The following is a 142,175-nucleotide window of genomic DNA, read 5'->3' on the forward strand; positions in this document are numbered from 1 at the left end:
AACCGTTAATGTTGAAAGGATCAAAACGCTGAGTCCCGAAAAGCTAGCCATGACTCAAGATGTTGATTCTTGAAATGGCAACATATATATCCAGCATTTGGTCTGCTGTTGAAGGTGATGAACCTTCTAAAATATTTGTTGGTGTAGTATATATCATCTGAATACATCCGGTAACATAGATAGTTTAATTATTGGTCATTCATAAATATTTCTTGGTTGCACAGCTCCGAGGAATCAGATGATGCATCAGTTTAGACTTAGACATCCACACTAGTACTCTTTTCAGGCTCTACTCGATATTCCTCAACATCCACAACTGGTAGTCTGTGCTGTTGCTGAGCGTTTGATGAGGAAGTAGTAACTGAGAATTCGAGCTTCCATTGCCGGTGAAGTCTTGCACTAGTGTCTTGAAGCTAGAGCAGTCAGTGATGTAGACTTTAGGCCTCAAGGGTCTAATCAAACTGTTAAACTCCTTTTTCTCTTTCTTAGATATTTTCACTATGCTTGGCTTACTTTCTTGAGTTCTTTCCCATAGCTTCTTACAATTCTAGTTGGCTATTTTAGCTGCCTGCCTAGCATTTACCTCCAGATATTATGATAAAGCGCTATCAATTTTAAGGCTAACAATGGAGATTGTTTTGAAGATGGTGGTAACAGAATAAGACACAAAAATTACAGATGCTGAAAATAATGTTGGTTTTGAAAAATTAGAAAAGAAAGCTTCATAACAGGAATAATCCATATTGACCAAACTGAAATCAGACTCTATTTCATTTTCAGAGAATGACCCATTAAACTTCAAAGAAAATGCTAGGGTTTGGATTTACATGGAAGCAGATGTAAACATTGGTCAATTGAAGAAGGTGGTTTTTGTGTATAAAAATAACTGTAGAATAATTATATGCCACATAGGGTAGAAAAGCATTCAGGGGATCAGGGCACGCCGCCAACTATTTAGAATCAATTATATAAGCTGCATAATTGTTTATTCTGCTTCAAGTAATCAGGAATAATATCTTCTCAAAAAAAAAAAGTAATCAGGAATAATACAAAAAAAGGAGGACATGCCCCAAATAATTACAAGGGAACTTGGTACTAATTTACTTGTTTTATGAGGCAGAAATTAGATTTAAGATGTGACATTAGAACAGTGATGCGTGAATGCACTTAGCTATCCTCAATGTCCACATCTCAGGTGTCACATAAGAAACCTGGAATTTTGGATACTATTCGCTAACTTCAAATAACACTGTGCCACATTGCAGTACTGAAGATAGATGCAGTGCTTAGCAAAGGAAGTAATTTTCTTAGGATCATTTGATAAAAAAAAATAATAATAATAAAAAAAAAAATAATAAGTCATTTTCTTAGGTTATTATAGAACTGGTTGGTTTCCCAGGAATACTGCAGCCTCATGATCCTGAATCCTGACTGCTTTTGGACTTCAGCAAGTTCTGTCTTGCTACTCCTATATTCGTGATCAATGTCTATGCAGGTCACCCTTGTGTTTGCTTAATTTGGAAAATTCGGAATAAGTGATTTCAAATCCATATAGTTGAGGATAATCTCCAACTTCTGTAGCAATCTCCATATGTTATGTATCTTACTTTTTAAGTTTTTAGTGAAAGTGTCACCCGATTCAGGACACTGCCATGCTGTTCGAAGTTCTTCTAGCAATGCACCTACAATTGTAAAACCTGTAACGGAAAGCTTGTATAGGAATATATGACATATATCTGACCTCAGTTCTTGTAGAACCTGTAATGAAAACATTAAAAAAAAAAAAAAAACTACTTTTTTAAGTTTTCATTCACGCAAGCTCCGGCCAATGATCCCAAAAGGTTATCTCATTAATGTTCACCTTCTTGCAAATTGGTTCTGCCCTCCATGTACATTTGATTTAGGATCCTAAATCGTCACACGATCATTATCTTTTAATGTGTGCGGAGATGTGGATAGTCTTGCAACAAAATTCACATAGGAATTTGAGAATAAATGAACCAGGTCAGCAGATCAGCAAAGTCCTTTTCACAATACTGATCAGTTTGAAACATGAGTTCCTATGCTTGACAAGAATCCTTTTAGGAGTCTAGCATTACTACGCTGAATCTTCAATTTCAATTTAACAATGTTTTAAAATACATGAGCTTTGTATCAAAAATATAAGGGCAATGCTACATATATCTTCCACATTTAGAGCAACTGAGGTGCATACAAACCAAAATTCTACAGCCTAGTCCAACTAAAACCAGGAACTGCTGTGTACATATCTTACCAGATCATTTGATCCATACGAACTACCTACAAAGGCATATGCTAAAAATAACAACCATTACAGGTCAGTTCATTTATTCTAAGTACCTGCGCTTGTGATACAAAGTACAACTATTATAGGATTATAACTTGAGCATCAGTCATTACTTCTTTCAGCCTTTCTCGGACAACTAAACTAGCTCTTTGTTTCCAACATAAATACTGTAAATTCACATCATGCCAATCCACACCATCCTCTTCGTGCTCATCAATGACCTCATTCTCGTTCCCCTCTACATAATAACAGCTGACTTTGGACCACATTCCACCACCATTATAATATTTTCCTAGTGGATCGATCACCAATAGCTCAAGCTTTGTCGCAATTCTTAGAATGCAAATCGCAAACTCTATCTCGATCCACTTACCCTGGAACCCTTGCATCTTAAATATTCTCAAATGATCATGTGAGAATTCAGGAAGATTCCTTGCGTCTCCTTGATAGTTTGATGGTTGTACCTACAGTATCAAAGAGTTGCGCACACAATTTGATTTAGTTTATAGACACAATTATTTGAGAGAAAATGGCGTTTGTCAGCAATGGCTGAAAAAATTGAAACACAAACCCCCACTTATTGAGACCCTTCAATATGTCAAATCATCAAATCATAATTAAAAAATAAAGTAGAACCTCACTACCACTTATTGGTCATTGTAACTCTCTATACTAATTTGGGAGAAGAGGGCTTGTCGGCCATCACTGAAATAAAAACTGACACAAGCAACCCTCATATACATTACAATACATTAGAAACCATTTTAACAGAAGTGGATCGACATAAATTTTCACAACCACCTAACCACAACATTCCCAGACCCAATAAAAATGGACAATTGAATTTTGGGGGAAAAAAATTACCAACCGTTACTATAAACTCTTCCAAAAGAGGTGCAGCCTTGAGAAAATTCAGAATACTCCAAAGGTCAAAGTTTGGCATAAAAAGATCCAAGTTCACTTGTTTCAGGTTTCTAAACGTTGAAACAGTTTGGGGAATAGCTTCCTGCACACAAGCATGGACTTTTAAAGGTTAGAGTTTCTGCAAAATAAACCTGCCATGCAATTGAAATAAAGCTTCACCCACCAGATTATTCCAGATCTGAAAATGAAGAGTCTCAAGCCCAGGACAAGAGGCGAGTAGGGTTAGCGCATAGGGTAATGCACCTTTAGATGATCCCGAAAAAAAATATCTGACTAACCGTGGTATTCTCATGCAAGAAATTTGCAAATGATTTCCAGAATATTCTAAAGAAGAAAGATTTACTGCATCAATCTCAATTCTTTCTAGATTGACACACAGAAGCACTTTCAGATCATTCAGACGAAGTGATGGACCAATAGTCAGATATGAGCCCAGTCTGCAATACCTCAAGGTCAAGCTTTCGAGCAGCAAACAAACAGAGAACAGATGTGCCAAAAAAACCGGATCGACAATAGCCTTATTTAGACAAAGAGTTGTTAGCTGAATAAATCTGTCGAAGTCAGGAGGAGGTTTTAGGACACATCTCTGCAGTGACAGATGCTTAAGAGTCGATGCCTTCAATTCTGAAAGTAACCAGTGAGGAAAAACATAAACATTCTCTGTATCCAAAGTGCCACCTCGGCGTAATAATTTAAGATTGAGTATTTCAGCTCCCTTTTTGATTGCGAAATGAACCCATTTATCAAGGACAGCTGTAGATTCTGCATCAAGAAAAAATGCCACTTTGAAAGAGTCTACCTCCTTACCCCGGTAGAGCAGCAAAAATTCATTCACCCATCTTACAAAGAATTCTCTCTCAAATTGATGAAAATAATACTCAAGCCTATTATTGTCTTCTTCAAGTTCTTCAATGTGTTGAGTACGTTTGCCTCCAAAAACATTTGGAATGTCAAATTCAAGATTAGTCCTTGTTAGTATGGGATGCTTCCAAAGGTGCCTCCACTGACGGGATATCATGCAAGTACCCACTGCATCTTTTATTGTTAAAAATGAAAGTATGTATGACAGAACAGAACATGGCAACTTTTCAATCCAATCCTTCCTCTCGCCTTCCACCTGAAAACATGGTTAAAAAAGCACAGTAACGTGTTACTCTTTATTTGGTTGAAGCAATAGTTTAGAGTAATAAGGGCACACTGGAGGATTTTATAGGCTAGATTGAAAAAACCAGTTATCTTGGTACAAATATGGAGAAAAATCTGAACAGAAGAGAGACTGAAAAGAGCAATCTGAAGATGACTGCAGTACATATCAGTCAGTCCCTGTTGTCACCAATTTACAATGAATGACAAAAAGTAAATGTAAATTTTTATCAACAAATTTATAAGAAAATAAAATTGTGGACAACTAAAATCTCCATAAGAGGGGTATGTGGAGAAAGTAAGCTAAAGATTAAGAAATACAGAACAAAGCGAGTGTACCTTAGCTATTATTCCACTACACTCCATATAAAAAGCTGAACAGCTATAAGAAAGTTGAATCTTGATAACCTTGCAATCAAACAGAATTATAATTATATTCAAGTCATCAGAAAAATTGTAACATGTGCCACAAGTGATTCAATTAAACAAAACACATATGAATTCTTGAAACATTTTTGGCCAGTTATAAGAAGTGCTGAAAAACATTCAATATATCAAATCTTATCTGGATGGAGACAAGTTCATGAAATGGTAAGCAAGCAATCAAATGATACACTTTTAAATATACCACTTATAAGTAGACTTTCACAAATAAATGACATGAAAAAGACAACAACGGTCTTTCCAAAAGAAATTGAACATTGGTTGCATTGGACAAGAGAAGGTATCCCAGTTATTTGAAAAGACAGGTGCCCATAAAAATTTACAGTCATAGCTCCCTGCTGAAACTTGGAAGAATAGAATCATAGATCAAAACATTATGTATAGATGGTATGAACTTTGGACATTGTTGACTAGGGTTATATGTAACAACTTTTGACGCAACTGCAGTACATATAACAAACTTGTACTAAATAAGGCTCAACACACCCACACACATTATTTGCAAAGACCTAGAAAAGGAGACTCATATATATCGCAGAGGCAAACTCGGGGAATATGATACAGAAAATCTTATAAGTAGATTCAAATTTCATCGCAATTGCAATGTGATCCAAAGTTGCAAATGAAATTCAAAAGGCAATGAAAATTAACTTCCCAAAACTAGGATATAGAAAAGACTTGGATTTTAGAACCGATGGTCCAATTTCCAGGAACAGATTCAGTAACCCAATATTTCTAAGAAACAAACTGAAAAGTAACAACTTTTCAAATCTGCAAACAACTCAACACTCAGCAGAGAAAGAGACAAGACTATAGCTTGGGGAACTTCGCCAATATCCAGAGAAGCAAACTTTCAAAAAAATAAATGATCACCCTTTGGCACCCAAGATTAAAGATTGTGCAGAATTTCATACAAAAAGAGAAAAACGAAAACTTTAAAATCCTATAATCCCCAAAACCACTATTAACAAACAGAAGCTGAGCAACCAACTGTTTCGATTGTTATGTCAATTGACTTTGATTCGTGGAAGCTAAGCTCCAATCTTTGATAACATTGTTGTTTCTTGGGTCAATTCATAGGGTGGCCTAAACTTGAGAAACTTTCTAATCACCCAAAACAGAATACAATGAAACCCATAACATATTAATACAAGAGATCAAAAAAGTTGCAACCTTTATACTCAGTAATCTCTGCTTGGCTTCCACAGCAGAGCTTGAAGTTTTCCAGAATGCCTTTGAAGCCCCTCAGATGCTTATATCAATGTATCCTGGGATTCCCTATGCAAAGGCCCATTCTGTTTGGGCCTCAAAATACAAAGGCCCGTATTTTTCTCCAAAATATAGCAGTCATTTTTAGTTTATTTTTTCTGACAAAGTAATAAAGATTTCATTTAATCTTAAAGTCAGAACGGCACATACAAATAATCTATGTCTTATTGTATCCTAAGTTCCTAACTCTGTGGTCAAGCAAGTGAGGGAGTACATGTACCAACCACTGCTCATTTATTTAATAGCCTACACAACTATGATAATTCATCCAACACAAAGAAAATTGTCATGAATCTCCCTTCATCGGATGCATTCAATGATGGTTCTATTAACTAAATGTAAAAATAATCCATAATTTGTAAGTTAAAGAACATAAGTAAAATTTAAAAACTGAAATTTAGACTTTCTCCTTACCTTTGGAATTAGGGCTAGGAGAAGCGGCCGGATAACTCAACCTTAACAGTTCCATAGCACCAACATAACCCCAATAGGCTTCTTATTATTTGATCGCATAAGTACCATTACACTTTTCCGAAGTTTCCTTTGCATAAATATATTGTATTTAGCATTCTCAAAAAAAAAATATAAAATGTATTGTATTTAGTTTTTCTTCATACCAACCGTACATGTATTATTTCAAGTATCGACGTCATAATGGTCCAAATATGTCACTTTTACACAAACATACATGTGTGTGTAGGTAAGAGATATGTCACATTGACATAAGAAACGAAATTATCAATAAAAATAAATAAATAAAGGGCGGTCAAAACCCTAGAAATCTAAATCTAAATCGCAGAGAGAAAAGGAGAGAGACCGTAATCTCCAATATTCCCAATCCAAGGTACAGTCGCAGCTCTCTCCATTCAAAAAGGTACCCAATCCAGATCTTCTTCTACTTGCAGATTTGTAACCCAATTCTTAATTTCAAATTTCCGAGCTTAGGGTTTTTGAACTGACTTTGTCGTTGATTGGGGGGAATCAGATAATCCATGGCGGGTCAGAGGAATAGTTACGGAAAGCGCTCCCATTCTCAGTCCGATTACTCCGACAACGGCGGCGGCGGCGGCAAGAGAAGAAACCCCGGCGAGGAGAGAGAGCAGTTCATCATCGACGCCGAGGACACTGTTTACCGGTACTTGTGCCCGGTGAAGAAAATCGGCAGCATAATCGGAAGAGGAGGAGAGATTGTGAAGCAACTTAGGGTCGACACCAAGTCCAAGATTCGAATCGGCGAAACGGTGCCCGGTGCCGAAGAGAGAGTCGTGACCATCTACAGCGCCAGCGACGAGACCAATGGGTTTGAGGACAGTGGGAATTTCGTTGCTCCGGCGCAGGATGCTCTGTTTCGGGTTCACGATAGGGTTATTGCTGAAGATACACACGCCGAGGAGGAGATGGATGCCACTCACCATGTTACCGCGAGGCTGCTGGTGCTGTCGGACCAGATTGGTTGCATAATTGGGAAAGGAGGCCAGATAGTTCAGACCATTCGCAGTGAAACTGGTGCGCAAATTCGGATACTCAAGGATGATCACTTGCCTGCTTGTGCATTGAACTCCGATGAGCTTGTACAGGTATATTAAGTATGAATTTGTGATTTTTTTTTAGCTCCAGAGACTAGAGAGTGCTGCTTTTATATGTTATATGTCGAGTTCATTGCTTGGGCTCCAAGGTTATGTAAATTTGCATATTGTGCTCTTAATGTATATTGTATAGTGTGATTCGGAAGACACAGCTCTTTGTTGTATGTAGTATAAGTTTGATCCTTGTTTGTTTTCCCTTTTGAAATACATGTGTGAATGATATATATGGCCGGAAGTTTTTCAATTGTGGACTTTTATCTGTAGAGTCATTTTGTATTGGTTGTTTGTTGGCTTTGGTACCTGGATACGCCTTTCCTTATGTAAGTGTCTGTATGTGTTTGTGAGCTTCAGGTATCTGGGGAAGCTCCACTTGTTAAGAAGGCACTTTTTCAAATTGCATCTCGCCTTCATGATAATCCATCACGGTCTCAGCATTTGCTTACGTCTTCAGTGCCTATGTATGCTTCTGGTGGTTCACTTATGGGCCCAACTGGTGGTGGGCCTATAGTTGGGCTAGCTCCGCTGATGGGTCCTTATGGAGGAGGCTATAAAGGTGATGTGGGAGACTGGTCACGCTCCTTGTACTCAGCTCCAAGAGATGAAGGTTCTTCAAAAGAATTTTCTCTTCGCATGATTTGTCCAACTGCAAATATTGGAGGTGTGATTGGGAAGGGTGGTGTCATCATTAATCAAATCAGACAGGAATCTGGGGCTGCTATAAAAGTCGATAGTTCACAATCTGAAGGAGATGATTGCTTAATAACTGTTACTGCAAAGGAGGTGAAATTCTAAGTCCCTCTGTTTTATGTTTCAAGCCGCATTAGTGGAGGAATATTGCACAATAGATGTGACTAATCTAACTGTTACTATTTCAGTTCTTCGAAGATCAATACTCGTCAGTTGTAGAAGCAGCAGTGCGTTTGCAACCAAGATGCAGTGAGAAAGTTGAAAGGGATTCAGGGATCCTCTCGTTCACAACCCGCGTACTTGTTCCAACCTCACGAATTGGCTGCCTTATTGGTAAAGGAGGAGCTATTGTAACTGAGATGAGGAGACTAACTAAAGCTAATATTCGCATACTTTCAAAAGAAAATCTTCCCAAAATTGCATCTGAAGATGATGAAATGGTGCAGGTAATGGCTTTCTCATGCTGCCCAGATTTTTCTGGTTGCCATATTTTGTTGTCCAAGTTTGTATTTCTTGATTAAGCTGATAAACTTCTTTAATTTCAGATTTCTGGAGACCTTGATATTGCCAAGGAAGCTCTTATACATGTTGTGACGCGATTGAGGGCAAACCTTTTCGACAGGGAAGGTGCAGTGTCTGCATTCCTTCCAACAGTTCTGCCTTATCTTCCTGTGGGAGGAGATGCGGCAGATGGTCCAAATTATGACAGTAGAGATGGTAAACGACATGGGCGTTATGGTGGTTATGGTGGCTCAAGTGATTTTGGAGCTAATGACAGTTATGGAAGTTATGGTGGTTCACAGGTATGTTTATTTTATTTTTAGATAACCTCTTATATATTATGGTGAATTGATACTTGCGTGAGGTTCCTTCTGTACTTAGATTCATCATTGTATATCATCTGTTTTTTTAATTGTAAACCATCTGTTTCTTAACTAATTTGATAGAAGATGTTTGTAAGATACACTTCTCTGCAACCACCAAGGTCTTCTGTTAAATCTCTTTTGTTTATATGATATGTAGGTTGGTGGTAGCGGCAGTCCCTATGGAGCTTATGGAGCTTATTCTTCTGGACGTACTGGTAGTTCTGGGTAAAACTCCAATGATTTCTCTATCTTCTTGGCTTGCCTTTTCTTAGTTTTGGCTTTGGTGCTCCCACATTAGTTCTTTCTTTTCTATAAATGTGTGTATACATAGTTTAGTCTTCAATATACATAGTTTAGTCTTCAATCTCTAGTTGAATATTCATATTACTGAAACCTTGTAATAACATTCCATGAATTCTTTTCACGGTTGTCTTCAATTGCATTGATCCTGATTTGAAGCTTATGATATCAGGTTATCTAGCCAGAACCCTGTTTCTCGGCGGAGAAACTATGGTTACTAGAATTGATGGTACCAGCAGGTAGACTATGGTCGTCTTTTAGATTTTCTTGTCTATTATTATAACTGGCAGCCCCCCTTGGCCAGTCATTTGATAACATAACCTATCCAATCTCCCTAATATAAAATTCTGATGCTCTTGTTTTACCTTTTTTGCCTTTCCCATCCAATCAAAACAGCTGAGTTCTATGAAGCCTGAAGCTAGCCTACTGCCTGCCTAAACCGGAAGATGAACCAGCATATGATATATTCATGGCCCACCTTGACGCTTCTACTTAAAAGGCCAAGAAACCAAATTTACCAAGCTTTACTATCTCTGTGTTCCCTAGAACCTAGTTAGCCAGCATGCCTATACGGCTGTTTTTCCCTGTACACTTCTACAATTATGAAGCCATGTTACTTCCGACTTGCCCTTGTGATACTGTTTATTCTTTTATGCTTTCCAGATATGTGGTTTATTACTATGGTTTTAATACCTATGTTGCTTATGGAAACTTAACCATTTCCTTTGTGATGTAGCAGATTATTGTATCTGATTGCAGCCATTTATGATTTTATTTTAGCAGATTGTGGGATCAACCTTAACAGTTTACATATCTCATTAGTGAAATACATCTGTATTGTTTTTTTTTAGGACTACCAGTTTGAAATTTCATTTAATTACGGTGAGAATTTGGTAAGACACACACGTGCACTTTTATGCATTTCTAAGAGTATTGATTTTGCTATCCCTTTTTCTGCTTTTTACCCTTTTTAAAAAAAAAAAAAGCATTATTTTGCTTATTACTTGTATTCCCGAATCTATTTTTCTGCATGCATTTTTTAAACTAATTATTAAATGAATTAAAGTTTAGATCTTTTGAAATATGAATCATTCAAAAGAATAATGGGTGCTAGTGTGCAAAAATCAATTCCGGTTATTCATCTTATTTCCAAAGACAGCTTTTCTAGAATGCATGTATTATGCTACTGGATAAAGCAGGTGTCTGTTTGAAGCTCAATTCACTGATTGTAAGATGTGGATTTCTATGCTGTCTTCATCTTTGAGCTTTAAATGGATACCTTTGCTTAACATACAATCCAAATATGCTTTAATCAATTTGTTGGTTTTACGCAATTTTTGGTTGATCTTGAGTTCTAAGTCCTTTAAAGGTTGGTGCGCCAGTTATGTTGATGTTCAGGTAAGTGTTGGGGTTGTCTTGAATGGATGCATGAAACTTTGGATCTGATTCCAGGAGATCTGTTTGGGAACTTGTGGTGTTTGTTGAAACAATGTGATCCCACTGGTAGGATGATTTATCTATTGGCAGGTTCTATGAAGTATGAACGTTGTTGGACGCTCAATTTGAAGCAAACATATCATCAGTTGGTAGAGTGCATTGCTTATGGTTTGTGGGTTGTATTCGTCGGGGTTCTAGGTCTGTCTACTTGTCGATTTGGAAGATGATACAGTTATCTTATTTTGCAGTTTTAATAAAGTTCAATAATTTGACATGTTTGTAGTATACATGTGTTCGTGCTTTTTCTCTTATTTGAGCTTAGCGCGGATGATTGGTTGAGTTGGATCTAGATTTCAAAAATTATTATGAACTGCCCCAATGGAAGTCATTGATTAACAATGAATCGCATTGTAAATCCTTTTGAACTGTTGGATCTTAGCCGCATCTCATTTGGAATCCATTATGGTTGATTAGAGGTTAACAAATTCGGTTTGAAGTGCCCATTAAGAACCTCTGGTAATAGCAGAGCAAGTATCATTAAGAACCAGCTCTCATTTCCCTATCTGATGATAGATGCCCTATTTATTGTCTGGTACGCACCGACCCACCTTTTTGGGGATATGTGAAGCCAAATCTAGTAAATTAACTCACCTAACTCTCACTGCTACCCAGTAGAACGGTACAGTAGGTTTCAGTGGAGCCATACCAGTGAAGCTAAGCAATCAAATCGAAAGTAATGCATCTGACTTATATGGCTGAAATGTGCTTACTCCTCTGAAAAAAGGCAGTCAGAAGGTGAACGTGATTGTGATGGATCGTTTGGCTTAGTTATATCTCTTGGTTGAAGCACCTATGCATAGTCACATCATCCACTCATCTATGAACCCTCTGATTTACTCGTTGTCTGGTCAGAGCCTAGTGGACAATGGGATTCAAATCGGACAATTCTAGAGCTGCTCTACTTGTACAGAGGTCTGAGATCATTGAATACTTACCACTGTTAAAGCAATTTTTAGTTTCTTTATAAGCAACTAGTCTCTTATCTATGGCTGCCTCAACCCTCATTCGTCCAATTCAAACACTGCCATTAGGGCTTTGCACCCAATCGGGTTTCTTCTTCTCTCCCTGTTCCAGTGCTTTGTTTTCTTGTTGAAATAGAGGGAGGAGTTTGTTTCCCTTTTTTTGCTAGAGAATGTTGTCTTTCTCCTTTAGGAAAAATGACCACTTTCTTGAGTTCTGGCAGTTTGGTTCTGTTTCATTGGTGGGTTTGTTGCCAACTACATATAACTAGGTCATCTAAAGTCTTGCATGTGGGAATGAGGTGTGTGGTGCAGCCAAGGATGACTTGCCGGCATGGTTCAGTTACTCATATATGCTAGAACATTTATAAGCTTATATATGCTAGAACATAGCATACTATGTTATGTACTTGGTTCATATGTGTATACGTGCCTCTGTGAGTTTCGATCGGCAAGTCGTCTCTGGCTACATTATTGCCTCCTTGTCTCATGCGAGGTTTATGATGATGATGGGCTCAGCTTCTACAACATGTTAACTAGTAAAGGGTTAGCTTAGCTTCTCTTGCCCTCAGAAAACTTGAAAAGCTTAGTACTCTATCTGTCTATATGTGATTTCATTATGTGAGTATCTGTTTTCCTTTCAATGTATGAGTTAAATTCAGATTCTTTGATCTGATCAGTTGCTAATTTTGCAGATGGAAACTCAAAGCATTCGACCAGCTTGTCGGATCGATATCCCTTGAGAAGTGCAATTTCATTTGTGGGTATTTCTTTCATTTCTGTATATGTGGAAATCATGTCTTATATGTAAACTTTAGAGATGGAAACCAGTTGATTGCAATTTTCATTTTATGTTCGTTTTGTAAACATCGATCGTTTCACTTGGCATTTGGTTCAATTTCACTTGGATTTTCAGTTTACTCAATCGCAGCAGCCCAAAATGTTCAGCAAATTAGGAAAAATTGACGTGCATATATCGTCACAAAGTTGTTAAATGTGTTTCATCAGTGCAGCAACTGGAGTCTGACTGACAAGGATGTTTGGTTGCTTTTGGTAATTCATTTGATAATTGTCATAACACCACCTACAAAAAGCTCAAAAGGTGGCTCTGTTAGTTCGTTTGATAATAGTCATAAGGGTCTTTTACTTTAATAGTGTCTGAACTCTTTGATGACTTTTGAAATAATACCTAAACTTTCAAAATTATCAATGTGATACCTGGACTCATTTTTTCGTATCAACGTCGTACATGCGGTTAATTTCCGTCACAGAACAGTTAACTATGATCACGTGCCCAGCAGGCATGTGAGGCACTTAATGAGGTTAAAAGATTCATTTACCCTCAAAAGTATATATGTCAATAGTGTCTGAATTCTTCGAGGACTTTTGAAATGATACATGAACTTTTGAAGTTATCAATGTGATACCTGAACTCATTTTTTCGTATCAACATCGTACCTGCGGTCGATTTTCGTCACAAAACCGTTAACTATCCACGTGCCCAGCACGTGAGGCACAAAATAAGGGTAAAAATGACCTTTCCCACTTCCTTTAGTTCTTCACGTGTCCCGTCGTACCTTCAGTTCTTCACGTGTCCTGCCATACCTTCAGTTCTTCTTCTCCATTTCTATTTCCTTTTTCATCTGCAAAATGCAATCAGATGGGATGATGACATTTCCTAGCAAAATGCAAAACCCAAAGCAAAACTTGAATCCAATTCTCTGATGGACGGATACCGTCGGGGACTCCATCTCGTTGGAGTTGTCCAAGCACAACTTGCTCGACTGCTTTGCTTCTCTGAATTTATTGCAGGCCGGAGCGGTGAAAACGGTTTCACGACTCTTGACCTCCAGATCTGTGACTTAGAATTTAACTGAGATTTTAGACAGAGGGATCAGAGAGAGAGAATATGGCAGGCGGCAATCCAGACCTTTTTGTGCAGCTTGCAGGAGATATGACGAAGGCGGGCCACGCTGTCGTGGCACTCGGCTTCCTCACCGCAACTAACATCACCACATAAGTTCATGAATTTCAAAAATAGTTCGTGTCTTTGTAATTGAATCAAAATCTGCAAAAGTGAAAGAGATTGAGATTCTCTCTCTTTCTCTCTCTCAACAGCGGCGAAAAGGCAAAAGGATGGTGATGATGGGAGAAAACCCAAAACTGATTTTTCTGCGACTGCGTGTCTGTGTATAACTATATCTATCTGTATATGATTTATCGAACAATGGGGCAATGATCATTTCACTGATTCTAGCTTCTAATCAATTTGTCCAAAAAAGAACCAGCCTTTGGTTATTTGCGGCTGTAATATCAGTACTTAGTGGGAGCATTGGACGAGGTACTCCGGTGAGGCAATCGGCGACAGTCGGGGCGGGTGAGGAACAATCTGAGGGTTTTACAACTGAGGAGGTGGATGACGGGGATAGCAGATGGGCTGCACGTGGGGCTTCAGGCGACGACGGGGCATTGAGTGGCGAGGAGCTTGAATTTTTGCAAGGTAGCCATATCGATCTAGCTGAGTTCAATGTGGTTGTAGTCAGGTAGTGCTTGGAAATGGTTGGGTGGTTAAGAGAGAAGGTGAGATCTAATTTGCGGCAATGGCTTCCAATCGGAGGGGACAAATCAGAGGGAAGAATACGTCGAAAAAGAAAACAAGAAAGAAAGAAAGCAAAAGAAATTAAAAAAAAACAATACTTTTGAGGGTAAATTAGTCTTTTAACCTCATTAAGTGCCTCACGTGCTGGGCACGTGATCATAGTTAACGGTTCTGTGACGGAAATCGACCGCAGGTACGACGTTGATACGAAAAAATGAGTCTAGGTATTACATTGATAACTTTGAAAGTTCATGTATCATTTCAAAAGTCCTCGAAGAGTTCAGACACTGTTGAAGTAAAAAAGCCCATGAAGAACTTTAGGAAGTGGGAAAGGTCATTTTTACCCTTATTTTGTGCCTCACGTGCTAGGTATGTGGTCATAGTTAACGGTTCTGTGACAGAAATCGACCGCAGGTACCACGTTGATACGAGAAAATGAGTTCAGGTATCACATTGATAACTTTGAAAGTTCAGGTATCATTTCAAAAGTCCTCGAAGAGTTCAGACACTGTTGAAGTAAAAAACCCTAGTCATAATACCATATACAAAAAGCTCAAAGAATACTGTAGTGTGGTGATTAGATAATTGAGGAATGTATGAGCAGCTTACAAAGATAAAGACAATATTAACTGTTGGGATGAATATAATGAATCCCGGAAACAAGATATTATCGAGATCGATTTCAGCTAGCAGCACAATTGTTAGGTTCAGTATTGCGGTGGTTGTCCTTGGATTAATGAGTGCTAAGCATTACCATATGGTTTGCTAGCCTATTGTTGCATTGTTGAGCGGGCTGATGCACTTGATTTGGTAAGCAATGACCCTCTACTTTTGTAGCTCCTAAATTTTAGATTTAGATTTCTAGGGTTTTGACCGCCCTTTATTTAATTATATTTATTGATAATTTCGTTTTCTTACGTCCTCACTAGATATATAAAAACAAAAAGTGACATATTTTGACCATTATGACGCCAACACGTGAACTTGTGCATGTACAGTTGGCATGAAGAAAAACTAAAAGCGATGCAGTTTCTGTAAAATCTTTTGGTTTGGTGGAAACTTCGGAAGGTAAATGTGTAATGATACCTATACCTGGGGTGGAGGATGAAAACGAGGGGATTAAGAAGAAAAGAGGAAGATCTCTGTGATTAAAGAACAAGAATCTTCTAAAGAATAGAAAATCTATTGCTGCTATAGAACTGTTAAGGTTGACTTATCCCACCGCTTCTCCTAGCCCTAATTCCAAGGGTAAGGCGAAAGTTTAAATTTCAGTTTTTACTTTTGTTGTTTAACTTAAAAACTATGTGTTCTTTTTATACTTATCTCGAACCATCTAGTAGCTGGTTCCCTCTGAGGTTTCCCTCAGGATAGCTGGAGTCTGTGAATGAGTTCTATCGGGTAAAGCCAATGATTATAGGCATCGAGGTCACAACGAGTGTATTGTATTTGGATTTCTGTATACTTTTTTAAATGATAGACTGTTCAAAAAGTACACAAACTCCTTGAAAACTTATAGCTAGACTGCTATTTATTTCTAAAACCATTGATTTTAGCAATAGACTTTTTATTGATTTATAAAAATCGATACGCTTTATTATGAATGACTTCTATAGATATCCTACCACGTGCAAAAAACAAAAAATAAAACCAATGCAGCTTAAACACAAAACAAGATAATAACTTGTTGCATTTTCAATGGTCAAGTATCTTCTAATAGAAATTGACTTAATGAAATAATTATTACTCTGTGTAGCTAGTTTGTTCTCATTCCTAATCTCTCCAATCAACTTAAAGATGCAATATAAATCACTTGATGTTTATTGTTAATAGATTTCTAATAATAGGACCTACTCATTCAATCACAAGGTGGCATGTCATTGAAGATGAGCCTACCAAGTCCATGTAAACTCCTATACTAGATATGCCACCTTATCGTCATCTCATAAAATATGGGCTCCACATGAGTCACGTCCGCAAGTTAACAGGCTCACTTAATGGAAGACTAACGGATTAGACCTATTAAATCAAAATTGAGAAAGTACTTGGGTGTTTTTGATGAAATTAGAAGTCTATGGACGAAATTAATTTTGGAGCCAAACCATAAGATAGTAATTAGTATGTAGCCATTTAGATAAAGAAAAAAGTCAAAAAATCATTAACCAAGAGTGGGTATTCTTCTTAAATTGAAATATGAATGAGAGAATGAGAAAACTCAAAGTTATCAAGCTATACCTCGATCAAATTTATCATTGTAATTCTATAAGATCTGCACATCAATGATTTTTCAAAGATTTTTTCTTAAACTATAGACGAGTTTTCATAGAAGCACAAAGAAATAGTAAATGCAGCAGTGAATCAATGACACAGGAGAAAGATGAAGTCTTTTTTTTTTGGAGTTAACAGCAAGTTAACATTGTTTAGACTAAAATCCCAAAAAAATTATGGTAGAGTGATGTGTCACCTGCTAGAACCTTTAGATTATATGGAGCATCTAGCTTTTAGAGGAGTCGGATCCACAAAAGTGTCATTTATAACCAGGCTACGAATAACTAAACAACAGAGCCAGAGAGAGACACGGGGACTAACTAGAGCACCCAGGGACTGGCACTAACTAGGTTGTGGGGGGGGGGGGGGGGGGTTGGTTGTACTTTGGAATCTTGAGCATTCTGAGCTTGTACAACAAGAAAAAAAAAACATTACATTACATAATCAGAGAAGCATTCTCATAAAGATGTGAGAGAAGTTTGTTTTTTAGGGCTAGTTTGGGATTGCTGTGACTTTAGGAAGAAAAAAAAATTAATGCTGCTGTGTTGTGAGAATAATCAGCTGTAAATTAAAAGCGTTTCATGTTTGGTAAATAATAGTATTAAAAGTGATGTTAGTACTTAAAACAACCTCAGAGCGTGTTTTATTCGAAAACAGTGTTGCTTCTAAAATTTGCTGGCCTATAATGATCAATTAAAGCTACTTTTTATTTATTTACCAAATACAATATAACATAAAATTTTAGACAAAAATTAAGCTTTTTTAAAAGCGAAGCAATCCAAACACGAACTTCTTCAACTTCCTTTACGAGTAGTGTGAAAAGTTAGAAGCTCAAGGAGAGAGAAGAACGGAGTTGTTTCTAAAAGAGACACTCGGACAAGAGTTTTCAGACCCAAAAAAAAAGAAGCAAAGTAAACAAATAGGGAAAGTGGAAGAAAGCATTCTATGGTCAACATGATTTTGAATAGTCGACACCACTTTTGATTTTGATTAGGAGGCAGAAGATGAACCTACCAATCAAGTTTGATCCACATAGAAAAATTGGGAGAAGAAAACATTTCGGAATCGTATCACCATTAATCATCTTGAAGACTGCCCAAGGGTTAGAGAAGCAAAATACTTGCTAAATAACTGTTTTTCTTGCCATTGCTGGAGCGTTCTCTGTCCAGATAGATATATATATATATATATATTTTTTTTTTTTTTTCTTTCCCTGCTTAGCACTTATATGCTTTAAGTTTGTTTGATTGAATCATGTGTGACACATGTTACAGGTTTGCTGATGACTTTGATTTTATGTTTGATTGCAAGGTAGACAGAATTCAACTTTCTTATTGCTGTTCAGCTATGGACAGCTGTGGAATAATAGCTAAGGTAAAATCTAGCTGAACATATATCTTCAACTTTGTAGTCGTTTCTCTTGTGAAGTTTTTACCTCTAATAAAATTCAGTTTCTGTCTCAAAAAAAAAAAATGAACATACATTTGCCTTACTTTTAGTTACTCGATGTAAATTGGCAACTATAAGGACTGACCTATATTTGCAACATGTACCATGACTACCGTAGCAGTCTTCCAATTGCTCTTATTACTCTATACTGTTTCTATATGAATGAAGAGTAATTCCCTACCGTATTTTTCTTTTCTTCTATGTTTTCAGGTTGAGGGCGAGAATAAGGCTTCAATTGATAAGTTACCGTCTTGTATTTTGTCACACATACTTTCATTTTTACCAATAAAAGATGCTGTGGATACTTTGCATGTTATCCCAGCAGTGGAGACACCTTTGGAAGCATCCAATACTGACAACGCCCAATCTTGATTCTTGAGTTTGACATTCTAAACATTTTTGGATACAATTATGCTCAGCTCGTTAAAGAATGTGGAGCATACAAATTTAATATGCGTCAACTCGAGAGACAAAGCTCTGTGTTTGTGAGACGTGTGAATGAAATATTGCTGCTCTACAATCGTAAGAAGGTCTACTAGTGGCTTACTCTTTCGATGCAGACTCTACGGTTATCCTTGATGAATGGGTTCGTTTTGCTATTACAAAGGGAGCTGAAGTACTCGATGTTCAGTTATCAAGCCGCATTGGCGTTTTTGATACAGAAAATGTTTATGTTTTTCCCCACTGGGTCCTTTCAGAATTGAATGCATCAACTCTAAGGCATTTGTCGTTGCAGAGATGCATTTTAAAACCTCCTACTGATTTTGACAGATTCATTCAGCTAACAACTCTCTGTCTAAATAAGGTTATTGTCGATCCAGTTTTCTTGGCACATCTGTTCTCTGTTTGTTCGCTCCTCAAAAGCTTGACCTTGAGCTATTGCAGAGGGGGCTCATATCTGATTGTTGGTACATCATTTCGTCTGAATGATCTTAAAGTTCTCAGCTGTTTTGGTTTTAAAAAAGTACGTACGTAGAGATAGATGCAGTAAACCTTTCTTCTTTAGAATATCGTGGATTACATTCGGTAATTTCTTGCATGAGTACTCCACAGCTAGTGAGATGTTATTTTGAGGGATATTCTGAAGGAGCAATGTCTTATGCTCTCACCCAACTTGCCTTGTGTCCTGGGCTTGAGACTCTTCATCTGCAGAGATATCATAATGTGGGTGAAGCTTTATTTCTATTGGAAGCCGGTTTTATTTTGCATTAATTTTAACCCTTTGGAAATCAATGTTTGCATGCAGGAAGATATACCTCAAACTGTTTTGACATTGAGAAACCTGAAACAAGTGAACTTGGATCTCTTCATGGGAAACTTTAACCTTGGGAGTGTTCTGAATATTCTCAAGGCTGCACCTCTTTTGGAAGAGTTTATAATAACGGTTAGACGGTTAGTAATACCGTTCCTTGAAATATTGATTAATTGTTCTTTTTGATGTGGTGAGAGGTTTGCTGCTTTTGTGATCTGACTTTATTGCTTTTGTTGATTAATGTATGAGGACTACTTATTTCAGTTTTCTTAAGGCCTCTTTTCTGGACTTATTTTTAATAACTGAAAATTAGTTGTGAGGTTTAACTTTAAACTTTTGACAACGCTTAGGTTCGCTCCCTTGGTGAATGAGCAGGTGTAGACATCCCCAGGATTAACATATTTTCGGTTTGCACTCTGCAAAAAAAAAAAAAAAAAAAAATCAATCTAATTGGCCACCCGAATTGAAGGGTTAAACAATCTCCTATTTGATAGATTTTCTGGAAAGATGATCTAGTTATTTTAACATTAACAACCGGTGTAATCACAATGGTGAGTGAATATGCTCATCTAGGGGGGTGAACCTAAGAATTTGTTAAGCAAAAACAAGACTTATTTGTTAAACATATTGTTGCTATAGAAATATGTTAACGAAGATACGGGCTGGTATTGGGACCTAATATAACCATGACCCTCTGCACCAATATAACTATACTAGAACTCTTTTATATTGTAGGTACGAGCAACAAGCTATCAAGGAGATGTAAGGAATCTTTCTGGATTTTCACATGACCATTTGAGAAGATTTAAGATGCAAGGGTTCCAGGGTAAGTGGATCGAGATAGAGTTGGCAATTTGCATTCTTAAAATTGCAACAAACCTCGAGGTTGATGAGTGCCAACCATTACCTTGCTTGATTTGTTGAGCGGTTTGCTATCAGTGTCTGTGGTACAGCTAGCAATATGAGCTGATGTTTCAGTGTGGGAAGTTGGATTTGAAGCCATGGAAGTCTTGTCAAGGAAACTTACAAGTGTGGTTGCTTACTATCAGGATCTCCCTATGCCTGTCCGAGTCGGGTTGCTTATGGAAAGTCAAGGAATTTCCCTCTTCTTGATCAATTGGTTGGAAGGAGAATGTCTGAGGCTGTCATTGCACTTACGTGCGAAAGATTCAGTCATGCCTCGATAGCAACTTAAAAAAAAAAAAAAAAAAAATTGCCTATCCGAAATGGATAGTTCTAGTTGAACCTCCAAATTTGCTATTTGGACTTTCTATACTTAGTACACCTCTAATTTTCTTTTTAGAAAAATAGACATCTTTATTTTTATCAAAACACCCTTGAGCATGACATACAATAATCTGTTACTCTACTTTTTATTTCTATCTTCAACTGCGAGAAGAAGAATGAATCAAAATCACATAATATTACTCTCTTATGAGTAGCTACGTAGGTCTCTCTCATCTATCAAAATTAATTAAAGGGTTGGTTTTCAATCTTGATATATTTGTTAAAAGAAGAATTTCATAGATTTTAGATTGGAAGATCGAATAATAAAAGATGAGTCAATCAAAATCTGAGGTCATAATTAAGGGCGAGGATTATTATTAATAGAGTTGTTGTTTTTTACTTTACAAAAAAAAAAAAAAAAAAAAAAGAAGCCCATTTACATCATCACCCCACAATGTGCCCTATCCAATCGAGCTAAAAAGCCCCGGAACCCAAATTTTGACGCAAAAATTATCCACAACCAGACAATCTCTCTGTCTCTCTCTCTTTCACCCAAACCCTAACCCCAATCCACCAATCTCAATCTCAGGCCACCGCCCAATCTTCTATGTCGACCTCGGGGACACCGCAGTTCAGGTACACGCAGACGCCGTCGAAGGTGCTCCACCTCCGCAATCTCCCCTGGGAGTGCGCCGAGGAGGAGCTCATCGAGCTCTGCAAGCATTTTGGGAAGATCGTCAATACCAAGTGCAACGTCGGCGCCAATCGCAACCAGGCCTTCGTCGAATTCGTATGTCCCTCTTTACTTTTTGCCATCCAATTGAATTTGCGCTCAATTTATTAGGCCTATTCTGCATTGGTGAAATTGAAGCATGTATGTGAAAGACATTATTCAGCTGAAAGGGTTAGGTGTTGAATTGCAACAATTAGGTCCGAGTTTGTATTTGTGGTTATCTGGTATGCCTTGTTTGAATTCTAGTGCTTCTGCACAGCAGACTCTAATGCCGTGTTTGAATTCTATTTTGATTGGTATATGTTATCTTGCCTGATCTCTATGGCTCTCGATTTTTCGGAGTTCATGTAATGCAGGGTAAGCTTGTTATAGGACATTTTATGCTGTCATGGGGAAGTTCAATATGAATTATTGGGCCATTTGTCTCTGTATAGTCGTTTCAGTTGTTTTGTAGTTTATATTCTATGGCAGCTACTTGTGTTATTTTATAGATATGCATATTTTCTTTTAAGCTTTGTTATGGCTATATGTTCCTGAAGGCGATAATTACTTTTTCAGGCAGACCTAAACCAGGCCATAAACATGGTTTCATATTATGCTTCATCGTCAGAGCCTGCTCAGGTCCGGGGTAAAACAGTTTACATCCAGTATTCAAATAGACACGAAATTGTGAACAACAAAAGCCCTGGAGATGTTCCTGGGAATGTGTTGCTGGTAACCATCGAGGGTGTTGAAGCTGGTGATGTGAGCATTGATGTCATTCACTTGGTAAGTGCTTTTTGGTTCTGTGTTATCATGTTTTGGGTCTGTCTTGTAAGATATTGCAAATCTTGTATCAACCTAGTGTAGAGAAGCACAAGATGCTGAATCTAAATCATGGGTATTCTGGATAATCTGTCAAGTTATAATTGTTCTTCTTATGTCTTTTTTATTGAATTGGTTGAATCACTTGTGGTGATGTCTCTTATTTAAATTCTTTTCTTGGAGGCAGTTTGGAATTATTATCTTGTACGTCATTCTCCTTTCTATGGTCACGCATATATGCACAGGTGTCATTCTGCACTTATAACTCATATGTTTGAAATTTTTTGTTGTCCCATGGTATTTTCATCAGGGGTTTTTATGATCTTGTGTTATTTCACTTTAGTGTCCATATGATGTGTTCGTGATGAACTATGACTTCCTTTGTTTTCAGGTGTTTTCTGCTTTTGGGTTTGTGCACAAGATTGCTACTTTCGAAAAGGCTGCAGGCTTCCAGGTCTGCACAAGAACTTTCTTAGTACTGCAAATATCTTGGACTCTTGGTCTGTCATTCTTATCCCTTTGTAATGATTATGCAGGCATTGATTCAGTTCAGTGATGCTGACACTGCATCTGCGGCTAGGAATGCCTTGGATGGAAGAAGTATACCCAGGTATGCACTCTCGATTTCTTCATCCTCTCGTCATATTTACCCTTATTGATTTCCATATCTTTGGAATAGCTTGCAGAGTTGTTAACTTTGTGATGTTATCATTTACCTATAGGTACTTGCTTCCTGAGCATGTCGGTTCATGCCACTTGCGTATCTCGTATTCTGCACACACTGATCTGAACATCAAGTTCCAGTCACACAGAAGCAGGTAATAGAAGAGCAAAGACATTTATAACCTGTTTTGGTATCGCTTTCTGTCTTGGTGTTTCCTTTTTTGGTTGTGGTTATATCTCGACTCTTTTGCTACTGTTATTGCATGTTATATGAACTGCTAATTGGTGTGTGTGTTTTTTGTCATCTAGGGGTTAGTGCGCCTGGTAACCAGAACACAGATGTCTTGTCATGGACATTTAGTAATTCCTTGATCTTATGCAGTCGTTTAATGCGTTTGTTATTTTATTGTAGAGTTGCTTATTTGTTATTGTTGTGCTGATTGTAACAATTGCTTTTGCTATCATTTTGTTATGTCAATTAGATACTTTAGATTTTCTTCCCATACATGTTTTTGACATGTCTTTTCCGTGTTCTCGTCAGCATATGGACATTTTTCATATTACCGTTGGCAAAATATGCTTCTAGGTATCAGCTGGAACATATTGTAAATGCCTAATGGAATTGTCATCGTCTTCTTCTGGGGATAAAAAAGACAAAAATAAAACCTCTTTGCTTTACTTATGTGTGTCAGTCTGCATTGGATGTTTGTTTCTTACTTGCTTTAAGAGGCTGTAAACTTTAACATGTCATCTTTTATGTAAGCTGGATGATATGTTGTTTGATGTCATCTCTGCTGTCAGTCTGCTCAGTGAAAGTTGACAAGAATATTTGTCATGTGTACGTTCTAAATCATACTGGATTGAGTTTTCAGACTCGATTGGTGAAATAGTTGTTGCCTATAAAATTCTTTTCTTTTTAAAGGATATAATATATTTGAAAACAATCAAAACATGTTGTCTTTTGTCTCTGTGTGTTAACTAAATCATCATAAGAGAGTTTCCTTGTGGAATTATCCAATTGTATTGCTTTTGTAATTAAATTCATAGGATTTTTTCTTTTCCTTTTGCAATTCAAATTTAAGCCCCCCTTTTTCCCTCAATATTATCTTATGATGTGTTTCTACTCTATGAGGCAGTTTGATTGTATAACTTGGCATAATTTGTGTGAGTTTTGTTTGTGGTTGATACTGCAGGGATTATACAAATCCATACCTTCCTGTAAATCCTACTGCAATAGAGGGAGTTGTGCAGGTATATTATTGTTTAAAGAATATTTACTGTAATTTCTGGTATTGGGCACTAGCACCTAAGCCGAAACGTTCTCTAATTAGCTGTTATCTCCAGCCTGCAGTAGGTCCTGATGGAAAGAAGAAAGAGATGGAGAGTAATGTGCTTCTGGCTTCCATTGAAAATATGCAGTATGCTGTCACTGTGGATGTTCTTCACACGGTTAGGGCTTATTCCTTTTGTGTATTTCAAGCGCTGAATGTACTAAGATGATGTTAGAGATATGACATTGTTGCTTTACATGTTATAGGTATTTTCAGCGTTTGGCACAGTACAAAAAATTGCTATATTCGAGAAGAATGGTCAAACACAGGCATTAGTTCAATACCCTGGTATTTCCCTTTGACATGTGACCTAACAGAATGCACTTTTCATCTGTCATTTATATGAGAGATTCAATTGTCTATTTGTCATTTAAGCGTGAGTCCTTATTTGCAGATATTGCTACCGCAGCTGTTGCCAGAGAAGCTCTAGAGGGGCACTGCATATATGATGGTGGCTATTGTAAGCTTCATCTATCATACTCTCGTCATACTGATCTCAATGTAAAGGTATAAAATATATGCTTTAGAGTAAAATGTTCATGAGAATAAAAATGAGAGGAAAATTGTAAAGACATCCTGTGGATCTGTTGGTCGAAAAACGATTTGGTCCTTAAATGTATGCTCCTTGACACTTAATTTTCCATCTGATTATATGAACATGTTTAAGAGATCTTGCATAAGATTTTGATTGGTTTTGTTTTATACTTATTTGCAGGCTTACAGTGACAAAAGTAGAGATTATACAATCCCAGATGCTAGTTTGCTTGCGGTGCAATCTGGGTACCCTGCAGCTCCTGCAGCCTGGCAGAATGCGCAGGCTGCTCCAGTGTACCATGGAAATGAATACAGTGCTGCAGCAGCTGGACCGGGTCAAGGTCCTCCTGGACAAGTGCCATCATGGGATCCAAACATGCAAGCAGGCCGATCATCCTTTGTTTCGGTTCCTAGCACCTTTCCTGGTCAGACATTTCCTACATCATCAGGTGGTCCGGTATATTCCTCTGCACCAATGCCTGCGGGTTCATCACCTCCAATTACTTCAGGTGTGGATCCAAGGGGAATGCATCAGCCAGGTGCTCCACCGCATGTGCGACCAGGTGGTGCTTCACCCCCAGGCGTTCGACCTCCTGGTGCTTCACCTTCTTATTACGGCCAATCCTAAATAATAGGATGTATTTTTCTCTTCCTTTTAAACCTATGCTGGTTATTGCCGGCCCTATCTTTTGAGTTTTTGGTTGGAGTTTGTCGGGAATTGGAAAGAATCTGACTCCAAATTCAATTTGCAGTGCCCTGCTTTGACTAGAAGCTCTTGTGATTTAAGTCGTGATTATGACATTTATTTTTATCAATACTTTACAAAGATAACCCAGTTTCTGTTGGAAGCTTCTCACACCTCACCCTATTGCCATTATATAACCGGTTCTCTTGTTTATATCTTACAAAATGTTCCATACCATACTAAATTTCTTATTGTGATGGGCACGCTCTTTTCAAATTTTTGGTACGAAGCTTTATTTTCTCCGTATATCCAGAACTACAGCAATGAATGACGCAAGTGAAGGACCCAAATGATGACCGTTCTAGCCTTCTAGGGAGCGTCTGTAACTGCAAAAGCCTGAGATGTTGTGTCGTCGCAGGGTTCAACATTTAACTTCCTAGAGTGGGCATGTGCTACCATGTGAGACAGTGATTGTGGGGACTCAAATGTAGTGCCATATGTAATGTGCATAGCCAAAGCTGACCAACTCCGTCGGTTAGCTGTGCGATTTCGACATGCCAATGTTAACCCCCCTCATGCTAGCAACTAGATTGGTTGAAATTCTAGTTCTGCACCATGCAGTTGTCATCCTCGAGGGCTTATTGCAAGTTTGCAACCATGCATCCAAGCCTTCGGAGCATGCTTGGTTTGACTTTATCACCTGATAATGAAGAGACTAAGATCATGTCACTTTCACCCACTCGGTTTGAATTTCATCACGCAACCAATCACTTCAATGTCTGGCTTAATTCAACCCTTAACCCGGCTTAAACCCTGATAGTATTATTTGATTCTTACAATGATTTTAATATAGGAGAGACTTGAATTCAGCAAGCTAGCTAGCAGCATTCCCATACGTGTTGATCTTCATGTGAGGGTTTACACCTCGAGATATGCCAACATTAATCAAAACCCAAGTAGCATTAATTGGGGTCTGATATTAGCATTATAGTAATATGCCTCATTGAATCTGTTTTCTGCAAACCTCAGTGAGAAATGTCATTAAATTAAAAAAAATGGGATCCCACTGATCCTTCGGTTTCATACATTACAGTTTGCTTAATCTGTTTGATATTGTTGTTTTCTCATTGAATCTCTTATGTGCCAGTAAATTAAGAAGAAAGGGATCTCACTGATCTTTCGGTTCATTCATTACAGTTTGCTTAATCTGTCTAATATTGTTGTTTTCTCTTTATAATTTGCTTAATAGATCTTCTGTCAGTCTTTGCCATATATTGAAGCTTCTGTGTTTATCACCTTCGTACATCACGAGTGGTACCAATCATAAAGAGTTGTACAAGTGTTGATCGACTGCTTCTAATCAATATCTGTCCGTGAACGTCATTTTCTTTTATTGCATACTTGAGGATAAGTGGGAAGATCAAAAACGTGTTTTTATTTTGTGTCGGTAGTAGATTTTTGTTCCTGAATTAATATGGCAGATTTTCTACTAATATTGTATGGTTGAAAACCCATTAATTTTACAAATATATGAACCTAGCTAGCTAGTTTAATTACTGAACAGCAATAGTACCAATTGACACATATTGTTCATGCAATAAGTAACAATACTTTGCATAGTTTTTTCTGTGTTCATGAAAACGAAAGAGAGAGAGAGATAGTTTTTTCTGTGTTCATGAAAACGAAAGAGAGAGAGAGAGAGAGAGAGAGTGAGAGAGAGAGAGAGAGAGAGAGAGAGTGAGAGAGAGCACTGTAATAAACTGTATAACATTTATCACTCGATCAATCAGTTCTAATTTGGAAAGAATTTAGTTGGCGAGAGCTAACATTTTTCTACATGCACATATCTAAAACGGCGGACAATACTAATTGCCGAAAGGAATTTCAAAGATACATTCAGCTGTTTTAGGCTTTTAGCTGCAGTGAATAGAATCATTTTCATTATCCATGCCAGGATCCTAAATTTTATGCCAAAACTTGCATAGTCTAGAAATGCATGTGTTCTTGATGGAGCTAGAAGTGTGTAATCTTAGCAATAATACAGCAACCAATTGCATGTGTTTTAGTTAATTAGTTACAAGTAGCTCTTTGTTTACGACATTTTCTGGGCAACACACAGTCACAGTCTGCAGACACATGGGATATGAATTAGGCTTTACATCACATTCGAAAGGAGCAGACGTTTAATGGCTATCACATTCACTTGCCCCTCTCAAAAACGCAGATGCATGTGGAGTGTGCACAGCAAATTAAGTATGCTACGGAGTTCGGAGTACGGACACATATATATGCACTATCTGCATCAAGTTATTACGCATTTGATTCATCACGCTTAGTTCTAATTATGCGCGGTTAGTCAGGTCATTGTCAGTTAGGCTCACAATTAGTTGCTTAAATTGCCAAGATGCTTAGCAAGGGCTGAAAAACCAAGTGTCTACTTACCAGAAACTCAGAAAGAGAATACTCCTAGTGCGAAAACATGCAAAAAGCTAGTAAGAACAAGTCTAACCGGGAAAAGAACCGAGATTACTTTTCGATCTAGTTGTTTCAAATGGCAGTTGATCATGTTTCAGCCGAAATGCTTTGTCCAAAATGTGAATAAAACAACCTAACTCTGGCCTCTTTCTTTGAGATCTAGCAATGTCAATTGTTTTTTCAACAGTACTTTCGGTTAATGAGAGAATATCCCACATCTTCCCTGGCTGAGTGGCTGATTTGGTTTTTGACACCACGGCCCTTTGCTCTTTCTTTTTGTAATAGAGATAGTTTGAGTCTAATTTTTTGTGTTCTCATAGATATGGTAATGATTTACTTTGCAGGATTTTTAGAACCTCGACTTTTTATCTAAACTTTGCTCTTTGCTTTCAAAATTCTTCTTTTACATTGTTCATATTCAAGTGCCTTTTTGAAAATACTACTTTAGATTGCAGGGAGAGATTCCAAGTTCCATAGCTCTTAATTACCTAAATGTCTGCTAGCTTTTGCAAGAATCCATATCATATCTGATTCTAATAAACTCAGGGGTCAGATAAAGGCTGGTGAAGACTGAATCACATTTTAGACCCACCAGATTTCGTTCAAAGATACGCTGTTTTCACCTCTCTGGCTAACTACTGGACAAGGATCGGAGCTAGCTTTCCATTATTTATGAACTTGGAGTCTCAAATCTAAGCAGAGATGCAGACTAAAGTTCTGGTGACATAAAGGTAGAAGAGTAGAAGACAACCACATGACCACTTAGCAAAATGGTTGTCCGGTTGTCCCCATTATCATGCATTGGACAAGGCTAACGTTACCCTATAACGGAAACAGACAACGCTATAGCCCCAATATTTTTACATTTTTCAAAAAGCATAATTGGGGATTGGTAAAGTCCAAACAAACGAGTAATGAAAACTTATACACGAGACGACATCTATTAATTGATGTAAAATTACTTGACACACAGTTAACTTTTATGTCTTAATTTATTTAAAATGATTTATCGAACATCTTATCTTCATCAATACTTTCCTCGATCATTCCCATGTACTCGTTTATAAAGCTGGCAACACTGGAGTTAATGATCAGCAACATGAAATGTAGATTTAAAGGCACCCACTCTCTGTCTCTGAGTTTGGCATGTAATAAATGAGAGTGTATCTTTCTCCAAGCCAGAGATTATAATACCGGTGGAACCTTATGCATGTGCTACTATCCCATCAATGTTTGGCCATGAATGACATTTATTAAAAATCTTGTTATGTAGATACTAGATACTAAATAGATGAAAACTTTGATGCCATACTTTGCAGGCAGTACAAATTGAAGATTGGAGTTGCATGATTTACAACTACAAGAACTGCTTTCCATTAATTAAGAGAAAATCCCAACAGGGAATAAACAATAAAGTCTAGTATTTTCTAAAATTTACCATTATCATTGGTGTTAGCTTAATATGACTTGTCCGTGGATTCCCTCACAATTGAAATCTTTTTAACACAGTTATTGTCCAACTTGGGAGCAAAACGTTTTTTGCAAGAGGTTTTGAGTTCGAACCCTTCGTCTCCATGATATTTAGTTGAGAGTGTTAACTTGATATACATTGTTTCTTAATCTAAGTATTATATATTTCCTCTCAATTGAGAGGTTGATATCTTCTAGTTAGTTGAGCTGGTTGAGCCAAATTTACTCTGCCATTTTCATAGACACTTTGGGGTTCATGGAAATTGCTAGATGGAAACTTGAAAATTAACCACGCGGTTTGAACCATGAAAACCGCTCAGTCCCAAAACTAAAACTATGCATGCATTGATTCCTATTTCTACAGAGAAATGAGAGTCCCAAAACCACTTAGCAGAGAGTTGCTTGGTCCCAACAGCTCAAGCTTTGTCAGGTTGTCAATTCAGGGGTGATGTTGACTGACCTCTATTTATTCTTCTTCAAAAAATGATAAAACCCCCTCCCCCCTCTCCAGTTCTTCACTACTGCTTAGTTCATATCTCCTGTAAATAGTTCTATCTCTCCCCTTTTTATCTTGTAGCAGAAGAATAAATTAGATTATTTAGTACTACTTTGTACTAGCTATAATAGTGATGCTAAAAGAGTTCACAAATCTTACAATGCAGGAAAAAATGGCTTCTTTGGGGATTCTTCTAATTGGGTTTGTGTCTGTGCTCTCTTCTGTTAATGGCTATTATTATGCTGGTTGGTCCAATGCTCATGCAACCTTCTATGGAGGTGGTGATGCTTCTGGGACTATGGGTATGTCTTCCACAAAATGATTATAATCGAACTTTTACTTTGGTTTTGTGAGCTTAATCTACATTGTTCTCTCATTTTCCGACTATTTTCCATAGTTGTCTAACATGGTATATCCGAAACTTGTTAGCTTGAGCTTGGTTTTAAGGTTAAAATGGTTTATTTTGTGTAAAGGATTGAACTTTGGTTCTATTACTGTACTCATTAGTATTTTTGGGCTTGATTTTTACAGGTGGGGCTTGTGGCTATGGAAATCTATATAGCCAAGGCTATGGGACTAACACAGCAGCTCTAAGCACTGCTTTGTTCAACAATGGCTTGACTTGTGGAGCATGTTATGAGCTCAGGTGTGTAAATGACCCACAGTGGTGCCTCCCTGGCACCATTGTGGTCACTGCCACAAACTTCTGCCCGCCGGGGGGTTGGTGCGACCCTCCGCAGCAACATTTTGATCTATCTCAGCCTGTCTTCCTAAAGATTGCTCAGTACAGGGCCGGAGTTGTCCCTGTATCATACAGAAGGTAAAGAGATAGATCTAATGGATCAATCCTCTGTCACACAGCTCAGTAGTAATAAGATGCTAGCTAGCTAGCTGCAATAGTCACCAGATTTGGCTTACTGGTCCGTTTGGCACTGCTTCTAGAAGTGCCAAAAGTGCTTTTGGTAGCGATTGACAGAAATCGCTAAAAATCTGTAAAGATACTTCTACCTTGGTGCTTCTTGAGGCAGTGCTTCCAAGTCCATTTCTAGGAAGCACTTGTGACAGAAGCACTCGCAAAGCATAACATCTCACTTGATATAAATAGCTTGCTTGGATTTGCTTAAACTAAATATTGTCACGTCATTTGGTAAATAAATTTAATGAACGTAACACATTTTTTAAGGCTTATTGTTTATGTGCATATTTTGCAGGGTGAGATGCAGGAGAGCAGGAGGAATAAGGTTCACAGTGAATGGACACTCATACTTCAACCTAGTGCTGGTGACCAACGTCGGTGGTGCTGGAGATGTCCAATCTGTGGCCATTAAAGGCTCGAGAACCCGGTGGCAATTGATGTCAAGAAACTGGGGCCAAAACTGGCAGAGCAATTCTTACCTCAATGGACAAAGCCTCTCTTTTCTTGTCACAACCAGCGATGGCCGCAAATTGGTTTCTTACAATGTTGCTCCTCCCAATTGGTCATTTGGTCAGACATACACAGGAAGACAGTACCGCTATTAAGTACTTGATGAAAATCTCTAGCTAGCTATGTGCTTAGTATTGAAGCTACTTTTCCACTTTGTTAAGTTTTATGGAGTAAGTTTGCTGAAGCTAAAGCTATAAGGTTAAAACGAGAAGGGCTTGTTTTGAAGTAAGTGGCCCTTTTCCAGTTGAATTCTGGTTTTTGCAGTTCAAGGCTGTTGAAGACAGAAATAGAGAGAGAGATTGTGTTCGTGCTTTAATTTAGGGCAGTTTGGTATTGGAATTTCACTACCTGCTGCTAATTCATGAAGTCATCACTATATTTAGAAGAGTTGTTTAGTGTTCAGTAATGCTATAGCAAAAGCCATAATTAGGCATATTTGATAATTGCTTTGTGTAATGCTACTGTAATTAATAAACTTGGGCTGCTTATATATAATGCATGCACCTTTTTCATTGAGAAATTAAAAGGTGGAGCCTTTCCACCAATCTCGTCTTGGTTTGGGAAAGCTAAAGCTTTCAATGAAGATGGTAATAGATGGATAACTAGTTATATATGAATGCTTATGATTGATCTACTTTTCCAGACCCACCACTGCAAATTGAAGAACCAATGGAGATGGTGAAATCTTAGGGTACTGTTCAGCTTTGCACTTGTAGTTATCAGAGTGATGTAGCCCTACATTCAAATAGTAGCAAACAACAAAGTACTAATCGGACACAACGTGGTGTCTCCTCCATATTGAAAATTCAACAAGGTAAAAGCAGATAGATTTGCTAGAAATCAGAAACGTAAAACTTGGTTTATACTTGATAGCAAATGTAGGAAAGCAGAGACACCGACACTAAAATCATTGATGGAGTGAGCGCTATGAACTAGAGATAAAGCTCATGTAGAGAATGATAATAGGCGACTTTCCTACTCGAGGTCATGAAAGAGTGTCACATCCTACATGTTCGTCAAACAAAGTTACGAAGAAAATCGTTCGTCAAACAAAGTTACGACTTCGGAGTCAGAGAAAGTGAGCTGTGATTATGCGAGAATGCGCCTAATGTGTCACTTAAGAAACTTTCTGAATCCGCCATTACATCTAGTTTAGGTCATTCAGTCGAATGATATATTGGTAGGGGTCCTCTAGGACTTAATGGTGTGTGAGAGTTAAAAGGGTACCTAATATTACAGCCAGAGCTGTGAGCCAGCTGGGTGTGCTGTTGAGTGCCAGCAAAATGCAACTTCTTATATGGCCCTTGTTTTAATGAAGTCACCACTAATAAGTCGCTTTACTTTGATTCTTGACGGTACCTAAGATCTCTTGTTAGAGCATATGAAACAATGGGATGGTGGTGGGGAAGTTCTCATAAAGTTTTGTCCCGTAATACTTACTAAAACCATGACACAATGTTGACATGATTTGACGAATCGATGACATTTTTTCACGATTGAATAATCATGTTAAGTACTCGAATCAGACTCTTTCTACCATGTCGAACCACATTCTTTGTTGAATAATTGCATTTGTGCTGCCGATTTAACTCGTGGTTTGATTTTAATTTTTTTTTAACTGTTAATCTAACGACACTCATTGTATTCAGCATGTTTAACAACGTAATAAAATTTTGTGTCAAGTTGTAATTTTTTCTAACATCAAACAAGTTGTAGTTAAATGACTCATCATATATTTAGTTTTCAAACAGATATATAAACTTCAATTATCCGTCAAATGGCGGTCCATTGAAGAAAGTGAGAAAGTGAGAAGGTCGTCATGTTAGACCTTGATTTTGGGCTCAAATGCAGAGCCTATTGCGATGTTTGTTTTTCAAAAAACCCACAAAATCTATGGCCTAAACCCTAAAAAACTTCATAGCCAAGGTCCCACATTACACCGAAACGAACAAAAGCAACCAAATTGGAGGCAAACCGTTATAGGGTTCTGGCCATGTCCAAGCCGAAACTCTCACCTCCAAAGCAAATACCCGCCTCTTTTGAAGACCCATTAAGCTCTTGAAAAACGCGGCTGATACTAACAGCTGCAGAATTCATGTCCATCTCTTCATTTCCAACCAAACCCTCTGAAATCCTTTGACATATTATTCCACACAAACTCTCTCATCAATTTGGTACTCAAAATATGATCAAATTCCGAGTGCCCACCACCTGTTCGATTTTATGCCCAACAGAAAAGTGGTTTCTCGGAGTGCCATAATGGCGGTGCATTTGCATAGACAATTGGCTTGCCCTGTTCAAGACTAGGGTTTCGTGGACAATTTGTGCCCCGATGAGTATATTGTGCAAACTGCTCCTTTCTTGCTTGTTCTGACCGTGGGAAAGTTGAAGGGGAAAAGCAGTGTCATGGCTTTGTGTTTATAATGCAGTTGTTAACATGCATTCCTGTTATTCACAAATCGTAGGGGCTATGATGGTTCTGATAATTTTCCAGGTTTTGATATTTTTTTTTGTATTATAAATGCCTGAATGGGATGTTACTCCGTAGATTTTACTATTTTAGGTTCCATGGCAGAAGAGGATATGCTTTTGTGCAGATTACATCTGGGGATGATGGTGGTGGTGGTGGAAGCTATAAATATTTGAATTACCAGAGAAGGACTTGCGTCTTATGGGTCATAAAGGTCGCTCCATGTAATGATCTATGCAGCCTAAGCCTACTGATCTACTATTCAGAGGTTCATGCTATGCAAGTGATATGCTTGACATAAGTTTTGTTGGTGTGCCTGATGTTGAAGACCAGTTCTCCAAACCATTTCAAGTTATTGAATCAGAATAATCTTATTGAAAGTCTCAAACTCAGAAGTCTTTTGAGCCCATACATAGGGTTCAAAGCTAGTTTTCCATCCCAATCAAATGTAAACTCTCTCTTGGAGATGCGAATATTTTACATGTACAACACACAAAAGAAGAATCGGGCAGGTGCCTCTGGAACTAAAGCATTTCCAAACTGGTCCCTGCAGCTATATATCATGGAACCCCTCACACCTCTCAGTCTCTTACCTCAATCCCAACTCATGTAGCAGGGACGAATAGTATCTAGTGCAAGTTGGTCCTCCCACTCTAACCCAACCCACCACTTCTGCTCTCCTCTTAGGTTAAAATTGCATCCGTCTCCTTGAGCAGTGCTAGAGTTGAGTGGCAGTTTCTTCAGTGCTGCTTTAGACATGGTAAGGGCAAGGCAGTCTTGTATACGCTCTCCAACGCTGGTAGAAATGCCAAATCAAGACGCTTCAGTTTCGCAAACAGGTTAAATTCTTTTGCCACATTTGCATCTCCACCCAGTTTACTCAAATTGATTATTGTCTCCATTCTAGAGCATCTTAACACTAAAACAAATTGGAGATTTGGAACAAAACAGAGCTGTGACAAGTCCTTGAGATCTGCACATGCGTTTACCATTATGTATTGAAGGCCAAAGAAGCAGCTCTGGATTCTCATCATTGAGTTCCGAGGATTGTTACATGCTCGTCCTCCTGCCCAATCAATGTCCACTATTATATCTTCCATATTAGGATAGCCGCTAATCTCAAGCTGCTCAAGATGTTTTGTCTCCGCAGATGATATATCAAGAGAGCTCGAATGATTGTCACAAGTCATAACCCATGAGGTGTAGAGCTCGAGTGCAGCACTTCACTAATTTGTTGCTGACGAAGTTTTGGAAACAAGAGGTACTTCTAATGTCCAGAGTCAAGTAGTCCAGGTGTTTCAAACCATGCAATTCCTCTACCATCGCTTTTTCATCATCAAAATGATTTCGATCATCAGAAGTACCAGAATTTACCATTCTCAGAACTTTTTGCATCGAAAAACTTGATAGTATGGTTGGTGGAAGAGAATCAAGTTTCATTGTATACTCAAAATTCAAATATGTCAGCCTCTTTAAGCACTTTAACTCAATCGGCAACTCTCTTATACCAGTGTGTGACAAATTGAGATGTTGTAGTGAAACCCAGCTTGAAACTCCTACTGGCAGTTGGGTTAGATCCATATTGCGAGACAGATCTAAAACCAGCACATTAGACATAGAGTCAAAGAAGCCTGTAATAATCATTTTCAGATGATTACTCCTGAGAAACAAAGTCAACAGATATGGAGAGTTTGGTTTTTCAACCAATTCTTTGATGTGGTTAGCCATCAATGATACCCTTTTCGAGTTCTTCCATTTTTCGGCAATTGGTGCTTCAATCAAATCAGCGCCTGCACGCACAAGAAAACTCTCTTCTGCTTTCTTAGGATCACAAGCCAACCACAATGCCATGTCACGAACAACATCATGCATTTTTGCACAACCTTCTTTACTGTCTTCTAGCATACATGCATTGAGAAGAGTACCTATGATATGGTAGCTCTCATCTCGTGCTTCTTCTAGATCAGTATGTTCATCTAACATATTTTCACACATCCAAAAGCATGCTAAATCATCTTTAGGTATGGGATAGTCTTCAGGAAATAAAGCACAGTACAAGAAGCATGGTCTGACTTTCTCACTAGGTAAATTATCGTAACTGAATTTCAAGAGAGGGAACACCAGGTCTCCCATACCTGAACACTCGAAGCTAAATTTCTTCAATACTTTGATCGCATGATTCTATTCTTGGGGTGTCTTCTTGCAAGACATCATCCGACCAACTGTAATTAGTGCAAGCGGCAAACCACCACACTCTTTTGCGACAGATTCAGCAAGTTTAGGAATATCTGCATGAATAAGAAGTGCGTCTTTGCCAACCTTCTCCTGAAACAAGTTCCACGCTTTGTCCCATGGCAAACACTCCACATAAATCTTCTGTTGAGCATCCATAATACCGCACACATCCTCAGAACGAGTTGTGAAGACTAGCTTGGACTTATTGTGTCGATCAGGAAATGGAACTCCGATTTTGGTTATATCAACCCGCTCCCATAGATCATCCAACAATAACACAAACTTTTTTTTTGCTCAAGAAGCGTGAAATTGATTCGAATTTTGCATCTGGATCTTTAAGCTTCCATGTGTCTTTTGGAAAACCAATCTTTTCTCCAATTCTATCTTGAATTGCTCCGAGTCTGAGGTCCTTGGAGACTACTATCCAGATTGCAAGATCGAAATCAGTATGTTGGAATTTGTTATGGATTTGGGTGAGGAGGTTCGTCTTGCCGACCCCTCCCATCCCGTATAAAAATAACGAAAACAAACAAACAACAATCCCCAAGACTAGGGCTGCCACTTGGTTTGATAATTACCAAACTGACCGAATACCAACCGATATTTGATTTAGTAAACCGATTTTTTGGTAACCGAGATCGATAAAATCGAAATCGAAAATTACCGAAAAAAGTTTGTTTGATTTTGGTAAATATTGAATTTACCGATTATCTAAATATTAAATTTATATACTACAGTTTTCAATATATATACATGTATATTAAGAAATAAACATAAAAACTTTTATAATGGTATGAACATTACTACATATACTACATTAATAGTACATGTATTTTAAGTAACCTAGTCAAAGATGGTTAAATAACCTAGTTTTATTGCAAATTGCTAAAACTTGATGTCATATATACAAAAAAAAGCTATAATTAGTAGATGAATACAAAGTTTATGACTATAAAATTCAAATGTTCATTCTAATTTATATTATAAAGAATTAGTTGTTCTAAAGTTGGTAATACCGAAAATCAAAATACCGAATTTGGTAGATATAATTAAAAACCGAAAATTTGGGTTGGAAATTGGTAGCTCAGTTTTGAAACCGAAAGCTTTGGTTTTCAAGTTTATAATACCTATAACCGATTCGAACCGACCGAGTGACAGCCCTATCCAAGACAATAGCACTCCCACTCTCCCAGATCCAAAATCCACGATGCATGGCACAAGTACAGAAACAATCCATAAAAAGTAAAAACAAGCAACCAAAATACATCATAGAGACCTAAAACCTTGAGACATCAAGAATTTAAGGGCACGTTTACTTATTTGGAATAGAAATGAATGATTATGGGGTAAAAATATTCATACGTTTACTAACACATCAAGAAATCAAAATGATTCTGGATAAAAGTATTTCTGCGTTTACTAACACATGAATGAATCGGAATGAGTGTAAGTCCCACCTCCTTATAAGGAATCGATTCCTGAATACTCAGGAATTTGATTACGAAGGGGGGAGAGATGGGTTTAGGAATCAACTCCTCCGGAATCAATACCGATTCCTTTCTTCTCTCATTCCAATTGTCTCAAATTCATGATTATTTTCCATTCCAAGTAAGTAAACGTGGCATAACACTATTAGTTTAGTATCGTAACTTTTATTTTTTGTAATACATTTTCCTATTTTGGTACTAGAGTATCTCCACATGCATTTATCTGAGGTTTTGGACAAAATTGAGGGGGAAATAAAAAAAGCCACTGGGAGTGGAATTAAACTAAGTATGTAATAAAATTTACAATTTTATTTATTTTATGATTTTTTTTACTAATAAATTTGCCTAAATGCGTGACAATGCTTAACGTGTGTGACAAAATACCTCGAACCTCTTAAAGAAACACTTGTAGCCTCCCCCACGAGGAGGTTAAGCAAGACAATGCCCACCGTAAAGCTCTTTCGAAACTCTCACCTGCCCTTTCTTTTCAAACCAAAGCAAACACCCGCCACTTTTGAAGACCCAATTAAGCTCCTGAAAAAGTCAGCTGATACAAAGAACTTAAGACTTGGCAAAGCAATTCATGCCCATCTCATCATTTCCAACCAAACCCCTGAATCCCTTGACATATTCCACACCAACTCTCTCATCAACTTGTACTCAAAATGTGATCAAATCTCAAGTGCCCACCACCTGTTTGATTCTATGCCCCACAGAAATGTGGTTTCTTGGAGTACCTTAATGGCTGGGTATCTGCATAAAGGGTGTGCCTTTGAAGTTCTTGGCTTGTTCAAGACTATGGTTTCGGTGGAAAATCTGTCCCCGAATGAGTATGTTTTCGCAACTGTTGTTTCTTCTTGTTCGGACAGTGGGAGAGTTGAGGAGGGAAAGCAGTGTCATGGGTATGTGTTGAAGGCTGGATTGCAATGTCATCAGTATGTTAAGAATGCACTCGTGCAGATGTATTCGAGTTGTTCAGAGATGGAAGGGGCTATGAGGGTTTTGAACACTGTGCCGGGTTATGATATTTTTTCGTGTAATTCGGTTTTAAATGGGCTATTGGAACATGGGCATGTAGGGGAAGCAATGGAGATTTTGGGTATGATGGTAGGTGAGTGCATGTCTTGGGATAGTGTTACATATGTCACCATTTTTGGCCTTTGTGCTCAGCTTAAGGACTTGAGACTGGGTCTGCAAGTGCACAGCAGAATGATGAAGACTGATATAGAGTGTGATGTGTTTCTTAGTAGTGCAATCATTGATATGTATGGGAAATGTGGCAAGGTTTGGAATGCAGTGAAAATTTTTGATGGCTTGCAAACGCGGAACATAGTCTCATGGACTGCAGTCACGGCCGCTTATTTCCAAAATGGGTACTTTGAGGAAGCATTAGGTGTATTGTCAAAAATGGAACTTGAAGATGTTCGTCCAAATGAATATAGTTTTGCGGTCTTGCTTAACTCATGTGCAGGGTTGTCTGCTCTAAGACATGGAGATCTATTACATGCTAGAGTTGAGAAGTCAGGTTTCAAATACCATGTCATTGTTGGGAATGCTTTGATCAACATGTATTCCAAGTGTGGAAACATTCAAGCAGCAAATGAAGTGTTCATGGATATGACTCATCGAGATTCTGTGACCTGGAATGCAATGATATCTGGGTTTTCCCATCATGGGCTCGGTAAGGAAGCACTAGACGTGTTTCATGATATGTTGGCAGCAGGAGCGTGTCCTAACCACATTACCTTCGTTGGTGTTCTCTTGGCTTGTGCTCATATGGGCTTGGTGCAGGAAGGGTTCTACTATTTGAACCAGCTAATGAAACAGTTTGGCATTGAACCTGAAGTGGAGCACCATACCTGTGTTGTGGGGCTCCTTAGCAGATCTGGACAACTAGATGAAGCTGAGAGATATATGAGGACTACTGCAGTCAAGTGGGACATTGTTGCCTGGAGAACCTTGCTCAATGCTTGTCATGTACATAGAAGTTACGGCTTAGGTAAGCGAGTAGCAGAGGTTCTTCTCCAAATGGATCCTAATGATATGGGAACATATATACTATTGTCAAATATGTATGCCAAGGCCAGGAGGTGGGATGGAGTTGTGAATATCCGGAAATTGACAAGGGATAGAAACATCAAGAAAGAGCCTGGAGTGAGCTGGATAGAGATAAGAAATACGACCCATATCTTTTCTTCTGATGATAACACACACCCAGAGTCTAGTCAGATACATGAAAAGGTTAGGGAATTGTTGATCAAGATTAAACCATTGGGATATGTGCCAGACATTGCTGCGGTGCTACATGATGTGGAGGATGAGCAGAAAGAAGATTACCTTAGTTATCACAGCGAGAAGCTAGCAATAGCATATGGACTCATGAAAACACCTTCAGAAGCGCACATTCGTGTCATTAAGAACCTCAGGATATGTGATGATTGCCATGTTGCTGTGAAACTTATTTCAAAGGTCACAAACAGGGTGATAATTGTTAGAGATACCAACAGATTCCATCAATTTCAAGACGGGAGGTGCTCTTGTGCAGATTATTGGTGACAATACAATGATGAGACCTATAAACATGTGAATTACCGGAGAAGGAACTTGCATCTTACGGGTCATAGAGGTTACTCCATATAAGCTTCTATGAGTGTGGGGGGTGTGGCTGCTCCTAGCCTACTGAACTTGGAGACTTGCCATGCAGAAGTTCACGACATGTAAGTTAAGTGGTTTCTAGAGTAATGACTTGTAAGCTCATACTCCTACAATTAAAAGATTTTGATTGTTTCTACCTTCCAGGTTACGACTTTTGGCAGGGTTAGTCACCTGACGAATCCAAGGCAAAGTGAAGGAAGTTTCAGATTATAGAGTGAGGCTCAAGTTATTTCACTATACCAACTACCCGTCATTATCGGAGGTTACTACTCTGCCTAAGCTGGTTCCAAACTTCTACAGAATATATGATTTCTGTTTCAGACTCTAGTCTGGTCCTATCAAGAATACATCGACGAAAGATCCTGTAAAAATTCTTTACGAATTCATATAGATAGCTCTCTGTTTTATTCGTATATATTGAAAAGTGATGAATAGGGCATATTCTTTTGCTCAACCAAAATAACTACAATGATAATGTTTAGTACAATTAATTCTTTAATTATGACATATTAAGACGAGTTAGAAGACAGGAGCAAAGCCGTCTCAAAAGTTTTGGAGGCTATAGAAAATATGGCCCTCTTTACGAGACTATACATGAATATATCATTGAAAATTTTTGTAATATACAAACAAATATAAATACATAACTAATTACTTTAGTTTTTTTTTTTTTGCCCTCTTATCTTATTTTATTATTCCACTTGTTTAAAAACAAAAAAATTTAGAGAGAAAGAGTACTAAAGCTTGTTAACAAAAATCCATTACAAATAAAGTTATAGTTGAATTATGAATTATGAACGAAGATAAATACAATACTATCCAAAACACATAAATAAATGAAACAAGGATCAAGGATAGATGTAATATCTATCAGAACAAGAAAATGGAGGAAGAAAAAGGGCCAAAAAAAATAAAATAAATAAAAAGCAAATCAACTGCAATGAGGAAAAGGGGCCCAAAAAAGAAATAAAAATCAAATCAGCTGTGATGAGAATCAAACTTGTACTATTAAGTTGGAAAGATAGCTAATTGCCGACTAAACGTCTGAACTACAAAACTTTCAAGTAGTGAGGACACTTTTATAAATAATATAGATGTACAAAGAAGTACAAATACCCTAAATTTGAGGGTCCTGTTCCATCGCACACTTTGCACAACCTCTGAGTCGGCTCTAAATAGGAGTATGCGGGAATGATAATTGTTCCTTTAAATTTTAAAAGAAGAAAAAAAAATAGTTTAGCAAAAGCTAGCCTCCATAAATTTTACAAATTCAAAGAACTCTATCCTTCCATCTCTGTTTTCATCAAATGTCTCGATCATTTTCTGGCAGTCTTCTAGCTTTGAACCTTCCTTCAAGCCCAATATACAGAGAACTCTCTGCAACTCTCTTGCATCGATAAACCCATCCTTGTTCTCATCAAACACATCAAAAGCTTGTTTGACTTCCTCCAAGCTCGGCTCGTTCTCATCAAACAGCCCTGAAAGCTCAGCAGAACAGAATGATTCAGGTAGCCCTTCTGAACTGAAAAAAATTCCCAAGTTTCCCATCACCATGTTCACATCTTCTCTGCTCAAGCTACCATCATCCTTCTTTTTACATACCTTTGGCAGCTGGCTCGACTCCGAATCCAAGTTCTTCTCATCCCGAACCTTTGAGTTATCACAGGTATACTGGGATAGGAGAAAAGACTGAAATCTAAAAAAGAGCTCCTGAATTCTACCTAACCAGTTAGCAATAGATTGTAACAAGATTGTACCAATCAAAACAAGAAATGGTGAAGAGGATGTTGATGATGTCTTCTCCATTGAAATAGATGCTGGTCGTCGATATTAATGCTAGTCGAAAAACAAGTTCAGATTCTCAAGTCTATGCAAAGCACAAAAGCAGGAAATGATGAGAGAAGGATTTAAGTTTACATCAACGATTTGAGTTATGAATAGATAAGGTGCATGGTGTCTTATATAGACCAAGATTTGAGTCTTGCATTTGAAGACACCATTTTGGTCAAGCCCCAAAATATGGGGGGAAGATGCTGTGTGCCATCGCGGGTCTTTGGTGGAAAAGTATATGAAGAACCGGTCACCTAATAAGCACTTGTGTTATACATTTTGGAATGTTGACAGGAAGTTCCAGTGTTAAGAATTTGTGAGAGATTTGAGGTGGTGGGTCATGCAGGCCTAGCCTGCTTGGTTTGGCTTGGCTCTGCCTCTTTGTCTTATGTGGGATGGTCCTAGGAATACTCAGGCCGATTGACTAAGTTAATGGAATGGAAAATAGTGAAAGTTTCTGGGAAGTTAGATTTGATTTTCAGGGCGGCTGTTCCTTTTCTATTGCTTGTGCTGGCATTGTTTATTATGGTGTGCGCATTTTCCTACTTATTTTATGGTTTTTACGTTTGGGTTAACTGTCTTTGTCTGTGACAAGTTAGCAAAGCACCATATGGACGTTAACAAAGTCAATTATAGACGCCTGCTAAGGAAATTGTCATCGAGTCTCCTGGAATCTGAAGTGTGTAGCCTTTCCACACAAGTCATTGATTCAGACGTGCGAGAAGGGAAGCCATGGTCTGGGGTCTTGAGCGGTCCTCTGCGTGTAATTGGTGGCAAGCCTACCCTAACCGCACTTTCTTTTTTTTGAGCGGCCTAACCGCACTTTTAGAGCACGTTCACTAATTTTAGTCTAAATTTTTAATTTTATTGAACTTATGTTAAAATGAGCCGGTGTGCAAATTATGACTTATAGTAATAATTTCAAGAAGTGAAGTTCACATTTTTTATTTTACAATCTACACTATGTTTTTATTTTTAGTAACTTTAAATCTATTTATTTTTTATTTTTATAAGAATTCTAACTAAAATAATGAAAGAAATAGAATAGATTGTAGATTATGAAGTGTGAATTTCATTCTCCATAACTAATAACTTTAGGATCAATTTCCACCATTAACGGTACAATACAGTATTTTCATACGTTAGCCATTCCCATGGTCAGAAGATGGTTGCCAATGTTACTCATGTAATCCTAAAATTCTTCTAAAAGCACACCATTACCATTCTTAATCGAAATTCTAATTTCATTGAACTTCTGTTAAAATCATGACTTCGAAGCTTAGAAACTTGCTATGAGTCAATTTCTCTCGTTTTGGGCCGTTGACTGTAAAACAAAATTTACATAAGCAAGCTTTTGGACAAAATTAAAGATGTGGACTGAAATTGACACTTTCGAATTGAGATGCTTTATGGCTTTTCAGCCTAGATGATATGGGCTATTGGGCTGTGTACAAAAAATGGACCATTAACTAAATTGTCTAATCTGGACACAAACTGGGCTTCAGCTTGACACTGATACCATTCATATTAAGAAGATTATTGTCCAAGAAACTTCATGAGTGAACCAAATCCTGAATGGATGTCTTTAGTATTGCTCAGATGTTAGACATTTTCTTGGAGAAATCATCTCCACAAGCTTACCGGATATGAACAACTATGAGCACCCAATGCTTTAGTAATGTCGAATCCAACCAGTTAATGAATTAAATTGGGCTCGCTCGCAATCACTTTTCGAAATTACAGTCGGAGAACCATGACAGGATCATTACAACATGACCTGCCCTAATGCCAGTGCAAAAGGGGCATGATCGCGGAACCTCAGACAGTATCTACTGTGCAGGCTGCAGCTAGCATAAACTACAATGTGAAGATCCAAGTGAGCTACTAAGTGAAATATATAATAATTGTAGATAAGCCATTGCACGTCTGCACTTGGCTTGTGGGCTATGGCATTGTCTCCTTTTCTTTTTTTGTTTTTCACTCCTAATTCTTCCATGCATTCACTACTGGGTTGAATTCTGGGATCACACCTCAAAGTAAAGTCAAATGGTACCTCATGGGATAGAGTCAAATATTTTTATATTGGCCATCACTATCACACAGTCACACTTAACATTCAATTCCTTCTCATTGTTATCGGATTAGATTAGTGTCAAATCTAATCCAAAGCCAATAGATTGCATAGCTGTCATCGAAAAAAACAAAAAAAAGATTGCATAGTTGATATAATCAAGCCTTCTGTAATTTCTGAAATAGCAGTGTCATAATCACACATCCAATAAAAAGAACATTGAAAATAAACATTCAGCGCTGAACAAAGCTAAACATATTAAAGTTGACAGATTGGGAACTATGAATTGAACTAAGATGTTATAATAATCATGAACTACACTGCAAACAAAAATACATTCATGGTGATCATCACATGAGTTTATTTCTAGCAACAAATTGTTGATAATGATGATCTTAGTTGGGCTGAGGAGGAGGGGTGAAGAGGTTCCCTGTTCTTGGGTTCACATTTGGCTCTGGATCTGGATAGTCCATCACTTCATACAGCTTCCTTACACTTGGATCAATTTCCTGGTAAACAAGCACAAAATTGTTCATTTGCCCAAAACACCAAACTAAATACCAAAAGAAAAAGAAAAATATAGGGAACAAGATAATCAAACCTCTGTTTGGAATGAAGAGTCCTCATGCTGATCACCTCTCTCAATCAAGTTTCTCCCAAATCCTAAACAAAATGTTACGCCACCAATCAAAATTGGTCCTTTGAACTGGAAAAACATGAAACTGGTGCAATAACTGGTAAGTGTTGGTAATACCTTGAGAGAAAAAGAGAGCCAGAAAGCATGAAACTGTGAGAACTCTGAGAAACCAAGGCCGACCCATCATTTCTGGCACTGTTCTGAGAAATGGGTAGCTCTCAGAATTGTGAAAATCTTCTGGGTTTTGATGGAATTCGTGAACTGAGAGAGGTAGAGAGAAAAAGTTCTCGACTTTCGAACTAACCGCCTTAAAGTTTTCAGATCTGACAAAGACTCCAAGAGGCTCTCAAGTACACAAAAAATGTAACAGAATCCTGCTGTAAAGAGATAAAAGTGTCAAGATGTTTGATTTTTTCAAGGATTCTATTTGTACTCAACCTGTCTTTCCACTACAGAGTACAGATCAATTATAGGGTTTCAGCTTTCAGAGAAATAATAGAAGAAAGATGAGATTATATAAGGAATAGAAATAGGGTAACGCCTAATTTCGATGATTGTGATAAGAGAGTATTTAATATCCCCCATCTGCTACCTATATTTCTAAATGGGAAAATGATCATTTACCTAATTTTAGGCTAAAAATTGCCCACTTGCTCCACCAACTGTTTTTTAACCCCATTTACCCAAAACACTCTAAGGGATTATTTCCCATTTACCCAATTAATTCTTTTTCCTTTTTTTTTGAGACTTTTTTGCCCTCTCCTTCTTTCTCACTTAGAGAGAGAAGTCATCATCCACCTTGATGTGCTCCGGTGACAAGTGGCCGGCGCGGTCTCCGGCGACCGGCGACCGGACTCTGGCAAACGGTGACCGGGTTCCGGCGACCGGTGACCGGAATCCGGCTATTATTGCCCCCCAGTAATCATATTACTGCCCCCCAGTAATCATATTACTGCCCCCCAGTAATTATATTATTGCCTCCCAAAAATCATATTATTGCCGTCCAGTGAATTGTATGAACTCCAAAAACCAAAATGAATACACTACAGGAACAATTGATCAATTTGTAATCATATTACTGCCCTCCAGTAATCATATTACTGCCTCCCAATACAAAGTCCAATGTCTCTACTGCCTCCCAATAGACCACAAAAAATGCACATTTTTGTAGGATTCACAGATAATTTGACTTTAATACACAGAAAACAACATGTAACTTATCAAAACACCACACTATAGTGATCCCTGTCCCCCGTATCAAAGTCTACTGGGGGCCAATAATGTGTCTACTGCCCCCCAGTAGACCATCAAAATTAAAAAAAAAAAAAAAAAAATTCTCGACGTCCTACCCACCAGATCGTCCTTCGTCTCCGCCAGCCCATAAGTAACTGCAGCACCGCCTCCCCTTCACCGGAGTCATCTGCAGCACCGATCCCAACCGCCTGCATTCCGGCTTCCGATCCAGCCTCCTCACCGGAGCCTCCCAGACTTTGATCTAGCTTTTAAGACCTTGGCGCTGACGTGGCGGGCGAGGTCGCGGATCTTGGAGGGTGAAGGTGAATCGGAGGATGGAGATGGTGAATCGGAATCTGGCTGGGGAGAACGAGTTGGTGAAGAGGAAGAAGCAGTGAGTTGGAGTAGGAGGAAGGCGAGGAAGAAGAAGCGGAGGTCGCAGACTCAGAGATCGCCGACGACAGTGGCCGGTGGGTCCGATTCGAATTCCGACGAGGGCTTTCCAGAAGCAAGGGGAGGAGAGAGGTTGATGGGAGTCGAGAGAGAGAGAGAGAGTATGAGGGCAATATTGTCCATAGATTCTAGATTGGGTAAATTGGGTTAAATAACTCTTGGTGGAGTAAGTGGGCAATTTTTTATCTAAAATTGGGTAAGTGGTCACGGCCCCTTTCTAAATTTTGTCTCTCAAAATTTTTTTTTCTTCTAAATATAGGGAAAATAACATTAAAATATAATAATATAGGCAATGCATGGTTACTCATTTTGATGCAAGCTAATGCCAGATGGATGAAGATCGATAACGGCACTAGTTAACTCGGAGCCTCGAAGGTGTGCTAAAAAAAAAGTTATTAACTTTAAAGCTCGAAAATTTCATATTATTATGCTCCGAAATATTAAGTTTCATAACCGAAAATTTAACAAAAAACTTCACCTAGCAGTTAGCACTACTAGTTCTCGGTAAAGTTGATATCAATGAGGCAGGAGGAAACAATAGCAATCAATAAGTTCCTAGCAACCTGGAAAATATTTTGGGATTACTACTACCACAATCTTTTTTAAGTCCAAATAAACCCGTCATTTTCATGATAGGTATTATCTCAAATCAATAGACTAATTAAACTTTGGTGAATCCCAGACACCTGAGAGTTGACTTCTTTTTTTCATGGAAGTTGACTTCATTTTTTTGTCATTGTTAATTTGATGTCGGTGGGGGAAACATCGCAATCAAGTTAGATGACATAAAATTAGTACCTAATTAGTGAAGTAGAAAGTGATTTTTGGATTCTTGACAATAATGACACTCTCCACCCTAGCCCATCTCTGATATCAGTGTGATTTGAATCTGTGACCTCTACATTGTTAGTTAAGCTAGCTAACCAACAGGTCACGGCTCACCAATAAATAAAACAGAAAGTGATAGTAGACTATCTAGCAACTAATCAATAATTTTAAAGAGAATAAAAATCACTAATTGCACTTATATGTAGTGACTGCATGTGGATTACGATCATAAATCTCTTCCAGTTCGTGCACGCACGTTCGATTAAGTAATCCCCCAAGTACCTTAATGTTCTTTGCTTTTCTTTTTGTTTAAACAAGCTTTTACCATGGATTGTATAATCCTAATGCTAATCAAACTCTGTGCACATAGTAAACAAGGCTTCACGATTGGCTTTTCCCATTAATGACCCAGCTTTGTGTTTCTTGCTTTTCAGGCAAAGTGAAGCTTCCCATTTCGATCCCCCCATGAATCTGCTTCATGCTATTTGTTTATTCCTGGTTCATTAGCCTTGTTTTATTCATTTTCATTTTTATAATGCATATGATCGATGCACCTGACGCTCATTTAGTGAAGAACTGATTAGGAAAATGCAGAATGAAACCCTTTATTTTCTACCTCATCATAGTTGAGCTAAATGGGTGGCCATGGCCTGGTACTTATAAACTAGAATTTTTCTTTCAGTACCATATAAAATATAAAGCTGTCTGTTAGTTCATAGTTCATACTACTAATCAATATTTCTCTGGTTTACTAATTGATAGAAGGACATACAATATTCAAGGGAGGAGGGGACAAGCAAATTAAGAGGTAGAAGTCCTTTTGAATCAATTAACAGTAATTAGTTAAGGATTAACTTACTGTTTACACCTTAATGACTTGGAAAGAACCAGGCACGATGAGTTGACTTTGCAATTCCCAATCCCAATGGTTTGTAGCTCTAATCTGTAAACAAAACAATGTATTATAATTATAATGTGAAAGTGTGCCAAACCAGAAACTGGTTTACTAATTATTATATATATAGAGAGCCTTTCAGGTCTCCTGCTTAACTAGTAGTTGCTTTAATTATCTTAAGAACCAGGAAAGATGGAATCCTAATAGCTAGAAGCTTCTTTAACATTTGGCTAACCCATTTTAGACAAACATGAGTAAAGGTAAGAGGAAGATCAAGTCGTTACTAGTATTACTCTCACACACAGGAGAATCCATTTGTACCAAAACAAGATAGGGCTATATATCCTCTAAAATTTTTAAGAGAAATGAACTTGAATTTGTATCAAACTAACATTCGATAAATTTAGCTGTGATGTTTAATTGATATCAGAAAATTATACTAGCCACTAGAAGGAAGTGGCTATTATCAACTCTTCATATATGATGAATTTTGACCCCATAACAATAACTCACTCTTCATAATTTGAAATATCATTTTATGAACTCCTTACAAACTGTTGTTAACGTATAGATTTTTACCTTTTATTTTCCGTTTTCACATTGAGAATAAATAGATAGTTTATTTTTAATATTAGTACATTAATAAATAGAGTCTTAGTAACAACTTAAAAGAAATTAGAGCTTTAGTGAGACATTAATAGCTAAGATGATGTCATGTAACATGAAGCATTAATACATCAAGCTCATTAATATAAAAGTGTGCCTTTTTTATTTTATTTTTTATGAGTTTTGTCGACTACTTGTTCACAATGAACAAGTACATATCTTTTTATTTTCTTGTTAAATTTTACCTATATATAAGTCATTCATCCAAATGATATTGTCTATATATACACACATACACACACACAAACTTTTAGGGCTCATTCAGTTGAGGATCATGTGCTGATGTACGCCTAGACTTAATCCACCTTAACCTAGAACCGGCTCTGCTTACCATGCCATTAGATTAAGAAACAAAGAACATTGAAGGAGAACCACATTCATTGGGTACTTTGAATCAAAATCATGCAATTCAGATATATAGCTAGGTAGATAACTGTTGAGAGGCCAGAATTTAACAATGCATGTCTTCAATGAACTCCACCTCTTTATGTAGATTATAATAATTATATTGCCTTAAATTGACCCTCAACTTCAACCTAGAAAATCTTTATACAATCAATAGACAACAACCTTGTAAAATGACAATGAAAATTCGAAAGGGAGAGGAAGCAAAATGGTTCAACAGCACCACATGCAATCGGGTCCCCAAGCCAAAACCATCCCAAGCCATCCAAGCATTTGTGGTCAACCTTTCACCAAAATAACCAAAAAGTATCCTACACTTTTATGTCTCTTTCATTCTTGGCCTAAAACCTCTTTACTCTTTACAGTCACATACGTGTTAGTTTGATTTCGACAATTATATAAACGTCAATATGGTTTGCAGGTTATTCATGAACTCAGTTTTCCTTTCCCAGCATGCATAAGTTGTGGTATGTAGAATAAAAAAAGTGCAACTTTCTTTTGCATTTGAAAAGATCTTCTCTTTTTATCCAAAAAAAAAGAAAAAGAGATCTTCTTTTGAGCTGGGTGCATGCTTCAATCTTCTAAGAGAGAAAGCAAATAGTAAATGGAAAAAAAGGGGAAGGATGAAAGGGGAAAGGGGAAAGGGGAAAGGGGAAAGGGGAAACTTTAAGATCGACTTTCCAGCTTTTAGTGCTCTGGTTTTGGTTTGAATTTCCGTCTAATGGAGAAAGGGAACATGTACTTTCCCTGGTCTCGATTCAATTCATAGCCATCTGATTTGGTGTCCCTCCAGTCTTTTTCAACCTCTAAATTTTAGCCAACAACTGGATCCATCCCCAGCAGCCTCTTTCTCTTTCACACTCAAGTGGATATACGTAAATCTATAAAAGCTTTTAGTTTTCCTTTCAATTGTATTCAAGCCGAGATAAATGCCGTACCAGACTCTGCCGAACTCATTGAAAGATTCTGAAAAATTCCACCATTATGCTACCAAATAGTGGATTTAGCTCTAACTAGAAACATAAATAAACAGGAAGTCTCATTTAAAATCCCCAAATTATTTAAGTACATTTGGGATTTTGCTACACAAACCCGATCTGTTCTAGTTCTAGTTCTCACTATTACTTTTACAGGTAAATATATGTACACCAACTCAGCAATCCATCTAACTGAAAACAAATTGCAAATGTTCATTATAGCACTCAGAGGGAAAAATAAGTGGCTATTTCAGCTAAAGTAAGATGGCTCACAGCTCCAAGACACAAGGCTGGGGAATCCTCCTACCCTCTCCCACCATTGACAGCTTCGGCATTTGGATGGGTTTCCCACGTGTAGAGAGGTGGTGTCATTTTGTGAGGAGCAGTTGAACATCGCTGAATTGTCTGCGCCACTTGAAACAAAGACAACTGCTAATCTTGAGCTCCTAAATCCTAAACTTACCATATTCATGAGCTCTCTTGGAACTTGAGTGACCTAGATAATGCAGCTGGATTGGCTTGTAAGACCGGAGAGGCTTCTGCTATGTGATTCTTTTCATCACCCTTCGACCGGAAGGCCTTAAAGAGTCCCCCACTGCTAATCGAATCAGCTTTATCGTTCTTAATCCCCAATGTTGCCCATATAGAGCTTCTTGCTGCTTCTCCTGGGTCATCAATCCTCAATGTTTTCGGAATCCAAAGGCATCTCTCGGCCTTCTTTTCTTTTGTTGTCTCCTCTTCCTCAGAGCTGGTTTGTTTCAGAGGGTTCTCATCCCTTGAATGTTTCCCCAAAGTCGGAGAGTTAGAACCAGAACTTGGAGCAGTTTGGTTTGGAGATGATGGCTGAGGAAGCCAAGGCATGTTCCAAGTGCCTTGTACAGCACAACCCCAATAAGCGGCTGCAGGGTAAAAGGGCATAGGATACCCTGGAGGGCAGAAAGCAGGTGGACTTACTGGAGAGCTCCATTGAGCAGGGTTCCACGGGTAAGGCCAAGGAGCACCAGGAAAGCATGGTATTTGAGGCGGGAAGCCAGGATAATTCTGCATAACTTGCTCTTGTGGCCCCGGTTTGGATGTCTCGTCCTTTGAATTTGAATCTGTGACCGTAGACCTATTCGAATGATCATCTCCATTTACTCCGCCCCCATAAGAAGCTGGAACAACTAATCCTTCTGATTTGTGAAATCCATTGGGAGTACGGTTCTGTAAGTTCTTATCAGCAAGCTGAAGAACAGAGGTCATTGACTCGCAAAGGGGCGTGTCTGAGCAAAATGTCAGGACAGTGCCATTAGATTGTACTGAAGGATGGTGAACATCAGGTCGAGTATTCGGGTGAGCTTCAGAGACAGTTATGTGGCGATACTGAGAAGGGGTATTCTTATTCTTACGACGACCAGCACCCACTGGCACATTTCTCATAGTCCCACCAGCTGTCCAATATCTCTGGCAGTTTTTGCAGAAGTGCCTGGGTTGGTTGACATTGTAGTTGTTGTAGTAACAGAACTTGGTGTCCATGCTATTACAGCGGGGGCATGGAATAATTTTGTCTGGCTTCTTCAGGGTCTTTTCTTGTGAATTACTTGTCTCGCTCTGTTCTTCTTCGGCCTTCAAAGTTTTGAGTGCAGCAGTCTCCTTGTCAACGGGTGCTTTAGGACTTTCACCTATTCTTGATGCTGCGTCTGGATTCATCAACTCTTTAGAAGATAAAGGTAGGACTTCATCTCCCTCTTTATTCTGAATTGCTTTTTCTCCCAATGTGTCCTGATGAGAAATTCAATCGACCAATGAGTTTCAAATTATTGTTCCTAAAGTATAAACTTCCCACAATTCCATTCACCCTTTCTTATCATTAAAACACAAACAAATAGTCTGAAACTAAACTGAATGATCCACTAGACTCTAGGTTTCATAGCTATGTTAAATCCAACTCTCCATTTTGAACTTTTTGCCTTCGTTCCAAACCATATTCAGTCAATTTTGAGATAAGGAGTCAAGGACATATTTAGGAAAGAGTTGATATTCCTAGTTCTACCGACACTAATCAATAATGTGAAGTAACCGAAACCAATATCTTGTAAACCACTCATGTTAAGAACTACACACTTTTAGCTATGACCTCAGGATGAGTGGAAAGAAATAGCACAAAAGAATACAGTGAAACCCAGGGAGGACTCAACAAGTAAACATCGTAGCAATCTGTGTAGCCAGTTCAAGAATTTGAAGCCACTATGCAGAAACAGACAGTGAAATAGCACTCGAAATTCATCATCATCATCATCCAAGTTTTCAGAGAATGCAGGGCTAAATCTAGAGATAACTAACACAAGTCAAAGATCAGTCCAAAAGTACAAAGGTAACAGGGTAGGATTAGAAAACTGATAAACTTGTTGGAATAGCCAACATAACCCAACCCGAAGCTATCAAAACCCGAAAGGAAATCCACTCATAAAAGCTCAACTAACTTTCCTGGGAATGAAATAGCAAATTTTTCAAACGAACTACAAAAGCTGCTTGCTTGAAAGTTGAATCATCAGTAGCAAAGCAAAGAAAAACAGAAAGAAACAAATTTGGTTGAATCATCTTAACCCATCAAGATAAACCCCTGAAATTTTCCTCACAAGCAATAAAAAAATCAATACCTAATACAAAACTTGGATTCTCAAAAGAACAAGAACCCGTATTAAACACCCAAATCAAATCCTCCAAAAACACATCCAAAGATGCAATCTTTATAAACAAAAAACCACCCAGAGCTGAAATCAATCCCACAAAATCAATCAAAACCCAGAAACCAAGCCCAACCCCCATTTCAATAGCTCTTTCCCGGAAAACAAAAGTCCGGCTACCCAAAAAGCTCATACCTTATTGACCTCTTTCTCTTCTTCACCGTCTTTATTATCATTGACTTCTCCTCCTCCTCCTCCAGGCGAGGACGAGTTGGACGAAGACGAAACACGGTCAGCATCCGAACCCGGATCCGGAGCCGCGACGACTTCCTCTGCCGCCGGGACGGTGGATTCACTCAGCAACGGCGGGACCTCCGTCAGCGGAATCGTCTTCCCGAAAAGCTTGATCGCCGGGTCCCTCCCCTCCGACATTTTCGGTGCTACTAAAAAACTCCTCTCTCCCTTTTTTTCCTCCTCCTCCTCCTTTTTATTCTTTTTGACAACAAAAATCAAAATTCTCAGAGAGAGAAAAAGAGATCTGACACGTTGCTTTTCTGCCTCTTTGATTGAAAACTGTGTTTTTTTTTTTTTTGTTGGAAAGAGGAGGTGGTGGTGTGACACGTCATCCGGGGAGGGAGATTGTGAGCCACAAGTTGTGCTTGTGGCCTCGGAAAGATTTTTGATTCTGTTTTTCTGTGCTTCCCTTTTGCCTCCCCCGGTCGGGGCATTTTAGACTTTTAGTCACGTCAAGGATTTTGGGACCCTTTTTCCACATTATAAGTCGTCGATAATCCTAGTCAGCGTCTTTACCCTTTTACGTTCAGGATAGCCCGAAGATAGCGCCAGTTCCTCGGCTGCTACATCACAGCTCGCGTCACTCGATCTATGGAAAAATTGATTACCGACGAGTTAGAGTAATTTGGTTTCGTATAAATCTGAAAATGTAAAGGCGAATTATGAAAAATGATATTTATGAATTAGATAATATATTGGTTGTTTCGGTTATTCTCATATCGAGTCATGATAGTTTTTGTAGTTTATATGTATAAAGCGCTTGAATTTTTATTGTGTACTATGCACATGTTGTACAAAAACACATATAAAACAATGGACGTGAAGATGTTATTAGGTGAATATTCATAGTCAAATTATTTAACTTACGTGTCGAAATTGAATTCGTAATAGAATGCAGTACAAATCTACCTATCTAAGCAATGCTTTATAGGTACACGTAGGCCAAGTTGTTATAGAGAAAATAAATTGTGCAATGTGTAAGGAATCATCTGACATTGAGTCACCACCAAGAAAAAATCAACAGTGAACAAGTAATACAATAGTGAAATCAGTCGTTTCGTATTGATAAGTCGTACACTTTAGTGATTCTATAAGTTTTTAGCTTTAGGTTAAAATATATACTCATCTACATATAAATTTATATTTGTTGTATATTTGTTCGGAGGATAACCTATGAATCTATGATAATAAAATGTTTAGTGTTAAATTTTAAGTTTTAACAAACAAAAAAACTAATATAAAAACATTAGCGTGGAAAAACAGGTTACATAGGTATATTAGAAAATAAGATAAAGTAATCAGACGAGGAAAAAGTAGATGAAAAAGCGCCACGTCAAACGTAGAGCGCCCCACCTAGAAAGTAGTAAAATGTTCGATTACATAGGGTCGCTAATAAAGAATTAGCATAAAAACAGTACCCTGATTTTTTATTTATTTTTTTGGATCGGAAAGTACCCTGATTTTATTTGATAAAATAGTTTTATATACAAAAGCCCAAAACACCAGAGAAGCCCATAATAGTATATTAAACTCATGAAGCCCAATTAATGGATCACATATTGGGGTTCCATCCATGAGATATAAATTAGCCAGAATAAAATAGCCCATTTATACATAATGAATAGTGATTTAATAGTACAGAGTACAGACTACAGACAGTAGTTGGAGTCGGAGGCTCTCCTAGGGTTCTCTCCTCTCTGGTCACTCTGGAGAAGAGATTGAGTTGGAATTAACAAATTATGACCTATCGGCTTGCTTAGTGAGTATAAAAGAAGGAAAACTTTATGATTCATGAGCTTCTTGGCTTATACCAACACAATCGTAACATCTTCTTGGCTAAATTCGATGTGTATTTTTATCGTTGTTATGGATCATTTGTGTTCTCCAGATAGTTAAGTGCTATTGTGCCAGAATTTATGGTCAAATTTCATGTTATTATATTTAAACTTTAGATGAAACTATAGATTGAATATGCAGTGCTTTTAGTTTTATTTCACAACCGCACTTATTTTTAAAATACGACAAACACTACTTTTTTTTAGAAACACAACATTTCCATACCAAATCCGAAATTCGTATCTATACAGTCATCATGTTCACGCTAGCACTTTCACTTGTTTCCTAACGCATCATCTATCGTTATGCACCATTACGTTTGACTTGATTGGTGCCATGACTTGAGCACTAGAGAAAATTTTTAAGGCCAACACGGCTCGTCAATTGATTTGGTTGAAAAATATGGCAATGACTTGCATTGTGGTTCATGAAAACCTCAGATATTCTTTGGGCATTTCTATTTCACCACATATAAGAGATTGCCTAACGCGTAAAATGCTATAATGTCAAAATTCCGCATGAATTGTTTGCTTGTTTGGCATGATAATTTCCGTAGAAATAAGGCACCACCAAGTAGCTAGGTCTTCTTGAGTAGACAATTAAATCACTATCTTAATTGTTTGATCAAATTGACCAAACCCCACTAAATGGGTTAATTTTTTCTATTTCATATTACGTAAGCATCTAAAAATACATGACCAGAGACTTTTATTTATTAAATTATTAGTGGAACAGAAATTAATTTGTTCATGTATAAATGGAATAAAAGCAACGTGATCTCACGGTTTATGAGGATGTATCAAATTTGTACATTATAAACTCACAGGACTTTTATTTCTTATTAGAGCAACATAATTTGTGGTATTCATTTGTAGTTCACATATGTCAAGCATGCGTCTTACAAATATAGGTTATGTGGTCAAATATCAACCACTTTATTCAAGTGCAGATGGTGACAATATTTTAAATGCGCATATAAGCATATTCACGAGTTATATATTTATCGTATCAACTTATATCTAATCTGACTAATAATAGAATTACATGAGTTGATGACAATTATTAATGAGTTATGTTTTCTATATATATGAGTTATATATTGATTGTATCCACTTTTTTTTTCCTTCTTCTTTTCATCTAATGCCATAACATTCTGATATGATGATAAAACGAGTTATCAATAACGAAATTCACATTATTCGATGAATTATAAAAATGTCAGAACTTACAGTAAAAATTTATCTCACACACATATTATATTCTACATACTATAGTACAATCAAATAGAATTAACCAAAAGTTGTATAACTCAACAAGTTGACTCACCTAACTTGTTTGTTCAATTTAACTATCTTCTAGACTTTTTTCACCATCATATGTTTCATAAAAGATGAAATCTCAAACGACTTTTTTTTCCGCCATAATGGAAAGTTTTCCGCCATGTCATGCTTGTGTCACAATTTGACCAAAGTAGTAACCAAGAGGTAAGAGTTTCCATTTTACATATTTTTTTAAAAGAGTCAATTTTTCCAATTGAAGAAAGTGGGCGAAGCCCATAAAAATACCCCACAAAATCAAGAAACACATCATGAAGCCCATCATGGAAAAAGAGCCCACGCAATCCCGACTCTAACGTGTCGCTTGGAGTTCCCATAGCGTGTGTAAACAAACCGACGAAGGCTCTATCATCTCATCATCATCATCATATAGAGAAAGCAGTGTTGTTTAGTTCATGGACAAAATGAAGTGGTGATGACTCCTTCCTTGTCTTCTCCTCTTCTTCTTCTTCTTCTTCCTCTGCTTTTCTCCCAAGCCGGCCTCGCCTTCTTCCCACCCATTCCATCTTAATCCAATTCGTTTCTCTGCCCCGATTGATCGATCAAGTCTCTCAATTTGATTCGTCTGTTTGAACTTTTGGTATTGATTTCGATTTGTTTCCGCACCGACGGAGGTCCGATCCTCAGTTGCGATTGGAATTTCTTGTCCTTTTGAGTTTTGGGTCGATCTGATTTCGGGGTCTGATCTGAATTTTGCTGATTGGATTCGGTTGAACCAAAAAAAAAAACCTTTCTGGGTTTCAATCTGAAATGGTATATTTCCATAGCTCAATCTCGGTCTGCAACTCCGTTGACCAGAGCGCTCCCATGTCTGATTCGATGAGCTTGATCGACCCGGGTGTTAAATCTAAACAGACCAATCATGTACAGAGGAGCAGAAGGATGCCCAATTCTGCCAATTGCTCCAAAACCCAGGCCTGCGATCGATCTCGATCGGCTGTGATTGATGTAGTCTTGTTCATTGCTGTGATCGGCGCCTGTGGGTTTTTGATGTTTCCGTATGCGAAAATCATCTCCGTCAAGACGATCGAAATCGCTGGGATTGTTATGTATGTGATGAGGGAGGAGGTTTCTCATGCTCCCTTGGTGTATGGGTCAATGGGGCTCAGCATTTTGTGTGCCGCATTGGCTGCTTGGGCTCTGTTGGCCTGCACCAGTAGGAAATGTGGGAATCCCGATTGCAAAGGCCTGCGAAAAGCAGCCGAGTTTGACATTCAGCTGGAGACAGAGGAGTGTGTGAAGAATTCGGCTGCGTTAGGTAAGGATGGAGTCAAGAAGGGGCTGTTTGAATTGCCGAGGGATCACCACCGGGAGCTGGAGGCTGAGCTTAAGAAGATGGCACCGCCGAATGGGCGAGCAGTGCTCGTGTTTCGAGCAAGGTGTGGGTGTTCTGTTGGGAGATTGGAAGTTCCGGGGCCTCGGAGGATCAAAAAGATCAAGAAGTAGGAATAAATGGTTGATACGAAACCATAGGGAGCTAAGTTATGAACACAGGAGTAGCCATATTTGCAGACAAGAGTTGTCCTGCTGTTGACACTCTTTCTGCGCAATGTTGTCTTTAAATAAGCTAGCTCATGGAATAAGTTTTAAGGATTATATACCCTTGGTTTATAGTGGGGAATATATGACAATCCCTTATTTGATTTCCTTTTCCTTTTATGATTATATAAGTTTTTCTTTTGTTGATTATGGATTGTTCATTTGGTTCCCCACTGCTGCTGTTATTCGCTTCCTTTTCTATTTTATAGGTTATGATTCTTCTCTGAGGTGAGTATAGCTTCAATCATTTCTCCATATCCTGTGCACAGAAAGCTACTTGTTCTGTCCTGACCTTGACAGAGAAAGATGGATACTTGAATATCTGTTTCTTTGATTAGAGCATTTCTTTTAGTGGTTCAGTTATAGAGTTAGTGATCTGGGATGGTGATTAACATCCCAATGATTCCCTATATCTGTTATTGTTGAAGCTTACATCTTGCTTGGCTTTGTAAACTTATAAAAGCAGGAAACTTTTTCATTCTTGCTGATGACAGTAATCTGGGCACCTGGCTTTTACATAAAGAAGCTTTCCCAGTTTGATAAGTGGGAACTGATGAGGCAAACTCAAATTTGATTCCAAAAGGAACAAACATGGGATCGGACTGGTATGATATGCTTTGTCTACTCATATTTGCACCACACTGCATTGTTTTACTTATCTTGCTTGATCCAAGTAATTTAATTTGGTTCAGATTAGCTAATTGATATGATATGATAATACAAATTTCCTAGGTTACACCGGAAGGTGCTAATGCTCAAATGTTTCGAATAAGATTGACTTTATATAAAGCAACCAATCTTATAGTTAAGCTAGTATTATGTATAGAAGTATTATGTATAGAATAATGAACTCAACTTACTAACTAAATGGCAAGTTTAGGAATTTAGTGAGCGTTTCCCATGTAGTTTTATCCAGATCCCAAGGCAGAGTTTTAGATGGTGCTATGAAGAGTGTTAACGTCTCCAAGTAATGACACCAAGTTTCTGTTCTTAATTTCCTGGCAGTCATTAGATGCATACTAGAATTCCAGTGATCGACATTGTGACCCTATTCTGAGCTTTTCGCTTGAATACATTTCTATGATTTATTATGCTAGTAATAGGGGACTGGATTCTCTATCATCTCCCTGGTTTTCAAAAGCAAGATTGAGCCTTTTCATTTTCTACTCTTGCGATTATTCATCTCCTTGTAGTGATAAGGAGTTTCATCTTTGAAAACCCTCCCATGCAATCGTTTGGTTATCACATTTCAGACGAAGATTTTCTTGTTCCTCTTCTGGTTCACTTCACCTGCACATATGGTTGGGTGGTTTGATGTGTTTATGGAGGTAAAAATTCATTAGTCCAAAAGTATGTGTTCAAATGATTACATATTTAGAATGTAGAGGTTAACAATAGCTTCTCTGGATTCTAGATGTACTTGTTCTACCTAAAAAATCTTACGGTTCAGAAATCAGAACACTCGTAGGTAGAGTACTCTTGAACCTTGCTTTCTGTTAAGGCTGCCTTTTTATATGTTGACGCATCTCCCTTTAATCTTGAATTAACTTATGGATGGCATGGTTGGTAGGAATAGAATAAGCCCTTTTAGAGCCTCTGTGCTGCTTACAAGCTGAGATCTGGCATTGGTATGGTTAGTATGATACATCTTTGGGGACTTAGATTTGCTGATTGTATTTTGTGTTACTCGTGGCCCTTTATTTAGAGGATGGTTCATGTTGACGTGGGGAACTATCCATTCTTTGATCGATTGGGATGTTAGTTGTAGTGTACAACACATCTGGAATTGATCGAATCAGTGAAGGTCCGGCCATCTTCTTTAGTTTCTGCTTCACTTTCTTTTCTCCAAAGAGAAAAAGGATGATGAAAATGTTTCCAAGTCCCAATCATTCAGTTTAGATTCATGTTGGCCGGAAATTGCAATAAGAATCTCACTTTCCACGAGCAAAATATTGCAAGTACATGAATGTTTTATAATTTTCATTTAGTATGATGGGGTCAAAGCTTAATAGGAACAAAAGAGAAGCAAGCATGGATGACCGTGATCCAAGAAATGGGCCACATGGCAATAACATCATTAGGAAAAAGTTTTAAATAGGGTCACAAAAGAAGAGAAGTCTCTAAAATAATTTGGAGCTGAATTCAACGAATCACGAATTTGTGACTTCTCCACTCAAATTTTAATAAGAGACGATTAAAGAGTCGGCAATCGCCAAATTTTAATGAGTTTGGTTATTGCCTTTGAATTAAAGAAATGGTGGCATGTTTGTTGTCAAGCTTAAATGGTCACAAAAGAAGAAAAGTCTTTAAAATAATTTGGAGTTGAATTCAACGAATCACGAATTTGTGATTTCCCGACTCAAATTTTAATAAGAGACGATTAAAGAGTTGGCAATCGCCAAATTTTAATGAGTTTGGTTATTGCCTTCGAATTAAAGAAATGGTGGCATGTTTGTTGTCAAGCTTAAATGCTTCAAGAAATTTGAAAGCTAATGTTTTATTCCAATCAAAATCTACAATAACTATTGCTTTTATGTTTGATTAAGATTGGCATTAGCGTACGTATCTCCCTAGCTTAGATAAATTAATTTTATTTTTGCCTTAAAAATTTTCTTGAAAGATACTAGTGTATTTATTGTTGTGAAACGAAGAAAAATTCTTCTATGCATCAAAGTGAACTAGCAAATCCAACTGATCTCAACCGTTGATATTTATAGATAGTTCTTCTTAATAAAAAAAATGTACTTAATGTAATCCACCAATCTTATTGGTACAATTACATCTCAGTACACTGAATACTCTGATTCATTGTATGATTTTAGGTGAGTCTCATAGTCCTTGTTCTTTTGGTCAAAACACTTTGGTTCCGTTTGGATCTACCTAATACTAAATAAGTAAATATATTGCCAAAATTAGTAGGTACCGCCACCTGTCACCTGTCTGATTAGCCTGCGCAGATATTTCAGAAACTACCACCTCCTAAACAGAAATTTGAAGTGACCCACCACCCACATCGGCTTCTTCTCCGGCGGAAATCCCAATGCTGATTCTCACCGATAACCCAACAGCCTCTTCCAACCCCACACTTCCCTTTACACCATGACCATGATTCCCCCTCCACTCTCAGCCATCTCACGACGTCGTTTCAACTCATCCTCGTAAACTCCCAAAACCAGACACAGACACAAGACCAAGGTACCATCTTTTCTCAGCCCCACTGTTTGATCCCACAACCATGGAGGCTCCTCTGTTAAGGTACCAAAGCTTAGCGTTGGACCAGATTCAATGTAGCATTAGCTTCCCTTGTCATTCTCAGATTCTAAGTTTTCCAAGCAGAGATCTTTGTTTTCTGGCTACTGTTTTTCCCTTAATAGCCCAAAATGGAGGAACCCATTTTCCCAAATTAGGTGTTGTTCATATGTGGAGCAACAGCTGAAGCCCCGGCCCAGGCCCATACCCGCCAAAACTGAGGTTAAGGAGGAACCAAAGGTCGCACCTTTGGAACCAGAAGAGGCCCAGATTGCAGTACCCAGTTCTGGGATTTGTAGTCAGATTAAGAAGTTGGTTTGTATAAGAGGTATAGGGAAGCACTTGAAATGTTTGAGTTTTTGGAATCTAGAGGTGGGTATGAAGTGGGTAGTAGTACTTATGATGCTTTAGTGAGTGCTTGTATTAGCTTGAAATCAATTGGAGGAGTGAAGAGGGTGTTAGGTTATATGATTGGTAATGGGTTTGAGTTGGATCAGTCTATGAGGACCAGGGTTTTGCTTATGCACGTGAAATGTGGGATGATGATTGATACACGCCACCTGTTTGAGGAAATGCCTGAGAGAAATTTGGTTTAGTGGAACACGATCATTGGGGGTCTTGTGGATTGTGGAGAGTTCATGGAGGCGTTTGGGTTGTTTTTGGATATGTGGGAGGAGTTTTCTGATTAGGAGTCGAGGATATTTGCCACAATCTTCGGCTGGGTTGGGACTCATTTTTGCAGGGAGACAGTTTCATTCGTGTTGTGTGAAGATGCTCACTGTCTTGTGAGTGGATTGATATATATAGCCAGTGTGGGAGCATTGAAGATGCTCACTGTGTTTTTGATGAGATGTCGACGAAGACAATTGTAGGATGGAATACGATCATAGTGGGTTATGCACTTCATGGTTACAGCGAGGAGGCTTTGAGTATGTACTATGATATGTGTGATTCTGGTGTGCCGATGGACCATTTTACTTTTTCCATGACCATAAGAACCTGTGCAAGGTTGGCTTCGTTAGAACATGCGAAGCAAGCTCATGCAGGTCTATTTCATTATAGTTTTGGGTTAGACATAGTGGCAAACACATCGCTGGTGGAATTCTATAGCAAATGGGAAGGATAGAAGATGCTCGTCATGTTTTTGATCAGATGCCTAACAACATCATATCTTGGAATGCCTTGATTGTTGGATATGGTAACCGTGGTTGGGGTGATGAGGCTGTTGAGATGTTTGAGAAGATGCTTCAGGCAGGAATGATACCCAACCATGTTACATTTCTTGTTGTCTTTGTCTGCTTGCCGTTGTTCAGGTTTATCAGAACGTGGATGGGAGATTTTTGAATCAATGAGCAGGGACTACAAGATTAAGCCCTCAGCTATGCATTATGCTTGTATGATTGAATTGCTAGGACAAGATGAAGAAGTGAGATCTATATATTCACAAATATAATGCAGAAGATGAAAAATGAAGAATTGGATTAAATGACACTTAATCAATGATGATTCTCTAAATACTGAAATCTTTCCTATAAGTCTATAACTAAATGGAGTAACAAAGAACTTGATTAAATAATAAGCAACCACAGAGAGCAGACATAATGAGTGGTGAAAACAGATGGTGTCAAATGTCAAAATGTATCATGCAATCTGATATCCTGACTCATCGCAGCATATTCTGGAAAGGCACCTTTTCCAGAAAATATCAAGCCAATGTTACTGAACAGACAAATAAAGCATATAGATATAACTTTAGTTTACTTGATCTTAGATAATCTGAGTTCAACAAATAAATGAAGACTGTTGTTAACTGACACTCAAGTTTAGGATGCTTTGTCTCTCATAGGTTCCACCAAAATAAGAGTAATGCCAGTCTATCACAGACAATTGTATGAAGAACCTAATATTGCATAAACTGAAGACTTCTAATTACTTTAAACCAAAAGTAGCAGGAATAACCTTTTGCATCTTTCCCCTTCTTTTTCTTCTTGGCAGCCTCGCCCGAAGATCCAACACGACGATATCACATACTTGCAGGAATTTGTCCAAGTACAGCACCATCAAAACTGAAAGTGGCTATTTCCTGCACAATAAGTAGAGGTCAAAATCAGATAAATAGTTCAGCATAGATAGGAAAGTCACACCGGGAGGTTGAGAATATTTTACCTCAGGCTTTGGACAGTAATCTTTACTCCTATTCAAGGTTGTAGGAAAGTCAAGAGTGTATCCACCTTCCTGAAATGCAAAGTAAGAGAACATGATGTAAATGTTAAGAAAAGGAGACATCATATCAATTGAGTATTCCCAAAATAGCAAGCTTAGTACTCTCAAGCGAGAGCCCAAAACAGCACTCCTACTCAAAGTTGAATTTGCATAGATGCTAGGTAGCATATAACAAAAAAAAATCCCAACATACCAGATTGCATAAAAAAATATGATATGACTCTTACCATGTTAAAAATAAATGACAATCATTTATAGACAAAAGGAAAATTTCTGGAAGTCTTACTTTAATTTTCCATTGTAATTTCTACAGGGCTGGGTCAGTTGGAGTGAAAGAAAGGCTTAAAAAAGATAGTGCTGATGAAGTTTTTACTGAGAGCAAACTGCAACTTAAGGATGTCAAGGGTCTTCTAGTATGATGCTGACATCTATACTGCCTACTTAAAGTTAAAATTTTCTCCAGGGTCTTATGGAAGTTCTGGATCTTATAATTAGTTTATATATAACAGTTTCATTTCTTCATGGTTCTGAGTTGTTTGACCAATCTTTTCTATTTCCATGTTACATGGCAGGCTGGCATACCTGAACCTGCATTGGGATTTAACTGTTTCGCAAGCAATACTGGTTCTTTGGTTCTTAAATTTTGGGGGTAATAACTTTTTTAGTCAGCCTAATCCCTTAATTTTCATAACTGATAACAGAATCAAAAGCTTTGAGTTAAAACTAATTAAAATGAACATAAACCTTAATTTTCACCAGTACAAAAGCGAAACTTAAAACTAACATGAACCAAATATTACAGATTGCCACAAATTGAATTTCAATAGTAGGTGCAGTCTTTCCAATGGAACAACAACATTTCTTGCCCTGCTGCAGCCAGGCAATAACGAATATTTTAATGCCTAGAGCGTAAAGAAGATAAGTAATTCAAGAACTTCACTAATCTAACAACCATTTCAAGAATCTCTAATGTAAATAGCATAAACAAATTGCATGTATATAAAGTCTTTTGTTCACAATTTTCAAGTACAAAAGGTGGAATCAAGTCTATCTCATAATTCGATATCTCTCCTCATTAATTTATAATTTTAAATAACAGAGATGTGACTTTCATGTCAAAACTGGAAATATTGGTTACTGCTTATCTGCTGCCATGGATGCATATGTGCATTCTGCCACAAAGTAAAGTCCAAGAAATGCTTAAATTTTTAGAATCCTGCACACTTTTCTAATTATATTTTCACATAATAAAAACTTTTATTGCTGCAGACATGAAAACTTAGGAACTGTAAACAGACCAAAAATTAAAGGCTTTCCTTTCGCAAAGCAAACAATATGATACAATTATTCATAAGTAGATTGTTGGATGCAGAGTACAACCCAGCATGCAGAACCAAATATAGTGACTTGGTGCGAAAACAGAGAAAATAAGTTCATCAGTGCCCTAATCCTTACTCCAAGGACAAAAATTCATTTCAATCACCTAAAATCCAAACTAGTTTCGAAATCAAACACATAATACACTCAAACCAAAAAGTAAAGCTATCAAAAACCAACCTTGACACTGTCATATCTAGCAAGGTGATCCTCCCTCCCTAAACCCTAAACTCTGCGGAGGAAAGAAGTAGACCTGCGCTTTCTACTTCTCTCTACCTCTCTCACCAACGCTATTTATGTGAGGCAAAGAAAGAAAGCCATAGAAAGTCTTTGGTTTTGTTTGCTTGGGATGCATTGTGGATTTTTGACATTACAGATTAACACTAGAAAGAATGAAAGAAAGAAAATAATGAGTGGATCACTGCTCATATTTAGTACTTGCAGTCAGTGAAATTAATCTGTTGCTCGAAACAATCACCTGCAAACGCACATAATTTCACATATTAATATGGCTGACATTATGAACAACATATCAATGAGAACATGAACAAATTTTCCCGAGATCCTCACAAACAACATTTACTACATCCATATCTATAGCTTATAGAAACTGAACCTGCTGATCACATTTTCCGAGAAAATGATTACTAAAAAAGCAGAAGAGCAAACTACGCCATCAAAACATTGGGACAATCACAATTTCAAATCAGAAAGAGACGAAATTCTAAGACAACAAACATATATCAATTTGCTGGTTAAAAAGTTAAAAAAAGTACAATGACATAGGGAAAAAAAAAACTGACTGAAAATGAGAAAACAAACAAACCAAAACGAAGCACAGGAGCTGTCTCAATAACCTCTTATCTTAAATTGGATTGGGTTTTTATACATTTGTTATGACATGAGAGACTGCTTTGGGTTAATGTAGATAATAGAAACAGTTTTATCAACTCAATATGGATATCAAAGCTTGGAATTTAAAGAATTACATATATATGCATTTACATGTTAGATTCTACTATAGAGCCTTCAATTCCAGAACAACCAACAATCTAAGAGATTCTAATAACTGCCCCATTGATACAACAACAGTTAAATTGAGAAGTAATGGATTATCAGATTTCTAACCTTTCACCATTTCGTACAAAAACTAAATCCATATTGCAACAAAGGTAAAAGAAGATGTATATTAGTCATGTGTGAAAAGATTAAAAAAAAAAGAAGTAAATGAACGAACTTAATGTTAGAAAAAAATTTCTGATACCGACATTAATTGTTTATTATTTTGTTACAGGATTTTTACTCATTAGTTAAGAATTTTAAAGGGTCTTTGGAAGCTAAATATACCCAATAAGTCAATAACACAGAGATGTAGAAGGTAAATAAGAATCTAACATAGCTGACTGAAAATAAGAAACTGAGATACATAAAAACTCAAAACAAAGCAACAGCAGCAAAAAACAGAAGCCTTTTTCTTTTTAAGAGAAGATCTAAAAAGCCAAAGAAAACAACAATGAAATTCACAACATATTTATTCAGACTCAAAGGGTGAAATGGTATTATTTTTCCTGAGGTATATTTTTGAAAGCATCTTTAAGCTTAGGAACTTGCTGACATTTGAACAAAGCAACAACAGCGAAAATCATATCATTCTCCAAGCAATGAGTCAGCATAAAAAGCTCGAAGTTCTTAAAAATGAGATGGTCAGGTAATTGCCTAAAAAGTAGCCTATCAAATATCTAGGTTTCTATACATACTATGGAATTGCCTGCATTCTTTTGCCGTTTATTGTTAGTTGAATTCATATTTTGAACTCTGATTCTCTTGATCTTTCATTATATTTACAATGACTGAACTATTGTTAGAGATAAGCAGTAACTCTTAAGATCTGTAGTGTTGAATCCTCCCTTCTCATTTATAAAAGATGGACAGCCAGATCAAACAGAAGAAGAAAAAAAAATAGAAATAGTTCGTATATATGTACCATGTTTATATTCTTCTATTGGTATAAAAGAAAGTAAATTAGAATTTTGGAAACCATTAATTTTAATATTTTCAATTGAGCATAAGAAGATTTTAGCCTGCATTAAAAAAAGAGAAGAAAATCTCTCTGAACTTTGTAGTATAGACTGGCATCCCCCCCCGTGACATGTGGGAAAAACCATTTCGTACTTAACCGGCCACTACAATAATCGTAGCCAAGCCAAACAATTAAGGCATAAATCAACCCGGCAGTAACGTGGGGCTTAAAAACTAGTTTCTGATCTAAAGATGAGCTCTAGAGGCTGCAATTTAATTTGATTGGTTTATTCATTACAGTATTTTTTGGAAAACCCAACACGCCACGCACCATGTTTGTGGAAATGTTTTTTCCTTATCTCATCAGGTGTGGCAAGTTAAAAGTGGATAGTAAAATTTATTTTCTTCTTGTGACCGGGTTATTGGGAAGAGAGAAACTCGCCGGAGGACAAAAAGGAAGAAGTGAGACGAAGTATTAAAATTTTATCTAATTCAACAATTATCATTATAATCTTATTTTATTAAACTCATCTATTGTCAAAAATGCAATATGGGAAGAATCGACAAGTTTGAGAAACAATATAGATCAATGAGGTTGAAGTACATTCTTCTCTTTCCCTCAAAATTGAAACGTGGAGAAGTTGATTAAAAACCTAGGTTGACATATACAATTACAGTAACGGAATATAGCTAGATACCGAAAGAAGAGTAATTACAAAACTGCATTTGTTAACTTGCTAAACTATACAAAGCCCCTTGACAACTATACAATTTAAAGTAGTTCTGTTTCTCTCTTTCTTCCTCGAGTCTTATAAGCATCTTAAAGACCTGCATTGCCAAACCGGTATCACAAGGAGCGCGGGAGCTCACAAAAGAATTCACAAAATTCATATTCATTGTAAACTTCTGCAATGTCTCAATGCTGCTGCTGTTAGAATCTGCTGGCTTCAAACACACATTTATAAGCTTGAGAAAGGTTTGCAATGTCAAAAGACTGTCAGAGCCAGCCATGTGACTCGTCCCGGCTGCCCGAGCAACCCCAAGCGTCTCTGCCACCTTCTCCAAACCCCCATAAATTCCAGAACAGAACCTCGTGATCATGTGTTTCATGTCAAACACGCTAGGCCCAAAGTAGTTCTTCACATTTCTCATGAATCCATGCATGTTGTCTGGCAACTTTTGCCCACTGAGAATCTTGGTGAAGAAGCCAAAATCATAAGAACTCTGGAAACCCACCCATGTCAAATGTACCTCTGAACTGTTTCCTACCAGGCCAGAGCCCCGACACAACTCTGCGAACTTAGAGGAAGGAATACCATCCTTCTTGTTTCTCTGGAAATCGGTCCCATGAGTCTTGAGCAACTCAATTGAGACCTTGTTTTGATTATCACTTTCGATATCAAAGTCACTGAAATTGAACTCCCATACGTAGAAGTTTCCGAATCTGTCCGAGAGAGTCAAACCCAATTGGATTATGTTGGTGGCGTTCACATTGTTCTTCATCATCTCATAATTGTACTGGGGCTCTCGGAGACGGCCTTTGTCGGATTCAGAAAGTTGACCGGGGAATTCGGTGTCTATAGAAGCAAGAAAGCAGCGGTCATGCGTATGGGGCTCACCGGGCCAAAAGAGTAAGTTCCGGATTTTCTTAAACTCAGACTCCAAATTCTTGTGCCAAACCCGATTGATTATTCCAGGGACTGGAAGAATAATAGGGTGGGGATTGGGCACCAGATGGTTCTGCATAGGATATAAGCAGTCCGAAGCGGCGATTGGCTGAAGCAGGTAAGGATAATGATGATAAATCGGCGGATATGGTATACCTACAGTAGCTGCTTGCATCATATTGGTAGTCGCTACAACTTGACGGAGAATAATGAATCGGAGTAGTTATGCTTCGCAGAGGCCCAGGGATTATGGTTATATAGAAATAAAGAGGAAAAACTCCCTAATCCTCATGCAATGGGGAAAGCACGGGTCAATATTCTTCCCCAAGGGGCGTAGGAAACCAAAGCGTGAAACGGTGAAAGTAAATTAAAAGAGGAATAAGGGAAGTGTTATATGGTCTTTACCCAAAAGAAAAAGGAAAGGGACTATAATAGAAAATTTTGATTCGTGTAATATAATTTTTTTTTCTGAGAAGATGATTCGTGTAAAATTTCAGTGCGGGGGGCGAAGATTGGACAGGGGGGTTTGGGTTGGGTTGGACGATTTGGAGGAGAGAGAACGGTGCTTTTCTGGGTTTCTATTTTTGGAAGTTTTCAAAAATGTAAATAATGAATTTCTCAAAACAGAAATTCCTATTTATAGAATTTCCAAAAATAGCAGAAAATTTCATTGACCATAACTTTCTCATACGAACTCCGATTTATGCGTGTCGCATGTCCACGAACTCGTATCGACGCGCACTACGAATAAAAAGTCAACCTTTTGAACCCTCTAAAATAAAACGTTTTGAGTAATTATTCGTCCAAAATATTTTTGCTCCGCCATCGGCCCATGAAATTGTACTAATGAACACTTTATCAATTCCAGGAATTTCTAAGAAATTAATAACAATTTTCCCGGGTATTACATGGCCGTGGCCGTGCTTTCGTTTTAAGGACCACTGCAATGATGTCTCCATCCCCAGTGTCGAGCTTGGGTTTGGGATTGTTTCATGCTCCTGAGTATCTGATTGGAATCAGCTCTTTGGCCGTAGTAGTGGCGACGACGGCTGGATGGATGGCGGTGGTTGGCTGTAGCATTCTGCCAGTTCTATGGAACCCTAACTTCTTTGGGCTGTGTTGGAATAGGGTGGGCTTGGTTGCTTCGGCCCACCTGAAAATTAGTGTTTCACTTTCTATTTTATTTTTGGTCATTATTTCTCTTTTTTATAAAGGGAAAATGACTAGTGATTACTAAATTTGTCTTGGTCGCAAACACTAGTGCTCGGTTGAAACATTATTTAAATTGCTTTTGAGCATCTAGTTTTTGTTAGAATAATAGTTCGGGAACTTCCTAAAGGGTGGATGTACCCTGGATTTATGGAGTTCTATTTTCTTAGAATAGGATCTTTGTATGTTCTAAAGGATGACTCTTTTTGTCGTCATTGGGGTGTGTCGTTTGATACTGCTTGTTGATTATAAAATCGGGTTGACCTATTTTAATTAAAAAGAAGAAAAAAATTTGTCCTTATGAGCATGATTTGAAATTTTATAGATGTAGTAGCAATATGATCATTCATAAAAGACTTTTATGTAATTAGCTTTTTTTTTTCTTTTAGATTTTCTGTTATGAGTTTTCTCTATGCAATCAACATGATTGAACAATGAAAAACCCCTAAACCTATAATCTTTCCCACCTAAAATTAAATAGTTATTGTGCTCATCAAAACAAAACAAGAATAATGAAATAATTGCATTGGGATTGCAATGCTGAATTACAAACGGTTGTTACATGGGATAATATATAGCCCAGCAAAGATCAACCAATTTATCCGCCTCAGTTGTATCGCAGCAAACATGGTGTTGTACTTGGCGCCTTCTCTGCCACTGAGCTGAGATAGGTGGCCACATAGCACGTCAACGATCGTGTTAGTTGCCGCGAACTCCTCGCGGTACCAATCTATTATTGCATCCTTCGTCACCACGTCTAGCACCACTGTCATAGCACCTACATCGACATCATTGCGGGTCCTATCACTGGAGGACTGGCTCCATTAGCCAGAGGCAACACAGTTGGCCCAACCGTCATCGCAATGTACAGTTAGCTCAAAACTCTTTTTTCTTTCCGAATCAACAAACTTCAGTTTCTAAGCCACTGCGCATGGTTGAAAACAAAAGTCATGATGTTAGTCATTCCAAATAAAAGATGTCTTATGTGCAACTTGAGTTATCCTAACTGCCAAAAACTCTTTGGTATCCTCCAATATCTCAGGTTCACATGTGATTAGAAATCCAATTCTAAATTCTCAATTTACGATACTTCCTTTATGTCTCAAATCAAATCTATCCAGATAACCTAGCTAGAATACAAGGTTGTATCTTAGGTAATAGGTACCATAGGCACACAATTGGGATGAGAAGGGTCATTTTATTTGCATCTAAGTTTTCGAAGAGACTTCTATGGACCAAGGTCCACCTGCACCAAGCCGTAATTCCGCGCTTGACAGACACGCGTGGTGAGTTGACCGCGGCTGGTTATGCAGAAATTTGGATGGGTACAGTACTACACTTGAGATACACATGGGAGGCACGTGATAGCAATACAACCCTAGAGCCTATCTCAGATCGATCGATCCCTCTCTCTCTCTCTCTCATCGTTCTCCTTGTCTCTCCACCCCCGAATCAGAGGAGGTGATTGAGGTTGCGAGTTCCGGCAGCGATCGGAGGCACCAGATCGATATCCTTCTCCTTCTCATGGTCATCTCGCTCATCGTTGTCCTTGTCCCCCCAATTTGATTCACGTCCCCGATTCAGAAATTAGAAGGTGTTGATACATTGGGGTTTCGAATAAGTCATTTGATTGGCGGCGGCGTCGTATTGGGTTTGGGTAAGCTGCTTTACTTTACTCTCTCAATTACTAGGTGTTCATATATTGGGGTTTCCATTTAGTTCTGTGATTCATCAAGCAGGATAGGTTTTTGTAATTGCTGAATAGGTTTTGTGGTTCATCAATGATTTTTGATTCATCAACCAGAATAGATGAGCTTGAGCTGTGGTTTTGTAAATGCTGACTGGGTTTTGTGATTCTCTCTGAAACCCCCGTCTTCTTCAGGATCGGATTTTGATCCTGAAGTTCTCGGGATTTGACTCTGGATTGCTTGTTCAATTTGTTGCTCTATTTGTTTGTTTGGTGCGAAAATGTGAGATATTTACTGCTATCCACTGCCAAGGTTACTGGCTTTGTGGAAACAATTGTAGGTGTGAAATTTTCACTTGCCAAATTCCTCAGGAACTAAGTGGAATGTTGAATTCAGTTTACTATGATGGAATTTGATCTACTTTACGTGGCCGAGGGTCATGATGTGGTGCATGTTAGGTATTTGTGAAATGTTTAGGGTTAGGAAAAATTGAGACTTTTGTGTTTTGGGGTTTTATTTTGGTCAGGGTCTGTAAAGTCAACCTTTTTTTACCGTACTCTTGCAAGCACTGAGATATAAAACACCAGTGGCGTTTCCCAGTCAAATTATGTGTGATATGTCAGAAAGGCGGCCTGGGTTTGTTTGGGACCTATCTATCTATCAAGTTTTTAATTTCAGAGGAAGTAGGAAAAGAATGGGGCAAAGCAACCACTAAACCACTGCATCTTTTCTTATAAATTTGAGAATACTTATAGGGGTTACATGGATGCATTGCGGTCCTGTTACCTCACAATGGAAACTGCTTTTGTCTTGCATGAAGGGTGAGAGTTAACCCCACTCTTTTCTTTTGAGTGTCATACCTACTACAGTGCAAAATGCCTTTATTCTAATGATTCATCCATAAAGAGACGATAATTCCTGAGGTTTTTCTATTTACTGCCTTTTGAACAGCTCTGAGCCTCTGATTTTTATGGAATGTATGATGTAATGGATTGCCGTATGATGGAACTGCAGAACTTTGTTCATCGAATGTGCCCATTTTCTCTTTCAAGATGTTGGTTGAGTTTGTTATTAAATGATAACAGTAATTGGGGTTACAAATATTGTCATGAAAATATTTGTAAGGTTGTGTTGACTGTTGAAGATGACTGGTAGGTAAAGCATTCATGAGATTGCTTGTTTTTATGCTGCCTCACAAGTATACATTCCTTTTTCTAGTTCTTCATTCCATGAGGGTTGTCTTCAATTTATACTATTTTGTTTAATCAGACACAAACAATCTTGAAGTTTCTGAAATTTTAAATGTAAAAGAGCCAGATGTTTTACCTTTGAAGTGGATTTGCAGGAGTTGTGAAAGCTTGTATGTACCTGCGTATAGCTTCTGGTCTTCTAGTACCAGAAGCCAAGCTGTTTCTGCATTCGGAGGATTTGCTTTATGTGGATAAAGCCAAACCCCATGATCGCAGGACGATGTGTGACTCACCGATTGTGCAAACTAAGTTGAGCAAGTAAGGCTGCATTCTTGTTCTTTGTAGGTACTCTTTCTTGTTTTAGTTATATATGCAGGGGATCTCTGAGCTTTTCCTTTTTAATGATTTCTTCTTTGTTCTTTGGTTGCATTTTGCTTAAGTGATTCTCTCTATAAATATTCTCATTCTAGCATCTCATATAATTTTATGGATACCTATTCTATATGTTCTAATCTTTTTAGTCTATTTTTCTTGAGACATTTTCATTGACATTTATACTTTAAAAATTACATTGTTAATTTTATTTTATTTTACTGTAGATAGTCATTTGCAGGTTAAAGATTTAACTGAGCAGTTTCCAGCCGCTACACCCCTTGCTTTGGCACTGAAACAGTTCTTGGCAGATTGTAGTCTGGATCAGTCTTATTCTGGTGGCTTGAGTTCCTACTGTTTGGTGAGTAATGCTGGAACACCTCTCGTCGGGCTTAATGTAATTAAATTATATGAATGCTTAGTTTTTAAATTTAACCATTTTTCAGTAGGGACAAAAATGGTGTCAAAGGTGATATAGATTTTTAAACATTGACTGAACATTATGCCTGATCAAAGTATACTTTTCTTCCTTCCAAAATATATGTGTGTGTGTGTGTGTGTGTGTGTGTGTGTGTGTGTGTGTGTGTGTCCACATTATGCTTTAATACTTATTCTTTTGCTGGTCAGTAGTGGACTTGATATATCAACTCATACAATTAGATATGTAGTGTTGCCACAAAAAGGTATCAAAGAATTGAGGGTTTATCTCAGATTTTAGATACCGTGATGCTTCATCAATCACCAATTGTTGACATTTGCAAGCCAGTCTATTAACAACTTTTGTAGTTGCAAAGAGGGAAATGATACTGCAGCTTGATTTCTATTTTAGTCTCTTGTATTGCTTTACAATTGTGACTGAGGATAGGTTCGCAAAGTTCTGTCCATCTTGAGTAGATTTCAAAGACCAGGAACAAAGGGAACTAAGATTGCTGAAATTCCATTCTTTATGGAACTGATACCCTGTTTGACTTGGCTGTAAATATTATATCACGAGTTTGGGCCACAACCTAAGCATTGTCTTTTTGATACGTACTTATTCAGTTGGGGATAGGGCATATTCTAGTTGGAAAGGATGTTTAAGTTCACATATTCTAGTTGAAAAGCAAATGTAATTGGTAGCTGAAAAAATAAAAACGAAGTTGTGGAGCCAAGTGCTGTGTGTGAATTGGAGAGTTTTTCTTTGGTTTAGAAAGTTGAAGATAAATTAAAACCAGCCCTTGGCTATGCATGAAGTGTCACTTGATTCCCTACTCATTTTTAGGAAGCATGAACGTGTTATATTTTCTGGAGCAATTTAAGTAAGTTGGAGCCTACAGTAATAATGGCTCTACTAACCTGTTGTTCTCTCTTAGTGGAGCATTGTATGATATAGTTGCATTTGAAAGTGTTGCTTATTCTTTTAGTCAAACTTTGATATTATATTCAGACATATTTTCTGGTAAGAAAAATGCAAAAATTGAACAGGTACTCTATGTTTCTTTAACTTGCTGTTTCACTCTTATTGTAGGTACCACTAATTGTGCGTTTTCCCCAGCATGAGTGTCTTCTTGACCGACCTATCAACCAAGTAATTTCATTTGCCACGTTATACATTTGTCTTGTTAGTATGCATGGTTTCTGTTGGATGACAATAAATCATACTAGCATTTATTATCTTCTCTTTCGTAGACATAGTAGTATATTTTTGTACATTTATAGTTTTTCCATGGATCATAATACGATTGTATACTAGCATTTATTATCTTCTCTTTCGTAGACATAGTAGGATATTTTGTACATTTATAGTTTTTCCATGGATCATAATACGATTGACTGTGGTTTCTGACTCTGTTTTTGTTGTAAAGGGTGTGAAGCTATGTGTTAAAACATGTATTTAACTAAAGAAACAAGAATATGTATTGCATATTTAAAACCTTAATTAAAAATTAGAGAGAATGGAATTTATATCCGTGGTGTCAGCCAATTTCTCTCTGCTGCATATTTTAACTTGTTTCCCGTCTTGCATTGGCCCATGGGCTTTGCTGCCATGGCATAACTGTAGTTGCCTAGGTGAATGCTTGTTTGATTCAATAGTGGGGATTTTTTTCACTAAACAAAATGGATATTTCAGAACTTTACGCTGTTTTGAACCAGCTTTTGCCACACCAATGTAAGTAAATAGACCAAAATATAGAAATCCACAATTCTTGTAGTGGTAGAGTTTTGATGGGCTGTAGACACCGGGACCAGACTGCTTTTATGGACCCTATCCACCCAAAAGAAATTTCCATGCTCTTGCGAAGCACTGAGTAAAGATTCCAGATATTTTGTGCAATGCTGGAAAGTTCCATGTCCTGATAATTTTTCTCCTGTCTTGTTCTGGTGAATTTCATGTGGCTGGGTTTCGTTTGAAGTTCCATTTCAACTTCAGTACTTTCTGTCCTTTTCTGTTCCACATTTGTGCCAATGATTATTACTAGATTTCTTTTGCTTAACCACTATACTAATGATCTTGCAGGAGTTTGGAGACCTTCTGATGAATTTTCTTTATTTTTTTGGGTAAGCCAATTGTTGATAACGATTTCTTCTGGTTTATTAATTTATTTATTTATTTTTCTATCATTCATAGTGCTTCTTCGATTTAGCTTTACACTGATGATAAGCCTACTTTGTTTTTTATAATACAGGCATTAAATGGCTATTGTTTAACATTTGATCTTTTTCTTCCCTAGGAATGTTTTTGATCCTCGGCAAATGCGTATTTCCGTACAGGGAAGTGGCGTTCATATAAAGAGGGAAAGAGGTTGCAGGTAATGATGGCTTCCTTTGCTTTCTTATCTGTGCATGACATATGGATTTCTTGACTTCCACTACTTATATCTTGTTCGTTTACTCCATGTAGCATCGACCCCACACATTGATGATCCTCTTTTTTCAACTAATAATGTGGGACGCAATTGCTTTTGGATACATCAATGTATCAAGGTAAACTGTGTTATTTTTTTGGTTGGGTTATCATGATATTTGCTGATCAATTCCGGATTAGTTTGTGCGAAAACATGATGTGTGTTTGAGGGAGAACTGCTTAAACAAACAATTGCAGTTGTCTGTAGTCATTACTGATGAATCAGTATATTTACGAGTCCACATGTTGAACTAGGTATCATATATTGAATGTTATCAAATAATGTGAGGATTCTGGAGGATTTTGGCTACTGTTTGCACATGCAAGTGCTAAAAATTTTATTAGTAGGGCTGTAACTTAATATCATCTTTCTGGGTACCGTCCCTAATTGGGTGATTTGTTCCCCGACTCTTTTGAAGATGGGTGCAGTGTGTGCAACAAGGAGGTATATTTTCCTTTGACTCGGTTTCAAGGATGGGGAGGAATACCCTGTCTGGAGACTGGCCCAATTCTTCACATATATGTACATGTATATTTTTATTTTATTTTTTATTATTATATAAAAATTACTAAATACTAATGAAACCCAAGTCTAACAGTTTAATTAGCTGCCTTTTCTTTTCTCTGTGTCGGTATTTTGATTATCAGATTTATAGAATGAGGGGCGTACACACACACACACGACTTCTCACTTAAAGACTATCATTGGCTGATGTAGGCATTTTCAGAAGCTTATCCTATTTTGGAGAATGAGCTTGCTTCTATTTGACTGATTTCTTAAGAAGGAAATTTATTTGGGCTGTTAAGAGTTCATAGATGCATTAATTGCTGGTGCTTGAGTGTAGTTGCCCTCATTCTCCCTTATTTGTCGAGTGACATTATAACTTCTCTTGTTGCAAATGTAGGTTTTTCACCACTGGGCTTCCTAGTGATGTTGTTGTTGAAGTTGGAGAAATGTCTTTCCATCTTCATAATGTAAGTTCTGTTCCTTTCATGTTTACATTTACATCATTTTGACAGGTATATTTTTGTCACTTGTAGTTACTGGTTATACAGATTGGAATAACTTTTCAACTTCAAACACAGTTAACTAAGAAAATGATCTCTAATTTTATATACACAATGTTATAATGGTAGTTAAAATTTTATTTGGTTGCCAAGTTCACACATTAATTGTCTTCGATGCAGTTTCTTTTGCTCTCAAGAAGTCGAGTCATGGAAAGTTGATTTCAGAAGCATCTGAAGATGGAGATGAAGCATGCAAAATAAACCTCCCTCATATTCCTGGTGAGCTAAAACTTTCGAACTGGTAGCCAAGTTCTGCTATGGGGTGAAACTTGAACCGACTGCTTCAAATGTTGTATGCCTGCGATGTGCTGCTGAGCACCTTGAAAGGACTGAAGAGTGTGGGAGGTAATTTGTCCTTGTCTTCAGAGGAGAGTTGTCTGCCCATCGCTAGCATCATTTTCGCATTAGTTATATCCAGGTACAATAGTCCTCTCTGTTGTTATTCTTTTTAGCAAGTTCAATGTGTATTATGTGGGTCTTGCAGAAACTACCTACGAGTAAGCAGTGAAGTTGTACTTTAATGATGATGAATACTCATACATACAAGTGAATAAAGTTTGTTGCCTATCAGTTTCTGTGTTATTGGAAAGAAATAGAGGTAACTATAGAGATTAGGCTCATTTCTGGCAATGATTCGATTAAGCTTCTGAACTTGTTCGAATATTATGATTCTTGAAGAGAAAAGAATAGGGTTGTTCCACATTCTAAAGATGGGGAACTGAGCTTATTAATAATTTTAGAGAAACCATAAAAAATAAATAAATAAAATAAAATAAAATGAAAAATTTCATTTAGAGTTTGCTATAGGATGCTTCAGATCTAGAGTGGGCATAACAGGTTTTCGGAAGTGATCTTATGGAAACTTGAAATTATATTTTCACAGACAAGTTTTTCATTATTGCTGGGTAGAATATTCTCTGGTTTATGTCAATTGATAGGTGGACAGGGTATTAAAACCGTTCCTCGATTTAAAATGCAAGCTTAACCAATTAGTTCATTAACTCGAGAGGAAAAATTATGTAATTCCATGAAGTGAAGGAACTCAATTGTCTCGAGAGTGACAATTGGCTATAATGCATTAATTCAATGGTAATTTCTGAGAGACCATTTCTATTCTAGGAATTAAAATCCCAAAATTGCAGCCTTTTGTCTTGACTGATAATGAATGCATTGAACCAAAAATGTGAATATTTGTATGTGTGATTTAGTAATATGCTAATACTCCTTTCAATTCCTCCGGATCCTCTTCCTTCTTGTCATTTTATTATTTGATGTTAGTATCTGTATACATATGCAGGCTTGAAGAGGACTGAGCTCTGTGCAGTTGGAACCAAAATCGATGATACCGGCTCTGTTGGCATCAAATATGGTCTCAATTATTGTTATTTTCGAGTTCTAGGTATTTAGTATGCTACTAGCTTATGATGTTCGAGCACTAGCTTTTTGTTGATAGTTTGTTACTTTTCTTGCTGTTACTAATGTTCTTGTCTTTGACATGTCTAGCTGCCATATATATATTTTTTTTTTAATCGGAATCTTGCTGCCATGTTGAATGGAAATTTTTTGGAGATGTCAGAAATTCCGGAGTTTTAATTTTTGGTGGTTACTGACGATGGCTTGCTGGATACATCTTAGTAAGGGAGCCAAAGGGCAGGTGCATGGGACATGTTCCTGTTTAATTGTTGTTCAAGACCACCTTGATTACAAGCTAAATCCTAGTATGTCCATATATAGAATTTCTTAATCTTGTTGTCAATCTATTCCTTATATGGAAATAGAAATTGTCTGAGAGTTCCTTGGAGAAATCAAGTTTAAATTACTTTCATTGTATAGAACTAGTGTATAAATTACTTTCTGAATATAGATTATGCATAAATTCTACCTAATAGTTTGACCATTGTTGAACTTGCACACATGCAGATAATCTGTAATGCATTTGGTGGTAAAAAAACTTCAATTTTAGTACATGTTACAGATAAAAATTGTCTAAAGATGAAATTGGCTGTTTTCATTATTTTGCTTATTCCAACTTCTAGAAAGTTAGTGCAAGTACTTGACATATCCAAACTAGAGCGTCTATATATGCTGAATATATGATAAACGGGACTAGGCTTCAATCACAACTTGATGCTCAATTCAAACACCCTGACCTGTTTAACATTGTCATCAAATTTCTTGGAAAACTACCACCTTTCATTTCTACTCCAATAGAGCTGTACGTTTGGTCACCAAGCCATCTCTTTACAACGTGTTTCAACATCTAAATTCCTGCAATGCTAAAATCAAGAACAAAAAATGGCTTTTAATGCCAGTCTACTAGATTGGAAGAATGTGTGTGGATGAGTTTGGAATTAGGTATTGGAGAAACAGATTGGTATTTCAGAAGGTTGCGTTTGAAACTTCAATGTTGGGAGTTTCGTCTTATTATAAATTGTTAAATGAAGCGTTCATTGGTCATTAATATGTTTTTTAAGTTCAAGTTGATGACATTGACCTAAGTAATAAGATGTTTTTATTGTATTGTGTGGAATATTGCAATGCAATGGCCAAATAAAGTCCGTGAATGCTAATAAATACAATTTTATAAATTCAGAAACTGCTGAACATGTCATTTTAATTTCTGGATAGTGATCGCAACTTCCATTTCAGACACCTAATATTTCCAAGAGACTAGTTTTCAAATTCGGAAACTACCAAACAGGTCATTATAGATTCTGAATCGTGATTGCAACTTCCATTTCAATATCATTAGTTGACTTTTTTATCGTCTACATTCTAGTTTCGATAACATACCACATTGGAGGCTACAACTCTAAGTACAAATATAAAATGAAGACAAGTTATTTCAAATTCAAATTCAGCACCTGAGATGATTTCTGCCATAGGTTTAGGAGACAATGTCCGCATATTGTGACATTATATCCAGAAGAATGGGAAAAAACCTAAAGTCAAAGAGCAATGTTGTTTGTGTTCCTCCTAACATGGTTTAAACTAGTGTTCTTTGAGCCGAGCTTAGCGTGGGCAGGACATGTATCAAGAAATAACCATAATGCAATGCCTACTCATCCGGTGAAACATAACATAAACTAAATTGGGAAGCATTCACTACACCAAAAGTGGTCTTCTACAGCCCACCATGTACGTTGTAAAAGCCTATTTAAGGCGCACAAAAACACACTGTAAAAGCTCGCGCCGTAAAAGACTGTGGTCTTTTACGGCATGCAAAAATGCATCATAAAAGAACAATTAACACACCATAAAAATAGTTCCACAAATTTCATTTAGGTCATTTACAGCTCACATTGCACGCCATAAAATACCTCCTACTAAAGGAGTACACATCATGCCGTAAAAGAGTGGCTAAACTCTTAGTTAAGGCACACACTGCATGCCGTAAATGTAGTCTGTTCAAACAAAAAAAAAAAACTTTTTGCTCAAATGTCATACTCATATTACCCTCATTATAATTAATTTCATTTACGAAGTAACAATTGGAAATGTATTAGTAGAACTCATTACATCAATCAATTAAACCCATATCCCTAAACTCTAAACATATTTGAAAATACGTAACTACAACAGAGGAATTTAAGCTAGTTCAGCGTTAGAATATGTCTGCTTTTGGTTTCCTAGCTTTCAATATGCTTCTGTTTCAATTACCAAGTCCTTTCCTTCTCTCTGAGCTTTTCATTCTCGTCACTCAACTTATAGCTAGCATTGAGCTTTCATCTAACCTGTCAATTAGAAACAAGCAGCTTCTATCAACATACTTTTAAATCAACACTCCAATCACATATACAAAGTTTGAAACTAGATAAACAAAATTCCATGTCCAACTAGCAACTGAATACTAAGAAGCCAAAACATTAATAAAAAAAGCAAACTACATACCTATCAATGATATACTCTACGAGCTCATCCAAGATAAAGTCCTCAACATTCATATCGACCAAATTACCACATCTATTAGAGGACACAAAAAAACATGTTCTCGTATCAAGAAAAATGTGGCCTCTTTTTCCTCAAAGGACACAAAAAATTGTGTCCTAGAACTGAAAAAAAGGTAGTCATCTTTCCTCTACAATGACACACAAACCGTGTCCTTAAAAGTTGAAATCAAGAAAAAGATAATCAGATCTTAAGCCAAAAGAAACCAAGAAAAAGATAATCAGATCTTAAGCCTCATATTTGAAGCAACAAATTGAAGTAGATTATCAAAATTAAAAGATCTTTGATATTACCTTCCTTCTATGTCTTAGAAATTTCTCCAGCAGAAAGTGTGCTTCCTAGTCCAGCGGATCATTCCCAGGTCAAACATAAGCATCTTTGATAGGCAAATAGCTATTCACCAGTGTCTTAATCTCATACTTATGTACATATATATATATATGTGTGTGTGTGTGTGTGTGTGTGTGTGGTTCAGTCCCAATCAATTCGTAAAACGCTATAAAAAGTTTGAAACACTAATAAGTTTGCAACTAAGTTAAGTTCACATAAAAGTTGACATAAAACTATCATTGAAGATATACCTCTTAGATAATTATATTCATTAACAGATAAACAAGAGATTAAAATGACAGAACAAAGTGTACCAAAAGCCAAGTGTATTTTTTTACCTAATTCTGGATTGTTAAATTTTTTTTTTCCTGTAACAAGACAAAACCACATATTAAAAATCAAGCTGGCACTACAGCGAAAGCTGAAACCTAAACTTGCCACTTTAGGCAATGCCTATGTAATCACATACTCTACTCCTTAGGCCTTCTCAAATTATAAACAATTCATCTTCTTCACTCAACTAAATATCAATAACAAAATTTAAATTCACAAAAATTTGCACTATCAAACCTGTATAGCTAGCTAGAGCATCCATGTCAGCTCGGATTGCACTTCAGCCATTTTCATGACCATATTCCTCTGCCTCTTTCTACTATTTGTGGCATCAAATATTCCTACCTATAGTTAAATTAGGTTCTTAGCAAGAAAATATTAGTCAGATACCAACAATGATCAAAATGACTTGGAAAAGTACTTACCTGGTCACCTTCCTGCATCCAAGAAACCATGTCATCAAATGCTAAGGCCGCTACCTATGTACAAAGAAGAAGGTTAATATTGTGTCAAACATTATTTTCAAATTTTTATTGACTAATATTATATTCACTTAAGAAACAACCACTCCTGATTTTTGATTTCATAAGATCTAAAATAAAAACAGCATCATAGTTATCACTGTGGGATCTTTCTTAAATGAGAATTTCTAAAATACTGAAGGGACTTTTGCTTAGGTTGAATAAATGTTCAATTTAATTTGAGTACTACTTTGGTGCAGATGTTGCCTGAAATAAATGACCTGATTTCAGCTCATCCCATAGTATGCCAATCTTTCACAACGTTCATTCCCTATTGAAAAATAAAACCCAACAATAAATCAGTATACACCTCACATCTGATTTATATTCACTAATTCTATTCTAGAATTGAAACAACACCTAAGATAAAAGGTCAGGCTTTCTAGGTTCCTGTGACTTTTCTATTAGCTGGTTTTCCTTTGTAATCCACTATCCCATCTTTGGTGTATACATCATGGACAATTAGAGAACCAGCTCAAAGTTTCAAGGAGCTAAACAGAGCAAAAGAATAGAGAGAGATGAGAACCTATAACTTTGCTAAATCTGCTGCTACCCATAGTGCTAGGCTTCTGAGTCTGAAGAATCAAAATCATTCCCACCTTCTATGTTTTTGTTGTCCTCCTCCTCATCTTCTTCTTCACTGTCAATGTACAAACTGCGATCCGACACCAAGTGCTTCATCTCTTTATTCAAATCTTCCTTGCAAATGCTTGCCCTCCTGCAAAACACACCCACGAATCAATCACAGCTTTCTTCAAATTATAGGGTCAATTCTTCAAAACAAAGTTAGGCTTATAACACGTTGCTTTGTTTGACAGAACCCCAAAATTTTACCAAAAACAGAAAAACTATTCAAATCAACAGAAGTCTAGATAGAAATAACACTTACCGAAGGTGGTGTGAGCCTCCGACAAATCTATTCCTGCATTAGAAGAAGAAAAATTCTCAGAAAGAACATCCAGTAAAAAAATAAAAAAAATAAAAAAAATAAAAAAATTAAACAATCCAGAATTAGGTAAAAAAATCCACCCACCTAATAACCTTTCTCTCCCTGTCCAATGTCTCTGTCTCTTGTTGTAGCTGCTTCCTTTTCCCTTTGATCATTTTCTGTGTGTTTTCTTTAGGCCAATATGTAAGTTTCTATTCATGCAGCAAATTACAACCTGCAAATAAATGCGCACACAGTAACCAAGTGCATCAAAAGCCAAACTCCTGCAGCCCAAACAAGATTCCAAACACGCAATTTACCACTAGAATCTGATTAGAAGGACACAATACTAAACAGAGATTCAATATCAAAAGTAAAAGCTCAAGTAATTCCATCACCCACTGTAAATATACAACTAAATTGCAGGCAAAACCAAACCTAAAATTAGTCAGAAATCAAACACTAGACAAATGAATATTAGAAAATTACCTTTTCAGAGTAGCAAGAATAAGATGACAAAGTGGTGTTTGGGTATATGGTTATAGATAAGGGTTTATGGTGACAGAAAGGGAAGTGAGAGAATGGGATGGAAGGCGAAGAGGAAGACAGAAGACCGTGGTGAAGGTGGAGGAATGAATCGGGAGCTGACCTGGCCACCGACGATAGCGATAGAGGGAAGCGAGTCAGCTTCGCCGTGGTCACCGAGAGCTGTGCAAGCTCTTTGGATTTTACTGACCAGCGAGATCAGGTTCTCCATACCCAAGACTCAGCAGTGGCGAAGGAAGCTACGGCGAGGTGGGAGTCAAGTCGAGTGAAATCCGATACCCCCAATTTGGTATGTAGATGAGGAAGAGATGACAGAGAAATTTACCCACTGCAATTGCCGGAGGATAGGCTTTTGCTTCTATAGCAACTGGTGTTTTTGGCCATGTGGGTAAGGATGAAGAGGGAAATTTCGCTAGAGAGGCGGCGAGCTGCGAGTGTTCGGCGTCTGAAAGAAGAGAGAGGTTTTGTTTTTAATGTTTCCTTTCCAAAAAGATAAAAAAATGGTGGGAAGTTTGAGTTTTGGCAAAAAAAATTGAGCGGGCAACACAATTTGAGGTGTTAATAGCTCCACGCCATTTACGGCGCGCAACTAATGCACGTAGTAATACCTCAATCTCATTTACGACACATAATAAAAGAATGCCGTAAATAACTCTACATAATACTACATTTACAGCATGCTATCAATGCAAGCCGTAAATAACTCAAGACAATATCTCATTTACGGCGCACTTTTAATGCACGCCGTAAATACCTCTATGTAATACTACATTTACGGCATGTGTATGAGTCGAGGGGGATTTCGTAGCATGAGGATAAAGTGTGTCTCGCCTCTGGTATGTGATTGAGAAATGAAAGGATGAATTAGATGTGAAGTGGTGAGGTTTCCAAACAGAGATTGTTTGCAATTGGGATGGCGTTTAGGTCAGGAAGAAGAACAGTACAAGACATAAACAAAGTCAAAATTGGAAAAAAAAAATAAAAATAAAGCCGGTCTAAGTCTTTCTATCCCAAAAGTTTTGGCGGAAAAATTGAAATATCCCCAAAATTTAATTTAAAATTCTGCCGCTCTAAAGTCCAAAATTTTAGATTTCTCATTGAAGTAAAAAAAAAAAAAAAACTTTAATTAACCTAACCCCAAATTACAAAAGGCAAGAATGTCAAAGGATTATGGATTTGAGACACCGACCATTAGATGTAAGGAGTACATTGTTTTAGGTTTTAGGTTCAAAAATTCAGCCAATTCTGTCATAGTTTTGACGTCAATTCACTCGACCAATCGATTAAAGCTTGATAACTCTATTTTTTTGCACTACAAGCTTCAAAGGGAAGGCAAAGTCGGATCGTACACTTGAGAAACCGATCTTAAGATGTGACAAGTACATTATTTTAGGATTCGGGTTCAGAATTCAGAAAATCTGTCATCGTTATGATATTGATCGACTCGGTCAAACGATTAAGGCTTAATAACACAATTTTTGTTCACTACAAGCTTCAAAGGGCAAGGGTGTCATCGGAGCTTACACTTGAGAAATATTCCATTAGATGTGTCAAGTACATTATTTTAGGCTCTAGGTCCAAAATTCAGAGAAATCTGTCATCGTTATGATTTGGATCGGGTCGATCAGAGGATTAAGACTTAATAACCCTATTTTTGTTCACTACAACCTTCCAAGGGCAAGGTCGTCATGCGATCGTACACTTGAGAATCATTCCGTCAGATGTGCCAAGTACATTATTTTAGGATTCAAATCCAAAATTTAGAAAAATCGGTCATCGATAAGATGTCGATCGGCTCGATCAAACGACTAAAGCTTAATAACCCTCTTTTTTCTCTATACAACCTTCCAAGAGCAAGGCTGTCATCAGATCGTACACTTGAGAATCCTTCCGTCATATATGGCAAGTAGATTATTTTAAGATTCGAGTCCGAAATTGGAAAAAAATTTGTCATCATTCGGATGTCGATGGGCTAGGTTAAATGACTAGGGATTAATAACCCAATTTTTTCCCTATCCAACCTTCAATGGGCAAGGTCATCATCGGATCATCCATTTGAGAATCCTTCCGTCTGATATCCCAAATACAATATTTTAGAATTCCAGTCCAAAAGTCGGTGAAATCCATCATAGATAAGATGTCGATCTGCTAGGTCCAACGACTGATATTTAATAACCTATTTTTTATCTATAGAACCTTCAAAGGGCAAGTTCGTCACCAGATTGTCCACTTGAGAATCCTTCCATCAGATGTCCCAAGTACAATATTTTAGGATTCTAGTACAAAATTCGGCCAAATCCGTCATCGATAGTTGGTCCATCGGTTAGGTCAAACGACTAGGGCTTAATAACCCTCTTTTTTCTCTATACAACCATCCAAGGGAAATTTCGTCACCAGAACGTCAACTTTAGAATATTTATGTCATATGTCCCAAGTACAATATTCTAGGATTCCAGTAAAAAATTCGGCAAAATACATCATCGATAGTTGGTCCATTGGCTAAGTCAAACGACCAAGGCTTAATAACCCCAAATTTTTCTACACAACATTTCAAGGGCAAGGTCGTAACTGGATCGTCCAATTGAGAATCCTTTCATCTGATGTCCCAAGTACAATATTTTAGGCTTCAGGTTAAAATTTTAGAAAAATCCATCATCGATAGGATGTCGATGGGCTAGGTCAGATGACTATGGCTTAATAACCCAAGTTTTTCCCTATACAACCTTCAAAGGACAAGGTCGTCATCGGATCGTCCTCTTTAGAATCGTTCCGTCAGATGTCCCAAGTACAATATTTTAGGATTCCTCTCCAAAATTCGGCAAAATCCATCATCAATAGGATGTCGATCGGCTAGGTCAAACGACTAAGACTTAATAACCCTATTTTTTATCTACACAACCTTCAAAAGGCAAGGTCATCACCGGATTGTCCACTTGAGAATCCTTCCGTCAGAGGTCCCAAGTACAATATTTTAGGATTGAGAAAAATTCAGGTACCGTCCCTAAACTATGCTGCCAAGGCCAATTTGATACCCAAAATCTCAAAAGTATCAATATGATACCCAAAGACCTATATTGGCATCAACGTGATACTTCCGTAAAAAAAATCCAACGGCTCCGTCTGTTTGCTGACGTGGCAAGCACATGAGCAAAAAAAAAAGGGCAAAATGGACATTTTACCCTTTTTTTTTATTCATTTTTTTTCTTTTAATTTCTTTTTCTTCTTTTGCTTCTTCAACCTGACTCTTCCACCTCCTCTCTCTCCTCTCCTTCTACACCACCCAAACCATCACTAACCCTGTCAATATCCTCTCCGATTCGGCTCCGCCATCGTCCGCAAGCTCCAGTCGGTTTCACCAACCTCGTCCTCCGCACCCACACCGGATCGTCCACTTAAGAATCCATCTGTCAGATGTCCCAAGTACAATATTTTAGGTCTTGAGTCAAAAATTTAGAAAAATTCGTCATCGATATCATGTCGATCGAGTCGTTCAAACTATTAGGGCTTAATAACCCAATTATTTCCCTATACAACCTTTCAAAAGCAAGGATTTGATCGGATCATGAACTTGAGAATCCTTCCGTCAGATGTCCCAAGTACAATATTTTAGGCTTTGAGCCAAAAATTCGGATAAATACGTCATCAATAGGATGTCGATCGAGTCGGTCAAATGACTAGGGCTTAATAACCCAATTATCTCCCTATACAACCATCCAAGGGTAAGGTCGTCATCGGATCGTCCACTTAAGAATCCTTCTGTCAAATGTCCCAAGTACAATATTTTAGGCTTTAAGTAAAAAATTTAGAAAAATTCGTCATCGATAGGATGTCGATCGAGTCGGTCAAAAGACTAGGGCTTAATAACCCAATTATTTCCCTATACAACCTTCCAAGGGTAAGGTCGTTATCGGATCGTCCACTTAAGAATCCTTCTGTCAGATGTTCCAAGTACAATATTTTAGGCTTTGAGTCAAAAATTTAGAAAAATTCGTCATCGATATCATGTCGATCGAGTCGTTCAAACTACTAGGGCTTAATAACCCAATTATTTCCCTATACAACCTTTCAAAAGCAAGGATTTGATCGGATCATGAACTTGAGAATCCTTCCGTCAGCCGTCCCAAGTATAATATTTTAGGATTCCAGTCAAAAATTCAGATAAATCCGTCATCAGAAGGATTTCGATCGGCTGGGTCAAACGACTAGGGTTTAATAACCCTATTTTTTCCCTATACAACCTTCCAAAGGCAAGGATATGATCGGATCGTGCACTTGAGAATCCTTCCGTCAGACATCCCAAGTAAAATATTTTACGATTCCATTCAAAAATTCGGCAAAATCCGTCATCGATAGGATGTCCTTCGGCTGGGTCAAACGACTAGGGGCCAATAACCCTATTTTTCCCTTATAAAACCTTCCAAGGGCAAGGATTTGATCAGATCGTGCAATTGAGAATCCTTCCGCCAGACGTCCCAAGTACAATATTTGAGGATCGCAGTCAAAAATTCGGTAAAATCCGTCATCGGTTGGATGTCGATCGGTTGGGTCAAACGATTAGGGGTTAATAACCCTATTTTTTCCCTACAAAACCTTCCTAGGGCAAGGATTTGATCAGATCGTGCACTTGAGAATCCTTCCGTCAGACATCCCAAGTACAATATTTGAGGATCGCAGTAAAAAATTCGGTAAAATCCGTCATTGGTAGGATGTCGATCGGCTGGGTCAAACGATCAGGGGTTAATAACCCTATTTTCTGCCTACACAACCTTCCAAGGGCAAGGAGTGGATCGGATGGTGCACTTGAGAATCCTTCCATCAGATGTTCAAAGTACTATATTTTAGGATCGCAGTCAAAAATTCGGTAAAATCCGTGATTGTTTGGATGTCGATCGGCTGGGTCAAACGATTAAGGGTTAATAACCCTATTTTCTGCCTACACAGCCTTCCAAGGGCAAGGAGTGGATCGGATGGTGTACTTGAGAATCCTTCCGTCAGATGTTCCAAGTACAATATTCTAGGATTGCAGTCAAAAATTCGGAAAAATCCGTGATCGTTTGGATGTCGATCGGCTGGGTCAAACGATTAGGGGTTAATAACCCTATTTTTGCCTACACAGTCTTCCAAGGGGAAGGAGTGGATCGGATCGTGCACTTGAGAATCCTTCCGTCAGATGTTCCAAGTACAATATTTTAGGACCGTAGTTAAAAATTTGGAAAAATCTGTCATGGGTAGGATGTCGAACGGCTAGGTCAAACGATTAGGGTTTAATAACCCTATTTTCTGCCTACACAGCCTTCCAAGGGCAAGGAGTGGATCATATCGTGCACTTGAGAATCCTTCAGTCAGATGTTCCAAGTACAATATTTTAGGATTGCAGTCATAAATTCGGTAAAATCCGTCATCGTTTGTATGTCGATCGGCTGGGTCAAACGATTAGGGGTTAATAACCCTATTTTTTGCCTACACAACCTTACAAGGGCAAGGAGTGGATCGGATCGTGCACATGAGAATCCTTCCGTTAGATGTTCCAAGTGCTATATTTTAGGGTCGCAGTCAAAAATTCGGAAAAATCTTTCATAGTTTGGATGTCGATCGGCTGGGTCAAACGATTAGGGGTTAATAACCCTATTTTTTGCCTACACAGCTTTGCTACGGCAAGGAGTCGATCGGATCGTGCACTTGAGAATCCTTCCGTCAGATGTTCCAAGTACAATATTTTAGGGTCGCAGTTAAAAATTCGGAAAAATCCGTCATCTTCTGGATGTCGATCGGGTGGGTCAAACGATTAGGGGTTAATAACCCTATTTTTTGCCTACACAGCCTTCCAAGGGCAAGAAGTGGATCGGACCGTGCACTTGAGAATCCTTCCGTCAGATGTTCCAAATACAATATTTTAGGATCGCAGTTAAAAATTTGGAAAAATCCGTCATCGTTTGGATGTCAAACGGATGGGTAAAACGATTAGGGGTTAATAACCCTATTTTCTGCCTACACAACTTTCCAAGGGCAAGGAGTGGATCGGATCGTGCACTTGAGAATCCTTCCGTCAGATGTTCCAAGTACAAAATTTTAGGATTGTAGTAAAAAATTTGGTAAAATCCGTCATCGTTTGGATGTCGATCGGCTGGGTCAAACGATTAGGGGTTAATAACCCTATTTTTTGCCTACACAGCCTTCCAAGGGCAAGGAGTGGATCGGATCGTGCACTTCAGAATCCTTGCGTCAGATGTTCCAAGTGCAATATTTTACGATCGCAGTTAAAAATTCGGTAAAATACGTCATTGGTAGGATGTCGATCGGTTGGGTCAAACGATTAGAGGTTAATAACCCTATTTTTTGTCTACACATCCTTCCTAGAGCAAGGAGTGGATCGGATCGTACATTTCAGAATCCTTCCGTCAGATGTTCCAAGTGCAATATTTTAGGATCGCAGTAAAAAGTTCAGTAAAATCTTTCATAGTTTGGATGTCGATCGGATGTGTCAAACGGTTAGGGGTTAATAACCCTATTTTTTGCCTACACTGTCTTCCAAGGGGAAGGAGTGGATCGGATCGTGCACTTGAGAATCCCTCCGTCAGATGTTCCAAGTACAATATTTTAGGATCGTGGTTAAAAATTTGGAAAAATCTGTCATCGTTTGGATGTCGATCGCCTGGGTCAAACGATTAGGGTTAATAACCCTATTTTTTGCCTACACAGCCTTCCAGGGGCAAGGAGTGGATCGGATTGTGCACTTGAGAATCCTTCCGTCAGAAGTTTCAAGTACAGTATTTTAGGATTGCAGTCAAAAATTCGGTAAAATCCGTCATCGTTTGTATGTCGATCGGCTGGGTCAAACGATTAGGGGTTAATAACCCTATTTTTGGCCTACACAGCCTTCCAGGGCCAAGGAGTGGATCGGATCGTGCACTTGAGAATCCTTCCGGCAGATGTTTCAAGTACAATATTTTAGGATTGCAGTCAAAAATTCGGTAAAATCCGTCATCGTTTGTATGTCGATCGGCTGGGTCAAACGATTAGGGGTTAATAACCCTATTTTTTGCCTACACAGCTTTGCTAGGGCAAGGAGTGGATCGGATCGTTCACTTGAGAATCCTTCCATCAGATGTTCCAAGTGCAATATTTTAGGGTTGCAGTCAAAAATTCGGTAAAATCCTTCATCGTTTGGATGTCGATCGGCTGGGTCAAACGATTAGGGGTTAATAATCCTATTTTTTACCTACACAACCTTCCAAGGGCAAGGAGTGGATCGGATCGTGGACATGAGAATCATTCCGTCAGATGTTTCAAGTACAATATTTTAGGATCGCAGTTATAAATTCGGAAAAATATGTCATCGTTTGGATGTCGATCGGCTGGGTCAAACGATTAGGGGTTAATAACCCTATTTTTTGCCTACACAGCCTTCCTAGGGCAAGGAGTGGATCGGATCGTGCACTTCAGAATCCTTCCGTCAGATGTTCCAAGTGCAATATTTTTGGATCGCAGTAAAAAATTCGGTAAAATCTTTCATAGTTTGGATGTCGATCGGGTGTGTCAAACGGTTAGGGGTTAATAACCCTATTTTTTGCCTACACAGTCTTCCAAGGGGAAGGAGTGGATCGGATCGTGCACTTGAGAATCCTTCCGTCAAATGTTCCAAGTACAATATTTTAGGATCGTAGTTAAAAATTTGGAAAAATCTGTCATCGTTTGGATGTCGATCTCCTGGGTCAAACGATTAGGGTTAATAACCCTATTTTTTCCCTACACAGCCTTCCAGGGGCAAGGAGTGGATCGGATCGTGCACTTGAGAATCCTTCCGTCAGAAGTTTCAAGTACAGTATTTTAGGATTGTAGTCAAAAATTCGGTAAAATCCGTCATCGTTTGTATGTCGATCGGCTGGGTCAAACGATTAGGGGTTAATAACCCTATTTTTGCCTACATAACCTTCCAAGGGCAAGGAGTGGATCGGATCGTGCACATGAGAATCCTTCCGTCAGATGTTCCAAGTGCTATATTTTAGGTTCGCAGTCAAAAATTCGGAATATCTTTCATAGTTTGGATGTCGATCGGCGGGGTCAAACGATTAGGGGTTAATAACCCTATTTTTTGCCTACACAGCTTTGCTAGGGCAAGGAGTGGATCGGATAGTGCACTTGAGAATCCTTCCGTCAGATGTTCCAAGTGCAATATTTTAGGATTGCAGTCAAAAATTCGGTAAAATCCTTCATCGTTTGGATGTCGATCGGCTGGGTCAAACGATTAGGGGTTAATAACCCTATTTTTTACCTACACAACCTTCCAAGGGCAAGGAGTGGATCGGATCGTGGACATGAGAATCCTTCCGTCAGATGTTTCAAGTACAATATTTTAGGATCGCAGTTATAAATTCGGAAAAATATGTCATCGTTTGGATGTCGATCGGCTGGGTCAAACGATTAGGGGTTAATAACCCTATTTTTTGCCTACACAGCCTTCCAGGGGCAAGGAGTGGATCGGATCGTGCACTTGAGAATCCTTCCGGCAGATGTTTCAAGTACAATATTTTAGGATTGCAGTCAAAAATTCGGTAAAATCCGTCATCGTTTGTATGTCGATCGGCTGGGTCAAACGATTAGGGGTTAATAACCCTATTTTTTGCCTACACAACCTTCCAAGGGCAAGGAGTGGATCGGATCGTGCACATGAGAATCCTTCCGTCAGATGTTTCAAGTACAATATTTTAGGATCGCAGTTAAAAATTCCGAAAAATCCGTCATCGTTTGGATGTCGATCGGCTGGGTCAAACGATTAGGGGTTAATAACCCTATTTTTTCCCTATACAAACTTCCCAGGGAAAGGATTTGATCGGATCGTGCACTTGAGAATCCTTCCGTCAGACGTCCCAAGTACAATATTTTAGGATTCCATACGAAAATTCGGCAAAATCCGTCATCGGTAGGATGTCGATCGGCTGGATCAAACGACTAGGGGTTAATAACCCTATTTTTTGCCTATACAACCTTCTATGGGCAAGGATTTGATCGGATCGTGCACTTGAGAATCCTTCCGTCAGACGTCCCAAGTACAATATTTTAGGATTCCATTCGAAAATTCGGCAAAGTCCGTTATCGGTAGGATGTCGATCGGCTGAGTCAAACAACTAGGGGTTAATAACCTTATTTTTTCCTATACAACCTTCCAAGGGCAAGGATTTGATCGGATCGTGCACTTGAGAATCCTTCCGTTAGACGTCCCAAGTATAATATTTTAGGATTCCAGTCAAAAATTCGGATAAATCCGTCATCGTTAGGAGGTCGATCGGCTTAGTCAAACGACTAGGTTTTAATAACCCTCTTTTTTTCACTACATGCTTCAAAGAGCAAAGGTAAAGTTGGATTGTGAGATTAAGATACCATCCGTTAGATGTGTCAAGTACATCATTTTAGGCTTTGGGTAAAAAATTCAGAAAATTCGGTAATAATTATTACGTCGATCTGCTCGGTCAATTGACCAATATTTTTTTTCTTATTTCTATTAACTCGCACTTCGAATGGCTAGACTGTTAACGGGTCACATTTTTGAGACACAATATTAAAGTACACGTCACCTTGAGTTTTTGAGAATTTTTATGAATTTTTGTCGACCCCAGAGCTATTTATTACAATTTTTAGAAGTTTTAGAATTAAAAAAATTATTTATGTATTATATTCTTAAAAACATATCAATTATTTATTACAAAATAATTTTTAGAGGTGCGATCTGGACCGTACACTCTGGAGCTTTTGATCTGCACCGTTAATTGATTTTTAATATATATATATATATAAATATATATATATATATATATCGGCCTCGCCGGCATCGGCCAGAAACTCGCCGCGACTACGACTCCGCCAAGCTCCCCCAAATCTCCGACGGCTCCGTCCTCCCCACCACCCTCTTCCAGGCCACCGGCCACGCCCCCGGTAACCTCGGCTTCACCGATCTTTCCGGCGGAAAAGTCGGCTTCGGCTCCGCCGCAATCGGGCTGAGAAGAACACCACTGCAGTTGCGCAATCTCTGCCCCGGCAGACGGAAGTGTAGGCCAGAATGGGATCGTGGCCACCCTCGACGGGTTGGCCCATGGAGGAGAGGTCCCAGATGAGGGCCTGTGAGTCGTCCCCAGCAGTGCAGACGGGTTGGCCCAAGCAACGGCTTTGACGCTGGCCTGGTGCCTCTGCAACTCGACGACCGGATGAGCAGGGAAGCGGATGTCGAGGACGCCGACCGGTTGTTTCTGTTCTGCAGGTGGTTTAATGGAAGAGGCTTCGAATCGTATGGAGGACGGAAGGAACCCCGTCGAGGACGAAGTCGGGGAACAGTCAACAACCCAACTGTTGCAGATCAGTGGGTCCCACGCCGTCAGCTTGCTTCTTCACTCGCCTGAAAACCGCGCGTGCTCTTCACTCGCCGGATTTAACCGTGGTCCACCTGGACCCTGGTCCATATTAGAATTTTTGCTAAGTTTTTCACACTTTGTAACTTTCGTAGTGGTTGGTAGCTCATGAAATAACAATTGATTGATTCCTTCTACACAATGGGGAATGAGCTACCGATAAAAATTTGTTTTTCAATTTTTTGGGTTGATAGCAGGGAAAATTACTCAAATTAGACGGCATAATATATGAGGGTTATAACACCTACATGTCAAATTTAACACTATATAATTCTACTTTTCAGAAAAGAAAAGAAAAAAAAACGTAGGCAGCCTTCAATAAAAAAATAAAAGATAAAGTCAGATACAAGAAGAAAAAAGAACAAGATGAACAATTAAAACGGCCTTAAAGTCATCATAAACTATACTGACATGTTACATTGAGCTCAGCTTGATGAAGCTTAGATATGTCAACAGACTATCAGAGCCGGCCTGGTGACTCTTGCCGGCCACACGTGCAATCCCCAGTTTCTCCGCCACTTTGGTCAAACCGCCTTTCAGTGTCGGAAACGAGTTCATCATGTCCTTGACATCACAAACCCTATCCCCAAAGTAGATCCTTTCAGCCTTCTTGTACTCCTCAAAATCGTCTGGCAACTTTTGTCCAGTGAGGATCTTGGTGAAGTAGCCCAAATCAGATGAGATCTGGAAACCCACCCATGTCAACTCTACCAATCTGTTTTCTAACAGCCCAACTTCCCGACACATTCTCGCGAACTCATGCGAAGGTATACCATCCTCCTTGTTTCTCCAGAAATCGATTCCGTGACGCTTAAGTAACTCAATTGAGCGCTTGATATGCTTGTGATCTTCACGGTCAATATCAAAGTCGCTGAAATTGAACTCCCAGGTGTAGATGTTTTGGTTAAGGTCTGCGAGTGTGAGACCCAACTGGATTATGTTGGTGTCGTTCACGTTCTTCTTCATCATCATATACTTGTACAGAGGGTCATGGAGACGGCCTTTGTCACAATCATAAATTGTGCCAGGGAATTCTGTGTCTATAGAAGCGAACCAGCGGCCACCTTGGCTAATTAGTTTCCAAATCTGCGAAAACGCAGGCACAAAATTGCTCTTCCAAACCGGATATATAACGCCAGGTATAGGAAGAGGGTCGGGATCATGCATGGGCAGCAGTACTCCATTGTACCCAAGTAAGGATTTATGACCGGCACAGGAGGTGAGGGAAACTGCAGACATGGTGTACCTTCGACAGCTTGCATCTTGTTTAAAATCTATAATTTTTCGATGATTTTCCGAATTAGTACGTTCAGAGAACAACGAGGGGAAGAAGGCATAGGGGGCAGTCATGCATTATATAGATATACAGCATTACCAAATCGAGGAAGTACTAATAGGATTTAGGCTGTTTGCGTACAATCCCTTATCCACTTTTATTCATACTTTTTCTTAATTTCTGATAAGTTAATTTATTTTGATTGGAATAGGAATTCAAACCCAATAAGGAATCAGGTAACATGTAATTCGTAGGATATTCTCAATCTTATTCCTGAAAGGAAAAAGTATCATAGCGGATTAAATTATTCTCAATCTATTTCCTAAAAGGAAAAGTTTATCTAATACTCACATCCCTTAGAACTGCTTGATCAGTTTGTTTGTGAAATATGAAGGCATAAGCTGGTTGAAATTCATCCCTTAAAAGTCAACTTACACCTCCTTTTTTGTTTTAATCTATTATGTAAATCTGAATTTGGCAATTTAAGTAATTATTAACAAGGAAGCATCAATACAAACAAATATTTTTGAGGTCTGCATACTTTTCCGTAAAACTGTGGAGCCATATGACATGGCCGCTCCACCAAAAACCAACTCCTAACGATAAACCATTTTAAGAAAAAAGTTCTTTTTATTAAAAATTTACTAAAAACTCGGGAAGGCCAAGCCAAATTACTCATCTATACTATTATTAAGAGAAGAGGGTTTGTTAGCCAAAATAAAAAAATTTGACAGATTTAACCTTGAAAGATTAAAAAACTTTGAAAATAAATTAAATCATAATGATAAATATGACAATTACAAAATAGATTTTTATTAAAAAAATAAAAAATAAATTTTCCCATCTCCACTTTTCTCTCCTACTATTCTCTATGCAATAACTGTATTTTATTTTATTTTTTAGGGAAATTCGTCCAAACAGTGTCTGAACTTTTCCAGACTATTAATTTTCATACCTATACTTTGAAAAATGTCATAATGGTACCTGAAGTTTTGGCCCCGACCCAATTTCCGTACCTAGCAACAGTAAAGTCGTCAAGGGCGTTAAATTTTGAGGGGTAAATCTGGAACTTCAGGTATTCTCAAAGGAAAATCTTCTAAACAGTGTCTGAACTTTTTCAAACTATTAATTTTCATACCTATACTTTGAAAAATATCAAAATGGTACCTGACGATTTAAGCCCGACCCAATATTCATACCTAGGAACAGTAAAACGGTTGACTCCGTTGAACAGTACCAGAAAAGTATGTCAATAACTACCGTTGGGTTCAAATATTGCCCCCCAGACCTAGAAGTCAAAGGTCTTCGTCTTACCTCAGTTGAGAGCCGCAGAACTCAGCTACCTACCTCAGTTTTCTATCAGGAGAAAAAATTGAACTCGGGTTCTTTACTCCTAACAGAAGCTCTGGTACTAGAAGATATGTTGGAATTCGCTATTACAGATCGAATCCACAATGTGAGGCGTCAACCACCCAATTATTCCCTCTCAGTGATGGCTTCGCCGGCAACGCGATCTTCTCCAGCATCTTCTCTGCTTCGATTTCAATCAAAAATCCCAAAACCCACAATCCAAAAAATCAAATTCAATTATTTGCAGCTGAAATCAATTTCAATTTTTCTTTTTTTGATGGGTTTGGGAGAAGACAACAGAGAAGAAGGAAAGAAAAGTCGTGATTAGGTAGATGCATGTGGAAATTTTGGTAGCTATAACAGCAAAAATGGTTTGGTTTGCAAGTGTTTGCTCGGTTTTAAGCCTAGTTCACCAGATAATTGGAATCATGGAGATTATTCGGGTGGATGCACAAGGAAATTTCAATGCTTTAGGTTGGAATCCGACGAGTCTGATAGCAAAGGAATCTGAAATTTTGGTAATTCCACTTTGGGTCAAGTCTGGGTCCGATCTCTGTCAAAACGGGATGTCGTAGTTTGGGCAATCTGCTAGACAGCCTTGACGCGGGACCCTAAGTCAGGTTCTGGGGTGTCGGAGGACGATTCCGAATTCAGGTCGTCGATGTAGATGAAGGTCGGGTTCCGATCAAGTATGGGTCTGAGCACAACTGTTGGCGGTAGTCTGGCATCGTACGCCGATCTTCCTGAGTTCTTCTGGATACGGGTATATGAATATTTAGATCTAAGTATACCATGTTGATATTGGTATTTGAATCTCGTATTGGGCATGGTAGTTATTGGCATACTTTTCTGGTACTGTTCAACGGAGTCAACCGTTTTACTGTTCCTAGGTATGAATATTGGGTCGGGCTTAAATCGTCAGGTACCATTTTGATATTTTTCAAAGTATAGATATGAAAATTAATAGTCTGGAAAAGTTCAGACACTGTTTAGAAGATTTTCCCTTGAGAATACCTGAAGTTCCAGATTTACCCCTCAAAATTTAACGCCCTTGACGACTTTACTGTTGCTAGATACAGAAATTAGGTCGGGGCCAAAACTTCAGGTACCATTATGACATTTTTCAAAGTATAGGTATGAAAATTAATAGTCTGGAAAAGTTCAGACACTGTTTGAACGAATTTCCCTATTTTTTAATTATCTTTTAAAAAAATCTATTACACATGCAGAGCATGTATGAAGAACTCTAGTAGCTCATGATAGTTTTTCGAGATTATGTGTGGTCAGTTTACATGATAGAATTTGAATCACGTTTCTATTGACGTGCAAATTCCTTTTGCGATTTTTGTTATTTTAAGCCTATTATATCGCTCCTATCTTTGATCTTGGGGAGACAATGAGGCCCAATTTGACATAGCTTTTACAATGTAAAAAATTGCTTAACTTATAGTGAAATTTAATAAAACAACTTATTGCAATTCCTACTTATAAAAATCGATAAAAAGAGCTACAACTACTTATGATTTAAGCTAAGCTATCTCAAACTGGGCCTGAATCAGTTACAATGATTGAAATTGTGTTCAAAATGGAAAATTCTGCAATATATGTTAACATACGACATACATACAATTACCATACATTAGATGAACAAAAGGAGAAAATAGCGACTTATACTTTCTGGATGTACTCAAGTATCGTATTATTAAGATCCCTTATCTGATTGTTGCAAAATACTTTTCAGACATCAGTTTACTAGGTAGTCAGCAGGAAGCATGACAAGACAAATAATTGAATTAACTATTTAAATTAATGGAGTTTCATTTGAGCAAGTAACATGAAGACATGATCCGCTTAGAATACCTCACAGACAGATGACTTTAAAATAGTAGAGTAAAAAATTAGAAGGCAAGCTTTACATTGATAGACCCTGAGAAACATTCTATACATTCATATCGAGAACCAACTGAACCCATAAGTCAATCAGTTTACTAAAAGGATAAACTATAAAAATGACTAAAAATCCTGCAGAAATTTAAGACATGAAGAATGAGAAAAGTAAAGGTATCGGAATGACAGGACCTTGGAAGCTCAAACTGACAATTTATTGAATTTAATACACATGCCATTTTCTTTAAAAGCACATTCATAATCGGAACATCATTTCCCAGGAATTCTTTTAAGATTCTCAGCAATTAGTACAGATAGGAATGCAGTACCTTCAATGATGGTGCAAGTTGGAAAAAGTCCCCAACAATGAAATCAATGTAATCTTCCACTCCATATATTCTTGCATTGTTAATGGCCATATTAACTTTAAGGGGATCAATTTCAATAGCAACAACATGATAACACCTGAGAGACAAAAGAAAAAAAGATACTAAGCTCCTAGCCTCCTACACAAACCAGAACTTTATGAAAATTCAAAAGTATCTCCACCAATGCAGGAATGGCCCTTGAATATACCAAAGGTTCAACTCCTCATCTCCACTCTATAAGGCAATCCCAACAGAATTCAAGATACAGAACTGTAATACCCCGAAAATTCATATTATTTTCCGAGGACATTTTAGAATGATTTCGTGGTCATGGAAGGAAGTACGAAGCTTTGAGGAGTTGTGAAATTAGTTCGAACGAATTTATTTTGAAATCGAAGTCATTTAGGGGGGTCTCAAAAAGTGACTTTTTATACGTACCGAATTTGGGAAAATTTCCTTCATGAAAGTTGTAGAGCTCATCGATACGATCGTGTGCATATGTGGAACGCAATATTCGGAGTTCGTATGATTAAGTTATGAATATTTGAAAATTGAGAATTTTCTATAAATAGGGAAATTCTGATTTTTTTCATAAGGACGAAAATTTGTCCATTTTGCTGAACAGTCTCTCCCACCTTCCGCTCTCTCTCTCTCGCTCGAAACCCTCCCCACCTTCGCCGACCCGCTGACCCGACCCGGTCGAACGACCCTCTTCCGGGCACCTCCATCCCCGGACCCGGCCCTCCTCGGGCTCGCCTCACTCCTGCCAGCCAGTCCCCAAGGTCGCCCTGCCCAGCCGCCGCCCTCAAGTGGAGATCGGAGCGACCTAGGCTGATCATTTCGGACCCTATCGGAATGCCTACTTCCGGCGACCCCCAGACGGATTTCTTCGAGTTTTTGGGTTGTCCTCTTCCCCCTGATCATCCTCATACCCTTCTTTCTTGACGATTTTGAGTATAGAGTGGTAGATCAAGGATTGAAGCCAACGGTTCTAAACGAATCTGATCAGATCAGACGACTGAGATTAATCCGAACTTCAAAGCTTGATCTAGGACGATCTAGGCCGAACCAGACTTAGCTCCAGGTATGAAAGTTGATCAACCTTTCATTTTGAAGAAGTTTGTAGTTGACGACTTTTGCATCGGAGGTGGTTGACCCGGCTTTGACCACCGGTTTGACCGCCGCTTGTGGCGGCGCGTCCGGCCATATTTTTGTGTTCTGTTTTCAGTTTATTCATCTATGCATCCATACGAGCGTTTTGATATATTATAAGGTTATTTTAGAAAAAGTTGATAAATAGTGGATTTACGTTTTAACGTTTATCTTCGGTTTTCGATCTGTGAAGATCAGACCATCGGTTTTACTTCAAATTTTAATATGTTGATCGTATGACTGTCCCGGCGACTTTGTGAGGTCACGGGCGAAGATCCGACCGTTGGATCTTCGTATAATTGTGATTTAGTGATTCGGAAGGCGATTCGTGAGAATCCGACCGTCGGATTTTCATGAAATTTTGTGGAGATGTTTATAAGGATGATTCAGGAAGATCTGACCGTTGGATCTTCGTGATATTTTTGGAGGATGATCCTAAGGGCGATCCGTGAGGATCCGACCGTTGGATCATCATATAATTTCGATCCGACCGTTGGATCATCTTTAATTTTGATCCGATCGTTGGATCATCTTTATTTTCGAATCCGACCGTTGGATCGTCTTTATTTTCGAATCCGACCGTTGGATTGTCTTTATTTTCAAATCTGACCGTTGGATCACCTTTATTTTCGAATCCGACCATTGGATTGTAGTATTTGTGTGGTTTATGAATTATTTGCTAAGTTAAGATCGTATCTGATTAGGTGATTGACGGTTTGAGTTGGTGGACGATTGTGAATCGTTGTTTGCGCTGTTAAGAAGACGCAGCTGGATTAAAGGTGAGTAAACCTCACGCGGTTCATATTACGAACCGATTACTTTTAATTAATTTATTTGTCGTAATTGTGTGAAAAATATTTATGGAATAAATATTTGTTTTTAATCACATGGACTTGATCAGCTACGGTCCATAGGTAAGTAAAATGATTTTAATTATACAAAATGAATTTCACGATTTTTATGCGTGAACTATAGTTGGTATTAGTGGTCATTCCTGAGTGGGTGATTACGTATATATATATTTACGTGATTATATGTGGAATGGTGTGACATTGAAGAGTGTGGAATTGTGGTGATTAATTTTCTTCCGAGCTTTAGCCATTCTCTCTCAAACTCTTCAGCCTTCTCTTCTCAAATCTCCAGTCCTTCCCTCACTCATCATCAATTCCTTCTCCTCCCGATCTTCTCTTCCATCAAGTTGATTCAGTCTCATCTTTCCTATGAACTTTCAGATCTCCAACACCACTTCATCAACTTCAATCCTTCTAACAACAATTTCCCTCAAACACTCAACAACTTTAATCTTCGATTATCACATCCTCTCAACCCATCACCATGGAACCACAAACTCTGCAACTAATGGAGCTTCAAACCCAGCAACAAATGGAACTACAACAACAGCAACCAACTGAGGAGGGAGGAAGCAACCAAGCAGCCGGGAGTAGTGCCAACACGCCTATTAGGCCAACCAATAACCGGTGGACTCCCACACCAGCTCAACTAAGAATCCTCCAGGAGCTTTACTACGACAAGGCGCTTAAAAACCCAACTCCAGAGCAGATTCAAGGGATCTGTCTCCATCTGAAACCGTATGGGCAGATCAAGGACAAGAACGTCTTCTTTTGGTTCCAGAACCTCAAGGCTCGTGAGAGGCAGAAGTTGAAGGAAATTCGGAACGTTCGGGTTGGTGGATCTCTCGATCTCAAATTTGGATCCACAAGTTCTACTGATGGTGGCAGATCCATGGATCTCAACTTTGGTTCCACTGGTTCTACTGGTGATGATGGATTGATCGATCTAACCCTTGGGTCATGCGTCGGCTATGGTGTTGACCCATATTCCTCCTCACATTTCAACGCTAATACCAATACTACCTATTTTTGTACAACAGGAGGACAATCATTCATGGAACGAGGAGGAGGAGATCACCAGGAGGTCGAGACTCTTCCCCTGTTCCCCATGCACGGTGAAGACATCCTTGGTAACCCGAAGACTACATCCGAGGAAGGTAGCGCATTTGGTTACTATTCCGGTGGCTCAGGCGGTTACAACAGTGGCTCTCATGTTTCTCTTGAGCTCAGCCTCAACCCATCCGGAGCCACTGATTTAGCTTAGTATAGCATAGTCCTCAGTTTGTTTATTTTGTAATATAACTAAATCAATAAGATTGGATGCATGTCGTAATTTCTTTAAACAACCAACAACGACACCAAGGGTCGAACCTTGGTCACTCCTTACTCTTTCAAAACCTTTGTCAACTATGCTGCACGCCTCAATCAAAATAATGCATCACAAAACAATTATTTCAAAATCCAACAATCAATTTAGTCACCCAGTGGTCTAGCTAGTATCCTCTGAGTCAAACCGAGCACAAACAATTCCATCGCTAGAATTATGAATTAATAAAACTAAACGCTTCCTGAGTTGACTAGGAAAACCCTCACCTTAGAGTTACACTTACAACACTTATAAAATCTCAACCATTTCATCAATTAAATGCTCCATCAACATACCTCAATTCAAACCCTAAGATTTTACGATTCATACATCGAATCAACTCCATACCGCATAGTAATTCACTTGAACCACTATGGATACCCAATCATGTCACTATCATCAATACCCAAAATTGTATTTAACCATTTCACCTAAAATCCATAACCACAGAAACACACTCTCGTCCAAGATCATTAACAAAGAGTTGATTCTAATTCTCCCCATTATCTATCAACCAAAATCAAACTCTATTTCAAAACTTTAAGTGTCCCGCCTACTTAGACTTAAAACAGCCGTTTTCATTAATATAAACTCACGTGTTATATTTATTATGTCAAGAGCGACATAAATAAATAAAAGGGAATGCAAGGTTTCGAACCCTTAACCTGTTGTACAAAAGCTTTGCCCCCAACCACTGGAGCACAAGCTGTGCTTAATACAATGTGTACAAATTTTATACTTATTATGTCATAAACGAACATAATAAAAATAAACGAGAGGCGAGGTTCGAACCTCGGACCTCTGGTACACAAACTCAGCCTTCAACCACTCGAGCGCGAGCTGCCCACGTTATTATCCATACCATTATTTTTATTTAAACCAAGCTGTTTCAACTGTTTTCAACAATCCAGCCCAAAACACCCAAAACTGTTGCAGAATCCGGCCCAATGAATTACACCAACCATTTCAGAAACTCAGCCCATCGGGCCTCCACCCACAACTACAGTGAGTGCATTGATCAGAGACAAGTCCAGGTACGGCCCACTTGCCACGGCTTATCCCTTCCGTGATTTACGGCAGTCAAATTTACTTTAGGCTAAAGCTGTCTGCCACAGCGCCTCGAGATTCCCTCGGTCCCCTTACACGCTCTCCACGCGCCAACAGCTATAAACATGATAAGTCACATATAAATGTGATAAGTTACATATAAATATGATAAGTCACATCTCAAATCATAATAAATAAATCACCACAATTCCACACTCTTCAATGTCACACCATTCCACATATAATCACGTAAATATATATATACGTAATCACCCACTCAGGAATGACCACTAATACCAACTATAGTTCACGCATAAAAATCGTGAAATTCATTTTGTATAATTAAAATCATTTTACTTACCTATGGACCGTAGCTGATCAAGTCCATGTGATTAAAAACAAATATTTATTCCATAAATATTTTTCACACAATTACGACAAATAAATTAATTAAAAGTAATCGGTTCGTAATATGAACAGCGTGAGGTTTACTCACCTTTAATCCAGCTGCGTCTTCTTAACAGAGCAAACAACGATTCACAATCGTCCACCAACTCAAACCGTCAATCACCTAATCAGATACGATCTTAACTTAGGAAATAATTCATAAACCACACAAATACTACAATCCAATGGTCAGATTCTAAAATAAAGACGATCCAACGGTCGGATTCGAAAATAAAGATGATCCAACGGTCGGATCCGAAAATAAAGGCGATCCAACGGTCAGATTCGAAAATAAAGATGATCCAACGATCGGATATCCAACACCTAAGAAGTATAGTATGCTTGGCTAATACACGTATAACACTTAAAACACAGTATAAGTCAAATACAAGTCCATATTAACCAAGTCAATACTACAGGGAAGGTATTCACGTTCCTAAAACGACTTAGCGGCCTAAACAACTCCCAACACTCACACATACCCAATGACTTAGCCAATACCGAAGAGCACACGATGGGGATCCGCTGCAAACGGGCCATCACTCGGAAGGTATTGACACGTCACCAAATATGTATAACTGGCGTTCTTCGGACTCCCTGTCCTCAGAGCACTACCTTCCAACACTCTATACATCCCCCAATGTCCATCATAAAATCCACATGACTCAGTAATCATGATTATCACATATAAATATGGTAAGTCACATATAAATATGGTAAGCCACATATAAAGTCACATATAAATATGATAAATCACATATAAATGTGATAAGTCACATATAAATATGATAAGTCACATCTCAAATCATAATAAATAAATCACCACAATTCCACACTCTTCAATGTCACACCATTCCACATATAATCACGTAAATATATATATACGTAATCACCCACTCAGGAATGACCACTAATATTCTTTTCCTTTGGAGTGAACAGTCGCTTCCTCAGAATGCACCTATTTATAGAACGAGGTGAGCAGATCTCCACCGTTGGATGGACGATCTCTGTGATTCATTCTACGCGTTGGATTAAAGTTGCCCGAAAACACGGAAAAGCTGTTGGCGCGTGGAGAGCGTGTAAGGGGACCGAGGGAATCTCGAGGCACTGTGGCAGACAGCTTTAGCCGAAAGTAAATTGGACTGCCGTAAATTACGGAAGGGATAAGCCGTGGCAAGTGGGCCGTACCTGGACTTGTCTCGGATCAATGCACTCACTGTAGTTGTGGGTGGAGGCCCGATGGGCTGAGTTTCTGAAATGGTTGGTGTAATTCATTGGGCCGGATTCTGCAACAGTTTTGGGTGTTTTGGGCTGGATTGTTGAAAACAGTAATGGTATGGATAATAACGTGGGCAGCTCGCGCTCGAGTGGTTGAAGGCTGAGTTTGTGTACCAGAGGTCCGAGGTTCGAACCTCGCCTCTCGTTTATTTTTATTATGTTCGTTTATGACATAAAAAGTATAAAATTTGTACACATTGTATTAAGCACAGCTTGTGCTCCAGTGGTTTGGGGCAAAGCTTTTGTACAACAGGTTAAGGGTTCAAAACCTTGCATTCCCTTTTATTTATTTATGTCGCTCTTGACATAATAAATATAACACATGAGTTTATATTAATGAAAACAGCTCTTGCTTCAGTGGTTGGGAGCAAAACCTTCGTGTTAGAGGTCGGGAGTTCGAGCCTTACCTCTTGCATTATTTTTGAATCGTGTATACGCTCAGTATACGGACGTATTTTTATACGTCGAGTCGTATCCTTGGTGTATACGCTCTATATACAGACGTATTTTTATACGTCGAGTCGTATCCTTGTAGTTTTCTACAGTTTATTCTGTATAAACTACAGAAAACTTTAATCGGGAGAAATAAACTTGCGATTAAATTTCAGGACGAAATTTCTTTAAGGAGGGTAGATTGTAATACCCCGAAAATTCATATTATTTTCCGAGGACATTTTAGAATGATTTCGTGGTCATGGAAGGAAGTACGAAACTTTGAGGAGTTGTGAAATTAGTTCGAACAAATTTATTTTGAAATCGAAGTCATTTAGGGGGGTCTCAAAAAGTGACTTTTTATACGTACCGAATTTGGGAAAATTTCCTTCATGAAAGTTGTAGAGCTAGTCAATACGATCGTGTGCATATGTGGAACGTAATATTCGGAGTTGGTATGATTAAGTTATGAATATTTGAAAATTGGGAATTTTCTATAAATAGGGAAATTCTGATTTTTTTTCATAAGGACGAAAATTTGTCCATTTTGCTGAACAGTCCCTCCCCCCTTCCGCTCTCTCTCTCGCTCGAAACCCTCCCCACCTTCGCCGACCAGCTGACCCGACCCGGTCGAACGACCCTTTTCCGGGCACCTCCATCCCCGGACCCGGCCCTCCCCGGGCTCGCCTCACTCCGCCCAGCCAGTCCCCAAGGTCGCCCTGCCCAGCCGCCGCCCTCAAGTGGAGATCGGAGCGACACAGACTGATCATTTCGGACCCGATCGGAATGCCTACTTCCGGCGACCCCCAGACGAATTTCTTCGAGTTTTTGGGTTGTCCTCTTCCCCCTGATCATCCTCATACCCTTCTTTCTTGACGATTTTGAGTATAGAGTGGTAGATCAAGGATTGAAGCCGACGGTTCTAAACGAATCAGATCAGATCAGACGGCTGAGATTAATCCGAACTTCAAAGCTTGATCTAGGACGATGTAGGCCGAACCAGACTTAGCTCCAGGTATGAAAGTTGATCACCCTTTCATTTTGAAGAAGTTTGTAGTTGACGACTTTTGCATCGGAGGTGGTTGACCCGGCGTTGACCGCCGCAGTTGACCACCGGTTTGACCGCCGCTTGTGGCGGCGCGTGGCGGCTCGTCCGGCCATATTTTTGTGTTCTGTTTTCAGTGTATTCATCTATGCATCCATAGGAGCGTTTTGATATATTATAACGTTATTTTAGAAAAAGTTGATAAATAGTGGATTTACGTTTTTACGTTTATCTTCGGTTTTCGATATGTGAAGATCAGACCATCGGTTTTACTTCAAATTTTAATATGTTGATCGTATGACTGTCCCGGTGACTTTGTGAGGTTACGGGCGAAGATCCGATCGTTGGATCTTCGTATAATTGTGATTTAGTGATTCGGAAGGCGATTCGTGAGAATCCGACCGTCGGATTTTCATGAAATTTTGTGGAGATGTTTATAAGGATGATTCAGGAAGATCCAACCGTTTGATCTTCGTGATATTTTTGGAGGATGATCCTAAGGGCGATCCGTGAGGATCCGACCGTTGGATCATCTTTAATTTCGATCCGATCATTGGATCATCTTTAATTTTGATCCGATCGTTGGATCATCTTTATTTTCGAATCCGACCGTTGGATCGTCTTTATTTTCGAATCCGACCGTTGGATTGTCTTTATTTTCGAATCCGACCGTTGGATTGTCTTTATTTTCAAATCTGACCGTTGGATCACCTTTATTTTCGGATCCGACCGTTGGATCATCTTTATTTTCGAATCCGACCGTTGGATCATCTTTATTTTCGAATCCGACCGTTGGATCGTCTTTATTTTAGAATCCGACCATTGGATTGTAGTATTTGTGTGGTTTATGAATTATTTTCTAAGTTAAGATCGTATCTGATTAGGTGATTGACGGTTTGAGTTGGTGGACGATTGTGAATCATTGTTTGCGCTGTTAAGAAGACGCAGCTGGATTAAAGGTGAGTAAACCTCACGCGGTTCATATTACGAACCGATTACTTTTAATTAATTTATTTGTCGTAATTGTGTGAAAAATATTTATGGAATAAATATTTGTTTTTAATCACATGGACTTGATCAGCTACGGTCCATAGGTAAGTAAAATGATTTTAATTATACAAAATGAATTTCACGATTTTTATGCGTGAACTATTGTTGGTATTAGTGGTCATTCCTGTGTGGGTGGTTACGTATATATATATTTACGTGATTATATGTGGAATGGTGTGACATCGAAGAGTGTGGAATTGTGGTGATTTATTTATTATGATTTGAGATGTGACTTATCATATTTATTTGTGACTTATCACATTTATATGTGACTTATCATGTTTATATGTGACATTATCATATTTATATGTGACTTATCACATTTATATGTGATTTATCATATTTATATGTGACTTTATATGTGGCTTACCATATTTATATGTGACTTACCATATTTATATGTGATAATCATGATTACTGAGTCATGTGGATTTTATGATGGATATTGGGGGATGTATAGAGTGTTGGAAGGTAGTTCTCTGAGGACAGGGAGTCCGAAGAACGCCGGTTAAATAATAACCGAGATGTAGTACTCTGAGGACGGGGAGTCCGAAGAACGCCGGTTAAATAATAACCGAGATGTAGTGCTCTGAGGACAGGGAGTCTGAAGAACGCCGGTTAAATAATAACCGAGATGTATATTGTTTATTTAAGCCTTAACCGAGGTGACAGATAACGATGTTGTTAGAAATCTAACGTGTTTTTGGTGTTGGGTCCAAATAGTTGGGATGGACCAAAGTGGTGATATTGTGGTTAGAAGAGTGTGGAAAAGTATTCGTTGTGGATTTCCCGTGTTTTGTTTGACGTTTCATCACAAATGTTTTGATTGTTGATTTTTACTTGAGTTAAAATACATATGTTATAAAATCAACATTCCTTTCTTATTTACTCACGAGCTGTCAAAAGCTTACCGGGTTTGGTGTTGTTGCAATCCCGGTATACTATTCAAATTGTGTAGTGGGTAATCATGCAGGTTAGGAGAATCAGGGCGGAGATCGTGCGGATTAGAGTATGGTTTTAGTTTTACAGCTTGTAAATTGTGAGGAGAGTGATGCTCAATTTGAGCTTTACATATTTACCTTGTCTAAGTGAGCTGTAATAATTAATTTGAGATTTGAAATTTGAGTGACTTGTGTTCTAGTTGATTTTTCATGCTTTGGATTTTGAATTAGTTTATTCAAAATTCGGGGTGTGACAAGAACTGTCAAAAAAAAAAAAACACTTTACTATCATATACGCAGATAACCTACAAAAATGTCGAGACAAGATTAGGGCCCTCATCATTGCATCTGCGTTTATAGTTCACTCTACCTAATTTACAATAAACCCTTAGTATCAAGCAGCAAAATTCTAACTCCGGTGAGCATAAAAAATTGCAAGCAACAAATGTCTACCAGCTTCAATGCATCATGCATGTATGTTCTTTTTTTTTTTTACCTTTTATCTCATGTAAACCATAAAGCTAAGAACTTGTCGAACTGGTAGTTAAGCAACTGTGAATCAACACCTAAGCTAAACAGAAACTTTAACAGAAACTTTTCGGCAGTCACAACAAACACACTCAAAACTTGGGACAACATTCCACTCACTAGTGATACATTCAAACAAAACCAAATGAGTAGACCAAAAACAGTGTTAGGGAACTCACAGTGATGCAAATTGAATGGCATTGCCTCCGACGCCGGCAAAGCAATCAATAACGACAGTTGCGTTTTCACACCTCTTGGCTTGTCTAATTGCAATTTGTTCAGGAGTGACAGGGTACCAGCCCTGTTCATCCAACTTGATTCCCTCATCATACCTCGAGAAAAGATCATATCTTTGAAACCAGTACTTCTCAACAAGAGGGCTCACCCCTTCTTCAGTTACTCTCCTTGTCTCATGGGTTTGAGCTGAGAAAGCCAAGAGGAAATAAAAATGTAAAACTAAAATAAAATATTGGAAACAGAATAACAGAAAATTGAAATTCTCAAAGAAAAGGGTCTGTTTGGGTTTGGGTTCGGGTTCAAACAAAAGAAGGAAACTTTATATTCACAAATATTCGGGAACACAAAAATACATAAAAGTTTTGCATTTTTCAGTAGCCGGACACCAAATACTGTACAGAATGTAAAACCCAAAATCATTTACTTCTGAGAATCAAGAGGAATTAAAAATGATTACTTGGCAGTTGCGAAAGCTTGGACCTTTTAGAGCGACGAGCCCTTCGCTGCTTTGAAAACTTCTTCGTCTTCATTCTCTATCGCTGGAATGAGAGCGAGAACTGAAAGGTGTTCTGACACTAAAATGAGCACTTAACTTTTCTTTTTCAGGGCTCTTTTCGGGGTTTTTTTTCCCTTGGTAAATGAAGCATTTTTGGATATTAATTGTTTGACACGGAAATTAGTGGGGTACAAACTGTCTCTTTTGAATGCGCGAGCGTGCCAGCACCGTGGGGTGCAGTCGTCGGGGCGTCTCTTGACCTGACTTCTTGATCAAGCGTTGTGGACGAGGAGAGCACCAACCTCCTCACAAGGCTCTTTTCCTGCCTTCCGAGAAAAGACTTCTTGCCTTACAGATAAGGGCTTTGGTTGTGATCTATTCACGTCACCGAATCGATACTCAACGTTGTAGGTTGAGCAGAGCAATCACTGGGAAGTTTGGAGAAAGCACAGGGTTTGCTAAAGCGTAACTTTAGCTTCGCGGGGGTTGCGAGGGCGTTACCCTTGCTTCGCTGGTAGTAACGGTGGCAGTAGCACTAACAGTCGGCTTTTGGAGAGACTAGGACTAGAAGTACGGTCACCTTCAACGAGGTTGAAGGTTTGCTCCGGGGAGGCTTGATAATCCGAGGGATTGATTGATTTGAGAGTCGTCTTTGATTTGTCCTTGAAACCTGGTATTTATACCTAGGGTTTCGACTGTTCCTTACCATAGAAGGATTATTGATTGAAGTTTCCTATTCAATCTCCGCTACCTGACTCCAACAAGGGCTCGTTTTCCTTATGGGTTTCGAAATGGGCGAAGCTGTAACCCAATTCCAAGTAGACTTATTTTTGGGCCGCAGCTATCGGCCTGTTATGCTAAATCCACTAAAGGATCTTGCCAAATTACTTTTGGGCTCAAACATTGGCCCCCAGGCCCTTAAATCGGACCCACAAGAATGTAATTGATTGAAGGGGGCTAAAACGATGTGTCTGATGACCGAAACGATATCATTAATTAGGGTTGCGTCTATTCGCTTGGCAAAACGTCTTTTCGTCGCATCGTTTCCCTCACAAAATCTTTTATTTAAATCCCGCAGCCACTCCAAACCTGTCACATCATAAACTCTTCAGTGTCCTAAAACCCAGAAACTCTTTGTCCCAAACAATTCTCCTTACAGAAACCCAGAAATGGCTCCTCCAAAGAAAATAGTTATCGATCAAGAGGAAGAACTCAACGAGAAAGCTGCTCGCACTTGGGGAACCGAAATTGGTGCTCGCTGTCGTCTCCACACCAATATCCAGAGACCACTGCTTCTCAGGCTCCCAAATCAACATGTCGAACTGGGCCCGACACCGCGAGATTCCATTCCAGACGACGCCATTGCCCTCTACTGCCTGCCCATCAGTCGACCCATTCTGGCCCTCCGAAGGACCCCTAAAGATTTCAGCAGTTAGGGTGCCCAAAAACATTGAGCGAAAATAGGGTACTGGCCATCCTCGATCAGGGCGGCGGAGCTTTCTTGGTATCGCGAAGTGCGAGTGCGAGATCTGGCTCGCTGGAACGCAACAGGTATTACCCAAACCATTGATTTATGCTTTCGCCTTCCTCGCGGTGGCAATCGCTCGCCACTTGCTGCCTTCCTTTGCTTTTGGAATACTGCCACCAACACCTTTGATTTCCGTTTTGGCCAAATGAGTATTACATTATTGGATATTCTTACCATTACTGGATTGCCCATCGATGGTGAACCCTATCTGCATGGCGAATTCTATTCTGATAACTTCTCATCAATCATGGCCCAAACTGGTCGTGGCGTTCATAGCAGCTCCTATCCGCGGTGGCTGGCCTATTACCACAAAGAACACAATGCGACTGGTGGCATTGCTTTTATGAAGTATTGGCTCTGCAAGTTCATCTTCTGTATCTCCGCCAATAAGCCCATTGGTCCTTGGACTTTCCTGGCCACAACCCTCTACAATGGCCGCGTGGGGTTTGGACAACCAGTGTTGGGTGCCCTCTACCGTACTCTATACCAGGCCACCATGCATCCTTTCGAGACTAGCATCTCTGGCCCTTTTTGGATCCTTGATTTCTGGATTCAAACTTACTTTCCATTCTTCCGTCGCGACGATATTTCATTACTACCACAGGTTGACGCCCTTATTGGTCAATGGCTTTGTCGCTAGGCGAGGTACATATCCCTACCCTATTCTGAGTGTTTCTCATATTTGTACCTCCTGCACGAAATGCCTTACTGTGTCTTAGTACTCAATAGGAAATTCCCCACTCCTCTTGAAAATGGGTTCCTTCCTGGGGCTCCTAATTATAGTGATTGCGCGCGCCTGGCTTTTCATCGTGTGATCTCTTATTAAGATATTAGGCTTGCATTTGATGAACTCAGTTATGAGCTCTACGCTCCCAATCACTTCACTCGCCAGTTTGGCCTTATCCAACTAGTGCCATTCCCCCTCTATGATGCTTGGAAGTACAACACTTCTTGGCGCAGAATTGGCCCCTTGACTGGGCCTCCGTCAGTACAAAGCATGCTTGTACTGGTTGATCTCCCTGACTGGGCTAATAACATCGACCCCGTGGATGGGACTGCTGAAGATTATGATCAATGGTGGTCAAAAGTTTCCGTTAACTGCTGGGGACACCATTTTTGAAGAGCTAAGATATCCTTATGATGCTGATACCGAGTTACTTGCTCGCTTTCCTGAAGATGAGGCGCGACCTCTGCTACCTGAACCTGCCCCGCGACCCGCGCCCGGTCCAGGCTGGGATCGTCATTCGTGAGCCTCCCCCAGAGGTAATTGTCTCATATTTTTTACGTTACTTTATGTCTGCTTTTCCCCTTTTATTCACGCTTTGTCGCACCAAGGAAGTGTGCCACCCTCTGGCGGTCATGCAGTTGACTCTTCTCCGGCCACTGGTCAGGCCACGAAGAAGAAAGCAATAGTGACGGAGCCTGAAGTCGAAGACTCTTCTTCTGACAATGATGACCCATAAATAGTAATGCTCTTGTCTAAAAATCTCATAATTCTGATATCTTATTCGAAGCTTATTTTGACTTTACTTTAATCCCGACAGATTGCTGCCGCGTTAGCCCGCAAACGCAGTCGCGCTGATCCCCAGACTGATTTATGGGCCGAAGATGAACCAGTCGCTGACCGACTGGTAATACCCATCTAAAATGAGCCATGACAGTTTGTTTTGTTATGTATGATTCTATAACGCTTCTCCTCTGCAGGTTCGTCGTAGGTCATCAAGGCAAGTTGGGGAAGGATCCTCAGCTGCTGGCGAAGGTGTGTCTGGTTCGCAAGTCCAAGAGCCAAATGGTTCTAATAATCCTCCCTCTCCAATTGATGCTGCAAACAATATGCAGTTGGCTCTGGTCCCAATACAGGTTGTAGATGACAGCTCGCCTGAGGTTGAAGAAAGAATGTCGCTCCCAAACATCTTCCGCGAGCAACCAACTGCATCCCTCCTTCTGGGACAAGCAGCGCTTGATTCAGTTCCAACGTCCGATGAGGTTGCCCAAGAACCTGTGCCCACAGCAATTCTTCGCGAGCCACCTGTTGAAGAGGTACCTCTATTAACAAAATGTTTTATCCTTAACTCCTGGCTTGGTTATTCTAACAATGCCTCCTTCTAGGACCCAAATGTTATTCCAAACGAGGAAGCGGCTGACATAGCCGGAGAGATAGTGGTCGAGAATCCTGCTGAACCTGTCCTCGATACGGTTGGTCAGGAGCCTGCCCCCCATGCCCCCAAGCCCTTGAAGCCGGGGGAGCAGGGGAAAACCCTAAGCCATCGCCAGAGGCAGTACCTGTTGCGAAGACTCTTGAGGCCCCTCCTGTCGCTGAGCAACCGCCTCCGTCCACTTTAGAACGGCTAGCTTGTGTGCTCGAAGTGACCCCTCCTAGGGTCGTAGACGATGCCAGAGAAGGCCTTCGTCGCCTCTTGGGCCCTGATATCCTGATTCCTGGCGCACTCGCTAGAGTTTTAGAGTATTTGAGGGTACTTCTCCGTGAGGGGGCTATCACTGAAGATCAATTTCTAGAGGTTGACCAGCTGTTGCAGGATCTTCCCCAAGGGCTTAATGAAAGGGCGGTCGCGACCGCGCAGGCCAGGCAGACCTAGACACATTACCAGACTCTTGCTCAACAGACGGACGCTGCGCGTGATTTCTTGGGTGACCGGGCTAGTCTCATCAGGGATCTTACTCTCGAGAGAAACCACCTGCGGACCCAGATCCAGGATCTTCAAGCCCGATTAACTGATGTGACGGCTAGGCTTGCCCAAGTTGAACCTCAATTGGAGCAGCCCATTGCCACTTTTGAGACGTTGACCCATGACCTGGCCCAAGCTCATGTAGCAGCCCAATAGGCCGCACAAGCTGCCGCTGATGCTAGCTTTCGTCTGGATGAACTTTTCCTCCACTTAACTCATGAAGGCCTAGGATTTTTAGGCTTCTGATGCCCATTAATTTGTATGAACAATATTACTATCAATAAATTAATTATTTAGCCCACTTGGTTGGCCCAAATTTCTTTTATCTCGTAGGTAATAGCTCTGTTCAATTCTTGCTTTAACTGCACAAAAACAGTTTCAAAAAGATAATCTTGAAAAGTCCATTGAATTCCATTGATATTCCCATTGATGGCGTTGAAACGTCTTCAACTGCCCATATCCAAGGGTTGAAGCCACTAAGGCAAGCCTCTATAAATATCAATATCTTGGAGAGATGAGAACTTACACAAACATGGCTTACCCAGAAATGACCTTGCAAACCCTTCTCCTCTTCCTTCTATTTCTCAAATCTTCTCCATACGTTCTCACTTTAGCCTCTAGATCTTAGTTTTATGGCTTAATCTCACTGCCTGTGTAGGCCTTATGGCCTAATCTCAGGCAACCTCGTGTCTTTGGTCTATGAAAGCCTGGATGGAACATCCTAGGTTTTGGGTAGGTTGAAGAACACAAGGAGCTCCTAACGCGGGGCATGATGTGCTCATATTTTCCTATATTGTTGTGCCTCTTAATCTTGATATTTATGTTTAGTTCTCCTTGTTTATAGTCTATTTACTTAGTTTAGTGTGTTTATAGGTATGAAGAGCAAGGATGACAAAAAGAAGGAAAAAGAGAGGAAAAGGATTGAAGGTGCTTTGCAATCCTAAAAACTGAAGCAGCCTCTGCAGAATGGCTAACTTTGAGGATTAAACTGTACCGATCCAGAGATAACCAGAAGACGACCCTTATATGCACGGAAAGCTCTGAATGTCTAGTTTCTGGAGAATTTTACGGTTTGTGATTTCGATATTTCTAGAGAGAGATATGGCCATTTAAGTACAGGCAGTTCAGTCGATACGCGGATCTGCGACGTGTTTCCAAGAGCTCGAGTTTTCAAGGCCTGAATGACTTAGCAAAATTCTGAGAAGATTGATCTAGCATTATGGACCGTTTGAGAGCCCAACATATGTTTCCTTGGAATTTTAGGGTGCCACATCACCTTTCTTTTGTGCTAAGTTATTAAGGAGTTCCAGAGGCCTAAAGCAAAAAGGAAAAGTTGCACCTTATAAAAGGAGAATGTGTCAAGATAGAGGATACACCATTCAATATCAGATTTTCACCAAAGAAAGCTGCTGCCATCACGTGTTCACCTTCCATCTCCATTTAACAAGTTCTTTTATGTTTTAAAGATTTTCTATTATGTTTTCTCTGAACATGAATAGCTAAACTCCTTTTCTAGGGCTAGGATGAGGCCCTAGCATGATTATTTACATGTTTTGATATTCAATTGATGGATTAATAATTTCTTTTTGATAAATTCTTAATCTCTGCTTGAATTGTTGCTTATGTTAAAGTTCTATTGATTCGCGACCTTTAGGGCTTTGCATCTAGTTATCAGAAGATGAATTTGAGGCGTACCTGCAATATAATTCAAATTAGCTTCATGAGATAAAGAATTGTGAATTACATTATTGTCGTACCTGAAGTAATGGTTTGCATGATTCCCTTGTTTTCTATAACGTAATGAGTCCTGTGTGTTAAATTTATGCCGTACCTGGATAGATTGCATGCTAGGATATACGACCTCTGCCGTACCTGGAGAGAATCATACACTTAAGGAAAACTATGGTCTAAGTGTCGTACCTGAACTTAGATACGGGAATTGTTATCAAAAGAAACGAAAGAATTCATTGGTTGGTTCAAAACGTAGATAAGATTGCTTGTGGTTGATTCCGACACCCTAGGCTCATCATCATCGTATTCTTACCTTTAATCATTATAGACTCTCTTCTAAATTTCAATTTATTTAGATTTACATTTTAAGTTTCTGTTTTTGAATAATTTTCCCATTATCATAAACTCTTTCAAAACCGTGAAAATCATAAATCCTAGTTTGAGTCATTGTTTGTTTTAGTCGATTCATGTTTCTTGTTTTGTGTGTTTTTGGTTTTAATTAATTTAGGTTTTCATATTGTGAATTGACTTAATATCCTCGTGGGAACGACAACCCCTTCTCTTCCATTACTATACTACATCCACCCTGTATACTTGCAGGAATTCCACCAAGTTTTTGGCGCCGTTGCCGGGGATAATTTAGTTTGATTTAAAATATTGAATTCCTAATTTAATTCTAGTTGTGTTAGCTTGATTTGTTATTCAAGATTCTATTTAGTTTTTGGAGTCAAAAAAAAAAAAAAAAAAAATTGTGTTAAAATAAGTCAGTCCAGTTTTTATTTCTTTTACGTTCTGGAACTATTTTGCAAAGCTGATTACGAACTGATATTTTCGTATTTGTGTAGGAGTATCATACATCACTGGAAAGATACCGAAGTCTAGTTTCCAACGCAAAAAGCGGATTGGGATTCCGAGTTTTGAGCAGGGAGAAATCATCAAAAGAGTGGACAGTGTGCAAACCTGGAAGTTTACCTTGACAAAACAGGATTTCTTTTTCCTTTGTTTAGACATAAGCTGTTCTTTTCCTTTTCCAATTTGAGTTAGGCTTACTTTTCCTAGTCATTGTGTCTAAAAGTCAATATTTAACCTCGTGTTCTAGTGCTCTAGGTACACAAATCTAATTCTTGAAGGCTTATGCACGGAAGACGATCACAACACTCAGATCTTCTTCCTATTGATCACGAACTTGAGAGGACACTTAGACATCTACGAAGGCAACAACTGAGCAGTAGATTACCACCTGATAGGATGGCTGGTTTGGTTCTAAACAATGGACAAGATCCTCAGAATAATAATAATCCACCACCCCACCACCACCAAGGCGCATGAGAGATTATACTACTCCTACAGACTACACCGCGCCTACTTGTCTCGTCTTAGCACCCATAACTCAGCAGTTCGAGATTCGACCAGCAACTATTCAACTCTTGCCAACATACTATGGGAAAGAGAATGAGAATCCATACAAGCATGTCAAGGAGTTCTTCAATTTATGCTCAACATTTAATTATACGGAAGTTAACATAGAGCAAATTAGACTTCGACTATTTCCATTCTCTCTAAAGGATAAGGCGAAGGATTGGTTTGACTCTCTTCCTGAAGCATCAATAAATTCATGGGCAGATCTTTCATCAAAGTTCATTGCAAAATTCTTCCCTGCAAGAAAGACAAGTGCTCTACTGACAACTATTATTACTTTCACTCAACCTGAGGATGAACCTTTTCATGAAAGTTGGGAGCGTTACAAGGAGTTATTTCGTCAATGCCCTCACCATGGTTTTCAAGATTACCAAAAGGTTGAGTACTTTTATAGAGGACTAAATCCTCAGACCAGGGGAATGGTCGATGCCACAGTAGGTGGAAGTTTGATGAATAAAACTCCAGAGGAATCTATTCAGGCTTTTGAGACTATTTGTGAGAACTCTCAGCATTGGGATTACAGTGTAAGAGATCCTAGGGCATTGAATTCTTCATCAACAAAACGAGGAGGCATGTATGCAGTTCAAACAAGGTCAGGTTTGGAGGAGCAAGTAGCAGCATTAACTAAGTTATTGACACCATTGGTGAGTAAGGTGGCAAGACAAGTCTGTGCTCTGTGTTCTAGTGATGCCCATGAGACTGAGATGTGCCCAACAAATCCTATGATAGATGAGGTGCAGCAAGTTAATGCATTTAATGGGAGACCTCGGAATGATCCCTATTCAAATACTTACAATCCGGGTTGGAAACAACACCCAAACTTCTCATGGAGCAATAATCAAGGAGCTGGAATCTCTCAACCACAACAAAGACAATATCAGCAAGCTTATCAACCACCCCATGTGCAACAAGAAGACCCTTCCATTAAAGATATGTTGGCTCAAATATTGAAGAGAACAGAAAAGTATGATTATGAAGTTGCAACGTTGAAACAAAGCCAATCAAACTTGGAAAAGAGTCAACAAAAGCTTGAAGTTCAGGTGGGACAGATAGCTACTATTTTAAATAGAATGGAGAGAGGACAAGGCCAATTTCCAAGTCAAACTGAGGTTAATCCAAGAGGTCAAGAGCATGCCAAGGCTATTACCATATTGAGAAATGGAAAAGCAATTGATAACATGGTAGTAATGCCTGGAGAAGTTGAAAATTCAACAAAGGAGGCCCTGAACCAAGATGACCAGGTCTTAAGGTCTGATTCCAGAAGTACTTTGTCACCTTTAGACAACATTGAAGAGACCAAAGAAGGTGCCAAACTCGTGGGTGGGGACTGCCTAGCAGAAAAAGTACCAAAAACTAATGATTTTGCATCTCCAAAGGCTACAAAGACCTTAGAGGGGCCAGCCTCCAAGGAGAACGTCTTCAACCCTCCCTTACCTTTCCCACAGCGTGCAAGACAAGAAAAAGGGATAAATATATGGGAGACATTCTGGAGCAGTTCAAGAAGGTGCAAATTAACATTCCGCTGCTAGATGCCATCAAACAGATTCCTTCTTATGCAAAATTTTTAAAAGAGCTCTGTACTAATAAAAGGAGGTTTGAAAAGGATGAAAAAGTGATGTTGTCAGAAGAAGTGAGTGCTGTGCTTCAAAGAAAATTGCCACCAAAGCTTAAGGACCCTGGCAGCTTTACAATCCCATGTACCATTGGAGAGAAAAACTTTGAGAAAGTCTTACTTGATCTTGGGGCAAGTGTGAATCTAATGCCCTATTCGGTTTACAAAACTCTTGGTGTTGGACCCTTGCAGAACATAAATATCTCCCTACAATTTGCAGATCGTTCTGTAAAGTATCCAGAGGCATAGTGGAGGACGTGCTAGTCAAAGTTGCAGATTTTATTCTGCCAGCAGATTTTATTGTTTTGGACATGGAAGATACAGAGATCAGAGGCAAAGCTCTTCCCCTCATTATGGGGCGTCCCTTCATGGCTACTGCAGGTACAAAATTGATGTTAAAGAAGGGTTGTTGACTATGACAGTGCATGATATTACAATTTCATGGAAAATTTTTGAAGCCTTGAAGAAACCTGCAGATCTTTATGATTGTTTTAGTGTGGACATGGTGCAACACCTTGTGAAGCAATCTTTCATTGAAACAAGCTCTACAGATCCTCTTGAAGTGTGTATTGCTCAACAAGGAATGAAGTTTGAAAATAATAAAGTGTTGGAGGCACAAGAAACACTAAATGCTGCTGGTACATATCCACCTAGATGGTCTCCAAAATTTGAACGTTTGCAACACTCTGAGACCAAACTTGTCCCTTCTATTGTAAAGCCTCCTACACTCGAATTGAAACCTCTTCCAGAAACTTTGAAGTATGCATATCTTGGTGATTTAGAAACTCTTCCAGTGATTATTGCTTCAGACTTGAGTAGTTCAGAGGAGGAGAAATTACTTAGAGTTTTAAGGGAGCATAAAACAGCTTTGGGATGGACAATTGCAGACATTAAGGGGTTAAGTCCTTCCATATGCATGCATAGAATATTCTTAGAAGATGCAGCTAAACCTACTAGAGATCCTCAAAGACGCCTTAACCCACACATGAAAGAAGTGGTTCGTGCAGAGGTGTTGAAATTGCTTGATGTTGGAGTTATTTATCCTATTTCAGATAGCGAATGGGTGAGTCCAGTGCAGGTGGTGCCTAAAAAGTCCGGAATTACAGTGGTAAAAAATGAAGAGAATGAGCTCATACCTCAAAGGACAGTCACAGGTTGGAGGGTATGTATTGACTACAGGAAGTTAAATAGTGCAACTCGAAAAGATCACTTTCCTCTACCTTTCATTGATCAGATGTTGGAGCGACTTGCAGGCCATAGTCACTACTGTTTCTTGGATGGGTATTCAGGTTATAATCAAATTCCAATAGCTCCAGAAGATCAGGAAAAGACTACATTTACATGTCCTTTTGGAACCTTCGCATATCGTCGAATGCCTTTCGGATTATGCAACGCACCAGCAACCTTCCAAAGATGCATGATGAGTGTCTTCTCCGACATGGTGGAAAGAATAATAGAGGTATTTATGGACGATTTCTCAGTCTTTGGTTCATCTTTTGATGAATGTCTCTACCATCTTTCCTTAGTGCTTCAACGGTGTCAAGAAACCAATTTAGTTTTAAATTGGGAAAAATGCCACTTCATGGTGAAGAAGGGCATTGTACTTGGGCATATAATATCAGCAAAGGGTATTGAAGTTGATAGAGCTAAGGTGGAATTAATTTCGAAGCTTCCTCCTCCATCTACAGTTAAAGAAGTTCGGTCTTTTTTAGGGCATGCTGGCTTTTACAGGAGATTCATCCCTAATTTCTCAAAAATCACTAAACCATTATGTGATTTGTTGGCTAAAGATGCTGTGTTTGAGTTCAATGAAGAGTGCTTGAAGGCTTTTCAAACTCTCAAAAAGGAATTAACACATGCACCTATCATTCGGGCACCGGATTGGGATCTTCCTTTCGAAATTATGTGCGATGCTTCTGACTACGCTTTGGGAGCTGTTTTGGGGCAGCGAGTTAATAAGCTTCCTCATGTTATATACTATGCAAGTAGGACCTTGAACGATGCTCAATTAAACTACTCTACAACAGAGAAAGAATTGCTTGCGGTGGTTTTCGCATTGGAGAAGTTTAGGAGTTATTTGATTGGCTCTAAGGTGACAATATTCTCTGATCATGCAGCCCTTAGATACTTATTAACGAAGAAAGATGCAAAGCCAAGATTGATAAGATGGATCCTACTCTTGCAAGAATTTGATCTTGAGATTAAGGACAAAAAAGGGACCGAAAATGTAGTTGCTGATCACCTTTCCAGATTGATCAAGGAAGATGTTGGCGATGGTGTGACTCCAATTAATGAATATTTTCCTGATGAGCAGCTCTTCGTTGTTGACAACCTTCCTTGGTATGCTGACATAGTAAACTACTTGGTGAGCAAGTTTCTACCGGCAGATTTAAACAAGCAACAGAAGAAGCACTTTCTCTCTACAGTGAAGCACTACTTTTGGGATGATCCGTACCTATTTAAGTATTGCTCTGATCAAATAATTCGCAGGTGTGTCTCTCATGAAGAAACTCAAAGTATTCTCACCTTTTGTCATACATATGCATGTGGAGGACATTTTGGAGCCAAGAAAACTGCTCTCAAGGTATTGCAAAGTGGATTTTATTGGCCATCACTTTTCAAGGATGCATATACCTTTGTTACAACCTGTGATAGGTGCCAAAGAATGGGGAATATCTCCTCAAAGTCGCAGATGCCATTGACAAATATTTTGGAGGTCGAATTATTCGACGTTTGGGGAATCGACTTCATGGGTCCATTCCCTATGTCTCATGGCTTTCTCTACATTATTGTTGCTGTGGATTACGTCTCTAAATGGGTAGAGGCACTGCCTACAAGGACCAATGATCATAATGTTGTTCTGAGTTTCTTAAAGGAGCATATTTTCACTCGTTTTGGCACACCGCGAGCTATTATCAGCGACGGAGGTTCCCACTTCATTAACAAGTCTTTTGCAGCTCTCATGAAGAAGTATAACATTACTCATAAAGTCTCTACTCCCTACCATCCCCAAACAAATGGGCAAGTCGAAGTTTCGAATAGGGAGATTAAACATATTCTTGAGAAAACAGTGAGTCAAAACCGTAAAGATTGGTCATTAAAGGTGAGTGATGCGTGTTGGGCATATAGAACAGCCTTTAAAACTCCATTAGGTATGTCTCCTTATAGACTTGTCTTTGGAAAGGCTTGTCATCTTCCTGTGGAGTTGGAGCATCAAGCCTATTGGGCATTAAAGAAGTTGAATTTTGGCATTCATGAAGCAGGAACTTTAAGGAAGCTTCAATTAAATGAGTTGGATGAATTACGGAATGAAGCTTATGAGAATGCAAGAATTTATAAGGAGAAGACAAAGATAGCTCATGACAAAGCTCTGAAGCCCAAGCATTTGGTACCAAATACAAAGGTGTTGTTGTATAACTCCAGGCTTCGTTTGTTTCCTGGCAAACTGAGATCAAGGTGGACTGGACCGTATCTACTCTTGCAAGTTTTTTCTCATGGAGCAGTAGAGCTTCAAGACTTGAAAAATGGTACAAAATTCAAGGTGAATGGTCATCGAGTTAAACCTTATTTAGAGTCATTCAGTGGTGAAGAAAAGGAGGTGTTATACCTTAATGATGCTTCACATACTTGATCCTTGCCAAGTCCGGCTGAAGACTTAAAACTTAGCGCTTATGGGAGGCAACCCATGTTTTTGGAGGATGAAGTGGTGATGCACAGCAACTCAGTGAAAGAGAGTACTGAATCTGCTAACTTGCAGCAGAAATGTCCGTTTTTGACATGTAATATGTCGATTTTATGTGATTTGACGAGAGCTACAAGACTCATTGCTTTGCAATGAGCCCCGGCAAATTTTGGCCAAATAACTCTGTCTTCAGTGTCCGATCCGGGAGTCAAACTGCAACAATTATGGAGATTTCTACTTGGAGCATGTCTTGGCTTTTCTTCCTCTTCGTCTACATCCAGGGAGCTCTAAACTCTTTCTTTTCTTTTCTTTACTTTTTGTGGTTCTTCCCTTACTTGTTTGATGCATTACTGCTAGCTAATATTTTCAACATTGAGGACAATGTCTCACTTAAGTTTGGGGGGAGGAATTTAGATTCTTGTTTTTATATTTTAGCCTCACATGTGGTAGAATAGATTAATTAGTAGAAAATACTGGAAATCAACTCTAAAAAAAAAAATGTTCTGTACGTTTAGTTGTTATTTTGTGAGTCTTTTGCTTTAGTTTCTTCCAACACCTAGGATGAGAACTTGAATTTAATCCTTGTTAGAGCTGATGAATATGATAAGCATCAATTTAGGTCTGGACATCAATCTTTTGTTAATGCTTTCTTATGATGATCATGCTTGAAACACAACAGCCATTGTTAATATGAAAATTTGTGATCTGGAGAAGCATGTGACGGTTAGTGTAGACTTGTATAACCTATGTGAGTTTTGAGCCTATTGCCTATTCTTGAGAGTGTTATACACTAGTTCTATAATCTTTCTTGTTAGATAGGTTGTACATGATCTCATTATTTGTCCTAGAACTTGCTTCAATGACTCTCAAGACGTTATATTGATTCACATGATTTTTGGGAAGGGATTAAGGCAATTAGGATCATCACCACCATGGCCAAATAGCCTCCATTCCTGATTATATTATCCCTTAGATATATAGCCCTTTGAGCCAAAATAAGCCTTTTCTTTCATAAAACACATATTCCCAACCCTTCACCCTTAAACACATATCCTACCTATGTTCTGAGAAATTGATGGAGCACTATGAAGATGCATATGAGGAATTTTGAAGTCAAAATATGTACTGAAGAAAACAAGTTTGGGGGTTGTGATGTGTACTTGAAGGCAAAGTGGAATTTGCAGGTCATACATTTGAATTTCAGTTTAGGAGTTGCCATTGTCAAAGTAGTTTTGAATGCAAAGTGTGCCTGAAAAGTGACAACAAGAAAAAAAAAAAAAAAAGAGAGAGAAAAAAAAAGAGAAGTTGGACACACCTTGGCCTTTTGAATGGCACCGAAGTTAAGAAGGGAAATCTGCCTTGGTTATTGTTTCGAAGGAAATTGCTGTTGTCTAGAGCATGAACCTGCAGTAGCAGCTTGGGATGGTATGTTTCTACAGAGCTATTGAAAAAAAAAAAAAAAAAAATTTGATGTTACAAAGGAAAAGCTCTTAAGGAAGGTTTCCAAGCTTGGCATGTTACAGCAAGAATGAAAGCTGCTTTGGGATTGTGACAGAAAGAAAAAAATGAGAATGAGGCTATGTGTTAGAAAGAGAGAAAGTTGACGTGATACCAACTACCAAGAAGCAAGATTTGAAACCTGGAATTTATGGTGTAGATTTTGTCTTCATTGTTCAATGGCTTGAGAAGAAAAAAAAAAAGACAGAAAATTCAGAAGAAAAAAGAATTGAGAACCACAAATGTTAGAGCTATGTCCTGAAGTTTTCTTGAAGATTTTTGGAGTATAAGGAGGTCAAAGTGAAGTCAAGGTTCAACACAATGAAATTTGTCCTTCCATGTTCGTTATTTGAGAAGTGAAAGTATAACACCTATGAGGATTTGGCGATCTTGAGCATCGACTTATTTTTGCTCTATTGATTTCTTAGAACCTTTGAATTCCTTTATCTTTTGTTTCTTTTAGCCAAAACCCTTAGCCCCATTACAACCGGAACAAAGACCTTTATGATCCTAGGAAAAGTGTGAGGAGATTTGTGGAGATGAGTCAAAGAGGTGAGCCTATGGGGCAATTCTATAATTCAAGTGATAGATATTCTTACATGAGATCATTCTTTATTTTTATTTTCCAGAAAAAGCTTTTCCATCTTAACATTTATGTGAGCTATTTTGCTTTTATATATTCTTCGTCTCACATAAACATGAGTGAGTAGAATACCCAGAAAATCTGAGCGCTTTATTCTGAGTGAAATCCTTGGTGAGATTTGAAGTTGAAGCTGATTTTCATGTGTCTATTTGGGTTGTGGAAATTTGTATTGATTTATGGCTGTCTACACAAGCATGGTTGTTATCGGAATTTATTAGCACTCGATTGAAAGTTCTTATGGACCTGTTTTGATAATTGTTGTCATTTGGATGCTATAATTTTGAGATCGATTCTCTGAGGTGATCATTGGAAGAATTAGGAATGTGTGTTTGTTCTTCTTAGTCATTGTTTTCTGTTTTTGTTTTGCTTGAGGACTAGCAAAGCCTAAGTTTGGGGGTATTTGATGTGCTCATATTTTCCTATATTGTTGTGCCTCTTAATCTTGATATTTACGTTTAGTTCTCCTTGTTTATAGTCTATTTACTTAGTTTAGTGTGTTTATAGGTATGAAGAGCAAGGATGACAAAAAGAAGGAAAAAGAGAGGAAAAGGATTGAAGGTGCTTTGCAATCCTAAAAACTGAAGCAGCCTCTGCAGAATGGCTAACTTTGAGGATTAAACTGTACCGATCCAGAGATAACCAGAAGACGACCCTTATATGCACGGAAAGCTCTGAATGTCTAGTTTCTGGAGAATTTTACGGTTTGTGATTTCGATATTTCTAGAGAGAGATATGGCCATTTAAGTACAGGCAGTTCAGTCGATACGCGGATCTGCGACGTGTTTCCAAGAGCTCGAGTTTTCAAGGCCTGAATGACTTAGCAAAATTCTGAGAAGATTGATCTAGCATTATGGACCGTTTGAGAGCCCAACATATGTTTCCTTGGAATTTTAGGGTGCCACATCACCTTTCTTTTGTGCTAAGTTATTAAGGAGTTCCAGAGGCCTAAAGCAAAAAGGAAAAGTTGCACCTTATAAAAGGAGAATGTGTCAAGATAGAGGATACACCATTCAATATCAGATTTTCACCAAAGAAAGCTGCTGCCATCACGTGTTCACCTTCCATCTCCATTTAACAAGTTCTTTTATGTTTTAAAGATTTTCTATTATGTTTTCTCTGAACATGAATAGCTAAACTCCTTTTCTAGGGCTAGGATGAGGCCCTAGCATGATTATTTACATGTTTTGATATTCAATTGATGGATTAATAATTTCTTTTTGATAAATTCTTAATCTCTGCTTGAATTGTTGCTTATGTTAAAGTTCTATTGATTCGCGACCTTTAGGGCTTTGCATCTAGTTATCAGAAGATGAATTTGAGGCGTACCTGCAATATAATTCAAATTAGCTTCATGAGATAAAGAATTGTGAATTACATTATTGTCGTACCTGAAGTAATGGTTTGCATGATTCCCTTGTTTTCTATAACGTAATGAGTCCTGTGTGTTAAATTTATGCCGTACCTGGATAGATTGCATGCTAGGATATACGACCTCTGCCGTACCTGGAGAGAATCATACACTTAAGGAAAACTATAGTCTAAGTGTCGTACCTGAACTTAGATACGGGAATTGTTATCAAAAGAAACGAAAGAATTCATTGGTTGGTTCAAAACGTAGATAAGATTGCTTGTGGTTGATTCCGACACCCTAGGCTCATCATCATCGTATTCTTACCTTTAATCATTATAGACTCTCTTCTAAATTTCAATTTATTTAGATTTACATTTTAAGTTTCTGTTTTTGAATAATTTTCCCATTATCATAAACTCTTTCAAAACCGTGAAAATCATAAATCCTAGTTTGAGTCATTGTTTGTTTTAGTCGATTCATGTTTCTTGTTTTGTGTGTTTTTGGTTTTAATTAATTTAGGTTTTCATATTGTGAATTGACTTAATATCCTCGTGGGAACGACAACCCCTTCTCTTCCATTACTATACTACATCCACCCTGTATACTTGCAGGAATTCCACCAGGGCACCACAATCTGGGGAGTCCCTCTCCTCAGATTTCTCTGTGCGGAGCAAAGTGAAGAAGGGCGGAAGGCCACTTTGAGGCCGACTGTTCTTCTTGAGTGGCCTACCTTCAGGGTCTGATGAGTCGACGACTTTTTTTCATCTGGAGGTAGGTGAGGCAACTGGGTCGCACTCCAGTGCTGATTCTGTCTCTATCCCGGAGGATAACCAACTGGAAGGGTTGCAATGGATTATTTCCTTCCCTCTCCTTCCAGTACAAATGATAGCAACTGCAACTCAAATCAGAGGAGGGAGAAGAGAGGAAGAGTAAGAGTGAATATCTCATCAACCCTTCTTGCCGCATGATCCGGAAGCTTATAGAACACATGAATCCTTATTAGTTGTTTTAGCCACTTTTTGGCTTTATATATTGTTAATGTAATTTTCTCGAACATATTGTCTTGCTTTTGGCCGCAAAGCCACTTCATGAATGAAAGATTCGAAATTTTCTTATTTGCAAAAAACAACAATGATATAATAACAAGGCCTCTGGTATAGGCCCTTACACACATTCCAAACACATATTGTCAAAGATATTGAACGAAAATGTACGAAAAATTTGCCAGATGAATCACTGCAAAAATAATGGCTACTGCCAAAATATTGGCCACTATGAAGGCCTTTATGCATAGAGTGTTGCCCCCCTAGTGTTCGTAGGTGGAGCGAAGATAGGTGAACGAGGCCACAATGAAAAGGCCTAATTACAAGGGATGAGGCGAGCCAAGGGACACAATGTTTGCCCCCCTGGGGGATCCTCAAATTCCCAAACGCTGGGGTAGTATTTCTTTAAGAACCTGCCTTAATAGGGTTGCGGTAGAGGTCACCATCCAAATCTTTGAGGTGAAAAACCCCACGTTCCAGAATTCTTTGAATCACAAAGGGCCCTTCCCAGCGTAGGGTCCATTTACCACGACCGGTCAACTTCTCACCAAACGGAAGGACTGCCTTCCAAAAGTGCTCGCCCTCTTTGTAACTGCGGCCGTGAGTTCTCTTATCGTAGGCACGAGCGATGCGTTGCTTCTCCATCACTAAGTTGTGCAAAGCCTCTAAGCGTTGTCCGCTAAGGTCTTCGTGCTCCTGCCACATGGCTTGGACATAGTCATCACCAGTCAAATGATGTTGATCTTGGACGCGTAGGGAGTGAACATTGATCTCCAAAGGTAAAACCGCGTCGTGACCAAACATGAGTGCATAGGGCGTTGTGGCAGTAGGAGTTCGCTTTGGAGTACGATAGGCCCACAACGTTTCATACAATGTCTCGTGCCAATGGCGAGGGTTTTCAACAAGCATCTTCTTCAGTAGGGTAATGATAATCTTGTTACTGGCCTCTGCTTGACCGTTAAACTGAGCATAATAAGGTGTGCTGTAGAGAAACTTGATGCCGAAGTCGTTGACAAGCTGCTCCACATCACCACCCATAAATGCTGGTCCCCTGTCCGATACTAACACATCGGGGACGCCGAACCTGCATATAATATTTCATATGGTTGCTCCAGAGGCTTCCTTCAAAGGTTCAACTTCGACCCATTTAGTGAAGAAATCTGTAGCGACGATGATGAACTTGTGTTGGAGTGACGAATGGAGATGAATCATGCTAATCAAGTCCAATGCCCAGCCTCGCACATGCCAAGGTTGAATAATAGGCTGCATGGGAATATTGGGAAGATGCTGAACTGGTCCATGAGCCTGGCAATCCTGACAACCTTTCGTGAATGTAATACAGTCTTTCAAAATGCTGGGCCAATAATACCCATGTCGCTTGATGAGCCAACGCATCTTTGGACCCGCTTGATGGGCTCCACATACGCCGGTATGTGCTTCTCGCATTAAAGCTTCGCATAGCGGCCAAACACACACCCGAAATCTATGTCATCTTCGCCGCGTCGGAGCAGCTCATCTCCTCTGAGGAAGTAATTTAAGGCAAGAAAACGAGTCTTCCTGTCTGCAATGGCATCTGGGTGCTTTAGGTAAGCAATCAAAGGGATGCGCCAGTCTATATCAATTGGTTTGAGGACCGCAACGATTGGATCGTCCAGCGGGTCAGGTCGAGTGAGCCAAGAAGGCAGCGTGCGTCGTTCAACTTTTAAGATTCACTCGTGAACCCTATATTTCAAAGTAATGCCTGTAGCCAGTTGAGCAAGTTCGTTGGCCACAAGGTTGCGCTCGCGAGGAATATATTCCAAATCCACATCATTGAATTGATCTAGAAGTTCAATGGTGCGATTCAAATATGGTACAAGCAAGCAGCTCACACACCTGTACTTCTCTTGAAGTTGATTTATGACGAGCAAAGAATCACCGCGTACTTGGACATCTCTTACTCCGAGCTTCAGTAACACTTCTAGGCCAATAATGAGAGCCTCATACTCTCCTTGATTATTGGTGCACTTAAACTCCAATTGGAAAGACTAAGAAAAACGATCGCCCGCTGGGTTTTTCCAGAACAATCCCTGCCCCTGCTAGTGTTTCTGTTCTTGAGCCATCAAAAAATAGTATCCAGGGATGAAGGGAGATTGTGGCTTGATACCAAAGAGCATATTCTGGAATGCGCGCTAAATCTGGTCGAGTCATGGTTGTGGTCGCGATCTCTAACTCTTTCACTGTGGGGACATCCAACATAGGGTGATGTGCTAGAAAGTCTGCGATGGCTTGTCCCTTCACTACTTTCTGTGGAACGTATTGGAGCGAGAATTCGGATAAGGCCAGTACCCACTTACCAATACGACCTCGTAGAATCGGTCGCGACAACATGTACTTAACTAGGTCGGTTTGAGCGATAATGCAAGTGGTAAAGGATAACATGTAGTGTCGCAACTTGCACGCTGAGAAGTACAATGTAAGACAATTTTTCCATGGGAGTATACCTGGTTTCACAATCCATCAATGTCCTACTGAGGTAAAAAAAAATGGCATGCTCGACACCTTCCTCATCATCCTAGGCGAGTAGGCTGCCAGTGGACGCCACAGCTGCTGAAATATATAGCTTTAATGGAAACCTGGCTCTAGGTGGAACGAGTACTGGCGGGCTTGTCAGATAGGCCTTAATTTTGTCAAAAGCCTTTTGGTGTTGAGGTTCCCATACAAACTCGTTCTATCCTTGTAGTCTCAGTAGTGGGGAAAAGGGCTGGATTTTACCTGCAGAGTTAGATATGAAAAGTCTCAGGAAGTTGATCTTACCCAGTAAACGTTGTAACTCTTTCTTTATGCGTGGGGGAGAGGCGTTGATGACCGCACTTGGCTTATCCTCAGGGACCTCAATACCCCTTTGATGGACAATGAAGCCCAGAAAATCTCCTGCTTGAACTTTGAAAACACACTTGGCAGGGTTCATCTTGAGCTTGTGCAGCCGCATTCGCTCGAAGACTTTCTTGAGATCTGTGATGTGATCCCTGTGCTGCTTGGACCTGACGACCACGTCATTAATGTAAACCTCTAAAATCTTCCCTAGGATATCGTGGAAAATCAGGTTCATGGCTCTCTGATACGTTGCCCCAGCATTCTTCAGTCCAAAATGCATAACCATGTATTCAAAAACGCCCGCGAACCCTGGACAACTGAATGCTGTTTTGTGTCTGTCTTCCTCCGCAACCGGAATCTGTGATACCCAGCAGTTCTGTCCATGAAGGATAACAATTCATGTCCTGCTACTACATTTACCAACATATCCGCGACCGGCTTGGGGCAGACGTCTTTAGGCATAGCGACATTAAGGTCTCTGTAGTCCGCGCAGACCCTCATCTTACCATTCTTCTTATGGACTGGCACGATATTGGATAGCCACTGATTGTATTTGGCCACTCGAATGATGCCCGATCTATGCATCTTTTCAACTTCTTCTTTGACCAGAACTTGGGACTCGGAGTTCATTCTTCGCGGCTCTTGCTTCACAGGCCTCTTGTCAGGGAGTGTTGGTAGTTGATGGCAAACTAAGTCCGGCGACAGGCCGGGCATGTCTTCATATTTCTCCGCGAAGCAGTCTTTGAACTCTAGTAATAAATCAATGAGCCTCTGTCTCTCACTAGGCTCTAAGTAAGCGCTGATAGCCACTTCCATAGGTTCAGCTGCTGTTCCAAGATTGACTTTCTGTGTAGGATCTCTGACCTTTGGAGGGGTGTCATCCAGCGCTGCTGGAGCCAGCTGAATTTCTTCTTCGTCTTCTTTTTCTTGGTCACAAAACTCCTCGTTGATAAATTCCAAGGTCGCGACATGATCATAGGCCTCTATCCCTTCTCCAGAAGGTCGTAATCCATTAATCGTTTAAGGGTTTGGGCATAGCGTGGCTAGGCCTTTCCAAGCCCTCTTTTGCCAGCGTAAGCCCCCACTGTGCCAATTCAGAGGCTGTCACCCCTATAGGGCGGCCTTTGTCATCGATGCCACTGACTTGCAATGGAGTAATTGGCTCCAAGTAGTACCTGGCATCTACATAGTTTGCAGAAACTGGGAATGGGCGAGGATCCGCCTTAATCACCTCGGCTTGATCTATTACCCTATTCTACATTACCAGTTCTTGGTGGAGAGTTGAAGGAACACAATAGCTCCGGTGAATCCAGTCGGGCCCTAGGATGGCGTTATAGGCCGCGTAATAGTTTGTCACGAAGAAAGCATAGACTCCCTCTGTTGGTCCTACCTTGATACGTAGAAACAATAAGCCCAAAGTCTTTATGACTGTCCCCACAAAGTTCTTTAGCGTGAGGGATGTAGACTGGATCTTCTCTTTCTTGATCCCAAGTAGATGCATGGTTCTTGTGGTGATAACGTTGACAGCGGCCCCTGTGTCGACCATGACCTTGCTGACTTTAGTGCCAGCAATCTCCACTATTATATATAAAGGTTGTATGTGTTAAACCATCGCAGGCGTCGGTCTTGTGAATCTCATAAAGAAACCTTTACCCTCAGCGTCTTCAGTCTCAAAAACCACTGCCTCTGCTAAAGGTGTTGTTGCAACCGATGTGATTTGTAGAGGCTGATCGGTATCGTCTTCATTCTCCATACACTCCTGCATGGCGATTGGCAAAGCGTATCTCGCGGGGAGTACATAGACCATATTGCAGGAAGTATCAACCGCCTCAGTTTCGTCTATGTCGTCCTCTAGGTTGAGCTTCGGCTCTCTAACCGGGATGTCAGTGTTGAATTGCTTCACTATCTGATCTACCAATGACTCCTCTGTAAGCCCATTTACCTCGCACTATTCTTGTTCCTGCAGCTCGGCCATCAACAATGGTGAGTTTGACCTCTGTTCCCCTGCAAGTATCTCCCTTGGGGGTGCGACCACTAGACTTTGGACTTTTTTAGGTCTCCACTGTAAAGCTTCTGCAGTGCTTCCCTTGCTCTCCAATCTCTCAAACACTGAGGGTTTGGCTTCTGGTTCCTCTTGAAACAACCTGCGCCTAACATGTGGCCGCCTAGTTGGCGAATTGTCCTTCCTAGCTAACGGAGGTGTCCTTTCTGTCGTGATCCTGCAGAAAACATTAGGCTTAGAGGCTCTTGCTTCTGAGAGCACTTGTTTTTGAAAACTACGAGGAGCCACCAATGGCTTAACAGCTAATGCCTCCATCTCCTTTTGATATTGCTTAGGAGATTTAACCAGTTGCGACTGCCTGATCAAGCCCTGATCCAGAGCCTCTAAGGCGCGTTTGGCTTCTCCGAACCTACGCTGCAAGACAATGTGCCTTACTACATAACAAGCTCTATAGTAATGTTCATTCTTGCATAGCACACTTAAAAGAAGACATATATACTCCTCAAAGTTTTGTATTGCTTGTTTAAAAAAATTATGGAGTCAAGAGAAATTACCTAAAAAACCTACACCAAGTATGCATCAGAAATGAGATTCTCTACGTTGAAAGTTTCCCAAAGCTGATAATTTCATAAAAAAAACACACAAAAGGGAGAATCACTCAAAGTTACCTCCATTGGAGAAGATCACAGTGATACAACAGTTCCATCAAGCTACTGAACCCTAGTGCTTCTCTCCAACACATTTTCTATTACACCCTGCCGTAATGTAGCACCTCATTTTAGAAGTGAAATCTTAAACATTCTGGGGAAACTGAAAAGAAAAATGGAATGAAAGAACATATGACTCACTACTACACAAGTAAGCTGGGGGGGATAACACATGTTGCTTTAGACTAGCTAAACCAAAAAATATGGAAGTGATGGAGAATAGCAACTGCTCTTGGCATTAAGCATGTTGTATGCACTAGTTTTTCCCTGATGAAGACAAAGAAATGTTCTCTCCTAGCAAGCTTGTTTCCCCCTGCATCTAACATATATGGTCAAGGCAAGAAAGCGAACAAAGAAAACACACATTATTCACAACATATTTGCAGAATGACATCAATTAATCGAATTACTACAAAAATTTTACTTATGAGAACCGCCGCATTCTAAATGAGTAACAAACAAAATTGAAAAGAAAAATACTAGAGGGTAAGACATAATTGGAATACTAGTGGAGATACATGACAGGATGACAATGATGGCAATTACTAATCTCTATACCCTTATTTCTGTATATTGCAAAAAGAATAGAACTTCAACTTCAAGTACATTGGATTAAGCAAGAAACACATAGGGAGGTTCATGAAAGCCATACCTGAAGCAACAAATCGATATCCCCAGGCAAAGTGCTATTCATATTTAACCTGATTTGGAAGACTCATTAATCTGTGTAAATATTTATCCCTCTTTTGGGGATCAGATTCTGCTTCAAGCATATATCACCATAAAATCTTTCTACTCGTACATCAAAAATTGATCAATAGACCAAGATGGAGCTTATGGCCTATTGTATCACCATAACAGAAGCAGTAACTACCACCCTAAAAAAAAACGACAACAAATTGGTATATCTGATACCTTGGCTTTAGGAGCAAGACGAGCCATGAGAGCTGCTGCAGCATTACCCGCATTATTTTCCTTGATGAAACTAATGGTGGAGTTGATGACCAGCAGAGTAATAATAACCGCAAAATCTTGCCAGTCAGGAGGCTTCCCCTACGTACAGATAAACAAACATCACAAATCAATAAACAAATCACCACAAATGCAAGCAGTGTAAAAAACTAGCAACAGTAACCCGAAAACTTGAAAAACTTGCTCTCTTGAAACACAACACCCATACCACACAATTGTGAGAAAATGAAGAAGAAAACACAGTTTGTAAGAACAAAGAAAGGGGTTGTGAATATGAGGAGATTAACCTGCTTTTCCTGAAGCTTGTTATGCCCAAAAATGGCTAATCTTTCCTCAGCAGCTTCACTGCTGAGACCCTCTTTGCTACATCTCATATTCTCAAGCACCTCCTCAATGGGTATGTTTTCCTACAACCACAGAGTTCATAAACACCCATTTAAACCAAAACCACATAGCAAACCAAAAACCAAGCAAAAAGCTTTGAAATTTTCTCAGATCGATATACCAAATCAACTGTTTCCTTCAGCACCGCGTCAAGCACTTCAGGCTTCTCATCCGCCATCTCTCTCATCTTCCTCTCTCGTCACAGCTCTACAGAATCATTAACACTCGAAGGATCAGAAACCAAGAACCAACAAGAACATAAAAAAGACTTAAAATTTTGAAGAACCCAGAAGAAGCTGATAGCTTTTAGAATAAGACAAGCACTAACCAGTTGTAAAGATTTGATTTTGATCAGAATTAAAGGTTGAGGGACCAGTTGAAGAGAGAAGCACAGATGAGAGAGAGTAGGAGGTGAGAAAAAGTGGATCTGGAGGAATCTCTCTCCTCCGTCACCGATCTCTGACCACCAGGGTGGACTCACCGTAACCACCATCTTCTTCGCCTTCCTCCGACGAGTCAACGCTAGGATGCACCTCTGAGATGAGCCACAAAGAAAACTCTGCACCTCCTAGAGAGAGCGCGCGAGCGGGAGGGGAGGGAGTAGAGGGATAGGTTTCGGGGGAGAACCCAACTCGATTGGTCAGAACCCAAATCCCCCATTAGCATAATGAAAAACCCCTAAATCGAACCCCAATCGAGTATAACCCAAATCGAACCCCAATCGAATAGAACCTAAATCCAGACTTTGAAGGATGGTGATTTGTGATGGCTAAGTGTTTTGAGAAGATGGTGAAGAAAAGCTCAAGATTTTGCTCCAAGTGAAGACAAACTCGGGGTTTCCCTCTTAGACATGAAAAATGACCAAGGCATTAACTTTGTTTAAGTGTGCCCTCGATCGAGTTGGTTAAGGCAATAGGCATTAACTCATACAGACAACGTATGGATATGTTTACGTTGTTTGATTTGTTACATAGCTGAGGGAATAAAAGATGGAAATTTCCCTCCTCTGCAATCAAAATGTTAGGTTTCGCGCTTAGGCTAGTCATTGCTCATTCACATAACATAAATAGTTCATTCTGTTGTTGGAACTTGCAAGCATAACTGTTGAGAATATATACATCCCACATGGGAAAAATGGGACCTTGCCTATGAGTTTATAAGGGTTTGGGCCACTCCATCCATTGCCAATTGGTTTTGGATGTGAACCCCAGATTGCTTTATCATGGTATCAGAGCGGGTTACCCACGTGTGCATGCCTCATGGCCACACGGGCTCCACGTCACCCAAAGTTGTCCACGTGTATGGCTTAAAGATTCGCTACACGTGCGGGGGCGTGTTGAGAATATATACATCCCACATGGGAAAAATGGGACCTTGCCTATGAGTTTATAAGGGTTTGGGCCACTCCATCCATTGCCAATTGGTTTTGGATGTGAACCCCAGATTGCTTTATCAATAACAAACAATTGTAGCCAAATTTTCTCGTTTTGGGGGGAATGAATGTCATTTTGGAGCCATCTCCAAATTTTGGTACTCACTTGCACAACAGGACATTAAAAACCATTGTATGATGATTTCCAGGTAAACTCTTGCAACGGAAGTAACTAAACTGTTGTCCAATTTAATAGCATCTAGGGTACAATTTGGAGCCAAATTTGACTCAATCGTAGAAGGGAAATATGCCGATCTTTTTCTTTCATTCAGACAACAGATAATCTCTCTTTCTGTTGTGCCATCACCTCCTAACTAGAAGTTTTATAATTTGAGCATCTTTATACAACGAAGATTCCTTAAATGTGTTGTATGATTCAATTATCGTTAACACACAACAGAGGATTTGTTCTCCGTTGTGTGATCACCGTTGTGTGATGCAGTTTTTGATGTAGTGTTGAGTGGTGTATTCTAAACAAATTTGGTTGAAATTGGATGCCCGAAAGATGGTGAACCGGTGGAATATTTGTTGCGGGTTGTATGGAGCTTCCGGTGGCCTGTTCGGTATGTTTCCGGCTGGTTCTTCTGGTGGCGCCTCTGGTTCTGGACTTCTGGGATCGAGTACTTCAAGGTGTGCGGTGGAGGCATAAAAGGCTTCAAGGTTTTGTATTCAGATTCAAGGTTTTTAGCTTCTTGAATCAAGGTTTGGCTATTTGTTTCAGGGTTAGGACTTCGTGCTGATAACGTGTTTTAGGGAAACGAGAAATTGAGAGAAAATCGTTGTGTATTCTCATTGATAATAGGGGCCTCTATATATAGAGGATTACAAAGCATAGAATCCGAATTATACAAGGAAATATAATCATACATTGAATGGATATTCTCCGAGATTATCTCTAATTAAAACCCTATTACCACTAGGTCAGGTAATCTAGAGTTTGGGCCAGACACAATTTGGATTTACTTAAACAGTTATATCAATTTTTTTTTTTTGATGCGAAAATGACTATGATAAGTTGAAGCTTCTAGGGCAACCGCAGTTTACAACATCGAAGACTAGAGCATTTGATGCATTTTTCGGGACCAAATTAGTCCATGAAAAACCATCAATGGAAGCATGACCTAAATTTGCAATTGCTTCAGCTACAAAGTTAGTTTCCTAATTGGTTCTATCATTGAATTTTCATGTTGTTTGACCAAAAATGTAAGACCCCGGAAATTTATTATTAAATTCTAATAGTTTTCAGGAATTAATCAAGTGTCCGTTAGAACGATTTCGTGGTTCGAGGGTGGAGCGGAAGTGTTTTGGACAATTATTCGCTCGGAATGCTTTTATTTAAGGGTTGACTTTTTATACGTTTAGATTCTGCCAATGAAAGTCGTAGAGCACATCGATACAAATTCGTGGATATATGGAACGCGGGAATCGGAGTTCATATGAAGAAGTTATGGCCATCGGAAAAGTTTCCATTTTGGAATATATAGGAAAAATCTGAAAAAAAAAATCAGAAAATATCAAGTTTCCAAAATGGGAAACTTTTCTCTCTCTTCTGTCTCAAGCCCAGTTTCGCCCACCAGACTTCGCCGACTTCATTCTCCCTCCTCCGGCCACCAATCGACGAATCGTTTCTTCCATTTTTTTCGCCTCAGTCCCATTTCCAAGTCTGAGAAGTTTCACTGCATGGTTTGGCCCGTGCACAGCACTACAAGGCCGGAAAGATTGGCTGTGGCACTGCAAATCGCCCAAATCGGAGCTCAAGATTCCGGCCACCGAAAGGGGTGATTCTTGGGGGCTTTTGAAGCCTAGTGGACGTAGAAGCTTTCTCCCAAGGTGGCTTGCAACGATTCAACTCGTGGTGATCGAATTTTGAAGATTGGGAATCTAGGGTTCTTCGGGTTTCAAACCTTGTGAGGTAAATTCAAGCCAAATGGCTTTGATTATGACTTTATGCTAGTTATGAAACTTATAGTTGGAGTTGAGATGAAGATTTTTTGTGTTGGAAGTTTTGTCAGATTTTGATTTTGGGCCTGCGGCGGTGCCGCCATTGTGGTGGTAGTTTCCGAGCACTTCCGGCCACCCCAGGAACTGTTTTTGTTCCTCTTTTTATTCTACACATCGATATGATCATTTCAATATATAGTTTGTAATTTTTGGAAATTGTATGAGCAAGTTATGAATTTTCAAAGTTTAAGGGTTTTCGGTTCGATTGGTTTTAGATCTGAGAGGATTCGGCAGTTCGATTGACTTGTATAAGTATTCCGGAGACTTGGGGTGATCTTAGATTGTGATGCCCCGGAAATTCGTATTTATTTTCCAAGGATTTTCCGGAATCTAATTTGTGGTTATTGGAGGGTTTCGTGGCTCGTGGATGGAGTAGAATGTTTCGGGCGAATTAATATTCGAAAAGTGTGGATTTAGGGGGGTTTCAAGGTTGAATTTTGATACGTTGAGATTCTCAGAAAACTTCCTTCACGAAAGTTGTAGAGCACGTCGATATGAGTTCGTGGACATGTGGTACGCATCAATCAGAGTTCTTATGAGAAAGTTATGGCTTTCGGAAAAAGTTTCCATTTTAGTATAAATGGGAAATTTCCGAAAATATCTTCATAATTTCATTTTCATTTTCCGGAAAGCATTCCTTCTCTCTCTCTTCTCTCTCGGCTTCACCTTCAGTATCGAAGATATCCGTCTGAACCGACCCGGCTTTTCCTGTCACGTCCCCAAATCCAAGGCCAATATTGTACTGAAATATGGCTCGTGAATTTGTGACGTGATTCAAAACAAAAACAATTTTCTTCTTGAATAAATCAACAAGAAGTAAAAGAAATTATATACATGTTTGAATAGTACTTTTATTAGAAAACTAATATCGGTAATATATTTACATAACCAAAGTTAAGCAAAATTTGAATCAGTACAGGTATTCACTAGAAATAGTAGTAGAAAAATATTATTTTATCTAGTAGGTTCATCCCGTTTTCCCAAGCATCTACTCAATACCTGAAAACAAGAAGGTGTAGCATCATGAGCAACACAAGCCCAATAAGTACACAACTTACATTCTTATATTAATGTGTCTTATAAGAAATCAAAACTGAACAACCAAGTTAAAATGTACCAAGAACCATTTAAGTTCATACGAATTCTTAAATATGTATATATACACACAATACACACACACATATATGCAAATATATTCATTCGTGTGAATGGTTTGGTAATAAATCACAGTCACATATTCTTATCAAACCAACAAATATTGTAGTATTAATATGTGAATTAACATTAAAGCAATACATGCTTGATTCTTTTTTTACTCACACCATCACATATTAAAAATATATCACAACCAACAAATATTGTAACATTAATATGTGAAATAACATTAAAGCAACACCTGCTTGATTTTCTTTTCACTAACACCTTCACATATTCAAAATATATCATAGATAGATATTTGATCAATTTCACTAACACCTTCACATATTCAAAATATATCATAGATAGATATTTGATCAAAATAACATAAGTCTTTTTAGTGAATTTTCGGATTAACTGGTAACAAATCACAAATCCACATGCTAGGGACCGACGTACTATTCCCAAAGCATGGGACAACCAGGTTGACTGGTATCAAATCACAAATCCACGTACTAGGGACCGACGTACTATTCCCAAAGTACGGGTAAGCCGCAGCATACCAAGGACACAACCAAGGCATGTATACTCAAAGTAAGCACCCTTCCTAAGAGTATAATAGTGCACTATCTGAAGGGACTAGGGCCCACAGCTTAACAACCACGAAGCATAACCACGAAGCACCACGAAGCACATTTACCAGTAATTCACTTAAGCACGGGGTTGTTGTAATCACCCGGCTTCATAATTATATTTTTCAGACATAATCAAATTCACAATATACAATCTTTATAAATTATAGATCGTAATATATGTATATGTACACACACATATAGATACATATACTTAGGAATAATCTCATATGAAAACATGTATAACATAATTCTATATCACAAATAAGTAAATTCACTAGCAAACAACATAATTAAAAAGAAGCTTATACATAATTGAAATCAAGTAAAATAGATAATAATAAAGCACAAACATTAAATAATTATAAACAATTAAATTATAGTTAGCATAAACATTAAAAAGAAACTTATGCATAATTGAAATCAAGTAAAATAGGTAATAATAAAGCACAAGCATTAAATAAGTAACTATAAACAATTTAACAAAATTATATTATAGTTAGTATTTCAGTCCTTATGTCCAAATCCATTGAAGTTCATCAACCATGTTCATGTTTCTCCAATTAGAGTCATCAAACTTCAAGATGTGTTATGTTGTCCATCACAAGTCTGGATTAGTCAAATGAGTATACCAATTCAAAGGGTTTCTCACAAGGAATCCAATGGAATAAGTCATGTAGTCCAAATCAGAGTGATATAGTCCAGAAATGGTGAAGAACCATAACAGTGCAGAAACCGATATTTTTGATACTGTCCTTTGATATCTTAGTCTTTACGTATAGTATAAAATTACCATTAATTCTCAAACTTTCCAGATCACAAGTAGAGGTTCTAAGCTTCAAATTGATATAAAGTTTGTAGAAAATGGTTAAGAAATGAGAGAGATATGAATTTTTGAAGTTGTGATGACTGTATGAGATTTCCAGCAAGTTTAAAAGTTGAAAACTTTGATTAGCCATAACTTCTTCATTTCTTAACCTTTTTTAGTGATTAAAAAGCCTAAATTGAAGAACTTTTGATGAGGAATTTAATACTATAAATAGTTTTGACAAAACAGATTTTGTTATATACGAAAATACTGGTTTACAGCAAAACAGATCCTTTTCCATCTTATCATTGATTATGTAGTTTGATAAATCTTAAAGACAAAAGAACATAAAAATGTATTCATGTACTTACTTAAGAAAATCAGAGATGAGGTGAAGATTTTGGTCTTGAATTCAAGCTTGGACTTCTTTAAGAAAAACAAAGGAAGCTTCTAAAGAGGAAAAAGGATGAAGGATGTGTGGGAATCTTGAGTTTTCTCTACAACTAAGGGAGTGTTTGATCAATTTTTCATTTGATCTTCAAGCTTGTGAGAAGTATGATCAGATCATATGCTTAAATAGGCTAGAATTAAGCATAAAATAAGTAAGTGGCAAATTATTATAAGGTGAGTGACAAATTACTATTTAGGTTAAATGATTAAAATGATAAGATAAAATTAAAAAAAATAAAAAGAAAGAAAGCACAAATCCACTTGCTAAATATATATATATATATATATACATATATATATATATATATGTATGTATGTAACACACACATCCATATGCACATTTACCCAATTAATAAGTAAAGAACTTTAGTAAAAAAAAAATTACAATAATTAGTACTAAAATGACTTGCATCACAAAAATAACATATATGAGAGTCTTAAGCTCAATAACAAAGATTTTTTTCAAATATAGTTAATAATATAGTGTTCTATAGTTGGCACTAATTTTCGGGTTATTACATTTCCGGCGATCTCAAGCGGTGAAACTCTCCAGATCAATTCGCCTCCTTGCTCCCGTCATCCCTCTAGCATCCTCTAGCGGCGATTCTCGACTGTGACGGCACTAGAAGGTGGCGAAGATTCGTGTTTTCGGACCCGATCAGTTCTCCGAACTCCGACGTCGGTGAAGCTTTAAACCAAGCTTGGAGAGCTCGCAGCAGCCTCCTAGATCGATCTGTGGTGGTTGTTTGGATCGATTCACGACGTGAAACTTGGTTCAACTCGGATTGAACAGTAATTCACAGCTTGCGAGGTAGTTTTCGACCTTTTTGCTTAGATTCTGATTTGAGGCTAGTTATGAAAGTTGTTAAAATGCTGAAATGAAGATCTTTGATGTTGGGAGTTGTCACGCCCCGAATTTTGAATAACCAATTCAAATCCGAAACATGAATAATAACAATTACAAAAAAAAAAGTCCTGAATTTTTTTCTCACAAATAACCACACTTCACACCTCTCATTAATACAATAAACCAAATCCTCAAGTTATTTAATATTACAACACACTCTCTCCAAATTTAAATGTAAGCTCAATGAGCATAACAACCTCACAATAAAGCTGTAACTCAAATACCACTACTCTAAGCAGCCTGATCACCTTCTCGATTCTCCTGACCTGTAGGATTACCCACTACACAATTTGAATAGTGTACCGGGATTACAACAACACCAAACCCGGTAAGCTTTACAGCTCGTATGAGTAAACAAGAAAGAACTGTTGATTTATTAAATATCAAATCATATTCCTTTTAACTCAAAGAAAATAACCAACAATCACAACATCCACAAAGCAATCCACAATCCCCAAAATCAGTCACTAAAATCACCAACTCTAAATCACCAAATATTAATACGGGATCTAAACTCACATCTTTCTTCTCAAAACCCCGAAAGCGTATTTATACAAATACGGTGACTAACAGACTAGAGTTCTATCTGAGATGTATGAATGCTTTAACAATGTTCGTTAAATTCAATATTTGATGAATTGATGTACCATAATGCTTTTGGTACAAATATTGATCATTTGATGGTTTGCATTCAATTTGTATTCCAATTGTTCACTGTTAATTTATATCCATTCAAAATTTGGGTATTCACACAACACAGTTGTAGATATCACACAATGGATTTTAATAAGTAACGTCGTCTAGTTTTAATCTCATACAACAGAAAAGACTAGAACTCAGTTGTCATAGTCTAAATCACACAACAGCTATACTACAAAACTGTTGTATGAAAGTCTCAACCCACAACGGTAAAAAAGCAAATTCTGTTGTGTGAACTGCTGCACATGGGTACATTCGGCATCTGTCGAGTTCTTGGACAACGGTGTTAAGAAATATACGTCGACTGATTTTGTATCATACAACGGTGAATTCACCGTCATCTGATTTTTCATCAGACAACATCGAGATAGACGACGGTGAGTCTT

General features: G+C 38.7%; 13 protein-coding genes, 3 long non-coding RNA genes and 1 pseudogene across 29 annotated transcripts; 9 read left to right on the forward strand and 8 right to left on the reverse strand.

The window, feature by feature from the left end:
- Positions 1-2,099: 2,099 nt before the first annotated feature.
- LOC112189625 (putative FBD-associated F-box protein At1g61330) lies at positions 2,100-6,061 on the reverse strand. Its single transcript, XM_024328965.2, has 5 exons — positions 5,993-6,061; positions 4,715-4,783; positions 3,396-4,349; positions 3,177-3,314; positions 2,100-2,772 (listed from the first exon to the last, which is right to left on the reverse strand). The coding sequence occupies exons 2-5, from the start codon at positions 4,739-4,741 to the stop codon at positions 2,389-2,391; spliced, it is 1,503 nt and encodes a 500-aa protein (XP_024184733.1). The 5' UTR covers positions 4,742-4,783; positions 5,993-6,061; the 3' UTR covers positions 2,100-2,388.
- A 756-nt stretch (positions 6,062-6,817) lies between these two features.
- On the forward strand, positions 6,818-10,538 carry LOC112186540 (KH domain-containing protein HEN4). Its single transcript, XM_024324989.2, has 8 exons — positions 6,818-6,962; positions 7,074-7,665; positions 8,026-8,454; positions 8,550-8,807; positions 8,907-9,164; positions 9,385-9,452; positions 9,700-9,766; positions 9,924-10,538. The coding sequence occupies exons 2-7, from the start codon at positions 7,081-7,083 to the stop codon at positions 9,746-9,748; spliced, it is 1,647 nt and encodes a 548-aa protein (XP_024180757.1). The 5' UTR covers positions 6,818-6,962; positions 7,074-7,080; the 3' UTR covers positions 9,749-9,766; positions 9,924-10,538.
- Positions 10,539-17,799: 7,261 nt separating this feature from the next.
- LOC112189161 lies at positions 17,800-18,827 on the forward strand. Its single transcript, XR_002931756.2, has 3 exons — positions 17,800-17,949; positions 18,159-18,221; positions 18,507-18,827. It is a non-coding gene; the product is annotated as an uncharacterized LOC112189161 (long non-coding RNA).
- Positions 18,828-21,240: 2,413 nt separating this feature from the next.
- LOC112187782 (polypyrimidine tract-binding protein homolog 1) lies at positions 21,241-25,698 on the forward strand. 4 transcript variants are annotated; one of them, XR_005806836.1, is made up of 10 exons: positions 21,241-21,565; positions 22,067-22,276; positions 22,704-22,766; positions 22,849-22,922; positions 23,035-23,130; positions 24,169-24,226; positions 24,320-24,424; positions 24,513-24,594; positions 24,701-24,922; positions 25,022-25,161. XR_005806836.1 is itself a non-coding variant. In XM_024326710.2 (10 exons), the coding sequence occupies exons 1-10, from the start codon at positions 21,383-21,385 to the stop codon at positions 25,030-25,032; spliced, it is 948 nt and encodes a 315-aa protein (XP_024182478.1). In that variant the 5' UTR covers positions 21,241-21,382; the 3' UTR covers positions 25,033-25,164. The 4 variants fall into 4 exon arrangements, 3 of the variants coding, with proteins under 3 accessions (XP_024182478.1, XP_024182476.1, XP_024182477.1); XM_024326710.2 differs by having other exon boundaries at positions 24,701-24,766; positions 25,022-25,164; XM_024326708.2 differs by having other exon boundaries at positions 21,244-21,565; positions 24,701-24,813; positions 25,022-25,698.
- Positions 25,699-29,856: 4,158 nt separating this feature from the next.
- On the forward strand, positions 29,857-31,937 carry LOC112190944 (expansin-A10). Of its 2 annotated transcripts, XM_024330465.2 has the most exons (4): positions 29,857-30,011; positions 30,133-30,268; positions 30,498-30,786; positions 31,178-31,937. In XM_024330465.2, the coding sequence occupies exons 2-4, from the start codon at positions 30,139-30,141 to the stop codon at positions 31,485-31,487; spliced, it is 729 nt and encodes a 242-aa protein (XP_024186233.1). In that variant the 5' UTR covers positions 29,857-30,011; positions 30,133-30,138; the 3' UTR covers positions 31,488-31,937. The 2 variants fall into 2 exon arrangements, with proteins under 2 accessions (XP_024186233.1, XP_024186232.1); XM_024330464.2 differs by lacking the exon at positions 29,857-30,011 and having other exon boundaries at positions 30,018-30,268.
- A 3,104-nt stretch (positions 31,938-35,041) lies between these two features.
- On the reverse strand, positions 35,042-36,652 carry LOC112186150 (probable disease resistance protein At5g63020). The gene is given in 2 exon segments (XM_024324501.2): positions 35,042-36,391; positions 36,393-36,652. Coding segments are annotated over 2 exon segments (1,560 nt in total). The 5' UTR covers positions 36,603-36,652.
- Positions 36,653-37,970: 1,318 nt separating this feature from the next.
- LOC112185900 (pentatricopeptide repeat-containing protein At5g39680) lies at positions 37,971-40,768 on the forward strand. Its single transcript, XM_024324233.2, has 2 exons — positions 37,971-40,301; positions 40,384-40,768. Exon 1 carries the CDS (start codon positions 38,026-38,028, stop codon positions 40,138-40,140), a length of 2,115 nt encoding a protein of 704 aa, XP_024180001.1. The 5' UTR covers positions 37,971-38,025; the 3' UTR covers positions 40,141-40,301; positions 40,384-40,768.
- Positions 40,769-41,284: 516 nt separating this feature from the next.
- Positions 41,285-42,286, reverse strand: LOC112187729 (probable calcium-binding protein CML46). The gene has a single exon (XM_024326628.2). It carries the CDS (start codon positions 42,043-42,045, stop codon positions 41,476-41,478), a length of 570 nt encoding a protein of 189 aa, XP_024182396.1. The 5' UTR covers positions 42,046-42,286; the 3' UTR covers positions 41,285-41,475.
- Positions 42,287-50,252: 7,966 nt separating this feature from the next.
- LOC112186800 (cyclic dof factor 2) lies at positions 50,253-53,478 on the reverse strand. Its single transcript, XM_024325318.2, has 2 exons — positions 53,096-53,478; positions 50,253-51,995 (listed from the first exon to the last, which is right to left on the reverse strand). The coding sequence occupies exons 1-2, from the start codon at positions 53,330-53,332 to the stop codon at positions 50,703-50,705; spliced, it is 1,530 nt and encodes a 509-aa protein (XP_024181086.1). The 5' UTR covers positions 53,333-53,478; the 3' UTR covers positions 50,253-50,702.
- Positions 53,479-56,617: 3,139 nt separating this feature from the next.
- Positions 56,618-58,056, forward strand: LOC112187864 (uncharacterized protein At5g19025). Its single transcript, XM_024326820.2, has one exon. It carries the CDS (start codon positions 57,118-57,120, stop codon positions 57,811-57,813), a length of 696 nt encoding a protein of 231 aa, XP_024182588.1. The 5' UTR covers positions 56,618-57,117; the 3' UTR covers positions 57,814-58,056.
- A 2,683-nt stretch (positions 58,057-60,739) lies between these two features.
- On the forward strand, positions 60,740-62,869 carry LOC112185190 (annotated as a pseudogene).
- A 42-nt stretch (positions 62,870-62,911) lies between these two features.
- Positions 62,912-65,516, reverse strand: LOC121048838. Its single transcript, XR_005806907.1, has 3 exons — positions 64,936-65,516; positions 63,322-63,390; positions 62,912-63,238 (listed from the first exon to the last, which is right to left on the reverse strand). It is a non-coding gene; the product is annotated as an uncharacterized LOC121048838 (long non-coding RNA).
- A 1,987-nt stretch (positions 65,517-67,503) lies between these two features.
- LOC112185192 (probable CCR4-associated factor 1 homolog 11) lies at positions 67,504-68,619 on the reverse strand. Its single transcript, XM_040513629.1, has one exon. It carries the CDS (start codon positions 68,617-68,619, stop codon positions 67,504-67,506), a length of 1,116 nt encoding a protein of 371 aa, XP_040369563.1.
- Positions 68,620-70,852: 2,233 nt separating this feature from the next.
- On the forward strand, positions 70,853-78,749 carry LOC112188256 (poly(A) RNA polymerase cid14). 10 transcript variants are annotated; one of them, XM_040514118.1, is made up of 12 exons: positions 70,857-71,307; positions 72,684-72,846; positions 73,132-73,261; positions 74,408-74,467; positions 75,398-75,438; positions 75,612-75,689; positions 76,201-76,229; positions 76,690-76,759; positions 76,973-77,270; positions 77,337-77,450; positions 78,150-78,251; positions 78,356-78,749. In XM_040514118.1, exons 2-9 carry the CDS (start codon positions 72,701-72,703, stop codon positions 77,025-77,027), a joined length of 609 nt encoding a protein of 202 aa, XP_040370052.1. In that variant the 5' UTR covers positions 70,857-71,307; positions 72,684-72,700; the 3' UTR covers positions 77,028-77,270; positions 77,337-77,450; positions 78,150-78,251; positions 78,356-78,749. The 10 variants fall into 10 exon arrangements, with proteins under 10 accessions (XP_040370055.1, XP_040370056.1, XP_040370052.1 ...); XM_040514120.1 differs by having other exon boundaries at positions 78,429-78,749; XM_040514116.1 differs by having other exon boundaries at positions 78,150-78,749.
- Positions 78,750-80,186: 1,437 nt separating this feature from the next.
- On the reverse strand, positions 80,187-81,694 carry LOC121051557. The gene is made up of 3 exons (XR_005806092.1): positions 81,094-81,694; positions 80,744-80,954; positions 80,187-80,586 (listed from the first exon to the last, which is right to left on the reverse strand). It is a non-coding gene; the product is annotated as an uncharacterized LOC121051557 (long non-coding RNA).
- A 12,578-nt stretch (positions 81,695-94,272) lies between these two features.
- Positions 94,273-95,097, reverse strand: LOC112185193 (probable CCR4-associated factor 1 homolog 11). The gene has a single exon (XM_024323399.1). It carries the CDS (start codon positions 95,095-95,097, stop codon positions 94,273-94,275), a length of 825 nt encoding a protein of 274 aa, XP_024179167.1.
- A 21,783-nt stretch (positions 95,098-116,880) lies between these two features.
- Positions 116,881-118,366, forward strand: LOC112185196. The gene is made up of 2 exons (XM_040513630.1): positions 116,881-118,223; positions 118,351-118,366. The coding sequence occupies exons 1-2, from the start codon at positions 116,881-116,883 to the stop codon at positions 118,364-118,366; spliced, it is 1,359 nt and encodes a 452-aa protein (XP_040369564.1).
- Positions 118,367-142,175: the final 23,809 nt, after the last annotated feature.

Source organism: Rosa chinensis, chromosome 2 (assembly GCF_002994745.2).
Source record: "Rosa chinensis cultivar Old Blush chromosome 2, RchiOBHm-V2, whole genome shotgun sequence".
Classification (NCBI taxonomy): Eukaryota; Viridiplantae; Streptophyta; class Magnoliopsida; order Rosales; family Rosaceae; genus Rosa; species Rosa chinensis.

Coding starts and splice junctions, on each gene's coding strand:
- LOC112189625 (XM_024328965.2), bottom strand. CDS start 4,741: ATGGAGTGTAGTGGAATAATAGCTAAG. Junction 3,315..3,395: donor TTCAGATCTGGAATAATCTG/GTGGGTGAAGCT, acceptor GCTTGTGTGCAG/GAAGCTATTCCCCAAACTGT. Junction 2,773..3,176: donor TGGAAGAGTTTATAGTAACG/GTTGGTAATTTT, acceptor TTGATACTGTAG/GTACAACCATCAAACTATCA.
- LOC112186540 (XM_024324989.2), top strand. CDS start 7,081: ATGGCGGGTCAGAGGAATAGTTACGGAAAGCGCTCCCATTCTCAGTCC. Junction 7,666..8,025: donor ACTCCGATGAGCTTGTACAG/GTATATTAAGTA, acceptor TGTGAGCTTCAG/GTATCTGGGGAAGCTCCACT. Junction 9,165..9,384: donor GAAGTTATGGTGGTTCACAG/GTATGTTTATTT, acceptor TATGATATGTAG/GTTGGTGGTAGCGGCAGTCC.
- LOC112187782 (XM_024326708.2), top strand. CDS start 21,383: ATGTCGACCTCGGGGACACCGCAGTTCAGGTACACGCAGACGCCGTCG. Junction 21,566..22,066: donor ACCAGGCCTTCGTCGAATTC/GTATGTCCCTCT, acceptor TTACTTTTTCAG/GCAGACCTAAACCAGGCCAT. Junction 24,425..24,512: donor CTGTGGATGTTCTTCACACG/GTTAGGGCTTAT, acceptor TACATGTTATAG/GTATTTTCAGCGTTTGGCAC.
- LOC112190944 (XM_024330464.2), top strand. CDS start 30,100: ATGCTAAAAGAGTTCACAAATCTTACAATGCAGGAAAAAATGGCTTCT. Junction 30,269..30,497: donor TGATGCTTCTGGGACTATGG/GTATGTCTTCCA, acceptor TGATTTTTACAG/GTGGGGCTTGTGGCTATGGA. Junction 30,787..31,177: donor GTCCCTGTATCATACAGAAG/GTAAAGAGATAG, acceptor CATATTTTGCAG/GGTGAGATGCAGGAGAGCAG.
- LOC112185900 (XM_024324233.2), top strand. CDS start 38,026: ATGCCCACCGTAAAGCTCTTTCGAAACTCTCACCTGCCCTTTCTTTTC.
- LOC112187729 (XM_024326628.2), bottom strand. CDS start 42,045: ATGGAGAAGACATCATCAACATCCTCTTCACCATTTCTTGTTTTGATT.
- LOC112186800 (XM_024325318.2), bottom strand. CDS start 53,332: ATGTCGGAGGGGAGGGACCCGGCGATCAAGCTTTTCGGGAAGACGATT. Junction 51,996..53,095: donor AAGAGAAAGAGGTCAATAAG/GTATGAGCTTTT, acceptor ATTTCTCATCAG/GACACATTGGGAGAAAAAGC.
- LOC112187864 (XM_024326820.2), top strand. CDS start 57,118: ATGGTATATTTCCATAGCTCAATCTCGGTCTGCAACTCCGTTGACCAG.
- LOC112185192 (XM_040513629.1), bottom strand. CDS start 68,619: ATGATGCAAGCAGCTACTGTAGGTATACCATATCCGCCGATTTATCAT.
- LOC112188256 (XM_040514116.1), top strand. CDS start 72,701: ATGTACCTGCGTATAGCTTCTGGTCTTCTAGTACCAGAAGCCAAGCTG. Junction 73,262..74,407: donor GCTTGAGTTCCTACTGTTTG/GTGAGTAATGCT, acceptor CTCTTATTGTAG/GTACCACTAATTGTGCGTTT. Junction 76,760..76,972: donor TGTCTTTCCATCTTCATAAT/GTAAGTTCTGTT, acceptor TCTTCGATGCAG/TTTCTTTTGCTCTCAAGAAG.
- LOC112185193 (XM_024323399.1), bottom strand. CDS start 95,097: ATGTCTGCAGTTTCCCTCACCTCCTGTGCCGGTCATAAATCCTTACTT.
- LOC112185196 (XM_040513630.1), top strand. CDS start 116,881: ATGAGAGATTATACTACTCCTACAGACTACACCGCGCCTACTTGTCTC.